This window comes from Hippoglossus stenolepis, chromosome 23 (assembly GCF_022539355.2).
Source record: "Hippoglossus stenolepis isolate QCI-W04-F060 chromosome 23, HSTE1.2, whole genome shotgun sequence".
Lineage (NCBI taxonomy): Eukaryota > Metazoa > Chordata > Actinopteri > Pleuronectiformes > Pleuronectidae > Hippoglossus > Hippoglossus stenolepis.
Window position 1 is genome coordinate 16341852 of NC_061505.1, and position 144179 is coordinate 16486030.

The window sequence follows — 144179 nt, forward strand, 5'->3', positions numbered from 1 at the left end:
CCACTTTCAGTTCGGGAGGCAGACACCATCTGTACGTTTAAGAGTAGGCTTAAAACCTTCCTTTACGGTAAAGCTTATAGTTAGAGCTGGTCCAGCCTTGTCTTAGACCTGCTCTTAGTTATGCTGCTATAGGTCTAGAAGGTCGGGGGACATATGACACACGGAGCTTCTCTTTCCAGCTTCTCCTTCCTCTTCTCAATCGTTATCACATCAAAGAAATTCATATCCCATCAATACATGTTACTGACTTGACTTCTTCCCCGGAGTCCCTTTGCCTTATCGTCCGCAGATCCAGGGCCGCGGCTGTGGCCACATCGTGGATTATGATCTGTGGATCACGTATCAGAGATCGTAATGGTGGATCCAGTATGGCGGATTCTGTATCGTGCTGGCATCTGATAATGGTGGTGAACCACGATCGAGGTGACAGCTGATGATGGATCCTAATGGCGGCAGTGGACAGTTTGTTTAGCACCTGGCTGATAAGGGCACAAGGTTTGTGGATATTTTATTTCTTATTGTGGTTAATATAGAGTGAATTTAAAACGTACTTTGGCAGTTTTGCTGAGTTTAAGGACAACTGAGTGAGCTGTGCTAACAAGATCACTGTGTGTGAGCTGTATTTGCCCTAATGCCAGCATGTAAACATGCCATTAGCATGCCCTGGCTTTGTTACACATGGGTAAAAATGGTCGCTCATTACCACGTGTGTGTGTAATTTTACATAATGAGACTGTGTATCATTCACAATATTCATTTTTCTGTTCTCCTTTACACGTGACATCTATTGCACTTCTGTCCGTCCTGGGAGAGGGATCCCTCACATGTGGCTCTCTCTGAGGGTTCTACCTTCTTTTTACCCTGTTAAAAGGGTTTTTTAGTAGTTTTTCCTTCCTCTTGTTGAGGGTTAAGGGCAGAGGATGTCACACCTTGTTAAAGCCCTATGAGACAAATTGTGATTTGTGAATATGGGCTATACAAATATTTGAAGACAAACATGAAGGAGGGCCGACATTGTGTGTACTGTTTTGCAGCAACAAACTCTCTGGTTTACCTGTTAGGTCCCTGACAGTAAATATCAAACATGTTTGATTCAAGACCAGGGAGCCTCTACCTATACCTTTAATTGAAAAGATATAAAAACATAATTATATAAAAATATGAAATATTTGATGTTTACTTAAACTGTACCCATATGTATTTCATGCACAGACATTTACTGTGCAATGTGCACTTATTCTAAAATAATGAATTGAATTCTTGAATTCAGGTCAGTGCAGCTTGTCTGCTGTGAGTGACAGAGACTATTGTGACAGACAGACACACCTCTGCTCACACAGACAGCAGGACAAGCAGTTTTAACTTTCCTTAACCGAGTTTGATTATTCAGATTTAACTTTACAATATCAACGTCATTTTGAAAATCATTTTTGTATAAGATGTATATAACATAATTCTGACTTGTCTAAACAACATCCTTGATTCTTTAGCTACTCAAAACTACAAAGACATATCACAATTCAAACTATTTTGTCATTCATGTGTGTGTTGTTTCTCATTAAAGATATCTACAATTCAATTCAAACTTTTATATTATATTATAATCTTTAATTCCAGTTTCAGATTTAATTCTGTCTAGTCATAATTCAAATATATCATATCTACAACAAAATACTAAATAGTTGAAACTTAATATAAGGAATTTAGGCGGTTTTAAGATATCTTCAACTTGGATTGTGACTAGTCAGAATTAAATTGTAGATATCTGAAGCTGCAGATACAGGATGTATGTAATACATAGAGTAAAGTTGCTTTTCGAATACACTGCTGGAGAGGGTCAAATTGAAAGGGAAAACAGAAAAGGAAGAACCACCAAAGACAACATCCTGCGTTTTTTTAGAAGACATCCATAGGAACTTTTGACAGGGTGAGGCATAATGGACTCAAATACGGACTTCTGGATTCCAACTTCAATCTCCCAAAACCCACCCAGTCTGTCATCTCAAGCCTTCTCAACCACCACCCAATAAAAGTTCAAGTTGCCTCCACCATCTCAACATCTTTCATCCCCCCAATAAAGAGGCACAGTTTTAAGTCCCTGGCCACCATAAGCCAAAGTCTATCACAATCAATCACCAATCACATACGTGAACACACACACACCAATGTAAATTTCAAATGACACACTTTACACTAACAATGTGTGTTTCCTTTGTCCTTTCTCTTTCTCTTTCTCTCTCTCTCTCTCTCTCTCTCTCTCTCTCTCTTTTTCTCTTATGCCTATGGTAAAATCAGACCTCACGCCTACAAAAAAACACTCTTTCCTTGATCCACCAAAGGGCAATTATCGGTGTGGTGCATGCACCCAATGTAATTTTACATATAAGTGTACTACATACACCCATCCGATAACAGGTCAAACTATGAAAGTGAGAGGCACCATTTCTTGTTCTACAAAAAATGTGATTTACCTCATATCAAGTGCCCATGTGGTTTAGCATATGTAGGAAAAACACAAAGAGCTTTAAAAACAAGGATAGCAAAACGTAGAAGCTGCATCCAGACGCAGGACCAACGTAACCCAGTGGCAGTACATTTTGGAAAGGCAAACCACCCTGTGGCCTTTTCGGAGATGTGCTGGCATTGAACACGTTAAAGCTCCAAGAAGAGGGGGGATTTATATACCCTCGTACTAAAAAGAGAAAGCTTCTATATTTTCACTCTTGAGACCCTAGCTCCAAAAGTTCTGAACCAAAAATATGAAATTAAACATTTTCTCTAAAAAGCTATAAAAAGCAGCATTGCAAAATGTCATGCATATATGCACTGGTAAATGTCCATATGCATTTACATATTTTTTAAATGAATCTACTCTAAATTCTGAACTGATTGTATTAAAAATGCTTCAGACTTATTCTTTGCTTAGGATGATCTAGGCCTTTTTTGTACATAACCAATAGTTAACATATATTGCATAATTAGATGCTGATATGTTTGTATATGAGCAGACTATATGAATGATTTTTTGAAAGCTATGTATGGATAATGTATTATAAAAAATGTTTTTTAAAATGTACAATGGAGTCTTGATGACACAAACACAAACACGTGCACACAGACACACTGGCTGTGAAGACAGGGCTCGCAGTTTTTTATATATGTGGTTATGACATCAAATCTGAGATGTTTTTTCCGCCCACGCCAGTCACACCTAAACACAATGACCTTAGCAACGGCTTTATCGTAAGTACTAAAAAAACCTTCGTCACGCATTCCAGGATCAGGTGAAGGGTGGAGAAAGAGTCCAACAGATTTAACAGAAAAGACAAAATGTTACAGATTAGAAAGACGTCTCAGATGTCAGGGGTCACCTGAGACTAAGAATCACACTCTCAGACAGGTTGCTACAGAACATGTGATCATTTTTGTTCTGTGACTTAAAGTTGAGTTACATCACAACTCAACCCTTCTGGTAAGTCAGATCTTATCAGGTCATCTAGAATGTTATTTATTCATACATTTCTAATATAAATCAGAATCATCTTTAACTATCAGTTTTTGAGTAAAAATAAAAATGACCTTTAAACTCAGTTGATATCTACGTGGTGACTTGACTCAAATAATAAAAAGATAATATCAACATGAGTCATCATGCATCATGTGTGTGTGTGTGTGTGTTTGTGTGTGTGTGTGTGTGCGCTCGCGTGCGTACTGACATACTGATACTGAGACAAGTGGAAACGCCACAAAAGATAATATTTTGCACTGGTTATCAATACAGTACATATCCCAACCTGGTGATGATACGCTTTGTGCTAACATTTCTATGAAGGACAAAGCTTTGAAAAATAAATTTTGACAATTATATTCAATTTTATTTGTATAGCACCAAATCACAACATACATTATCGCAATGCACTTTACATAGTAAGGTGAAGACCTTACAATATTATACAGGAAGAAACCTCTAGCATAACCAGAATCAATGTGGGCGGCCATCTGCTTTGACCGGTTAATTTCTGTATTTCTACAACTATTTATTGGGCTGGATTTAAACCGGAAGTTAGTATTTTAAGCCTGACATGGATATGGGTTGATTAGAAGTTGCTATATTTATTGTTTCTTAGAAAACTATTTACAGAACAGCCTTACGCCGGGTTCACACCAGACGAGGAAGCGCCGCGCAGCGTCAATTCTCATGAGCGCAGCCGCCTGGCTGTTCACACCAGTCACGCATTTCTCCGCACCAGTCAGCCCGATTCTGCTTCTTCTGCTACTTTGTAATCACACATGTAGCTGATATGACGTTGTATGCTCCGTTCAATGAAGGAGTTCTGGGGTAAATGATGATGGTCTTCACAAGTGACTGACCTACGCAAGCCTATAGCCACTCGGGGCTGGAAATTCCATCATGTGGGGAAACAATCTGGGAAATTGAAACTCCAGGAGAACAGCAGGAAAATCAAAAGTATGGGATGCATATTTCATCATTTATATCATAAATAATATATAATTTATATTGTTTAAAAATCGATTTTCAGTGTGTTTTCTGGCCCGATTCGCCTGCGACGACCGGAAAAAATAGAACAGACGCTGAAACCATCGCGGCAGATCGCGAGCCGGCCGTGGCTCCGCTGCGCTTTGCTGCCGATGTGAACAGACCAATTGATTAATCAATTGGGCTTGAGATCAATGTTGTTGATCACAAGAGTAAGATAACTATTCAGAACAAGTTTTTTATAAACTTCGGTGAATCAATGAACACAACACATGCAGTATTAAGATGTATTAAGGAAAATGCAGGTTTTCCTGAATACATTCAAATACAATTTTTACACAGTACATTGAGTACAATGTACTGTGTAAAAATTGTATTTGAATTTATTTGAATGTTACTTAAAACACGGTTTGACTTCTTCTGACAAGACTCAGTTATAAAAAACTTTTAACAGAGGAAAAAAAACCCTCAGAGATAGCTGTTACTAACTGAGGGATCCCACTCCCAGGATGGACAGAAATGCAATAAATGGTTTGTGTAACAGAGAATTCAAGAAAATAACCAGATATTCTACATTCATGAGAGAAGACAGTGTCTAACATAAGAGAGGAGGAAAGAGACTTTCAATGTGTCAAATGTCCCCCGACAATTGACACATGTTAATTTACTAACATACCAAACAAAAGGGTCTGCTGAACAGTATGTGGCAGTGCAAGAGAATCTACAGAGCCGCCAAACAGGGCAACCAGTGCGTCAGGTTCAATCTGTATTGATGAGATATGAATTTCTTTGATGTGATAACGATTGAGAAGAGCAAGGAGAAGCTGGAAAGAGAAGCTCTGAGTGTCATGTGTCACCCGACCTTCTAGACCAATAGCATCATAACTAAGAGCAGGTCTAAGACAAGCCTGGACTGGCTCTAACTATAAGCTTTATCGTTAAGGAAGGTTTTAAGCCTACTCTTAAACGTACAGATGGTGTCTGCCTCCCGAACTGAAAGTGGGAGATGATTCCATAGGAGAGGAGCTTGATAGCTGAAAGCTCTGGCTCCTACTCTAATTTTAGAGACTTTAGGGACGACAAGTAAACCTGAATTCTGGGAGCGCAGTGCTCTAGTGGGTTGATAAGGTACTATCAGCTCTTTGAGGTATAATGGTGCCATATTATTAAGGGCCTTGAAGGTGAGGAGGAGAATTTTAAATTCTATTCTAGATTTAACCGGAAGCCAGTGTAGCGAAGCTAATACTGGAGAAATGTGCTCTCTTTTCTTGGTTCTTGTCAGGACACGTGCTGCAGCATTTTGGACAAGCTGAAGAGTCTTTAACGACTTACTGCTGGAGCCTGATAATAAGGAATTACACTAATCAAGTCTGGATGTAACAAAGGCGTGGATTAGTTTTTCTGCATCTTTTTGAGAAAGGACATGTCTGATTTTTGAGATATTACGCAAGTGGAAGAAGGCGGTCCTAGAAATTTATTTTAAGTGTGAATTAAAGGTCAAATCAGGATCGAAGATCACTCCCAAGTTCCTGACTGTTTCATTGGAAGCAAGGGCAATGTCGTCTAGCGCAGCTATATCATTAGATAATGTATCTCTAAGGTGTTTAGGGCCAAGTATTAGAACCTCTGTTTCATCTGAGTTTAATAAGAGAAAATTGCAGGTCATCCAGGTTTTTATGTCCTTGAGACATGCTTGGAGTTTAGTTAATTGATTACACTGTTCTGGTTTTATTGACCAGTATAACTGGGTGTCATCCGCATAGCAGTGGAAATTTACCAAGTGTGTCCTGATAATGTTTCCTAATGGAAGCATATATAATGATAATAAAATTGGGCCGAGCACAAAGCCCTGTGGAACACCGTCGTTAACTTTGGTGCGCACAGATGACTCATCATTAATTTGCACAAATTGGAATCGATCTGAAAAATATGATTTAAACCAGTTCAGGGCGGTTCCTTTAATGCTAATTAACTGTTCTAGCCTCTGAAATAAAATTTGATGGTCAATTGTGTCGAATGCTGCACTAAGATCTAACAGAACGAGGACAGACACAAATCCCTGATCTGAAGCTATTAGAAGGTCATTAGTGTCTTTTGCCAAGGCTGTCTCCGTGCTGTGATGAGCTCTAAACCCCGACTGAAAGTCTTCATATATATTATTTTCCTGGAGAAACTCACACAGCTGATTGGCTACAACTTTTTCTAGGATTTTAGACAGGAAGGGGAGGTTGGATATTGGTCTGTAATTGGCTAAAACCTCCGGGTCCAGAGTGGGTTTTTTGAGAAGGGGTTTGATTACAGCTATTTTAAAGGACTGTGGTACATATCCTGATGATAATGACAGATTGATTGTGTTCAGTAACGTACTATCAATTAGGGGCAGAATTTCTTCAAGTAATTTTGTAGGAATGGGATCTAAGATACAAGTTGTTGGTTTACAACATGAGATTATTTTGGTCAGCTGATCAAGGGTGATCAGAGAGAAGCTGTCTAAATAATTGATAGGATTCTCAGCCGTTTCTGAGATTTCTGTTCTTGATAGGGTATTAGTGCCAACTGAGGGCAGGAGATGGTTGATTTGATTTCTAATCGTTAGAATTTTATCATTAAAGAAGTTCATAAAGATATTGCTATTCAGGGATCGAGGAATACTGGGTTCGGTGGAGGTGTGACTCTCTGTCAGCCTGGCTACAGTGCTGAAGAGAAACCTGGGGTTGTTTTTATTTTCTTCTATTAGTGTGGAGTAGTAGGCAGCTCTTGTTTTGTGGAGGGCCTTCTTATAAACTTTAACACTATTTTTCTAGTCTAGGAGATTTTCAACACGGTTGCTGGAGCGCCACTTCCTTTCTAGTTTTCTTGACGCTTGTTTTAATTCATGTGTCTTGGAATTATACCACGGAGCTAATTTACTATGTTTTACACATTTCTTTGTTAGAGGCGCTATTGAGTCTAATGTTAATCGTAATGACTTTACAGAGCTATCGACAAGATGGTCAATCTCAGTGGAGCTAGGGTTTTTATAGAATTTGTTGGTTATATCGACGGATAATACGGGTTTAAATGTAATTGGAATTATTTCCTTAAATGTAGCTACAGCACTATCAGGTAGACATCTAGAAAAGGAGTTTTTTATTAGTGGCATATATTCTGATAATGAAAAATCGAAGGTTATTAAATTATGGTCTGATAGAATCGGATTACGCGGAAGTACTATTAGATGTAAAATTTTGACACCGTATGATAATACAAGGTCAAGTGTGTGGTTAAAACCACGAGTAGGTTGGTGTACACACGGACTGAAACCAATTGAGTCTAGTACTGAAATAAAATCTACGCTAAGGCTATCATTATTATTGTCATCATGAATATTAAAGTCACCAACAATAATCATTTTATCGGTCTTTAGGACTAGGTTTGATAAAAATTCAGAATAAGCCCCAGTAGCACGGTAAACTACAGCAAATATGATTGGCTGTTGGTATTTCTTGGATGGGTGTGGAAGACTAAGAACAAGACTTTCAAATGAGTTGTAGCTTAGTTTAGGTTTAGGATTAATTGATAGACTGGAGTTAAAAACAGCAGCAACTCCACCTCCTCGGCCAAATTCTCGGGGAACGTGTGAATTTACATGACTGGGGGGGGGGTAGATTCATTTAGGCTGACATATTCATGTGGATGCAGCCAGGTCTCAGTGAGGGACAATAAATCAATTCATTGACCTTCAGTTATGCTTCAAAATGTTTACCCTTATCAATGCTGCTAAAACCTTTATCTTTCTGATGTTCTCCTTTACACTTGACATCTATTGCACTTCTGTCCGTCCTGGGAGAGGGATCCCTCACATGTGGCTCTCTCTGAGGTTTCTACCTTCTTTTTACCCTGTTAAAAGGGTTTTTTAGTAGTTTTTCCTTAATCTTGTTGAGGGTTAAGGGAAGAGGATGTCACACCCTATGAGACAAATTGTGATTTGTGAATATGGGCTATACAAATAAAATTTGATTGATTGATTGATTGATTAACTAAAATAACCTTTGACGATAATGATCTTATGTTTAAAAGACCACTTTAAAAGTTTTTGTTTCTTGAGTTGTTGCAGACGTTGTGTTAATTTGTATTAGATTTTTGTGTAGAATTCTCCCTCTGTTATTGTTTGATTTACATAATTTAATGGAACGGTGGACAGACACAATCTCTATGGGGTTGTGGTTGTGTGACTGATCCAGAGGGAGCGCAGAGAAGTGTTTAGCTCTTTGTATTCACTCATCTCCCTCAGGGTTATTTGATGTCATCAAACTCTGTATTATATCTGTCCTGGGTCTATGAAGGTGTTTCAGGGTGGATTTTGGAAACTTGCTGATTTCAGAATGTCTGCTTTCACAGCCGGGTCATTCAGGTCCAGAGGAGTCCTGCAGCTTCACTTCACTCCAGAGTGGCCATCCTGTTTACTTTGACCTCTGCATCTTGCAGGGCCAATATTTGTTTCCTTTGCTCAGTGTTGCATCTTGAAGACTAACCTCTGCAGCCCTCCTGCCTCTCTGGCTTGGCCTTTGTGTACTGTGGGGCTTTGACCTGGTTGGTATGAAAATACCGTGCATTTGTAAATTCTGCATTTGTCAAATACCGGCTGGTGGGATGTATCGTCTCTTTGCAAGGTGTCTAAAAGAGTTACCCCTTCATATGGAAAATGTTTTAGAGATAATCTCGATACAACAGATGATGCTCGGTTACGTTGTAACCTTGGTTCTCTGAGTGAAGAGACTATCTCTCCCACTCTAAGGCCTCTCGGAGACATGTGTCAATCAAACTATTAATGGATTTCACGCCAACACAGGTGTTTTATAGGTGAACTGCAGGGCGTGGCCGGGCAAGCTGGTGTATATAAAAGAAATGTCTACGCACCTTGAGAGCAGGGGGATCATTCCCCATACATATAGAATATGTAATAGAGTGGAGAGGTAGTCTCTTCACTCAGAGAACCAACACTACAATATAACCAAGTGTTCCGTTTATTTTATGTTTCTGTACCTCATGTGTTTTCTAATGAGCAGTGAAATATTATTGTTACATTGATTTTTTGATTGTATTCATTACCAAAGCAATCCAACATTATCATTTACATTTTAATGCTTACATAAATGATTACCAAGAAGGAAAATGTCCATTAAAAGTTATAATTAGCTGGTCATGTTTGTAGATACAAGGAATTTGGTAACACGTAGCGACCTCTGCTGGTCACTATATTTAATGAAGCTACTAATGTGTGCTGCTCAAGGTATTTTATATGAAAAAGAAAATAGAAGAACATACAAGTCATTTATTTATGTTGCATATACATATATTTATTGATGCATTTATTAATTTACAAATTTTTTGTCTATCTACTTAATCTTACCAATCTATTTTCTATAAGTCAGGGGTTTCCATAAAACCAAAACCAGTGAATTTGAACATTTTTTTGGTAATTTTGATTTTAAATCTGACAAAAATAACAGCTGAGATCTAAGAGCTGAAATCTCATTCACAAGGAGAATTAGTGAAGGAGTCTGAAACCAGACAGAGTCAAAATGTTCCAAAGTGTCAGTTTGTCTTGAAGAACCATCACAGAGCAGATTAATGAAGTGATAACATACAAGTACATCACAAGACATTTCTAGATTCTCTCACTGTAAAGAAACAATAGACAGAACAAACATCATCCAAATATTCATTAATGCATTAATGTTATAAGAATCACTATTGAGACAATAACTGTTTTTATAATGTAAGGATGTGTTCTCTCTCTTTCACTCAAGGAAGCACCATCCACGCATGCTGTAGCAGACAAATGGTTTTCTTTCTTCACAGGAAAATAACCTCCAGTTTCCTCCCTCATCCAAATCTGCAACACCACATACGACTTTCATCGAGCCAAGTTCGTGTTTACCCTGATACCAGGAGCTGAATGAGTAGTTACTCCCGTCGGACCAGTAAATCTGAGGATCTCTGTACAAACCGATCCATGCCCATTTGAGAGGTTTTATCAAGTTCTTTATATTTTTCTTTATCTTGTCGTTGTCAGCGTTGTTCCTCACAGTGACCAGATCTGTGTAGTGTTCTCTGCAGTGCCTCTGAGCCTCAGTCCAATTCTTTGATGTATTCACCAGCACAAAGTCAGAATCCTCTAATGTTCCTGCAGTTAAGTTTGAGAACAAAAGAGGGATTGTTGAGATCACACAATGGTTTTCAAAATCATATCTTATACATTATGTTGTGTAGTAAAGATCAATATAAAGCACATCATTACCTCTGTAGCAGACAAATGGATACTGTTTATTGCAGTGATCATCAAACCATTTTCCATTTTTATTCTCGAACACACACAGCTCATTGGCTTTATTATTGTTTGGCTCCTTACTATCCCAGCTGCTATCTTCAGCTCCACTCTGGTTGAACCCATCTGACCACTTCCAGTCAATATGACTGTACAGGCCAATCCAAACCTCAGAGCTTTTACCAGCGGCGGGAACTGTGTCTTTAAGTTTCTTCATTTCTTCAGTGTTTTCAATAGTGGCCAGGTCTGTGTACGTCTCTCTGCAGTAGCTCTGAGCTTCAGTCCAAGTCATCTTATCAGGCACAAAGTGGTACTGATGGAGGAGGCATGTGGAGAAGGTGAGGCACCCTGAGGATGAAACCAGTTATTTTTGTTATGTACGAGGACTCAAATTAATCTCTATATTCAGATTTCCTGTTAGACATCATACAAACAGTGAAATTCACTGACCTGAGAGACACAAGACACCAATGAAGATCCCTTCCATCCTGATGCTGCTCTGTGGACTGTCTGTGCCAGTGTTCACCACTAACACCAAACTGAACTAGTTCTAGTGCAGCTTTAGGGAAATGTAACACCAGCTCCTCCTCTTCTACTGAAAATAGTCAGTGTTCTGTTGAACTCTTTATGCAAAAAGGCAAAGATGCAAACAACATAATTTTTCTCTGGTGTCATCTCACTATGCAGATAGTTCTGATCGTATCAGACCAAGACTGGTCTCTGCCTCCACCCCTGTGCAGGTGGTGAGTGAATGAATGTCTGTTTGTCTTGCCCACACCGTGGATCCAATGATACCTCTGTGACAGGGATGTTTGAAATGTTTATCTATTAATGTTGTGATCACCTCTAATTCCATCCAATATGTAGGTCAGATGAAAATAAGGATGAAGAGAGAAGAAAAAGAAATGATGATGATGAGTATTATTATTATTATCATTAATAATAATAATAATAATAATAATAATAATAATAATAATAATAATACAATTATTATTATTATTATTATTATTATTATTACACTGCTATCATCTATAAATTGTTTTCATTATAACAACCATTCTGAAAATGTAACCCCACTGGATATTGAAGCCTGCCTTCAGGTATCCAGTGTTCATCTTTACAACATGGATGTGTTCATGGAGACACAATTTGCACCACATGTCTCAGATCCAGTCCTTCTAGGCCCGAGCACCAACTCAGCCCCAGCATGTTGTGTGTTTCCTGATCTCAACCAAAAACAGCAGCTCTACAGCAGGAAGAATTATTCGACATCCTAAAATAATTCAGAGGAGTCAACATGATCTGGCTGCTTTGCATTGTAAATCCTCTCTGGCAGGAGTTCTTTGTATTCACTCATCTCCCTCAGGGTTATTTGATGTCATCAAACTCTGTATTATATCTGTCCTGGGTCTATGAATGTGTTTCAGGGTGGATTTTGGAAACTTGCTGATTTCAGAATGTCTGCTTTCACAGCAGGGTCATTCAGGTCCAGAGGAGTCCTGCAGCTTCACTTCAAGAACGAGGAGAGAAAGAAAACACAAGTTTACAGTGGTACTAGCTTTGTGAAGAAGTACTTGGATCTTTTATTCACAACACAGTGAGGAACCTCTGGTCTCCAGGCTGCATGTTGCCCACAAGACAGTTTGATCAGGCCTGTCAGACAATTCACAAAACCAAGCAACTCAGAAATAAACTTTCACCCTGTGGTTGTTTGTCACCTTCAACCTGTGCAGTTTATTTCTGCATACATTTTTTGTCTGGACTCATATGAGGTCACCCTGACCTTTCACCACTGAAATCTAATCTGTTCATCTGTGAGTCTATGGCTGGGATTTAAATAAGTAAAAAATTGATCCAACTTGTGTTAAATTCATCACAGCAACTGATATGTGACTCAATAGTGTGTATGGCCTCTGCTTGCGTTTTATGCACTCCCGACAATGTCTGGGCATGCTCCTGATGAGTCAGCAGATGGTGTCCTGGGTGATCTCCTTCCAGACCTGGATCAGGGCATCAGAGAGCTCCTGGTCAGTTTGTGGTGGTACTTGGCGGCGTCGGATGCACTGATGCATCACGTCCCACAGGTGCTCAATTGGATTTTGGTCAGGGGAACATGAGGGCCAGTCAGCATCAATGCCTTCATCATCCAGGAACTGGCTAAACACAATAAAATATTTTTTTTATTTTTTCAGCCAAGTACCCCCTAACCAGCGCAAAGTATTTTTGGTTGAAAAAAAGATGTAATACACAGTGCTGTTCCATCAGTGTCTGATTTATTAAACACTTATATTTTATTGAATATTTATTAAATAACAATTTTTAAAGGATTTTTGAATGGATGCTAATTTTAAATATATTTAAAAAAAATCTCATGTACCCCCTGGAGTACCTTCACGTACCCCCAGGGTACTAGTACCCCCATTTGATAACCACTGCACTAGAGGATGTTAGGCCCTCATGCCAACTTCATCAAGTCTGTTTCAGACAGTTTGGTCAGAAATATGCACACCAGTAGCCTGCTGGATGTCATTGTGTAGGGCTCTGGCACTTCTCCTCCTTTTCCTCCTTGGGCAAAGGAGCTGCTGGGTTGATGCCCTTTTACGGCCCTGTTGAGCTCTCCTCTTGTAATGGCCGGTCTCCTGGTAGCTCCTCCATGCTCTTGGGACTGTGCTGGGAGACACAGCAAACCTTCCTATGACTGCACGTAGGGATATGCCTTCCTGGAGGAGCTGGACTACCTGTGCAATCTGATTGGGCTGCCTCATACCACCAGTGGTAACAAGGACACTAGCAGAACACAAAAATAGAGAAGAATCAGTCAGGAAGGATAAGGAGAGAGCAATTGTCTGTGGCTATCACATGCAAAACCATTCCCTTTTTGGGGGTTTTCTTGCTTTTGCCTTGGGCCTCTCGCTTTTGTGAAATTGATTCACAATAACTTGTGATCCTAAATGGACTTGATGTTTTACTGTGATGATTAAAGGGATAGTTATCCAAAAATTAAAATGTACTCATTATCTGTCAATCAATCAATCAATCAAATTGTATTTGTATAGCCCATATTCACAAATCACAATTTGTCTCATAGGGCTTTAACAAGGTGTGACATCCTCTGCCCTTAACCCTCAACAAGAGTAAGGAAAAACTACTAAAAAAACCTTTTAACAGGGTAAAAAGTGCAATAGATGTCAAGTGTAAAGGAGAACATCATCAAGATAAAGGTTTTAGCAGCATTGATAAGGGTAAACATTTTGAAGCATAACTGAAGGTCAATGAATTGATAGATTAATGTCAGTAATGGTCGAGTATCTGAGGAGAAATACTATATATCAAGCAGTCCTGCTGCAATCATAGTCTATGGTCAGCTGCCACCACGATCATGATCCACCATCAAGATCAGATGCCAAAACGATAAAGGATCCGCCATTATTGTCACGATCAGCCAGCACGATACAGAATCCGCCATACTGGATCCACCATTACGATCTCTGATACGCGATCCACAGATCATAATCCACGATGTGGCCACAGCTGCGGCTTGAGAAGAGGAGGGAGAAGCTGGAAAGAGAAGCTCCGTTTGTCATGTGTCCCCCGACCTTCTAGACCTATAGCATCATAACTAAGAGCAGGTCTAAGACAAGCCTGGACCGGCTTTAACTATAAGCTTTATCGTAAAGGAAGGTTTTAAGCCTACTCTTAAACGTACAGATGGTGTCTGCCTTCCGAACTGAAAGTGGGAGATGATTCCATAGGAGAGGAGCTTGATAGCTGAAAGCTCTGGCTCCTACTCTAATTTTAGAGACTTTAGGGACGACAAGTAAACCTGAATTCTGGGAGCGCAGTGCTCTAGTGGGTTGATAAGGTACTATCAGCTCTTTGAGGTATAATGGTGCCATATTATTAAGGGCCTTGAAGGTGAGGAGGAGAATTTTAAATTCTATTCTAGATTTAACCGGAAGCCAGTGTAGTGAAGCTAATACAGGAGAAATGTGGTCTCTTTTCTTGGTTCTTGTCAGGACACGTGCTGCAGCATTTTGGACAAGCTGCAGAGTCTTTAACGACTTACTGCTGGAGCCTGATAATAAGGAATTACAATAATCAAGTCTGGATGTAACAAAGGCGTGGACTCGTTTTTCTGCATCTTTTTGAGAAAGGACATGTCTGATTTTTGAGATATTACGCAAGTGGAAGAAGGCGGTCCTAGAAATTTTTTTTAAGTGTGAATTAAAGGTCAAATCAGGATCGAAGATCACTCCCAAGTTCCTGACTGTTTCATTGGAAGCAAGGGCAATGTCGTCTAGCGCAGCTATATCATTAGATAATGTATCTCTAAGGTGTTTAGGCCAAGTATTAGAACCTCTGTTTCATCTAGTTTAATAAGAGAAAATTGCAGGTCATCCAGGTTTTTATGTCCTTGAGACATGCTTGGAGTTTAGTTAATTGATTACACTGTTCTGGTTTTATTGACCAGTATAACTGGGTGTCATCCGCATAGCAGTGGAAATTTACCAAGTGTGTCCTGATAATGTTTCCTAATGGAAGCATATATAATGAGAATAAAATTGGGCCGAGCACAAAGCCCTGTGGAACACCATGGTTAACTTTGGTGCGCACAGATGACTCATCATTAATTTGCACAAATTGGAATCGATCTGAAAAATATGATTTAAACCAGTTCAGGGCGGTTCCTTTAATGCTAATGAACTGTTCTAGTCTCTGTAATGAAATGTGATGATCGATAGTGTCAAATGCTGCACTAAGATCTAACAGAACGAGGACAGACACAAATCCCTGATCTGAAGCTATTAGAAGGTCATTAGTGTCTTTTGCCAAGGCTGTCTCCGTGCTGTGATTAGCTCTAAACCCAGACTGAAAGTCTTCATATACATAACTTTCCTGGAGAAACTCGCACAGCTTATTGGCTCCAACTTTTTCAAGGATTTTAGACAGGAAGGGGAGGTTGGATATTTGTCTGTAATTGGCTAAAACCTCCGGGTCCAGGGTGGGTTTTTTGAGAAGGGGTTTGATTACATCTATTTTAAAGGACTGTGGTACATATCCTGATGATAATGACAGATTGATTGTGTTCAGTAACGTACTATCAATTAGGGGCAGAATTTCTTCAAGTAATTTTGTAGGAATGGGATCTAAGATACAAGTTGTTGGTTTACAACATGAGATTATTTTGGTCAGCTGATCAAGGGTGATCAGAGAGAAGCTGTCTAAATAATTGGTAGGATTCTCAGCCGTTTCTGAGATTTCTGTTCTTGATAGGGTATTAGTGCCAACTGAGGGCAGGAGATGGTTGATTTGATTTCAAATAGTTAGAATTTTATCATTAAAGAAGGTCATAAAGATATTGCTATTTAGGGATCGAGGAATACTGGGTTCGGTGGAGGTGTGACTCTCTGTCAGCCTGGCTACAGTGCTGAAGAGAAACCTGGGGTTGTTTTTATTTTCTTCTATTAGTGTGGAGTAGTAGGCAGCTCTTGTTTTGTGGACGGCCTTCTTATATGCTTTAACACTATCTTTCCAGTCTAGGAGATTTTCAACACGGTTGTTGGAGCGCCACCTCCTTTCTAGTTTTCTTGACGCTTGTTTTAATTCATGTGTCTTGGAATTATACCACGGAGCTAATTTACTATGTTTTACACGCTTCTTTGTTAGAGGCGCTATTGAGTCTAATGTTAATCGTAATGACTTTACAGAGCTATCGACAAGATGGTCAATCTCTGTGGAGCTAGGGTTTTTAAAGAATTTGTTGGTTATATCGACGGTTAATACAGGTTTAAATGTAATTGGAATTATTTCCTTAAATGTAGCTACAGCACTATCAGGTAGACATCTAGAAAAGGAGTTTTTTATTAGTGGCATATATTCTGATAATGAAAAATCCAAGGTTATTAAATTATGGTCTGATAGAATTGGATTAAGCTGAAGTACTATTAGATGTTCAATTTTGACACCGTATGATAATACAAGGTCAAGTGTGTGGTTACAACAATGAGTAGGTTGGTGTACACACGGACTGAAACCAATTGAGTCTAGTACTGAAATAAATGCTACGCTAAGGATATCATTATTATTGTCAACATGAATATTAAAGTCACCAACAATAATAATTTTATCGGTCTTTAGGACTAGGTTTGATAAAAACTCAGGGAATTCCGTTCCAAATTCAGAATAAGCCCCAGGAGCACGGTAAACTACAGCAAATATGATTGGCTGTTGGTATTTCTTGGATGGGTGTGGAAGACTAAGAACAAGACTTTCAAATGAGTTGTAGCTTAGTTTAGGTTTAGGATTAATTGATAGACTGGAGTTCAAAACAGCAGCAACTCCACCTCCTCGGCCAAAGTCTCGGGGAACGTGTGAATTTACATGACGGGGGGGGGGTAGATTCATTTAGGCTGACATCCTGATCCTGATTTGACCTTTAATTCACACTTAAAACAAATTTCTAGGACCGCCTTCTTCCACTTGCATAATATCTAAAAAATCAGACATGTCCTTTCTCAAAAAGATGCAGAGAAACGAGTCCACGCCTTTGTTACATCCAGACTGGATTATTGTAATTCCTTATTATCAGGCTCCAGCAGTAAGTCTTTAAAGACTCTGCAGCTTGTCCAAAATGCCGCAGCACGTGTCCTGACAAGAACAAAGAAAAGAGACCACATTTCTCCAGTATTAGCTTCGCTACACTGGCTTCCGGTTAAATCTAGAATAGAATTTAAAATTCTCCTCCTCACCTTCAAGGCCCTTAATAATATGGCACCATTATACCTCAAAGAGCTGATAGTACCTTATCAACCCACTAGAGCACTGCGCTCCCAGAATTCAGGCTTACTTGTCGTCCCTAAAGTCTCTAAAAGTAGAGTAGGAGCCAGAGCTTTCAGCTATCAAGCTCCTCTCCTGTGGAATTATCTCCCACTTTCAGTTCGGGAGGCAGACACCATCTGTACGTTTAAGAGTAGGCTTAAAACCTTCCTTTACGGTAAAGCTTATAGTTAGAGCCAGTCCAGGCTTGTCTTAGACCCTGCTCTTAGTTATGATGCTATAGGTCTAGAAGGTCGGGGGACACATGACACACAGAGCTTCTCTTTCCAGCTTCTCCTTCCTCTTCTCAAGCCGCAGCTGTGGCCACATCGTGGATTATGATCTGTGGATCGCGTATCAGAGATCGTAATGGTGGATCCAGTATGGCGGATTCTGTATCGTGCTGGCTGATCGTGATAATAATGGCGGATCCTTTATTGTTTTGGCATCTGATAATGGTGGTGGACCACGATCGAGGTGACAGCTGATGGTGGATCCTAATGGCGGCAGTGGACAATGACTGTGGACTATAGTGGCATCCGATCTTGATGGTGGATCCTGATCGTGGTGGCTGCTGACCATGGACTATGATTGCAGCAGGACTGCTTGATATATAATATTTCTCCTCAGATACTCGACCATTACTGACAATAATCCATCAATTCATTGACCTTCAGTTATGCTTCAAAATGTTTACCCTTGTCAATGCTGCTAAAACCTTTATCTTGCTGATGTTCTCCTTTACACTTGACATCTATTGCACTTCTGTCCGTCCTGGGAGAGGGATCCCTCACATGTGGCTCTCTCTGAGGTTTCTACCTTCTTTTCCCTGTTAAAAGGTTTTTAGTAGTTTTTCCTTACTCTTGTTGAGGGTTAAGAACAGAGGATGTCACACCCGTTCTCTTCACAGGTGAGAACAGGCTGACACTTACGTTATGCTGCCTGTAACATCATCCAGCATGACCGGTCAGTGATGGTCTGGGGGCATATCCTTAGAGGTTTCGCACAGACCTCCATGTCATAGCCAACAGTACCCTGACTGCTGGTACTGGGATTAAATCCTCAGGGCGATTGTCAGAGTTTACACTGGTTAAGTGGACCCTGAGTTCCTCCTGGTGCAGGACAATGCCCGGCCTCATGTTGCCAGAGTGTTTAGCCAGTTCCTGGATGATGAAGGCATTGATGCTGACTGGCCCTCATGTTCCCCTGACCAAAATCCAATTGAGCACCTGTGGGACGTGAGCACAGGTTGAAGGTGACAAACAACCACAGGGTGGAAGTTTATTTCTGAGTTGCTTGGTTTTGTGAATTGTCTGACAGGCCTGATCAAACTGTCTTGTGGGCAACATGCAGCCTGAGACCAGAGGTTCCTCACTGTGTTATGAATAAAAGATCCAAGTACTTCTTCACAAAGCTAGTACCACTGTAAACTTGTGTTTTCTTTCTCCCCTTTCTTGAAGTGAAGCTGCAGGACTCCTCTGGACCTGAATGACCCTGCTGTGAAAGCAGACATTCTGAAATCAGCAAGTTTCCAAAATCCACCCTGAAACACATTCATAGACCCAGGACAGATATAATACAGAGTTTGATGACATCAAATAACCCTGAGGGAGATGAGTGAATACTGTGGTGGCAGTTTCTGTTTAATAATGATACTCTATTGTATAATAATACACACATAACATTGTTTCTCGGAAAGTTCAATTAAAACACCTGCAGGTGGGCTCACCCCACACAGCCACCTAGTGTGACGTGTATAGAATGAGCACAGAGCACAGGAGAATCACTTCACTTATACAATCAGAAGCCCCTCCTGCGAGGAGCCAAAGGTATTCTTCAGTCTCTTGATGTCTGACCAGGTTGGGCAGAGTTCCTGTCTCAGATCTCCGTCCCATACCCCTGGTGTGCCTTCTATCTTCATTTACAACATCAAAAGACCCCAGTCCTGTATACAATGCAGAGTTCCCCTCACCCATCTCTATCAGACACACTAAGTAACACCCCTGCAGTGAAGCATTTGCTAAGACACACATGTGGGGTCATAAACACTTCCTTCTGCAACTTCCCGTAGTTAAGTCACAGAAACACATTTGTTATCTACTTCTTCTAAATACATATCTGTTCTTCAATTAAACATTACACAAATGCAAAATCTGCCATTACAATACAAAGAACTCCTGCCAGAGAGGATTTACAATGCAAAGCAGCCAGATCATGTTGACTCCTCTGAATTATTTTAGGATGTTGAATAATTCTTCCTGCTGTAGAGCTGCTGTTTTTGGTTGAGATCAGGAAACACACAACATGCTGGAGCTGAGTTGGTGCTCAGGCCTAGAAGGACTGGATCTGAGACATGTGGTGCAAATTGTGTCTCCATGAACACATCCAGGTTGTAAAGATGAACACTGGATACCTGAAGGCAGGCTTCAATATCCAGTGGGGTTACATTTTCAGAATGGTTGTTATAATGAAAACAATTTATAGATGATAGCAGTGTAATAATAATAATACTCATCATCATCATTTCTTTTCTTCTCATCCTTATTTTCATCTGATCTACATATTGATGGAATTAGAGGTGATCACAACATTAATAGATAAACATTTCAAACATCCCTGTCACAGAGGTATCATTGGATCCACGGTGTGAGCAAGACAAACAGACATTCATTCACTCACCACCTGCACAGGGTGAGGCAGAGAGTCTGGTCTGATACGATCAGAACTATTTGCATAGTGAGATGCCTCCAAAGATAAATGATAAAAATGATGTTGTTTGCATCTTTGCCTTTTTGCATAAAGAGTTCCACAGAACACTGTCTATTTCAGTAGAAGAGGAGGAGCTGGTGTTACATTTCCCTAAATCTACACTAGAACTAGTTCAGTTTGGTGTTAGTGGTGAACACTGGCACAGACAGTCCACAGAGCAGCATCAGGATGGAAGGGATCTTCATTGGTGTCTTGTGTCTCTCAGGTCAGTGAATTTCACTGTTTGTATGATGTCTAACAGGAAATCTGAATATAGAGATTAATTTGAGTCCTCATACATAACAAAAATAACTGGTTTCATCCTCAGGGTGCCTCACCTTCTCCACATGCCTCCTCCATCAGTACCACTTTGTGTCTGATGCAAAGACTTGGACTGAAGCTCAGAGCTACTGCAGAGAGACGTACACAGACCTGGCCACTATTGAAAACACTGAAGAAATGAAGAAACTTAAAGACACAGTTCCGCTGCTGGTAAAAGCTCTGAGGTTTGATTGGCCTGTACAGTCATATTGACTGGAAGTGGTCAGATGGGTTCAACCAGAGTGGAGCTGGATATAGCAGCTGGGATAGTAAGGAGCCAAACAATTATAACGCCAATGAGCTCTGTGTGGCCATGAATAAAAATGGAAAATGGATTGATGATGACTGCCATAGGAAGATTCCATTTGTCTGCTACAGAGGTAATGATGTGCTTTATATTGATCTTTACTATACAACATAATGTATAAGATATGATTTTGAAAACCATTGTGTGATCTCAACAATCCCTCTTTTGTTCTCAAACTTAACTGCAGGAACATTAGAGGATTCTGACTTTAAGCTAGTGGATACAACAAAGAATTGGTCTGAGGCTCAGAGGCACTGCAGAGAACACTACACAGATCTGGTCACTGTGAGGAACGACGCTGACAGAGACAAGATAAAGAAAAATATAAAGAACTTGATAAAACCTCTCAAATGGGCATGGATCGGTTTGTACAGAGATCCTCAGATTTACTGGTCCGACGGGAGTAACTACTCATTCAGCTCCTGGTATCAGGGTGAACACCCACTTGGCTCGATGAAAGTCGTATGTGGTGTTGCAGATTTGGAGAAGGGAGGAAACTGGAGGTTATTTTCCTGTGAAAAAAGAAAACCATTTGTCTGCTACAGCATGCGTGGATGGTGCTTCCTTGAGTGAAAGAGAGAGAACACATCCTTACATTAGAAAAACAGTTATTGTCTCAATAGTGATTCTTATAACATTAATGCATTTATGAATATTTGGATGATGTTTGTTCTGTCTATTGTTTCTTTACAGTGAGAGAAACTAGAAATGTCTTGTGATGTACTTGTATGTTATCACTTCATTAATCTGCTCTGTGATGGTTCTTCAAGACAAACTGACACTTTGGAACATTTTGACTCTGTCTGGTTTCAGACTCCTTCACTAATTCTCCTAGTGACTGAGATTTCAGCTCTTAGATCTCAGCAGTTATTTTTGTCCGATTTAAAATCAAAATTACCAAAAAACTTTCAAATTCACTGGTTTTGGTTTTATGGAAACCCCTGACTTATAGAAAATAGATTGGTAAGATTAAGTAGATAGACAAAAAATGTGTAAATTAATAAATGCATCAATAAATATATGTATATGCAACATAAATAAATGACTTATATGTTCTTCTATTTTCTTTTTGATATAAGCAGCACACATTAGTAGCTTCATTAAATATAGTGACCAGCAGAGGTCGCTATGTGTTACCAAATTCCTCATATCTCCAAACATGACCAGCTAATTCTAACTTTTAATGGACATTTTCCTTCTTGGTAAACCGTGACATGAGGTCATAGTGGACAAATTAATTGGCCACGGCAGTATTGATCATCATATTTGCAAGGGGCAGGCTTTTTATTTAATCATTAAAATTAAAATGATAATGTTGGATTGCTTTGGTAATTAATACAATAAAAAATCAATGTAATATGTAATATTTCACTGCTCATTAGAAAACACATGAGGTACAGAAACATAAAGTAAACAGAACACTTGGTTATATTGTAGTGTTGGTTCTCTGAGTGAAGAGACTACCTCTCCACTCTATTACATATTCTATATGTATGGGGAATGCCCCTGCTCTCAAGGTGTGTAGACATTTCTTTTATATAAACCAGCTTGCCCGGCCACGCCCTGCAGTTCATCTATAAAACACCTGTGTTGGCGTGATATCCATTGATAGTTTGATTGACACATGTCTCTGAGAGGCCATGTCTCTTCACTCAGAGAACCAAGGTTACAACGTAACCGAGCATCCTCTGTTGTATCTAGATTATCTCTAAAACATTTTCCATATGTAAGGGGTAACTCTTTTAGACACCTTGCAAAGAGACGATACATCCCACCAGCCGGTATTTGACAAATGCACAATTTACAAATGCACACTATTTTCATACCAACCAGGTCAAAGCCCCACAGTACACAAAGGCCAAGCCAGAGAGGCAGGAGGGCTGCAGAGGTTAGTCTTCAAGATGCAACACTGAGCAAAGGAAACAAATATTGGCCCTGCAAGATGCAGAGGTCAAAGAAAACAGGATGGCCACTCTGGCCAGCTTGTGAACACTACAATGACACTCAGTAGAGTGCAAACCTGTTGTTGCAGAGTTTGTGTTAATTTGTATTCGATTTTTGTGTAGAATTCTCCCTCTGTTATTGTTTGATTTACATAATTTAATGGGACGGTGGACAGACAGTCTCTATGGGGTTGTGGTTGTGTGACTGATCCAGAGGGAGCGCAGAGAAGTGTTTAGCTCTTTGTATTCAATCATCTCCTCAGGGTTATTTGATGTCATCAAACTCTGTATTACATCTGTCCTGGGTCTATGAAGGTGTTTCAGGGTGGATTTTGGAAACTTGCTGATTTCAGAATGTCTGCTTTCACAGCCGGGTCATTCAGGTCCAGAGGAGTCCTGCAGCTTCACTTCAAGAACGAGGAGAGAAAGAAGGTCTGTCTCCTCCGCCGTCTCCTCCGCCTCTCTCCTCTTTTCCACCAACCTCTCCGCCCTTCCACCATTTTTCTCCTCTCACCCAACCTGTCGAGGCAGATGTTGCCCACACTCAGTCTGGTTCTAGAGGTTTCTTCCAGTTAATGAGGGAGTTTTTTTTCTCCACAGTCGTCAGTGCTGCTCATAGTGGGAGCTGTTGGGTTTAGCTACAATGTTATAAGGTCTCAGTCTTCCTATGTAAAATGCCAAGAGATAATATAAAGTTAAATTCAATTTAATTATATTTGTATAGGTCCATATCACAGCATACATTATCTGGAGGCTCTTTACATAGTGAGCACATGTTGTGATTTGGCGCAGTACAAATACAAATAAATTGAATTGAATTGAATTTGAATTGAATTAGAAATAGAACGTGAGATAGGGCGTTTTGCAACAATTCAATTCATTTCTGAGGGAAATGATTCATGGATCTTGATGAAAAACAGACATGTTTTGGGGACTGATATTTATGAATGTGTGCAATTTGGTGCAATTTAGATAAATGTATGGGGACAGATAGGCCTTGGTGGAGGTTTGCACTCTACTGAGTGTCATTGTAGTGTTCACAAGCTGGACAGAGTGGCCATCCTGTTTACTTTGACCTCTGCATCTTGCAGGGCCAATATTTGTTTCCTTTGCTCAGTGTTGCATCTTGAAGACTAACCTCTGCAGCCCTCCTGCCTCTCTGGCTTGGCCTTTGTGTACTGTGGGGCTTTGACCTGGTTGGTATGAAAATAGTGTGCATTTGTAAATTGTGCATTAGTCAAATTCCGGCTTGTGGGATGTATCGTCTCTTTGCAAGGTGTCTAAAAGAGTTGCCCCTTACATATGGAAAATGTTTTAGAGATAATCTCGATACAACAGAGGATGCTCGGTTACGTTGTAACCTCTCCCATTCTAAGGCCTCTCAGAGACATGTGTCAATCAAACTATCAATGGATTTCACGCCAACACAGGTGTTTTATAGGTGAACTGCAGGGCGTGGCCGGGCAAGCTGGTGTTTATAAAAGAAATGTCTACACACCTTGAGAGCAGGGGGATCATTCCCCATACATATAGAATATGTAATAGAGTGGAGAGGTAGTCTCTTCACTCAGAGAACCAACACTACAATATAACCAAGTGTTCTGTTTACTTTATGTTTCTGTACCTCATGTGTTTTCTAATGAGCAGTGAAACATTATTGTTACATAGATATTTTTATTGTATTCATTTCCAAAGCAATCCAACATTATCATTTTAATTTTAATGATTAAATAAATAGCCTAAAAAGCCTGCCCCTTGCAAATATGATGATCAATACTGCCGTGGCCAGTTGATTTGTCCACTATGACCTAATGTCACGGTTTACCAAGAAGGAAAATGTCCATTAAAAGTTATAATTAGCTGGTCATGTTTGGAGATATGAGGAATTTGGTAACACGTAGCGACCTCTGCTGGTCACTATTTCAATACATATATTTAATGAAGCTACTTATGTGTGCTGATGAAGGTATTTTAAGTCAAAAAGAAAATAGAAGAACATGTAAGTAATTAGGGCCCGAGCACCGAAGGTGAGAGGCCCTATTGAAATTGAAAGGATTATTAGGGCCCGAGCACCTCCGGTGGGAGGCCCTATTGTATTTCGAAGGATTTGTATTTCCCTTTTGGGGCTTTTTCAGGGCCTAGACATGCTAAAATTGTTACCAAAGTTTGCAGGGAATTCAAAACCCCAAAAAGTTGTTGTATTCTGGAGTAATTTGAAATGGGCGTGGAAAAATGGCTCAACAGCGTCATCTAAGGAAAAGCCCCTCAGTTAGCTTTCACCGATCTTCACAAAACTCGTAGCCCAGGTGTATCATGACAAGACAAACAAAAAAGGTCAGAGGTGCAATTGGAAAAAAGCAACAGGAAGCCCGCCATTTTGGATTTAGTGGCCATTTTGGCCATATTCCACATTTTTACTTGACAAACTTGTCGTAGAGCTTTCATCAGATCAACTTCAAATTGAGATGAGTGTCATCACAACAAGATGGAGATCTACACTTCCTCGAATTTCAACTTTTCGTCACACCGTGTGACCGTGGCGTGGTGTCAAACTTTGATTACACGCCATCAAAACACAAGGTTCTGTATCTTAGACATACGTGGTCCAATCGAATCCAAACTAGACATGTAAGACAAGAGTCCCGGCCTGATGACATCTACACAGAAATCATGGCTTAAAATCACAGCGCCACCTGCTGGCTACAGGAAGTGACTTGTTTTATACTTTGATGCACTGCTCCTGGCTGCTTTATAATATACAGCTCATAAGACCTCAGTCAAGTCATTGGATCATGGTCAGAATTGTGACATTTTCCTCAAACCGTGTAAACATTGAGGTGCGGCGAAGGTTCATCCTTCGCCAAAGGACACGATGTTGTCATAACTCCACTGTGCATTGTCCTATCACCGCCAAACTTCTGTCTCATGATCAGAGTCCAAGCCTGAACAGCTCTATGTGTCAATATTTCCTCAGGGTCATAGCGCCACCTACTGATTCGCCATGAAACAGGAAGTACTTTGTAAATCCACTCTGCATTATCCAACCGGCCCCGAACTACTGACCTATGACCACAATCTTGACCTGAACAGCTCCATATATTAATATTAGTGCAGGGTCATAGCGCCACCTACTGATCAGTGTGAAAATGAAGTTGTTGTAACATTGTCCAATTGACACAAAATTGCTCACGCTACATCAGAGCCCGTACTTGAACAGATCTATTAGTCTGTATGTAATAATAGTGATGGCGCCACCTACTGGCAACAGGAAGTAAGCTTTGTTTTACAACTATCATTCGATTTACATAAAATTTTCACAGTGTGATGTGCAATTGATAGCGTGGACCGTAATGAGCAATTAGCAGGCAAGGATCGACATCGCGTGACGGACGCAGGAAGTGAAGCGTTACTCCTTGCCGCAGTGCGCAAAACGCATGCAACGCGGAGACGTGCGCTTGGTCATTGATCGCTCTCTCCACTAACCGCAACATGCTTCAAATTGCCTGTGCTCGGGCCCGTTAGTGCTACAACGTAGCCCTAGTTAGGGCCCGAGCACCTACGGTGGAGGCCCTATTGAAATTGAAAGGATTATTAGGGCCCGATCACCGAAGGTGGGAGGCCCTATTGAAATTGAAAGTATTATTAGGGCCCGAGCACCTCCGGTGGGAGGCCCTATTGAAATTGAAAAGATTATTATTATTATTATTATTATTATTATTATTATTAGGGCCCGAGCACCTACGGTGGGAGGCCCTATTGAAATTGAAATGATTATTATTATTAGGGCCCGAGCACCTACGGTGGGAGGCCCTATTGAAATTGAAAGGATTTTTATTATTATTATTATTAGGGCCCGAGCACCTACGGTGGGAGGCCCTATTGAAATTGGAAGGATTATTCTTATTAGGGCCCGAGCACCTCCGGTGGGAGGCCCTATTGTATTTCAAAGGATTTGTATTTCCCTTTTGGGGCTTTTTCAGGGCCTAGACATGCTCAAATTGTTACCAAAGTTTGCAGGGAATTCAAAACCCCAAAAAGTAATGGTATTCTGGAGTAATTTGAAATGGGCGTGGAAAAATGGCTCAACAGCGCCATCTAAGGAAAAGCCCCTGTGTTAGCTTTCACCGATCTTCACAAAAATCGTAGCCCAGGTGTATCATGACCAGACAAACAAAAAAGGTCAGAGGTGCAATTGGAAAAAAGCAACAGGAAGCCCGCCATTTTACATTTAGTGGCCATTTTGGCCATATTCCACATTTTTACTGTGAGAAGCTTATCCTTGCCGCAGTGCGCAACGCCATGCAACGTGGAGACGTGCGCTTGTTCAACGATCGCTCTCTCCACTGACCGCAACAGGCTTGAAAATGCCTGTGCTCGGGCCCGTTAGTGCTACAACATAGCCCTAGTTGCATATTAGAGCCACTACTTTATTACCATATCATGTCTTCCTCTTTCAGTCCGACATGCAGAGGTCTCTGACCAGCACAAAGCCAACAGTCAACGATCTGGACAAACTGAAAAAATTCACAGACGACTTTGGACAGGAAGGCTAGAGGGATGATGAATGGGCCAAGTCAAACCAAAGCAATGGAATTGTGATTGTCTCTCTTTACTGTCCCTGTCCCTTTTTTTGTCTCTCTGTTTCATCATGAATATTCACCAGACCGGGTGGTTTCTCATAAATGGGCAAGATTACTGCTCTGTTCTGCCAATCTGATAACCACGCAAAGGACCCTAGTGTCCAAAAGACCACTTACATCTCCAGCTAATCTGATAAAAGAATCAATACCTCACTGGGGAATTTAGAGGGTTGTTTGACTTACGCACTAAAGGCTAAAGGTATTGAGCAGAATACCCAAGCAGCTTATGAAACCAACAGAAGATGTACGCAACCATCTATTTTCAGTTAGTACCATATCCTGCACCTTCATTTTCTAGTCAATGCATCACACCAGATAAATAAATACCCTTATATATCCTCTTTTGTATTGAAATAACAAGCATTTTATAATGTATACTGTACTTTTGGAATATATACATTTTGGACTGGGAATGCAGGGGGCACGAGTTCACAGAATTTGTGTTGGTGAAATACATCATTCTCGTCTCAAGGTGGTAGAGATTAAAGCATCTGAGACAGAAGTACTCAGGATGAGAGCTGCGTGAGGTTCTGTGGCAGTTTTGGATTGTTAATCAAGTTCCAAACAAATTTCCAAACTCAGTTGTCATTTGAATCCAACACAGCTATTGGGGTGAATCACCAGTGGTGCCGTACCAAAATTATTGTACCCTTTTATTCCTTACAGAGTCGATAGCTTTGAATTACTTTGTCCCTGAGCTCATGGTTTGTTCTTTTCCCTCCCTGTCCACAGGCTTTGCTAATTATCCATAATACAAACTAAGCCTTAAATTATGATTAAGTCACATTGCAAATTTCGATTTAAAATGCCTGAGATGTTGAAGCTGGACACTGGTGGCTCAGGTGAAGACGTCCTTATCTCGTACACTTAAAAACAGGAACGCATCTCCAAGCATGGAGGTTGTGTAGCCATGTGGTAGTGTGCACCATGTGCCTTCCTGAAAAGCTGCGAATGATTTTCAGGAAGGCACATGGTGTTTTGTTTAATTTAGGTTTATTACTAAATTGGTCATACTGCTTATATGAGTGCTTTGTCACTACAACTAAGAAATGTATAATACTTGCACATTTCATATAAGCTCTTTTAGAGATTGTTCACAGCTGTACTCTTTAGCTCATAAGGTGTGCAAACTTGATGGGAAACAACTCTTATTTTACTGTAAATGTCTGAATTTATAGCCAACTCTTCAGTCTTTTCTTTGTGAAGAGGTGCATACGATTTTCTCTTTTTCATTTCCATCATGTAAATAAAGGTTATAGTTATGTCAAGAAAAGCAGAGTGGTCATTTGATAAAGGTTTCACACTTAGATAAAATAGATATTTCTTGTACTTTATCTTACCAGTTGACACCTGGTGACTGGTTGGGCAGGTGTGGCGTTTTTCACTTTATTTACCAATGTACAAACATACAAAATATGTGGACTATAGAATCCTATTATATTTTCAATGCAAGATCAATCAAATTTAGTATCAATCAAAGTTATTGGATTTTTAAAAATAGACAAACAGGCAAAACAACATTTATATAAAGACAAACAAATGATATTATCATAATAGATACAAAAAATAGTTTTGGCTGCTTTTTTGTTTTCTAAAGAAGAAATTGTTGAAATATATATTTTTTCCATCTCCTTCACGAACACAAGGAATTTACATTTTTTTTCATTTGTGAATATATTTTTATTTTTGAATTTACCTGTATATAAATTTACATTCATCATTTGTAGATGAGGAGAAACTCATCATCTTCCTCGTTACTGTGATCAGGGCAAATAAATATATGTATAAAGTTAAACTCAAGACAGTGAAGCTCAGGGGCGAGCTGCTAACTGAGACGGATTCGACGAATAATAAGGTAGCGGAACGTTGCATTGTGGGAGTTGTTGTCAATGTGCTTTCGAGTGCCGCTATGATCAGGGAGAGTCTCCTGGCGTGAGAACTACAAGTCCCAGGTGCGCGCGTGAAGCGTCCTTTGACGGTGCACGTAGGGGCGCTATACAGGCGCTATATATTTTTTAGGCTATATCGCGATACACGATATACAGTATATGTCGATATTTCAAAATCTCTGAATCACTGTACAAATGTTAAATTCAGGAAGTGGCAAAGCTAGCGGACGTAAGCATTATTTAACGCCCTGAATGCACCTCATGGAAGATATCAGCGGACATTCAGGCTTAAAACATGGTGTAAATGACCTCGTTTCCAGTCGAATATAAATGTCGGGGCTTGCCTTCTGATCATTGAGCAGCTGTGGATCATAGAGGAAACTCTGTGTTTTCACAGGCTCCTTTAATCTTCTATGACATGTTCTATGACATGTTCTATGTTCTATGACATGTACTATGTCATCAAAGGAGTCTTCCTCATTTAGGAGAGCTAGATTACAGGACACACCCACAACTCCAGCTTGACCCTGTGGAACAAGGTCTAGGTCCTAAGCATCAGAGATTACCGACTCAGAGTCAAGACCAAGAATTGCCTCCTCATCTTCCTCATCTTTATGCAGCATCTTTATGACGAATTCAACTGTAAGTCTGAAATGATTGTGACCTGCCAAACTAACACTCTGGATAAAGAAAATCAAAAGCATATTTTCAAATGCATATCAATCAGTCTATTTAGTATATACTGTTATATTTCAAGTTTTATTTTGTTGATCCAGCTATGGTTAGCTAGCCAGAAAAGAAACTAGCTAACTAACAGCTAGTTAGTATTGTACATATTTCTCTTTCTCACTAGTACTTACATACCATTGTACTCTATGTAATACAACATGCATCAGATGTGCAAAAGCAGCCTTGTGAAATTTATGGTATAGAGGAAACTCTGTGTTTTCACAGGCTCCTTTAATCTTCTATGACATGTTCTATGTCATCAAAGGAGTCTTCTTCATTTAGGAGAGCTAGATTCCAGGACACACCCACAACTCCAGCTTGACCCTGTGGAACAAGGTCTAGGTCCTAAGCATCAGAGATTACCGACTCAGAATCAAGACCAAGAATTGCCTCCTCATCTTCCTCATCTTTATGCAGCATCTTTATGACGAATTCAACTGTAAGTCTGAAATGATTGTGACCTGCCAAACTAACACTCTGGATAAAGAAAATCAAAAGCATATTTTCAAATGTATATCAATCAGTCTATTTAGGATATACTGTTATATTTCGAGTTTTATTTTGTTGATCCAGCTATGGTTAGCTAGCCAGAAATGAAACTTGCTAACTAACAGCTAGTTAGTATTGTACATATTTCTCTTTCTCACTAGTACTTACATACCATTGTACTCTATGTAATACAACATGCATCAGATGTGCAAAAGCAGCCTTGTGAAATTTATGGTATAGAGCAGGGGTGTCAAACATACGGCCCGCGGGCCGGATCCAGCCCGCCAGGGGGTCCAGCTCGGCCCGCCGGATGACTTTGCTAAGTGTGAAAATTACAGAAAGACATAAATTGCATTTCTATAAAAGTAGCTGCTATTCCTAATCAGTCCACTGGGGGTCGCACTGTATCAGTAAGAGCATGCCATAGACTGTAAAACAAGTAAAGAGTAAGAGTAGCGATTTACACTTGTGAATCAGAATGTCTCTTAAGAATATGGAGGTTTATGAGTACAAACGTTTTGTCATTTTTTTTAATTGATCCAGTAATTGCTTCAAAAACAGCGTAAATGCGATGTCTGCTCCGGAGTCAGAAGCGCTCGCTGCTCACTTTGTGATGCGTTTGACGTCAAACGCGCCACGAAGCGAGGGAATCTGCAGAGGAGAGCCCAGGCAGATAAACAGTGGGCTGATGTCTGAGTTTTTGGTCTTCATGTTTCTAGTTTATTGTAGAAAGACCTTAAAATAGGGTTTATCATCCAAAACCTTCACCAATGATTTAAACATAGAGAAATATTGTCGTTATGTATGCGTTATTATGCTATGATTTTACTGGTCTGGCCCACTTGAGGTCAAAGTGGGCAGTATGTGGCCCCTTAACTAAAATGAGTTTGACACCCTGGTATAGAGGAAACTCTGTTTTCACAGGCTCCTTTAATCTTCTATGACATGTTCTATGTCATCAAAGGAGTCTTCTTCATTTAGGAGAGCTAGATTCCAGGACACACCCACAACTCCAGCTTGACCCTGTGGAAGAAGGTCTAGGTCCTAAGCATCAGAGATTACCGACTCAGAATCAACACCAAGAATTGCCTCCTCATCTTCCTCATCTTTATGCAGCATCTTTATGACGAATTCAGCTGTAAGTCTGAAATGATTGTGACTCGCCAAACTAACACTCTGGATAAAGAAAATCAAAAGCATATTTTCAAATGCATATCAATCAGTCTATTTAGTATATACTGTTATATTTCGAGTTTTATTTTGTTGATCCAGCTATGGTTAGCTAGCCAGAAAAGAAACTAGCTAACTAACAGCTAGTTAGTATTGTACATATTTCTCTTTCTCACTAGTACTTACATACCATTGTACTTTATGTAATACAACATGTTAGATGTGCAAAAGCAGCCTTGTGAAATTTATGGTATAGAGGAAACTCTGTGTTTTCACAGGCTCCTTTAATCTTCTATGACATGTTCTATGTCATCAAAGGAGTCTTCTTCATTTAGGAGAGCTAGATTCCAGGACACACCCACAACTCCAGCTTGACCCTGTGGAACAAGGTCTAGGTCCTAAGCATCAGAGATTACCGACTCAGAATCAACACCAAGAATTGCCTCCTCATCTTCCTCATCTTTATGCAGCATCTTTATGACGAATTCAACTGTAAGTCTGAAATGATTGTGACCTGCCAAACTAACACTCTGGATAAAGAAAATCAAAAGCATGTTTTCAAATGCATATCAATCACTCTATTTAGTATATACTGTTATATTTCGAGTTTTATTTTGTTGATCCAGCTATGGTTAGCTAGCCAGAAAAGAAACTAGCTAACTAACAGCTAGTTAGTATTGTACATATTTCTCTTTCTCACTCGTACTTACATACCATTATACTCTATGTAATACAACATGCATCAGATGTGCAAAGGCAGCCTTGTGAAATTTATGGTATAGAGGAAACTCTGTGTTTTCACAGGCTCCTTTAATCTTCTATGACATGTTCTTTGTCATCAAAGGAGTCTTCCTCATTTAGGAGAGCTAGATTCCAGGACACACCCACAACTCCAGCTTGACCCTGTGGAACAAGGTCTAGGTCCTAAGCATTAGAGATTACCGACTCAGAATCAACACCAAGAATTGCCTCCTCATCTTCCTCATCTTTATGCAGCATCTTTATGACGAATTCAACTGTAAGTCTGAAATGATTGTGACCTGCCAAACTAACACTCTGGATAAAGAAAATCAAAAGCATATTTTCAAATGCATATCAATCAGTCTATTTAGTATATACTGTTATATTTCGAGTTTTATTTTGTTGATCCAGCTATGGTTAGCTAGCCAGAAAAGAAACTAGCTAACTAACAGCTAGTTAGTATTGTACATATTTCTCTTTCTCACTAGTACTTACATACCATTGTACTCTATGTAATACAACATGCATCAGATGTGCAAAAGCAGCCTTGTGAAATTTATGGTATAGAGCAGGGAGGCAAACATACGGCCCGCGGGCCGGATCCAGCCCGCCAGGGGTCCAGCTCGGCCCGCCGGATGACTTTGCTATGTGAAAATTACAGAAAGACATAAATTGCATTTCTATAAAAGTAGCTGCTATTCCTAATCAGTCCACTGGGGTCGCACTGTATCAGTAAGAGCATGCCATAGACTGTAAAACAAGTAAAGAGTAAGAGAAGCGATTTACACTTGTGAATCAGAACGTCTCTTAAGAATATGGAGGTTTATGAGTACAAACGTTTTGTCATTTTTTAATTGTTCCAGTAATTGCTTCAAAAACAGCGTAAATGCGATGTCTGCTCCGAGTCAGAAGCGCCGCTGCTCACTTTGTGATGCGTTTGACGTCAAACGCATCACGGCGTGGAATCTGCAGAGGAGAGCCCAGGCAGATAAACAGTGGGCTGATGTCTGAGTTTTTGGTCTTTATGTTTCTAGTTTATTGTAGAAAGACCTTAAAATAGGGTTTATCATCCAAAACCTTCACCAATGATTTAAACATAGAGAAATATTGTCGTTATGTATGCGTTATTATGCTATGATTTTACTGGTCTGGCCCACGTGAGGTCAAAGTGGGCAGTATGTGGCCCCTTAACTAAAATGAGTTTGACACCCTGGTATAGAGGAAACTGTGTTTTCACAGGCTCCTTTAATCTTCTATGACATGTTCTATGTCATCAAAGGAGTCCTTCCTCATTTAGGAGAGCTAGATTCCAGGACACACCCACAACTCCAGCTTGACCCTGTGGAACAAGGTCTAGGTCCTAAGCATCAGAGATTACCGACTCAGAATCAAGACCAAGAATTGCCTCCTCATCTTCCTCATCTTTATGCAGCATCTTTATGACGAATTCAGCTGTAAGTCTGAAATGATTGTGACCTGCCAAACTAACACTCTGGATAAAGAAAATCAAAAGGATATTTTCAAATGCATATCAATCAGTCTATAGTATGTACTGTTATATTTCGAGTTTTATTTTGTTGATCCAGCTATGGTTATCTAGCCAGAAAAGAAACTAGCTAACTAACATCTAGTTAGTATTGTACATATTTCTCTTTCTCACTAGTACTTACATACCATTGTACTCTATGTAATACAACATGCATCAGATGTGCAAAAGCAGCCTTGTGAAATTTATGGTATAGAGGAAACTCTGTGTTTTCACAGGCTCCTTTAATCTTCTATGACATGTCCTATGTCATCAAAGGAGTCTTCTTCATTTAGGAGAGCTAGATTCCAGGACACACCCACAACTCCAGCTTGACCCTGTGGAACAAGGTCTAGGTCCTAAGCATCAGAGATTACCGACTCAGAATCAACACCAAGAATTGCCTCCTCATCTTCCTCATCTTTATGCAGCATCTTTATGACGAATTCAGCTGTAAGTCTGAAATGATTGTGACCTGCCAAACTAACACTCTGGATAAAGAAAATCAAAAGCATATTTTCAAATGCATATCAATCAGTCTATTTAGTATATACTGTTATATTTCGAGTTTTATTTTGTTGATCCAGCTATGGTTAGCTAGCCAGAAAAGAAACTAGCTAACTAACATCTAGTTAGTATTGTACATATTTCTCTTTCTCACTAGTACTTACATTCCATTGTACTCTATGTAATACAACATGCGTCAGATGTGCAAAAGCAGCCTTGTGAAATTTATGCTATAGAGGAAACTCTGTGTTTTCACAGGCTCCTTTAATCTTCTATGACATGTTCTATGTCATCAAAGGAGTCTTCCTCATTTAGGAGAGCTAGATTCCAGGACACACCCACAACTCCAGCTTGACCCTGTGGAACAAGGTCTAGGTCCTAAGCATCAGAGATTACCGACTCAGAATCAAGACCAAGAATTGCCTCCTCATCTTCCTCATCTTTATGCAGCATCTTTATGACGAATTCAGCTGTAAGTCTGAAATGATTGTGACCTGCCAAACTAACACTCTGGATAAAGAAAATCAAAAGCATATTTTCAAATGCATATCAATCAGTCTATTTAGTATATACTGTTATATTTCGAGTTTTATTTTGTTGATCCAGCTATGGTTAGCTAGCCAGAAAAGAAACTAGCTAACTAACAGCTAGTTAGTATTGTACATATTTCTCTTTCTCACTAGTACTTACATACCATTGTACTCTATGTAATACAACATGCATCAGATGTGCAAAAGCAGCCTTGTGAAATTTATGGTATAGAGCAGGGGTGTCAAACATACGGCCCGCGGGCCGGATCCAGCCCGCCAGGGGGTCCAGCTCGGCCCGCCGGATGACTTTGCTAGTGTGAAAATTACAGAAAGACATAAATTGCATTTCTATAAAAGTAGCTGCTATTCCTAATCAGTCCACTGGGGGTCGCACTGTATCAGTAAGAGCATGCCATAGACTGTAAAACAAGTAAAGAGTAAGAGTAGCGATTTACACTTGTGAATCAGAATGTCTCTTAAGAATATGGAGGTTTATGAGTACAAACGTTTTGTCATTTTTTTAATTGTTCCAGTAATTGCTTCAAAAACAGCGTAAATGCGATGTCTGCTGAGTCAGAAGCGCTTGCACACTTTGTGATGCGTTTGACGTCAAACGCATCACGAGCGAGGAATCTGCAGAGGAGAGCCCAGGCAGATAAACAGTGGGCTGATGTCTGAGTTTTTGGTCTTTATGTTTCTAGTTTATTGTAGAAAGACCTTAAAATAGGGTTTATCATCCAAAACCTTCACCAATGATTTAAACATAGAGAAATATTGTCGTTATGTATGCGTTATTATGCTATGATTTTACTGGTCTGGCCCACGTGAGGTCAAAGTGGGCAGTATGTGGCCCTTAACTAAAATGAGTTTGACACCCCTGGTATAGAGGAAACTGTGTTTTCACAGGCTCCTTTAATCTTCTATGACATGTTCTATGTCATCAGAGGAGTCTTCCTCATTTAGGAGAGCTAGATTCCAGGACACACCCACAACTCCAGCTTGACCCTGTGGAACAAGGTCTAGGTCCTAAGCATCAGAGATTACCGACTCAGAATCAACACCAAGAATTGCCTCCTCATCTTCCTCATCTTTATGCAGCATCTTTATGACGAATTCAGCTGTAAGTCTGAAATGATTGTGACCTGCCAAACTAACACTCTGGATAAAGAAAATCAAAAGCATATTTTCAAATGCATATCAATCAGTCTATTTAGTATATACTGTTATATGTCGAGTTTTATTTTGTTGATCCAGCTATGGTTAGCTAGCCAGAAAAGAAACTAGCTAACTAACATCTAGTTAGTATTGTACATATTTCTCTTTCTCACTAGTACTTACATTCCATTGTACTCTATGTAATACAACATGCATCAGATGTGCAAAAGCAGCCTTGTGAAATTGATGGTATAGAGGAAACTCTGTGTTTTCACAGGCTCCTTTAATCTTCTATGACATGTTCTATGTCATCAAAGGAGTCTTCTTCATTTAGGAGAGCTAGATTCCAGGACACACCCACAACTCCAGCTTGACCCTGTGGAACAAGGTCTAGGTCCTAAGTATCAGAGATTACCGACTCAGAATCAACACCAAGAATTGCCTCCTCATCTTCCTCATCTTTATGCAGCATCTTTATTACGAATTCAGCTGTAAGTCTGAAATGATTGTGACCTGCCAAACTAACACTCTGGATAAAGAAAATCAAAAGCATATTTTCAAATGCATATCAATCAGTCTATTTAGTATATACTGTTATATTTCGAGTTTTATTTTGTTGATCCAGCTATGGTTAGCTAGCCAGAAAAGAAACTAGCTAACTAACAGCTAGTTAGTATTGTACATATTTCTCTTTCTCACTAGTACTTACATACCATTGTACTCTATGTAATACAACATGCATCAGATGTGCAAAAGCAGCCTTGTGAAATTTATGGTATAGAGCAGGGGTGTCAAACATACGGCCCGCGGGCCGGATCCAGCCCGCCAGGGGGTCCAGCTCGGCCCGCCGGATGACTTTGCTAAGTGTGAAAATTACAGAAAGACATAAATTGCATTTCTATAAAAGTAGCTGCTATACCTAATCAGTCCACTGGGGTCGCACTGTATCAGTAAGAACATGCCATAGACTGTAAAACAAGTAAAGAGTAAGAGTAGCGATTTACACTTGTGAATCAGAATGTCTCTAAAGAATATGGAGGTTTATGAGTACAAACGTTTGGTCATTTTTTTAATTGATCCAGTAATTGCTTCAAAAACAGCGTAAATGCGATGTCTGCTCCGAGTCAGAAGCGCTCGCTGCTCACTTTGTGATGCGTTTGACGTCAAACGCGTCACGAAGCGAGGGAATCTGCAGAGGAGAGCCCAGGCAGATAAACAGTGGGCTGATGTCTGAGTTTTTGGTCTTTATGTTTCTAGTTTATTGTAGAAAGACCTTAAAATAGGGTTTATCATCCAAAAACCTTCACCAATGATTTAAACATAGAGAAATATTGTCGTTATGTATGCGTTATTATGCTATGATTTTACTGGTCTGGCCCACTTGAGGTCAAAGTGGGCAGTATGTGGCCCCTTAACTAAAATGAGTTTGACACCCCTGGTATAGAGGAAACTGTGTTTTCACAGGCTCCTTTAATCTTCTATGACATGTTCTATGTCATCAAAGGAGTCTTCTTCATTTAGGAGAGCTAGATTCCAGGACACACCCACAACTCCAGCTTGACCCTGTGGAAAGGGGTCTAGGTCCTAAGCATCAGAGATTACCGACTCAGAATCAAGACCAAGAATTGCCTCCTCATCTTCCTCATCTTTATGCAGCATCGTTATGACGAATTCAGCTGTAAGTCTGAAATGATTGTGACCTGCCAAACTAACACTCTGGATAAAGAAAATCAAAAGCATATTTTCAAATGCATATCAATCAGTCTATTTAGTATATACTGTTATATTTCGAGTTTTATTTTGTTGATCCAGCTATGGTTAGCTAGCCAGAAAAGAAACTAGCTAACTAACAGCTAGTTAGTATTGTACATATTTCTCTTTCTCACTAGTACTTACATACCATTGTACTCTATGTAATACAACATGCGCCAGATGTGCAAAAGCAGCCTTGTGAAATTTATGGTATAGAGCAGGGTGTCAAACATAGGCCCAAGGGCCGGATCCAGCCCGCCAGGGTCCAGCTCGGCCCCCGGATGACTTTGCTAAGTGTGAAAATTACAGAAAGACATAAATTGCATTTCTATAAAAGTAGCTGCTATTCCTAATCAGTCCACTGGGGGTCGCACTGTATCAGTAAGAGCATGCCATAGACTGTAAAACAAGTAAAGAGTAAGAGTAGCGATTTACACTTGTGAATCAGAACGTCTCTTAAGAATATGGAGGTTTATGAGTACAAACGTTTTGTCATTTTTTTTAATTGTTCCAGTAATTGCTTCAAAAACAGCGTAAATGCGATGTCTGCTCCGGAGTCAGAAGCGCTCGCTGCTCACTTTGTGATGCGTTTGACGTCAAACGCATCACGAAGCGAGGGAATCTGCAGAGGAGAGCCCAGGCAGATAAACAGTGGGCTGATGTCTGAGTTTTTGGTCTTTATGTTTCTAGTTTATTGTAGAAAGACCTTAAAATAGGGTTTATCATCCAAAAACCTTCACCAATGATTTAAACATAGAGAAATATTGTCGTTATGTATGCGTTATTATGCTATGATTTTACTGGTCTGGCCCACGTGAGGTCAAAGTGGGCAGTATGTGGCCCCTTAACTAAAATGAGTTTGACACCCCTGGTATAGAGGAAACTGTGTTTTCACAGGCTCCTTTAATCTTCTATGACATGTTCTATGTCATCAAAGGAGTCTTCCTCATTTAGGAGAGCTAGATTCCAGGACACACCCACAACTCCAGCTTGACCCTGTGGAACAAGGTCTAGGTCCTAAGCATCAGAGATTACCGACTCAGAATCAAGACCAAGAATTGCCTCCTCATCTTCCTCATCTTTATGCAGCATCTTTATGACGAATTCAACTGTAAGTCTGAAATGATTGTGACCTGCCAAACTAACACTCTGGATAAAGAAAATCAAAAGCATATTTTCAAATGCATATCAATCAGTCTATTTAGTATATACTGTTATATGTCGAGTTTTATTTTGTTGATCCAGCTATGGTTAGCTAGCCAGAAAAGAAACTAGCTAACTAACATCTAGTTAGTATTGTACATATTTCTCTTTCTCACTAGTACTTACATTCCATTGTACTCTATGTAATACAACATGCATCAGATGTGCAAAAGCAGCCTTGTGAAATTGATGGTATAGAGGAAACTCTGTGTTTTCACAGGCTCCTTTAATCTTCTATGACATGTTCTATGTCATCAAAGGAGTCTTCTTCATTTAGGAGAGCTAGATTCCAGGACACACCCACAACTCCAGCTTGACCCTGTGGAACAAGGTCTAGGTCCTAAGTATCAGAGATTACCGACTCAGAATCAACACCAAGAATTGCCTCCTCATCTTCCTCATCTTTATGCAGCATCTTTATTACGAATTCAGCTGTAAGTCTGAAATGATTGTGACCTGCCAAACTAACACTCTGGATAAAGAAAATCAAAAGCATATTTTCAAATGCATATCAATCAGTCTATTTAGTATATACTGTTATATTTCGAGTTTTATTTTGTTGATCCAGCTATGGTTAGCTAGCCAGAAAAGAAACTAGCTAACTAACAGCTAGTTAGTATTGTACATATTTCTCTTTCTCACTAGTACTTACATACCATTGTACTCTATGTAATACAACATGCATCAGATGTGCAAAAGCAGCCTTGTGAAATTTATGGTATAGAGCAGGGGTGTCAAACATACGGCCCGCGGGCCGGATCCAGCCCGCCAGGGGTCCAGCTGTCCGCCGGATGACTTTGCTAAGTGAAAATTACAGAAAGACATAAATTGCATTTCTATAAAAGTAGCTGCTATACCTAATCAGTCCACTGGGGTCGCACTGTATCAGTAAGAACATGCCATAGACTGTAAAACAAGTAAAGAGTAAGAGTAGCGATTTACACTTGTGAATCAGAATGTCTCTAAAGAATATGGAGGTTTATGAGTACAAACGTTTTGTCATTTTTTTTAATTGATCCAGTAATTGCTTCAAAAACAGCGTAAATGCGATGTCTGCTCCGGAGTCAGAAGCGCTCGCTGCTCACTTTGTGATGCGTTTGACGTCAAACGCGTCACGAAGCGAGGGAATCTGCAGAGGAGAGCCCAGGCAGATAAACAGTGGGCTGATGTCTGAGTTTTTGGTCTTTATGTTTCTAGTTTATTGTAGAAAGACCTTAAAATAGGGTTTATCATCCAAAACCTTCACCAATGATTTAAACATAGAGAAATATTGTCGTTGTGTATGCGTTATTATGCTATGATTTTACTGGTCTGGCCCACTTGAGGTCAAAGTGGGCAGTATGTGGCCCTTAACTAAAATGAGTTTGACACCCTGGTATAGAGGAAACTGTGTTTTCACAGGCTCCTTTAATCTTCTATGACATGTTCTATGTCATCAAAGGAGTCTTCTTCATTTAGGAGAGCTAGATTCCAGGACACACCCACAACTCCAGCTTGACCCTGTGGAAAGGGGTCTAGGTCCTAAGCATCAGAGATTACCGACTCAGAATCAAGACCAAGAATTGCCTCCTCATCTTCCTCATCTTTATGCAGCATCGTTATGACGAATTCAGCTGTAAGTCTGAAATGATTGTGACCTGCCAAACTAACACTCTGGATAAAGAAAATCAAAAGCTTATTTTCAAATGCATATCAATCAGTCTATTTAGTATATACTGTTATATTTCGAGTTTTATTTTCTTGATCCAGCTATGGTTAGCTAGCCAGAAAAGAAACTAGCTAACTAACAGCTAGTTAGTATTGTACATATTTCTCTTTCTCACTAGTACTTACATACCATTGTACTCTATGTAATACAACATGCATCAGATGTGCAAAAGCAGCCTTGTGAAATTTATGGTATAGAGCAGGGGTGTCAAACATACGGCCCGCGGGCCGGATCCAGCCCGCCAGGGGGTCCAGCTCGGCCCGCCGGATGACTTTGCTAAGTGTGAAAATTACAGAAAGACATAAATTGCATTTCTATAAAAGTAGCTGCTATTCCTAATCAGTCCACTGGGGTCACTGTATCAGTAAGAGCATGCCATAGACTGTAAAACAAGTAAAGAGTAAGAGTAGCGATTTACACTTGTGAATCAGAACGTCTCTTAAGAATATGGAGGTTTATGAGTACAAACGTTTTGTCATTTTTTTTAATTGTTCCAGTAATTGCTTCAAAAACAGCGTAAATGCGATGTCTGCTCCGGAGTCAGAAGCGCTCGCTGCTCACTTTGTGATGCGTTTGACGTCAAACGCATCACGAAGCGAGGGAATCTGCAGAGGAGAGCCCAGGCAGATAAACAGTGGGCTGATGTCTGAGTTTTTGGTCTTTATGTTTCTAGTTTATTGTAGAAAGACCTTAAAATAGGGTTTATCATCCAAAAACCTTCACCAATGATTTAAACATAGAGAAATATTGTCGTTATGTATGCGTTATTATGCTATGATTTTACTGGTCTGGCCACGTGAGGTCAAAGTGGGCAGTATGTGGCCCCTTAACTAAAATGAGTTTGACACCCTGGTATAGAGGAAACTGTGTTTTCACAGGCTCCTTTAATCTTCTATGACATGTTCTATGTCATCAAAGGAGTCTTCCTCATTTAGGAGAGCTAGATTCCAGGACACACCCACAACTCCAGCTTGACCCTGTGGAACAAGGTCTAGGTCCTAAGCATCAGAGATTACCGACTCAGAATCAAGACCAAGAATTGCCTCCTCATCTTCCTCATCTTTATGCAGCATCTTTATGACGAATTCAACTGTAAGTCTGAAATGATTGTGACCTGCCAAACTAACACTCTGGATAAAGAAAATCAAAAGCATATTTTCAAATGCATATCAATCAGTCTATTTAGTATATACTGTTATATTTCGAGTTTTATTTTGTTGATCCAGCTATGGTTAGCTAGCCAGAAAAGAAACTAGCTAACTAACAGCTAGTTAGTATTGTACATATTTCTCTTTCTCACTAGTACTTACATACCATTGTACTCTATGTAATACAACATGCGTCAGATGTGCAAAAGCAGCCTTGTGAAATTTATGCTATAGAGGAAACTCTGTGTTTTCACAGGCTCCTTTAATCTTCTATGACATGTTCTATGTCATCAAAGGAGTCTTCTTCATTTAGGAGAGCTAGATTCCAGGACACACCCACAACTCCAGCTTGACCCTGTGGAACAAGGTCTAGGTCCTAAGCATCAGAGATTACCGACTCAGAATCAACACCAAGAATTGCCTCCTCATCTTCCTCATCTTTATGCAGCATCTTTATGACGAATTCAGCTGTAAGTCTGAAATGATTGTGACCTGCCAAACTAACACTCTGGATAAAGAAAATCAAAAGCATATTTTCAAATGCATATCAATCAGTCTATTTAGTATATACTGTTATATGTCGAGTTTTATTTTGTTGATCCAGCTATGGTTAGCTAGCCAGAAAAGAAACTAGCTAACTAACATCTAGTTAGTATTGTACATATTTCTCTTTCTCACTAGTACTTACATTCCATTGTACTCTATGTAATACAACATGCATCAGATGTGCAAAAGCAGCCTTGTGAAATTGATGGTATAGAGGAAACTCTGTGTTTTCACAGGCTCCTTTAATCTTCTATGACATGTTCTATGTCATCAAAGGAGTCTTCTTCATTTAGGAGAGCTAGATTCCAGGACACACCCACAACTCCAGCTTGACCCTGTGGAACAAGGTCTAGGTCCTAAGTATCAGAGATTACCGACTCAGAATCAACACCAAGAATTGCCTCCTCATCTTCCTCATCTTTATGCAGCATCTTTATGACGAATTCAGCTGTAAGTCTGAAATGATTGTGACCTGCCAAACTAACACTCTGGATAAAGAAAATCAAAAGCATATTTTCAAATGCATATCAATCAGTCTATTTAGTATATACTGTTATATTTCGAGTTTTATTTTGTTGATCCAGCTATGGTTAGCTAGCCAGAAAAGAAACTAGCTAACTAACAGCTAGTTAGTATTGTACATATTTCTCTTTCTCACTAGTACTTACATACCATTGTACTCTATGTAATACAACATGCATCAGATGTGCAAAAGCAGCCTTGTGAAATTTATGGTATAGAGCAGGGTGTCAAACATACGGCCCGGGGCCGGATCCACCGTCAGGGGTCCAGCTCGGCCCGCCGGATGACTTTGCTAAGTGTGAAAATTACAGAAAGACATAAATTGCATTTCTATAAAAGTAGCTGCTATACCTAATCAGTCCACTGGGGGTCGCACTGTATCAGTAAGAGCATGCCATAGACTGTAAAACAAGTAAAGAGTGAGAGTAGCGATTTACACTTGTGAATCAGAATGTCTCTTAAGAATATGGAGGTTTATGAGTACAAACGTTTTGTCATTTTTTTAATTGATCCAGTAATTGCTTCAAAAACAGCGTAAATGCGATGTCTGCTCCGGAGTCAGAAGCGCTCGCTGCTCACTTTGTGATGCGTTTGACGTCAAACGCGTCACGAAGCGAGGGAATCTGCAGAGGAGAGCCCAGGCAGATAAACAGTGGGCTGATGTCTGAGTTTTTGGTCTTTATGTTTCTAGTTTATTGTAGAAAGACCTTAAAATAGGGTTTATCATCCAAAAACCTTCACCAATGATTTAAACATAGAGAAATATTGTCGTTATGTATGCGTTATTATGCTATGATTTTACTGGTCTGGCCCACTTGAGGTCAAAGTGGGCAGTATGTGGCCCCTTAACTAAAATGAGTTTGACACCCCTGGTATAGAGGAAACTGTGTTTTCACAGGCTCCTTTAATCTTCTATGAAATGTTCTATGTCATCAAAGGAGTCTTCCTCATTTAGGAGAGCTAGATTCCAGGACACACCCACAACTCCAGCTTGACCCTGTGGAACAAGGTCTAGGTCCTAAGCATCAGAGATTACCGACTCAGAATCAAGTCCAAGAATTGCCTCCTCATCTTCCTCATCTTTATGCAGCATCTTTATGACGAATTCAGCTGTAAGTCTGAAATGATTGTGACCTGCCAAACTAACACTCTGGATAAAGAAAATCAAAAGGATATTTTCAAATGCATATCAATCAGTCTATTTAGTATATACTGTTATATTTCGAGTTTTATTTTGTTGATCCAGCTATGGTTAGCTAGCCAGAAAAGAAACTAGCTAACTAACAGCTAGTTAGTATTGTACATATTTCTCTTTCTCACTAGTACTTACATACCATTGTACTCTATGTAATACAACATGCATCAGATGTGCAAAAGCAGCCTTGTGAAATTTATGGTATAGAGGAAACTCTGTGTTTTCACAGGCTCCTTTAATCTTCTATGACATGTTCTATGTCATCAAAGGAGTCTTCTTCATTTAGAGAGCTAGATTCCAGGACACACCCACAACTCCAGCTTGACCCTGTGGAACAAGGTCTAGGTCCTAAGCATCAGAGATTACCGACTCAGAATCAACACCAAGAATTGCCTCCTCATCTTCCTCATCTTTATGCAGCATCTTTATGACGAATTCAGCTGTAAGTCTGAAATGATTGTGACCTGCCAAACTAACACTCTGGATAAAGAAAATCAAAAGCATATTTTCAAATGCATATCAATCAGTCTATTTAGTATATACTGTTATATTTCGAGTTTTATTTTGTTGATCCAGCTATGGTTAGCTAGCCAGAAAAGAAACTAGCTAACTAACATCTAGTTAGTATTGTACATATTTCTCTTTCTCACTAGTACTTACATTCCATTGTACTCTATGTAATACAACATGCGTCAGATGTGCAAAAGCAGCCTTGTGAAATTTATGCTATAGAGGAAACTCTGTGTTTACAGCTCCTTTAATCTTCTATGACATGTTCTATGTCATCAAAGGAGTCTTCCTCATTTAGGAGAGCTAGATTCCAGGACACACCCACAACTCCAGCTTGACCCTGTGGAACAAGGTCTAGGTCCTAAGCATCAGAGATTACCGACTCAGAATCAAGACCAAGAATTGCCTCCTCATCTTCCTCATCTTTATGCAGCATCTTTATGACGAATTCAGCTGTAAGTCTGAAATGATTGTGACCTGCCAAACTAACACTCTGGATAAAGAAAATCAAAAGCATATTTTCAAATGCATATCAATCAGTCTATTTAGTATATACTGTTATATTTCGAGTTTTATTTTGTTGATCCAGCTATGGTTAGCTAGCCAGAAAAGAAACTAGCTAACTAACAGCTAGTTAGTATTGTACATATTTCTCTTTCTCACTAGTACTTACATACCATTGTACTCTATGTAATACAACATGCATCAGATGTGCAAAAGCAGCCTTGTGAAATTTATGGTATAGAGCAGGGTGTCAAACATACGCCCTGGGCGGATCCAGCCCGCCAGGGGGTCCAGCTCGGCCCGCCGGATGACTTTGCTAAGTGTGAAAATTACAGAAAGACATAAATTGCATTTCTATAAAAGTAGCTGCTATTCCTAATCAGTCCACTGGGGGTCGCACTGTATCAGTAAGAACATGCCATAGACTGTAAAACAAGTAAAGAGTAAGAGTAGCGATTTACACTTGTGAATCAGAATGTCTCTAAAGAATATGGAGGTTTATGAGTACAAACGTTTTGTCATTTTTTTTAATTGATCCAGTAATTGCTTCAAAAACAGCGTAAATGCGATGTCTGCTCCGGAGTCAGAAGCGCTCGCTGCTCACTTTGTGATGCGTTTGACGTCAAACGCGTCACGAAGCGAGGGAATCTGCAGAGGAGAGCCCAGGCAGATAAACAGTGGGCTGATGTCTGAGTTTTTGGTCTTTATGTTTCTAGTTTATTGTAGAAAGACCTTAAAATAGGGTTTATCATCCAAAAACCTTCACCAATGATTTAAACATAGAGAAATATTGTCGTTATGTATGCGTTATTATGCTATGATTTTACTGGTCTGGCCCACTTGAGGTCAAAGTGGGCAGTATGTGGCCCCTTAACTAAAATGAGTTTGACACCCCTGGTATAGAGGAAACTGTGTTTTCACAGGCTCCTTTAATCTTCTATGACATGTTCTATGTCATCAAAGGAGTCTTCTTCATTTAGGAGAGCTAGATTCCAGGACACACCCACAACTCCAGCTTGACCCTGTGGAAAGGGGTCTAGGTCCTAAGCATCAGAGATTACCGACTCAGAATCAAGACCAAGAATTGCCTCCTCATCTTCCTCATCTTTATGCAGCATCGTTATGACGAATTCAGCTGTAAGTCTGAAATGATTGTGACCTGCCAAACTAACACTCTGGATAAAGAAAATCAAAGCATATTTTCAAATGCATATCAATCAGTCTATTTAGTATATACTGTTATATTTCGAGTTTTATTTTGTTGATCCAGCTATGGTTAGCTAGCCAGAAAAGAAACTAGCTAACTAACAGCTAGTTAGTATTGTACATATTTCTCTTTCTCACTAGTACTTACATACCATTGTACTCTATGTAATACAACATGCATCAGATGTGCAAAAGCAGCCTTGTGAAATTGATGGTATAGAGGAAACTCTGTGTTTTCACAGGCTCCTTTAATCTTCTATGACATGTTCTATGTCATCAAAGGAGTCTTCTTCATTTAGGAGAGCTAGATTCCAGGACACACCCACAACTCCAGCTTGACCCTGTGGAACAAGGTCTAGGTCCTAAGTATCAGAGATTACCGACTCAGAATCAACACCAAGAATTGCCTCCTCATCTTCCTCATCTTTATGCAGCATCTTTATGACGAATTCAGCTGTAAGTCTGAAATGATTGTGACCTGCCAAACTAACACTCTGGATAAAGAAAATCAAAAGCATATTTTCAAATGCATATCAATCAGTCTATTTAGTATATACTGTTATATTTCGAGTTTTATTTTGTTGATCCAGCTATGGTTAGCTAGCCAGAAAAGAAACTAGCTAACTAACAGCTAGTTAGTATTGTACATATTTCTCTTTCTCACTAGTACTTACATACCATTGTACTCTATGTAATACAACATGCATCAGATGCACAAAAGCAGCCTTGTGAAATTGATGGTATAGAGCAGGGTGTCAAACATACGCCCGGGCGGATCCAGCCCGCCAGGGTCCAGCTCGGCCCGCCGGATGACTTTGCTAAGTGTGAAAATTACAGAAAGACATAAATTGCATTTCTATAAAAGTAGCTGCTATACCTAATCAGTCCACTGGGGTGCACTGTATCAGTAAGAGCATGCCATAGACTGTAAAACAAGTAAAGAGTGAGAGTAGCGATTTACACTTGTGAATCAGAATGTCTCTTAAGAATATGGAGGTTTATGAGTACAAACGTTTTGTCATTTTTTAATTGATCCAGTAATTGCTTCAAAAACAGCGTAAATGCGATGTCTGGTCCGAGTCAGAAGCGCTCGCTGCTCACTTTGTGATGCGTTTGACGCCAAACGTGAGGAATCTGCAGAGAGAGCCCAGGCAGATAAACAGTGGGCTGATGTCTGAGTTTTTGGTCTTTATGTTTCTAGTTTATTGTAGAAAGACCTTAAAATAGGGTTTATCATCCAAAACCTTCACCAATGATTTAAACATAGAGAAATATTGTCGTTATGTATGCGTTATTATGCTATGATTTTACTGGTCTGGCCACGAGGTCAAAGTGGGCAGTATGTGGCCTCTTAACTAAAATGAGTTTGACACCCTGGTATAGAGGAAACTCTGTGTTTCACAGGCTCCTTTAATCTTCTATGACATGTTCTATGTCATCAAAGGAGTCTTCTTCATTTCGAGAGCTAGATTCCAGGACACACCCACAACTCCAGCTTGACCCTGTGGAACAAGGTCTAGGTCCTAAGCATCAGAGATTACCGACTCAGAATCAAGACCAAGAATTGCCTCCTCATCTTCCTCATCTTTATGCAGCATCTTTATGATGAATTCAGCTGTAAGTCTGAAATGATTGTGACCTGCCAAACTAACACTCTGGATAAAGAAAATCAAAACATATTTTCAAATGCATATCAATCAGTCTATTTAGTATATACTGTTATATTTCGAGTTTTATTTTGTTGATCCAGCTATGGTTTGCTAGCCAGAAAAGAAACTAGCTAACGAACAGCTAGTTAGTATTGTACATATTTCTCTTTCTCACTAGTACCTACATACCATTGTACTCTATGTAATACAACATGCATCAGATGTGCAAAAGCAGCCTTGTGAAATTGATGGTATAGAGGAAACTCTGTGTTTTCACAGGCTCCTTTAATCTTCTATGACATGTTCTATGTCATCAAAGGAGTCTTCTTCATTTAGAGAGCTAGATTCCAGGACACACCCACAACTCCAGCTTGACCCTGTGGAACAAGGTCTAGGTCCTAAGTATCAGAGATTACCGACTCAGAATCAACACCAAGAATTGCCTCCTCATCTTCCTCATCTTTATGCAGCATCTTTATGACGAATTCAGCTGTAAGTCTGAAATGATTGTGACCTGCCAAACTAACACTCTGGATAAAGAAAATCAAAAGCATATTTTCAAATGCATATCAATCAGTCTATTTAGTATATACTGTTATATTTCGAGTTTTATTTTGTTGATCCAGCTATGGTTAGCTAGCCAGAAAAGAAACTAGCTAACTAACAGCTAGTTAGTATTGTACATATTTCTCTTTCTCACTAGTACTTACATACCATTGTACTCTATGTAATACAACATGCATCAGATGTGCAAAAGCAGCCTTGTGAAATTTATGGTATAGAGCAGGGTGTCAAACATACGGCCCGGGGCCGGATCCAGCCCGCCAGGGTCCAGCTCGCCCGCCGGATGACTTTGCTGTGTGAAAATTACAGAAAGACATAAATTGCATTTCTATAAAAGTAGCTGCTATACCTAATCAGTCCACTGGGGTCGCACTGTATCAGTAAGAGCATGCCATAGACTGTAAAACAAGTAAAGAGTGAGAGTAGCGATTTACACTTGTGAATCAGAATGTCTCTAAGAATATGGAGGTTTATGAGTACAAACGTTTTGTCATTTTTTTAATTGATCCAGTAATTGCTTCAAAAACAGCGTAAATGCGATGTCTGCCCGGAGTCAGAAGCGCCGCTGCTCACTTTGTGATGCGTTTGACGTCAAACGCCACACGGAGGGAATCTGCAGAGGAGAGCCCAGGCAGATAAACAGTGGGCTGATGTCTGAGTTTTGGTCTTTATGTTTCTAGTTTATTGTAGAAAGACCTTAAAATAGGGTTTATCATCCAAAACCTTCACCAATGATTTAAACATAGAGAAATATTGTCGTTATGTGCGTTATTATGCTATGATTTTACTGGTCTGGCCCACTTGAGGTCAAAGTGGGCAGTATGTGGCCCTTAACTAAAATGAGTTTGACACCCTGGTATAGAGGAAACTCTGTGTTTTCACAGGCTCCTTTAATCTTCTATGACATGTTCTATGTCATCAAAGGAGTCTTCTTCATTTAGGAGAGCTAGATTCCAGGACACACCCACAACTCCAGCTTGACCCTGTGGAACAAGGTCTAGGTCCTAAGCATCAGAGATTACCGACTCAGAATCAAGACCAAGAATTGCCTCCTCATCTTCCTCATCTTTATGCAGCATCTTTATGATGAATTCAGCTGTAAGTCTGAAATGATTGTGACCTTCCAAACTAACACTCTGGATAAAGAAAATCAAAAGCATATTTTCAAATGCATATCAATCAGTCTATTTAGTATATACTGTTATATTTCGAGTTTTATTTTGTTGATCCAGCTATGGTTAGCTAGCCAGAAAAGAAACTAGCTAACGAACAGCTAGTTAGTATTGTACATATTTCTCTTTCTCACTAGTACTTACATACCATTGTACTCTATGTAATACAACATGCATCAGATGTGCAAAAGCAGCCTTGTGAAATTGATGGTATAGAGGAAACTCTGTGTTTTCACAGGCTCCTTTAATCTTCTATGACATGTTCTATGTCATCAAAGGAGTCTTCTTCATTTAGGAGAGCTAGATTCCAGGACACACCCACAACTCCAGCTTGACCCTGTGGAACAAGGTCTAGGTCCTAAGTATCAGAGATTACCGACTCAGAATCAACACCAAGAATTGCCTCCTCATCTTCCTCATCTTTATGCAGCATCTTTATGACGAATTCAGCTGTAAGTCTGAAATGATTGTGACCTGCCAAACTAACACTCTGGATAAAGAAAATCAAAAGCATATTTTCAAATGCATATCAATCAGTCTATTTAGTATATACTGTTATATTTCGAGTTTTATTTTGTTGATCCAGCTATGGTTAGCTAGCCAGAAAAGAAACTAGCTAACTAACAGCTAGTTAGTATTGTACATATTTCTCTTTCTCACTAGTACTTACATACCATTGTACTCTATGTAATACAACATGCATCAGATGTGCAAAAGCAGCCTTGTGAAATTTATGGTATAGAGCAGGGGTGTCAAACATACGGCCCGCGGGCCGGATCCAGCCCGCCAGGGGGTCCAGCTCGGCCCGCCGGATGACTTTGCTAAGTGTGAAAATTACAGAAAGACATAAATTGCATTTCTATAAAAGTAGCTGCTATACCTAATCAGTCCACTGGGGGTCGCACTGTATCAGTAAGAGCATGCCATAGACAGTAAAACAAGTAAAGAGTGAGAGTAGCGATTTACACTTGTGAATCAGAATGTCTCTTAAGAATATGGAGGTTTATGAGTACAAACGTTTTGTCATTTTTTTTAATTGATCCAGTAATTGCTTCAAAAACAGCGTAAATGCGATGTCTGCTCCGGAGTCAGAAGCGCTCGCTGCTCACTTTGTGATGCGTTGACGCCAAACGCGTACGGAGTGAGGAATCTGCAGAGGAGAGCCCAGGCAGATAAACAGTGGGCTGATGTCTGAGTTTTTGGTCTTTATGTTTCTAGTTTATTGTAGAAAGACCTTAAAATAGGGTTTATCATCCAAAAACCTTCACCAATGATTTAAACATAGAGAAATATTGTCGTTATGTATGCGTTATTATGCTATGATTTTACTGGTCTGGCCCACTTGAGGTCAAAGTGGGCAGTATGTGGCCCCTTAACTAAAATGAGTTTGACACCCTGGTATAGAGGAAACTCTGTGTTTCACAGGCTCCTTTAATCTTCTATGACATGTTCTATGTCATCAAAGGAGTCTTCTTCATTTTGGAGAGCTAGATTCCAGGACACACCCACAACTCCAGCTTGACCCTGTGGAACAAGGTCTAGGTCCTAAGCATCAGAGATTACCGACTCAGAATCAAGACCAAGAATTGCCTCCTCATCTTCCTCATCTTTATGCAGCATCTTTATGATGAATTCAGCTGTAAGTCTGAAATGATTGTGACCTGCCAAACTAACACTCTGGATAAAGAAAATCAAAAGCATATTTTCAAATGCATATCAATCAGTCTATTTAGTATATACTGTTATATTTCGAGTTTTATTTTGTTGATCCAGCTATGGTTAGCTAGCCAGAAAAGAAACTAGCTAACTAACAGCTAGTTAGTATTGTACATATTTCTCTTTCACTAGTACTTACATACCATTGTACTCTATGTAATACAACATGCATCAGATGTGCAAAAGCAGCCTTGTGAAATTGATGGTATAGAGGAAACTCTGTGTTTTCACAGGCTCCTTTAATCTTCTATGACATGTTCTATGTCATCAAAGGAGTCTTCTTCATTTAGGAGAGCTAGATTCCAGGACACACCCACAACTCCAGCTTGACCCTGTGGAACAAGGTCTAGGTCCTAAGTATCAGAGATTACCGACTCAGAATCAACACCAAGAATTGCCTCCTCATCTTCCTCATCTTTATGCAGCATCTTTATGACGAATTCAGCTGTAAGTCTGAAATGATTGTGACCTGCCAAACTAACACTCTGGATAAAGAAAATCAAAAGCATATTTTCAAATGCATATCAATCAGTCTATTTAGTATATACTGTTATATTTCGAGTTTTATTTTGTTGATCCAGCTATGGTTAGCTAGCCAGAAAAGAAACTAGCTAACTAACAGCTAGTTAGTATTGTACATATTTCTCTTTCTCACTAGTACTTACATACCATTGTACTCTATGTAATACAACATGCATCAGATGTGCAAAAGCAGCCTTGTGAAATTTATGGTATAGAGCAGGGGTGTCAAACATACGGCCCGCGGGCCGGATCCAGCCCGCCAGGGGGTCCAGCTCGGCCCGCCGGATGACTTTGCTAAGTGTGAAAATTACAGAAAGACATAAATTGCATTTCTATAAAAGTAGCTGCTATACCTAATCAGTCCACTGGGGGTCGCACTGTATCAGTAAGAGCATGCCATAGACTGTAAAACAAGTAAAGAGTGAGAGTAGCGATTTACACTTGTGAATCAGAATGTCTCTTAAGAATATGGAGGTTTATGAGTACAAACGTTTTGTCATTTTTTTTAATTGATCCAGTAATTGCTTCAAAAACAGCGTAAATGCGATGTCTGCTCCGGAGTCAGAAGCGCTCGCTGCTCACTTTGTGATGCGTTTGACGTCAAACGCGTCACGAAGCGAGGGAATCTGCAGAGGAGAGCCCAGGCAGATAAACAGTGGGCTGATGTCTGAGTTTTTGGTCTTTATGTTTCTAGTTTATTGTAGAAAGACCTTAAAATAGGGTTTATCATCCAAAAACCTTCACCAATGATTTAAACATAGAGAAATATTGTCGTTATGTATGCGTTATTATGCTATGATTTTACTGGTCTGGCCCACTTGAGGTCAAAGTGGGCAGTATGTGGCCCTTAACTAAAATGAGTTTGACACCCCTGGTATAGAGGAAACTCTGTGTTTTCACAGGCTCCTTTAATCTTCTATGACATGTTCTATGTCATCAAAGGAGTCTTCTTCATTTAGGAGAGCTAGATTCCAGGACACACCCACAACTCCAGCTTGACCCTGTGGAACAAGGTCTAGGTCCTAAGCATCAGAGATTACCGACTCAGAATCAAGACCAAGAATTGCCTCCTCATCTTCCTCATCTTTATGCAGCATCTTTATGACGAATTCAGCTGTAAGTCTGAAATGATTGTGACCTGCCAAACTAACACTCTGGATAAAGAAAATCAAAAGCATATTTTCAAATGCATATCAATCAGTCTATTTAGTATATACTGTTATATTTCGAGTTTTATTTTGTTGATCCAGCTATGGTTAGCTAGCCAGAAAAGAAACTAGCTAACTAACAGCTAGTTAGTATTGTACATATTTCTCTTTCTCACTAGTACTTACATACCATTGTACTCTATGTAATACAACATGCATCAGATGTGCAAAAGCAGCCTTGTGAAATTGATGGTATAGAGGAAACTCTGTGTTTTCACAGGCTCCTTTAATCTTCTATGACATGTTCTATGTCATCAAAGGAGTCTTCTTCATTTAGGAGAGCTAGATTCCAGGACACACCCACAACTCCAGCTTGACCCTGTGGAACAAGGTCTAGGTCCTAAGCATCAGAGATTACCGACTCAGAATCAACACCAAGAATTGCCTCCTCATCTTCCTCATCTTTATGCAGCATCTTTATGACGAATTCAGCTGTAAGTCTGAAATGATTGTGACCTGCCAAACTAACACTCTGGATAAAGAAAATCAAAAGCATATTTTCAAATGCATATCAATCAGTCTATTTAGTATATACTGTTATATTTCGAGTTTTATTTTGTTGATCCAGCTATGGTTAGCTAGCCAGAAAAGACACTAGCTAACTAACAGCTAGTTAGTATTGTACATATTTCTCTTTCTCACTAGTACTTCCATACCATTGTACTCTATGTAATACAACATGCATCAGATGTGCAAAAGCAGCCTTGTGAAATTTATGGTATAGAGCAGGGTGTCAAACATACGGCTCAGGCCGGATCCAGCCCGCCAGGGGTCCAGCTCGGCCCGCGGATGACTTTGCTAAGTGTGAAAATTACAGAAAGACATAAATTGCATTTCTATAAAAGTAGCTGCTATACCTAATCAGTCCACTGGGGTCGCACTGTATCAGTAAGAGCATGCCATAGACTGTAAAACAAGTAAAGAGTGAGAGTAGCGATTTACACTTGTGAATCAGAATGTCTCTTAAGAATATGGAGGTTTATGAGTACAAACGTTTTGTCATTTTTTAATTGATCCAGTAATTGCTTCAAAACAGCGTAAATGCGATGTCTGCTCCGAGTCAGAAGCTCGCTGCTCACTTTGTGATGCGTTTGACGTCAAACGCCCACGAAGCGAGGAATCTGCAGAGGAGAGCCCAGGCAGATAAACAGTGGGCTGATGTCTGAGTTTTTGGTCTTTATGTTTCTAGTTTATTGTAGAAAGACCTTAAAATAGGGTTTATCATCCAAAACCTTCACCAATGATTTAAACATAGAGAAATATTGTCGTTATGTATGCGTTATTATGCTATGATTTTACTGGTCTGGCCCACTTGAGGTCAAAGTGGGCAGTATGTGGCCCCTTAACTAAAATGAGTTTGACACCCCTGGTATAGAGGAAACTATGTGTTTTCACAGGCTCCTTTAATCTTCTATGACATGTTCTATGTCATCAAAGGAGTCTTCTTCATTTAGGAGAGCTAGATTCCAGGACACACCCACAACTCCAGCTTGACCCTGTGGAACAAGGTCTAGGTCCTAAGCATCAGAGATTACCGACTCAGAATCAAGACCAAGAATTGCCTCCTCATCTTCCTCATCTTTATGCAGCATCTTTATGATGAATTCAGCTGTAAGTCTGAAATGATTGTGACCTGCCAAACTAACACTCTGGATAAAGAAAATCAAAAGCATATTTTCAAATGCATATCAATCAGTCTATTTAGTATATACTGTTATATTTCGAGTTTTATTTTGTTGATCCAGCTATGGTTAGCTAGTCAGAAAAGAAACTAGCTAACGAACAGCTAGTTAGTATTGTACATATTTCTCTTTCTCACTAGTACTTACATACCATTGTACTCTATGTAATACAACATGCATCAGATGTGCAAAAGCAGCCTTGTGAAATTGATGGTATAGAGGAAACTCTGTGTTTTCACAGGCTCCTTTAATCTTCTATGACATGTTCTATGTCATCAAAGGAGTCTTCTTCATTTAGGAGAGCTAGATTCCAGGACACACCCACAACTCCAGCTTGACCCTGTGGAACAAGGTCTAGGTCCTAAGTATCAGAGATTACCGACTCAGAATCAACACCAAGAATTGCCTCCTCATCTTCCTCATCTTTATGCAGCATCTTTATGACGAATTCAGCTGTAAGTCTGAAATGATTGTGACCTGCCAAACTAACACTCTGGATAAAGAAAACCAAAAGCATATTTTCAAATGCATATCAATCAGTCTATTTAGTATATACTGTTATATTTCGAGTTTTATTTTGTTGATCCAGCTATGGTTAGCTAGCCAGAAAAGAAACTAGCTAACGAACAGCTAGTTAGTATTGTACATATTTCTCTTTCTCACTAGTACTTACATACCATTGTACTCTATGTAATACAACATGCATCAGATGTGCAAAAGCAGCCTTGTGAAATTGATGGTATAGAGCAGGGGTGTCAAACATACGGCCGCGGCCGGATCCAGCCCGCCAGGGGTCCAGCTCGGCCCGCGGATGACTTTGCTAAGTGTGAAAATTACAGAAAGACATAAATTGCATTTCTATAAAAGTAGCTGCTATACCTAATCAGTCCACTGGGGTCGCACTGTATCAGTAAGAGCATGCCATAGACTGTAAAACAAGTAAAGAGGAGAGTAGCGATTTACACTTGTGAATCAGAATGTCTTAAGAATATGGAGGTTTATGAGTACAAACGTTTTGTCATTTTTTTAATTGATCCAGTAATTGCTTCAAAAACAGCGTAAATGCGATGTCTGGTCCGAGTCAGAAGCGCCGTGCTCACTTTGTGATGCGTTTGACGTCAAACGTCACGAAGTGAGGAATCTGCAGAGGAGAGCCCAGGCAGATAAACAGTGGGCTGATGTCTGAGTTTTTGGTCTTTATGTTTCTAGTTTATTGTAGAAAGACCTTAAAATAGGGTTTATCATCCAAAACCTTCACCAATGATTTAAACATAGAGAAATATTGTCGTTATGTATGCGTTATTATGCTATGATTTTACTGGTCTGGCCCACTTGAGGTCAAAGTGGGCAGTATGTGGCCCCTTAACTAAAATGAGTTTGACACCCCTGGTATAGAGGAAACTCTGTGTTTTCACAGGCTCCTTTAATCTTCTATGACATGTTCTATGTCATCAAAGGAGTCTTCTTCATTTCGGAGAGCTAGATTCCAGGACACACCCACAACTCCAGCTTGACCCTGTGGAACAAGGTCTAGGTCCTAAGCATCAGAGATTACCGACTCAGAATCAAGACCAAGAATTGCCTCCTCATCTTCCTCATCTTTATGCAGCATCTTTATGATGAATTCAGCTGTAAGTCTGAAATGATTGTGACCTGCCAAACTAACACTCTGGATAAAGAAAATCAAAAGCATATTTTCAAATGCATATCAATCAGTCTATTTAGTATATACTGTTATATTTCGAGTTTTATTTTGTTGATCCAGCTATGGTTCTAGCCAGAAAAGAACTAAACGCTTCTAGTTAGTATTGTACATATTTCTCTTTCTCACTAGTACTTACATACCATTGTACTCTATGTAATACAACATGCATCAGATGTGCAAAAGCAGCCTTGTGAAATTGATGGTATAGAGGAAACTCTGTGTTTTCACAGGCTCCTTTAATCTTCTATGACATGTTCTATGTCATCAAAGGAGTCTTCTTCATTTAGGAGAGCTAGATTCCAGGACACACCCACAACTCCAGCTTGACCCTGTGGAACAAGGTCTAGGTCCTAAGTATCAGAGATTACCGACTCAGAATCAACACCAAGAATTGCCTCCTCATCTTCCTCATCTTTATGCAGCATCTTTATGACGAATTCAGCTGTAAGTCTGAAATGATTGTGACCTGCCAAACTAACACTCTGGATAAAGAAAATCAAAAGCATATTTTCAAATGCATATCAATCAGTCTATTTAGTATATACTGTTATATTTCGAGTTTTATTTTGTTGATCCAGCTATGGTTAGCTAGCCAGAAAAGAAACTAGCTAACTAACAGCTAGTTAGTATTGTACATATTTCTCTTTCTCACTAGTACTTACATACCATTGTACTCTATGTAATACAACATGCATCAGATGTGCAAAAGCAGCCTTGTGAAATTTATGGTATAGAGCAGGGGTGTCAAACATACGGCCCATGGGGCCGGATCCAGCCCGCCAGGGGTCCAGCTCGCCCGCCGGATGACTTTGCTAAGTGTGAAAATTACAGAAAGACATAAATTGCATTTCTATAAAAGTAGCTGCTATACCTAATCAGTCCACTGGGGTCGCACTGTATCAGTAAGAGCATGCCATAGACTGTAAAACAAGTAAAGAGTGAGAGTAGCGATTTACACTTGTGAATCAGAATGTCTCTTCAGAATATGGAGGTTTATGAGTACAAACGTTTTGTCATTTTTTTTAATTGATCCAGTAATTGCTTCAAAAACAGCGTAAATGCAATGTCTGCTCCGGAGTCAGAAGCGCTCGCTGCTCACTTTGTGATGCGTTTGACGTCAAACGCGTCACGAAGCGAGGGAATCTGCAGAGGAGAGCCCAGGCAGATAAACAGTGGGCTGATGTCTGAGTTTTTGTCTTATGTTTCTAGTTTATTGTAGAAAGACCTTAAAATAGGGTTTATCATCCAAAAACCTTCACCAATGATTTAAACATAGAGAAATATTGTCGTTATGTATGCGTTATTATGCTATGATTTTACTGGTCTGGCCCACTTGAGGTCAAAGTGGGCAGTATGTGGCCCCTTAACTAAAATGAGTTTGACACCCCTGGTATAGAGGAAACTGTGTTTTCACAGGCTCCTTTAATCTTCTATGACATGTTCTATGTCATCAAAGGAGTCTTCTTCATTTAGGAGAGCTAGATTCCAGGACACACCCACAACTCCAGCTTGACCCTGTGGAACAAGGTCTAGGTCCTAAGCATCAGAGATTACCGACTCAGAATCAAGACCAAGAATTGCCTCCTCATCTTCCTCATCTTTATGCAGCATCTTTATGATGAATTCAGCTGTAAGTCTGAAATGATTGTGACCTGCCAAACTAACACTCTGGATAAAGAAAATCAAAAGCATATTTTCAAATGCATATCAATCAGTCTATTTAGTATATACTGTTATATTTCGAGTTTTATTTTGTTGATCCAGCTATGGTTAGCTAGCCAGAAAAGAAACTAGCTAACGAACAGCTAGTTAGTATTGTACATATTTCTCTTTCTCACTAGTACTTACATACCATTGTACTCTATGTAATACAACATGCATCAGATGTGCAAAAGCAGCCTTGTGAAATTGATGGTATAGAGGAAACTCTGTGTTTTCACAGGCTCCTTTAATCTTCTATGACATGTTCTATGTCATCAAAGGAGTCTTCTTCATTTAGGAGAGCTAGATTCCAGGACACACCCACAACTCCAGCTTGACCCTGTGGAACAAGGTCTAGGTCCTAAGCATCAGAGATTACCGACTCAGAATCAACACCAAGAATTGCCTCCTCATCTTCCTCATCTTTATGCAGCATCTTTATGACGAATTCAGCTGTAAGTCTGAAATGATTGTGACCTGCCAAACTAACACTCTGGATAAAGAAAATCAAAAGCATATTTTCAAATGCATATCAATCAGTCTATTTAGTATATACTGTTATATTTCGAGTTTTATTTTGTTGATCCAGCTATGGTTAGCTAGCCAGAAAAGAAACTAGCTAACTAACAGCTAGTTAGTATTGTACATATTTCTCTTTCTCACTAGTACTTCCATACCATTGTACTCTATGTAATACAACATGCATCAGATGTGCAAAAGCAGCCTTGTGAAATTTATGGTATAGAGGAAACTCTGTGTTTTCACAGGCTCCTTTAATCTTCTATGACATGTTCTATGTCATCAAAGGAGTCTTCTTCATTTAGGAGAGCTAGATTCCAGGACACACCCACAACTCCAGCTTGACCCTGTGGAACAAGGTCTAGGTCCTAAGCATCAGAGATTACCGACTCAGAATCAACACCAAGAATTGCCTCCTCATCTTCCTCATCTTTATGCAGCATCTTTATGACGAATTCAGCTGTAAGTCTTTAATGATTGTGACCTGCCAAACTAACACTCTGGATAAAGAAAATCAAAAGCATATTTTCAAATGCATATCAATCAGTCTATTTAGTATATACTGTTATATTTCGAGTTTTATTTTGTTGATCCAGCTATGGTTAGCTAGCCAGAAAAGAAACTAGCTAACTAACAGCTAGTTAGTATTGTACATATTTCTCTTTCTCACTAGTACTTACATACCATTGTACTCTATGTAATACAACATGCATCAGATGTGCAAAAGCAGCCTTGTGAAATTTATGGTATAGAGGAAACTCTGTGTTTTCACAGGCTCCTTTAATCTTCTATGACATGTTCTATGTCATCAAAGGAGTCCTTCATTTAGGAGAGCTAGATTCCAGGACACACCCACAACTCCAGCTTGACCCTGTGGAACAAGGTCTAGGTCCTAAGCATCAGAGATTACCGACTCAGAATCAACACCAAGAATTGCCTCCTCATCTTCCTCATCTTTATGCAGCATCTTTATGCAGCATCTTTATGACGAATTCAACTGTAAGTCTGAAATGATTGTGACCTGCCAAACTAACACTCTGGATAAAGAAAATCAAAAGCATATTTTCAAATGCATATCAATCAGTCTATTTAGTATATACTGTTATATTTCGAGTTTTATTTTGTTGATCCAGCTATGGTTAGCTAGAAAAGAAACTAGCTAACGAACAGCTAGTTAGTATTGTACATATTTCTCTTTCTCACTAGTACTTACATACCATTGTACTCTATGTAATACAACATGCATCAGATGTGCAAAAGCAGCCTTGTGAAATTGATGGTATAGAGGAAACTCTGTGTTTTCACAGGCTCCTTTAATCTTCTATGACATGTTCTATGTCATCAAAGGAGTCTTCTTCATTTAGGAGAGCTAGATTCCAGGACACACCCACAACTCCAGCTTGACCCTGTGGAACAAGGTCTAGGTCCTAAGTATCAGAGATTACGACTCAGAATCAACACCAAGAATTGCCTCCTCATCTTCCTCATCTTTATGCAGCATCGTTATGACGAATTCAGCTGTAAGTCTGAAATGATTGTGACCTGCCAAACTAACACTCTGGATAAAGAAAATCAAAAGCATATTTTCAAATGCATATCAATCAGTCTATTTAGTATATACTGTTATATTTCGAGTTTTATTTTGTTGATCCAGCTATGGTTAGCTAGTGTGAAAAGAAACTAGCTAACTAACAGCTAGTTAGTATTGCATATATTTTCTCACTAGTACTTACATACCATTGTACTCTATGTAATACAACATGCATCAGATGTGCAAAAGCAGCCTTGTGAAATTTATGGTATAGAGGAAACTCTGTGTTTTCACAGGCTCCTTTAATCTTCTATGACATGTTCTATGTCATCAAAGGAGTCTTCTTCATTTAGGAGAGCTAGATTCCAGGACACACCCACAACTCCAGCTTGACCCTGTGGAACAAGGTCTAGGTCCTAAGCATCAGAGATTACCGACTCAGAATCAAGACCAAGAATTGCCTCCTCATCTTCCTCATCTTTATGCAGCATCGTTATGACGAATTCAGCTGTAAGTCTGAAATGATTGTGACCTGCCAAACTAACACTCTGGATAAAGAAAATCAAAAGCATATTTTCAAATGCATATCAATCAGTCTATTTAGTATATACTGTTATATTTCGAGTTTTATTTTGTTGATCCAGCTATGGTTAGCTAGCCAGAAAAGAAACTAGCTAACTAACAGCTAGTTAGTATTGTACATATTTCTCTTTCTCACTAGTACTTACATACCATTGTACTCTATGTAATACAACATGCATCAGATGTGCAAAAGCAGCCTTGTGAAATTTATGGTATAGAGGAAACTCTGTGTTTTCACAGGCTCCTTTAATCTTCTATGACATGTTCTATGTCATCAAAGGAGTCTTCTTCATTTAGGAGAGCTAGATTCCAGGACACACCCACAACTCCAGCTTGACCCTGTGGAACAAGGTCTAGGTCCTAAGCATCAGAGATTACCGACTCAGAATCAACACCAAGAATTGCCTCCTCATCTTCCTCATCTTTATGCAGCATCTTTATGACGAATTCAGCTGTAAGTCTTTAATGATTGTGACCTGCCAAACTAACACTCTGGATAAAGAAAATCAAAAGCATATTTTCAAATGCATATCAATCAGTCTATTTAGTATATACTGTTATATTTCGAGTTTTATTTTGTTGATCCAGCTATGGTTAGCTAGCCAGAAAAGAAACTAGCTAACTAACAGCTAGTTAGTATTGTACATATTTCTCTTTCTCACTAGTACTTACATACCATTGTACTCTATGTAATACAACATGCATCAGATGTGCAAAAGCAGCCTTGTGAAATTTATGGTATAGAGGAAACTCTGTGTTTTCACAGGCTCCTTTAATCTTCTATGACATGTTCTATGTCATCAAAGGAGTCTTCTTCATTTAGGAGAGCTAGATTCCAGGACACACCCACAACTCCAGCTTGACCCTGTGGAACAAGGTCTAGGTCCTAAGCATCAGAGATTACCGACTCAGAATCAACACCAAGAATTGCCTCCTCATCTTCCTCATCTTTATGCAGCATCTTTATGACGAATTCAACTGTAAGTCTGAAATGATTGTGACCTGCCAAACTAACACTCTGGATAAAGAAAATCAAAAGCATATTTTCAAATGCATATCAATCAGTCTATTTAGTATATACTGTTATATTTCGAGTTTTATTTTGTTGATCCAGCTATGGTTAGCTAGCCAGAAAAGAAACTAGCTAACTAACAGCTAGTTAGTATTGTACATATTTCTCTTTCTCACTAGTACTTACATACCATTGTACTCTATGTAATACAACATGCGTCAGATGTGCAAAAGCAGCCTTGTGAAATTTATGGTATAGAGGAAACTCTGCGTTTTCACAGGCTCCTTTAATCTTCTGTGACATGTTCTATGTCATCAAAGGAGTCTTCTTCATTTAGGAGAGCTAGATTCCAGGACACACCCACAACTCCAGCTTGACCCTGTGGAACAAGGTCTAGGTCCTAAGCATCAGAGATTACCGACTCAGAATCAACACCAAGAATTGCCTCCTCATCTTCCTCATCTTTATGTAGCATCTTTATGACGAATTCAGCTGTAAGTCTGAAATGATTGTGACCTGCCAAACTAACACTCTGGATAAAGAAAATCAAAAGCATATTTTCAAATGCATATCAATCAGTCTATTTAGTATATACTGTTATATTTCGAGTTTTATTTTGTTGATCCAGCTATGGTTAGCTAGCCAGAAAAGAAACTAGCTAACTAACATCTAGTTAGTATTGTACATATTTCTCTTTCTCACTAGTACTTACATTTGTCGTGGCAATTTCTGCAATCCCACCTTAACAACGAGGAACGAGACACAATTCTCTTACAGTATTGTCACACTTTAATGCTCAGAGCATGGTGCATACGACAAAGGTTAGTTTGTAATATGCACACCGATGGGAAACAGTTCTTTGTCTTTATACATTTGGCTCATCCCTCCCACTCTGGTTGGGTTTGTTACAAAGTCAAAGGTCAGGATCTTCTGATGACATCAAGGCAACATGCCTTAGTTAAAGCAATCAGGCCAAGATTCATTCAGTTGTACAGGATACAGCATGATCAAGGTTACATTGTATGAGATTCAATCATGATCAATCAAAGGGGAAATTAACATGATCATATTGTGGTCAAAATGTTACATTTCCCTTACAATCCCCCCTTTTGATCATGTTGGATCAACGCTTAAAGTAAACACTTTATAAGGTGGGGGAATACCACTGTCAGGGGTTGACCGATTGAGGTTACTTCAGTTGTGTGCCAAGATCATCAACATTAGATGGTGGAATCCAGTCTGGGATAGGGTAGAGGTCAATTTGCATAGCAGTAACAATGGCCTTAGTGCATTGTTTGTGTATCAGACCAATCATACAAGTGATAACAGAAATAGCAATCAAAAACATGACAATGCTTACAATCAATGTGCGAAAGAACGATGTACCCATGGATGACAGGGGGCCAAACACCTTCGAAAAAGGGTCCCACCCATGCACATCATGCAGATCTTTTATCCTTTGTTCAGTATTCTGTTTTAGCTTAGTTATCTCTGCGTCATTACTAGCAATATAGGAACAACATTCAGTATGAATAACTTGACATACACCACCCTGAGAGGCCAGCAAAAGGTCCAAGGCCATTCTGTTTTCTGTTGCTACCCGTGCTACATCGTCTAAGCGCCTTGATGTAGCTGTTATGGTGACTGTAGAAAGATTCATGTGACGTTCTAACACTGTGGATAGTGACTGAATCTCTTCTTGGGACATAAACACCCCATATGAGGGTATTAGGAGTCCTAATACACGTTGGGTGGTTGTTATTGTGCGTCTGGCCCTGCGGTGGAGTGATGATAGCTCTGCTGCAGATACTTCTCTGATTAGGGGTACTAAACTGGACTGTCTGTTAAAAGAAACAGTCTTTGTTTGATTACAATAAGTAATATTTGCTGTAATTATGTGGCTAGGATCCTGTACACATAAAGAAACATTTGACAGAGGATGCACTCGCAGAGGAGGCCAAGCGACTGAACAGTTGCGGGCTGAGGATTTAGCTGAAAATATAGGCTTTGAACAATTACGTACATTTAAATCCTAAGAACATTATTTGGGTTTGAGTTTTCCACGGGGCTATCCACACTCCTGCCATGATGCTATAAGTATATTCTGTATTGCTTACTGGCCAGCATTCTGTCTCATTGCAGCTAGCAGGCACAGCTAGGAATTCTACACGATGTTGGACCATTGCATGCACAATGGTCTCGAACTTGGATATTTTCCACAGTACTGCAGTTTTTAACTCACTTGGTCTGTAGCGCTCTGTTAAATTCTGATAAGATAAAATAAATGATGTCCATTTCACTCAGGTCGGTTATGATGAGTTAGCCCTGGAATATAACAGTCTGAGAAGGTCTCTGTAATTTTTTGCAACTTTAAATACTTTAAGGTCTGCTACTGATAATGGTACAGGCATTACCATAGGTGTCTGTGATAATGTAGGTAAATGTTGGCAGATCCAGCAATCAGAAATGTTTCGGGCAGTAAACCCATACTTGCATCATAGTGATGACTAAATTGTCTTTATCAATTATGTATCGTCTCATTCGCTTGTATTGTTGATTTGCAGGAGGTGTGGACTTTGTTGTGTTTTTACAAATTTGTGACTGGTGGCCAATCGGCGTCCATACGGCATGTAGGTCGTTCCTTGTGTTTTTGACACCAGATTACAGATTGTTTCAGATATTTAGCTGTGTTGAGCTCATTGTACGGCAACATGTTGTTCGTTCAAGATCACGGACTGTCTCCCCAAAGGGGTGCTGGAGTCTATAGTCAGGCATTGATATTTAGCCCTAACCCTCCCCCTTTTTCTTTTTTTTTTTTTTTTTTTTGTTCCTTCTGTCTTCTTTTTGCTGTTTCTTCCTTGGTCTGCAACAGCTGTTGGTTGTTGGTAGGTTTTTTACACCTCAGTGAGAGCAGCCGTCTTTCTTCTGCTTCTGTTCCTTGTCTGTGAGTGGAGCGGGACTCTCTCCCTGGGCCTCCGTCTCAAGTGGCGGCACCTTTCTGCAATGGCTGGCATGTGTCCCGGTGGTTCTTTCTTTCACATTAACTGCTGTAGGTTATCAGCACCCAGTCTCCTGGTTTCAGGTTATGCAACTGGCCCTCTGCTGGTTGCGGTAGTGTTGCTTTACCTGTGTGTATAAGGCTCAACATTTTGGTTAAGTGCACACAGTAACTAAGCATCACATCTTCTAGGAGTTCTGAGTTGAGGACTTGATTTTCTTGGGGAGGGCCATCTCGGTATTCATAGGTCTGCCTGGAAGAATTTCAAATGGTGACAGACCTGTTCTGGCTCTTCCTCCCTCTCATGGCCATTAACACTACCGGTAGTGCTTTTATCCATGAGAGTCCTGTGTCATCACAGCATTTGACCAGTTTGTTTTTAATTGTTCCATTTTCTCTTTCAACTGCTCCACCACTCTGTGGATGATAGGTGCAATGCTGTTTCAGATTGATACCTAAAAATGTTGAAAGTTGATTATTTGCATTATTTACAAAAGTTCCGTTATCACTGTTGATTTTATGTGGGATTCCCAATGGGGGAATGATTTCTGCACTAACACCTTTGCCACTGCAGAGGCATCTGCTTTACCTGTAGGGAAAACTTCAACCCATTTAGAAAACATGTCAACAGCCACAAGACAATATTTCTTTCCTTCACATGGTGTTAGTTCAATGAAATCCATTTGCAAGTGATCAAACGGTTGGCCAGGGCTTGTATGTCCTGGCCTCTTGTAGTGTTGCTTGTCAGACAAATTAAACATTTTGGAAAAAACATTGTGAGTAATTTGTGAAACCCGACAATTTTCAATAAAAACAAAAACAAACAAACAACAAATAAACATTTAAACAGACATGGACGGCCGTCCTCAGATTGACATACATTGTTAACATATGTACATTCAGCCCTTTTACCTTTTACAGGCTGCTTTCTCTATGTTGTTAGCATGGCTCTGTGCTTCTGCTAAATCTGTGAGAGAAAGGCAAGAGGAGTATCAATCAATTGTGACATTTACAGTATGTTGGTTAGTTGTGCCGCTTCCTTTGCTGCTGTATCTGCTTGAGCATTACCTGTTGAAACAGAATCACTTTTAGTGTGAGCCTCACACTTACAGACAGATATCGCTGTAGGGAGTAAAATGGCTGTTAATAGAATTAGGTTGTTGCTCTAGCAGAATAGAAGATACAGAATATGGCACTAACAATGTGACCTCTTGATATCCTTTCTGCTTAGACAGAGAGGCTGACCCAATGCCAAGCTATCTAATTTTTTTAAAATTTTTTTTTTAGGAGAAATACGCCACTGGTCGTTGTACTCTACTGTTGTCATGAAACCCCCTTCTCATTTACAGTCTGTGTAAATGATCTGTTTTGATCCGGTAGTCCCAGTGTAGGTCTAGAAGTCAGTCTGTTGTAGCTGGGTAAATGCTGTGTCAGCGTCTGTCGTCCACGCCAGGTTGTCTGTTGGTCTCAGTCCTTGGCCATGCATAACATACAAGAGTGGAGCCTCCAGGGATGCATAATCACAGATCCACTGTCTACAGTAGCCTGTCATCCCTAAAAATGACATTAATTGTCTTTGGTACGCGGTTTTGGAATCTTGAGGATGGCTTCCACTGCTTTGAGCTCAATGTTTTACCGCTGCTAGAAATTTCGTGTCCTAGGAAAGTTACACTTTTCTGGACAAATTGCAGCTTAGCCAGGCTGGCCTTGTGGCCCTGGTCTGCAAGATATTTTAGCAATGCTACTGTGTCGACTTTTACAGGCCTGTTTTGTTGGTGAACAAATCATCAACTCATCAACATATTGTATCAGCGCTTCTCGCTGGTAACTACAAGTCCTCAAGACTTGCATATAACACCTGTGAGTCGACTGCAGGGGATTCCACAAAACCTTGGGACATACATCTAAATGTATATGATTTGCCCTGGAATGTGAAAGCAAACCAATACTGAGAGTCCGGATGAACTGGGACACTGAAAATGCATTAGCCAAATCAACAATTGAAAAAAACAAAACACGTGCTTTCTGGTGGAACTAGAGAAACTTGTATATTATCTTTCTCTTTTTTAAATTTTAATTCATTTAATAGGCATTCTTACTGGTGAGTGTGCACATGGAATGATGACTCCGGTTTTTACCAGGTTTTTAAATACTGGTGTTATCCCTGCTACTGCTTCTGGTTTGAGTGGATGTTGTGCTTGACATAAACGGTATGTGCTCTTTGGTGTCACATTGAGAGGTTCAGTCTCTTTAACTAATCCCAGATCATACTTATCATTAGCCCATAACTTTTGTTGCACTTCTTGTAACTCTGAAGAGTCAATGGTTAACTGAGAAAAATGTATCCAAACCTTTAGTTTAAATTTAGCAGTTTGTGCTAAATGCACAGTTCGTTTTCCCCCAGAAAAGTGCTCTGAAATGGGCATCTGTATGTTTGCATTCTCGGGTGAATATTGAATTCCTTCTCCCTATCCTCCCATGTACAATCTCGTGAACACCGAGTGACCCAGGGTGCCAAATTTTCCCACTGCACATCATTTGCTTTAGCTAGAGACACATGTGGTGATGAGTTATGTATATTAAAGAATTTGGCTACTGCGGGGGTCAACACAACAGTCAATGCGCACATTCTATTATTGTAATACACCCAATCACTAGTAATAAAATTGCTTTCTTTATCTTCCTGGAACCAGCTTTTTCAAACTCTGTGTCTGGTCCTTCACTAACTGTGGCTGTGCAATGTAAATCAGGTGCTTGCATGACGTCGTGTGTGTGTGCTATTTCAAGCAGATCTTAGGTTATGTACCTGGGCCCCGAGGGTAACAGGTCCCATTGGTATATGTACAGTGGCTTACCATGATCTGGTTGTACATATTCATCTGGGATATCTCATGTTCTGGTGACTTTAACCCCTTCCTCTGTACAATGCAAAATCAAGCCTAAAACACACATTAGGTCTCTTGCTAACAAATTTACAAGTCAACATTTACTTTTTATATCCCCATCTGTTTTGGTAACAGACAGTGGTGTGGTATATGATTATTTAATTGTGGTGCCTGATGCCCCAACAGTGAAAATATATATACCACTCAATTTTGGAAGATCATTTTTGTTTTATGGCCCCAGAATCAACCAGAAATGTGATATTTTGCCTGCTACCTGTAGAGTTATTTCAGGTAAAACTTCAGATCCACTTGTTTTTTTTGTCATGTTAAACAATTCTTTGTAATGTTTGTACGTGTATGTGGTGTTGGGGGTGCGTTCACCTGAATCTGGAGTCTCCTCTGCCTCTGCCGCAAGCCATGCCTCATCCTCTGTGCAGTCTCCGGGATAAGTGAAAAAGAAGTCCAGTGGATCCCCTTTTCAGCCTTGTTCTGTTACAGTCTCTCGCACAGTGCTCAGGGTCTTCTGGTGGCAACATTCAGCTGTTTTCTTTGAAGACTTTCATCAATCTGACCACCTATTCAGCAGGCTGTTCTCATAAAGTCTCTCCACATGTCCGCGATACACAGCATCTGTTCTCCAGTCATAGCGCATGTCTGTCTCTGGCCAGTCTCCTTATACTTTGCCCCATTTCAGTTTCATGCTGTGGAGCAAGAGACTTCTGGTTTCTCTCAAATTCTGCCTTTACTGTTGTACAATTTGGGCCAGTACTTCAACAACTGCAGCCCATCCTTGTGTGGCTATGTCTGGCAGTTCACTGGAAATTCAGCGCATCTCCTCTGGTGTCCAGGCTCTGTAGACATACATCACTGCATCGGCGTCTGCTCTTGGATTAGGCACCTCAATCATTGGGAGATTGTGGACATCTCGTGCTCTTGTTCTTGTGGATATGGGACTTGTGCCGCGATGGTTGCAGCGGCCTCACTATGGGGTTGGAGCGGATGCTGCGCCTGATTTGGTGTTCTGTTGCGGCCGACTGTACTTGGATGTCTCGGTATGAGATAGCAGGCTGTTGGTTCAGGTGACTCTGATGTGCGGCTGAGGCAGGGAGGAGATCCAGTTCTTTCTGTGAATGTGAGAGCTGAGGACATTGATTAGTTTCCCTCCCCTCCCTCTTGCGCCCCTGCTCACTACTTTGTTGTCGGTGTCTTTTCTTTTTTTTTCCTGATTCACACATCATAAATGCTCTCTGATTTATTTTGGTTTTACCTTTATTTTGTCATATTGTCCCAATTTATTTTGGAGCGTCTGTATATGATTTATACTAAAACTACCATTCTCAGAAAATTCAAACTTTCCTACCCACAACAGAAGCTGTTTACAGGAGTCATCACCATGTTTCTCACACATAATTTTTGCACATCCCATTAGATCAGAAACTTCAGTAAAAGGTTTGCTACTAAGTTTCCCCATTTCGATATTAATTCGCAGTCACTCACTTACCAGCAAACAGAGATCTCTCTCAGACATGACATTCATTGATATTATTCATTATTTCCTTTATCAATGGGTCGTCACCCTAAGTAATGTCACTCTACCTCAGACGTCACCCCGTGGTCTTCAATACTGTATCCTCTCCTTAAAAATTTTTAGATGCCGGATCGAACTATCTTCATTCCAAGATCTCACAAGCAGCCTCTTCTCACCCTGGGAGTCGATTACGACTTGCCCTCAGGAGAGAAAGACTTCTGGTTCTTGGGCAATTTAGAATCCCCTCACCGACTGCGCGCAGATTTATACTTGGTCTTGAAAGTGGTTTGAAGCGTGAATGAGTTAGGCATCCCGGACGAGCCCCCAAATTGTCGTGGCAATTTCTGCAATCCCACCTTAACAACGAGGAACGAGACACAATTCTCTTACGGTATTGTCACACTTTAATGCTCAGAGCATGGTGCATACGACAAAGGTTAGTTTGTAATATGCACACCGATGGGAAACAGTTCTTTGTCTTTATACATTTGGCTCATCCCTCCCACTCTGGTTGGGTTTGTTACAAAGTCAAAGGTCAGGATCTTCTGATGACATCAAGGCAACAATGCCTTAGTTAAAGCAATCAGGCCAAGATTCATTCAGTTGTACAGGATACAGCATGATCAAGGTTACATTGTATGAGATTCAATCATGATCAATCAAAGGGGAAATTAACATGATCATATTGTGGTCAAAATGTTACATTTCCCTTACACATTCCATTGTACTCTATGTAATACAACATGCGTCAGATGTGCAAAAGCAGCCTTGTGAAATTTATGCTATAGAGGAAACTCTGTGTTTTCACAGGCTCCTTTAAACTTCTATGACATGTTCTATGTCATCAAAGGAGTCTTCCTCATTTAGGAGAGCTAGATTCCAGGACACACCCACAACTCCAGCTTGACCCTGTGGAACAAGGTCTAGGTCCTGAGCATCAGAGATTACCGACTCAGAATCAAGACCAAGAATTGCCTCCTCATCTTCCTCATCTTTATGCAGCATCTTTATGATGAATTCAACTGTAAGTCTGAAATGATTGTGACCTGCCAAACTAACACTCTGGATAAAGAAAATCAAAAGCATATTTTCAAATGCATATCAATCAGTCTATTTAGTATATACTGTTATATTTCGAGTTTTATTTTGTTGATCCAGCTATGGTTAGCTAGACAGAAAAGATCCAGCCCGCCAGGGGGTCCAGCTCGGCCCGCCGGATGACTTTGCTGAGTGTGAAAATTACAGAAAGACATAAATTGCATTTCTATAAAAGTAGCTGCTATTCCTAATCAGTCCACTGGGGGTCGCACTGTATCAGTAAGAGCATGCCATAGACTGTAAAACAAGTAAAGAGTAAGAGTAGCGATTTACACTTGTGAATCAGAATGTCTCTTAAGAATATGGAGGTTTATGAGTACAAACGTTTTGTCATTTTTTTTAATTGATCCAGTAATTGCTTCAAAAACAGCGTAAATGCGATGTCTGCTCCGGAGTCAGAAGCGCTCGCTGCTCACTTTGTGATGCGTTTGACGTCAAACGCGTCACGAAGCGAGGGAATCTGCAGAGGAGAGCCCAGGCAGATAAACAGTGGGCTGATGTCTGAGTTTTTGGCCTTTATGTTTCTAGTTTATTGTAGAAAGACCTTAAAATAGGGTTTATCATCCAAAAACCTTCACCAATGATTTAAACATAGAGAAATATTGTCGTTATGTATGCGTTATTATGCTATGATTTTACTGGTCTGGCCCACTTGAGGTCAAAGTGGGCAGTATGTGGCCCCTTAACTAAAATGAGTTTGACACCCCTGGTATAGAGGAAACTGTGTTTTCACAGGCTCCTTTAATCTTCTATGACATGTTCTATGTCATCAAAGGAGTCTTCTTCATTTAGGAGAGCTAGATTCCAGGACACACCCACAACTCCAGCTTGACCCTGTGGAACAAGGTCTAGGTCCTAAGCATCAGAGATTACCGACTCAGAATCAAGACCAAGAATTGCCTCCTCATCTTCCTCATCTTTATGCAGCATCGTTATGACGAATTCAGCTGTAAGTCTGAAATGATTGTGACCTGCCAAACTAACACTCTGGATAAAGAAAATCAAAAGCATATTTTCAAATGCATATCAATCAGTCTATTTAGTATATACTGTTATATTTCGAGTTTTATTTTGTTGATCCAGCTATGGTTAGCTAGCCAGAAAAGAAACTAGCTAACTAACAGCTAGTTAGTATTGTACATATTTCTCTTTCTCACTAGTACTTACATACCATTGTACTCTATGTAATACAACATGCATCAGATGTGCAAAAGCAGCCTTGTGAAATTTATGGTAGATGTTCTGTAGTGAATACATACTGTATGGGTCGTTTTTCACCCATGTGTGTAAAAGTGATGTAGAAATACAAACTTTAGGTTTGTTTATAAAGTAAGAAAGGACCAAGGAAAATAATGATTTGTGTTAATCAAAAACAAAATATTTAATGAATACTTAGAATATTTAATGATAAAATACATTTATTTTAAAAATAATACACTCAGCCAAAGTTGTCATATTTGCACAGGGTATTTTACTTACTCCTTCGACTGACACAGTTCCAACAAAGCACGTATTCATCTGACAGAAGAGAAGAAATACACAACATGTTGTTCGACACTGAAGACGTTAAGTTAGTTTTCCAGATTAGCCTCGTCACACGTGTCATGTTGACAACACACTCGACACAGTTCAGACAGATCGTCTGTTGATTACACACAGATAAACAACACTTGCATTACAAAAACTATGAAAAACAAACTATAGCATTTTCTGATGAGCGTTCTGTCAGGGTGACTTAAAGTTGTCTCTCTTCATTCTTGAAAGCCATTGATCTCGCCAGCAAGGCAGCTCAGGAGGATAAAGCTCAGAATTATGAGGAGGCTCTGCGTCTCTACAAGGCTGCCGTTCAGTACTTCATGTGATGAAATGTAAGACATAAGTCAGCACATTGTCATCAAGATTGGCATCAAGATTCAAGATTCAAGTACACTGTGTCTGCAAGCTGATATTCACATTGACACTTAAACGTAAAGTTTATGTGGCTGTAGTTTATTGTGGCCAAGGTGATACAGTCTTTATGTACCTCTCTGAATTATATCCAAGAATTGCCATAGTAACTTATTTGTGAACATTTTTTTTAGGGATGCACCGATATGGAAATTCTTAGCCGATACCGATATTTAAAACAACAATCTAGCCGATAGCCGATACCGATATTTGTTTATTACTTGAATAATATGAAAAACAGAAAAAGTGACAAGTGTAACTTTAGATGCCATGTTGAAATCCTTGGTGGTATTACCCCCTCTTGAAATGTCGGCTGAACATGTCTTGCAAATTGCTAAACGGCGATCTTTCTCTGAGACAGTGAAGAAATCCCACACAGCCGACGCTGCCGACATTGTCTCTGCTGTTTGTATGTAGTACCTGTTGCGCATGTGCACACCGGACCCGCATTTCTCCGCGCCGGTCAGCCCGCGATTCTCCGCTTGTTGTTGTATGTAACCCGTTCAATGTTGGGTGTCGGGGGTAAATGACGTATTCTCCAAGCAAGCCTTTAGCCCCCCCTCTCTCTCTTTTTATCTATATGACTGCTTGTGTGGCTGTAGTGGATGGGCAGAGGGGGACATTTAATTATGTGATTGGGAAAATTGGGAAAATTAAAACTCCAGGACAACAGAAGGGGAATACAAAGTATGGGATCCATATTTGATCATTTATATCATATAAAATATGTCATTTATATCGTTTAAAATCATTTTTCAGTCTGTTTCCTGGCGCGATACGCTTGCTCGCACGCCGAAACCATCGGTGAAGGCGCTGGCGCGGCGCGGCGCATCGCAGCCCATGTGAACCGCACAAAGGTTTAACAGGGGGATGGGAGGCGCCTGGCTTTCTTGTGCTGCGCTGCGCGGCGCTTCAGCGCCCGGTGTAAACCCGGCGTCAGTGCACCATAATCTGGATGCCAGATTGGCAGGCTGCAGAAAACATACCAATGAATATCGGCCAATGTTATCGGTGAAAGTCAAGTTTATTACCGATACGCCGATGGCAGTAAACGAGGCGAATATCGGCCCCTACCGATATACGGCCGATACATCGGTGCACCACTAATTTTTTTAATGATATCCTAATTTTTTTGCAAGTCTGTAATCATTTGCGTGTCCAATACTGCTTGAAATAATTATTGTGTAACTTTAAATGCTTTTTTTCCAACAGATGAAGCACATGGTAATAAAGTTAAACATAGCATCCGGGCGAAGTGTGCTGAATTCTTGGACAGAGCCGAGAAGTTGAAGGAGTATCTAAACAAGAAAGAGAAAGCTCCTCCTGCTAAGCCTGTCAAAGAGTCACAGTCCGATGACAAAGGGTGTGTTTATGGGTGGGGCAGTGGGGTATGTCTGCTCATGTAATGCCTCTCAGATATGGGTTATAAAAATCAGTTGTCCCATAATGTAGTGGCTAATATAACTTTTTTTCTTGACATTTTGCCAATTTGATTAATTTTTTAATCTGTTCTGTTTGAATGAAAGTGATGAAGGTGATGATCCTGAGAAAAAGAAGTTCCAAAATCAGCTCTCGGGTTTGTAATATTCTTTTTCGAGGACTACTCTGCAGGCTTTATATGTTTATTTATTGTAAGTTTGTTCCTTGCAATTGTGTCATGATAAAAGCAATGTTTAGACACACTAGTAATGTTTTTAATTGTTTTACAGGTGCAATTGTTATGGAGAAACCAAACATCCAATGGAGTGACGTCGCTGGTTTAGAAGGAGCCAAGGAGGCACTGAAAGAAGCCATTATTCTTCCAATCAAATTCCCATACCTTTTCACTGGTATTAAATCTTATTCAATGGGAAAACCACCTTAACATTGCTCCAAATGAAAACATTTTTCTATATTATATGGAATAGTTGTGCCAGATACTCCATAACCTCTGTTTGAATAACAGGAAAGAGAACTCCATGGAGAGGGATCTTGCTCTTTGGACCTCCAGGCACAGGCAAGTCCTATCTGGCTAAAGCTGTTGCCACGGTGGCAAACAACTCAACGTTCTTCTCCATCTCCTCGTCTGACCTCGTCTCTAAATGGCTCGGAGAGAGTGAAAAGTGAGTCATTTTTAGCAGCAATCCACAGACGTATGGGTCAAGCTTAAGAATATGTTGCATCTCAGACCGTATGCTCCTATTTCCTGTCCTGAAAGCTTCCATTCTACTTCACAGATTGGTGAAGAATCTTTTTACCCTTGCGAGGGAACACAAGCCTTCCATCATCTTCATCGATGAGATTGACTCGCTGTGTGGATCAAGAAGCGAGAACGAGAGTGAGGCCGCTCGGCGTATTAAGACAGAATTCCTGGTTCAGATGCAGGGTAAGTCTGCTGAGATAAAAATTTGTAACTACTGATATTCTCTTCATGTTGCATGCTGAATGGTCCTGTTTAAAAGAAACCTGAATATATTTGTTTATTTATATATTTATTTATCTTTATTTTAGAGGCTGTGTTATCTAAAGCTGTCTTGAGAATGACTGTAAATGCATTGAAATATTACATTTTTGCTGTGATCCAAATCCACTCTCAAGTATGTCCTACCCTGGATTTGTTATTTTACAGGTGTGGGGAATAACAATGACGGAGTGCTGGTACTCGGGGCAACAAACATCCCGTGGACCCTAGACTCAGCCATCAGAAGAAGGTTATTGTTATTAGTCTGTAAAAAGTATTTTCTAAACATGTTGTCATTCGCCTGTGCTGACTTTGCACTAATACGCCTCTCTCAGATTTGAGAAAAGGATCTACATCCCGCTGCCTGAAAAGCACGCCCGCTCTTTCATGTTCAAGCTCCACCTGGGATCGACTCCCAGCAGCCTCAGTGATTCTGACTTTGTCACTCTGGGCAAGAAGACAGACGGATACTCTGGAGCAGACATAAGTGTCATCGTCAGAGATGCTCTAATGCAGCCAGTTCGAAAGGTCCAGTCAGCAACCCACTTCAAACGGGTATGTGTTTTATTTCACACACTTCTGTGCTTCACTGTGATGTATTAGAGTTATAGTTGTTAAAGTTTCCTTTATGTTTATGATGTAAATTAGGTACGAGGCCCATCCAGGACAGACCCCAACGCTATTGTGGACAACCTCTTGACTCCTTGTTCATCTGGTGATCGCAACGCAATTGAAATGTCGTGGATGGATGTCCCCGGGGAGAAGCTATTGGAACCTACAGTATGCATGGTAAGGAAATAAAAGTCTGAGATATAAATGCATATTAGAGCCACTACTTTATTACCATATCATTTCTTCCTCTTTTCAGTCTGACATGCAGAGGTCTCTGACCAGCACAAAGCCAACAGTCAACGATCAAGATCTGGACAAACTGAAAAAATTCACAGACAACTTTGGACAGGAAGGCTAGGAGTGATAAATGGGCCAAGCAGCTTATGGAAACCAACAGAAGATGTACGCAACCATCTATTTTCAGTTAGTACCATATCCTGCACCTTCATTTTCTAGTCAATGCATCACACCAGATAAATAAATACCCTTATATATATCCTCTTTTGTATTGAAATAACAAGCATTTTATAATGTATACTGTACTTTTTGGAATATATACATTTTGGACTGGGAATCTATTACCACCAAACTAGAATAACCCACATGATAGTCTGACCAGGAAATATTCAATAGTCTTTCAAATGTAAACTTCAAATGCTACATCTACTGAGTTATTTTAAATAGAGCAGGTATATGGAGCCAACATAACCAGGTCAGCTTGGGTCTCACAGATCTTTGTCTTGTGGGTCTGTGTTGTGTTTGTGTGTTTGTGTTGAGGTGTTGCAGGATAAACAGCTGTGGACAGGACAGGCAAACCACCGCAGTTTCCTGCTGACTCTTCTCTTGGTGTTCGTGCTGACCTCTCTGTATGGGATCAGTTTGGTGCTTTGCAGCATCTGTCCTCGGCAGTATATCATGACGGCTCTCTTCTACTGCCCCGGTGTCTACAGCCAGTCCAGGTACAGCACTCTATACATCATAAATACATGTTTATGTATCATATCTTCTGTCTCATCCCAACTTTTTTTACTTTTCGTTACTTTTCGTTACTTTTAATATAAACACAAAAATGTACTTTACTTTACATTGATGTATTAGAGTCAACAGTATTTGATTGTGGGAAACAGTTAAAAGAAGATTCTATTTGAAATTTTTTAATTTTTTACTTATTTAAATTGAAGTAACTAAAAGTAACGTAAAGTAACTAAAAGTAACTAAAAGTAACTTAAAGTAACGTAAAGTAACGTAACTAAAAGTACAAAAGTAACTAAAACTTCAAAAATAACTAAAAAGTAACTAAAAGTACAAAAGTAACTAAAAGTAACTAAAAGTACAAAAGTAACTAAAAAGTAACTAAAAAGTAACTAAAAGTACAAAAGTAACTAAAAAGTAACTAAAAGTACAAAAGTAACTAAAAAGTAACTAAATGTACAAAAGTAACTAAAAAGTAACTAAAAAGTAACTAAAAGTACAAAAATAACTAAAAAGTAACTAAAAAGTAACTAAAAGTACAAAAGTAACTAAAAAGTAACTAAAAGTACAAAAGTAACTAAAAAGTAACTAAATGTACAAAAGTAACTAAAATGTAACTAAAAGTACGGAAGTAACTTAAAAGTAACTAAAAGTACAAAAGTAACTAAAAGTACAAAAGTAACTAAAAAGTAACGAAATGAGTAACGAAAAGTAACGAAAACGTTAAGTAACGTTAAATGCGTTAAGTAACGAAAAGTAAAGTAAAGTAACGTAAAGTAACGTAAAGTAACTAAAAGTAACGAAAAGTAACTAAAAGTAACGTAACGTAAAGTAACTAAAAGTAACGAAAAGTAACGAAAAGTAACTAAAACGTTAAGTAACGAAAAGTAAAAAAAGTTGGGATGAGACAGATGATATGATATTTATGATGTATAGAGTGCTGTACCTGGACTGGCTGTAGACACCGGGGCAGTAGAAGAGAGCCGTCATGACATACTGCCGAGGACAGATGCTGCAAAGCACCAAACTGATCCCATACAGAGAGGCAGCACGAACACCAAGAGAAGAGTCAGCAGTGGAAACTGTGGTGGTTTGCCTGTCCGACACAGCTGGTCCAGCAACACCTCAACACAAACACACAAACACAACAAGACAAGACAAAGATCTGTGAGACCCAAGCTGACCTGGATATGTTGGCTCCATATACCTGCTGTATTTAAAATAACTCAGTAGATGTAGTATTTGAAGTTTACATTTGAAAGACTATTGAATATTTCCTGGTCAGACTATCATGTGGGTTATTCTAGTTTGGTGGTAATAGATTCCCAGTCCAAAATGTATATATTCCAAAAAGTACAGTATACATTATAAAATGCTTGTTATTTCAATACAAAAGAGGATATATATAAGGGTATTTATTTATCTGGTGTGATGCATTGACTAGAAAATGAAGGTGCAGGATATGGTACTAACTGAAAATAGATGGTTGCGTACATCTTCTGTTGGTTTCCATAAGCTGCTTGGGTATTCTGCTCATCAATACCTTTAGCCTTTAGGTAGAAGTTTACATTTGAAAGACTATTGAATATTTCCTGGTCAGACTATCATGTGGGTTATTCTAGTTTGGTGGTAATAGATTCAGTATACTCACAGTATATCATGGTTGGTTCTGGAGTTTCATGTGAATAATAAACAGGAAGAGTAACATCATATATACATTTTATTCTTTTGTCTTTGAGGTTGTAAGTCTATTGCAGACAATTAAACAATTCAGAAACTGTGCATGAGGTATAAAGAGATTTATAAAACTGACATCATCATCTTTAATGTTCTTGGCAGTGTGCAGTTCAGGAAAGTGTCTGATAAAGCTCACAAACAAATAGACACCCTGTCTTCTTGGTTGGCCTGAGACAGATCCCAGTTTACCAGTTTTCTAGTTCAAGTTTACATTTCAAGACATTTTTGCTGGGAGCAGTTTCCATTTAAAAATCAATCTTTGGATGCAAAGAGTTTTTCACTTGAGCCCCCGCTCCCCAAAATGTCTGTGCACGGCCCTGAGGAAACCAGTGGGTACAGTAGGAGTCTTTGCTTAAGACATGAACGTTGTTGTGTAATTACAGGGCAGTTATCTAATCTGTCATAATTCAATATTCACTTTCATGATGTGGTGTGAATGTACAATTCAAAGAAGTATAAAGATGTTATAATATCAAATCCAACCCACCAGACACAGTGGTGGTCCAGACGCTTGACGCAGGATCCACAGGTTCGACAGTGTCTGGCCGGGGGTCGCATTGTTTTGCACACAGAGCATCTGCTCCACTTTTCTGTCAGGGCAGGAGGAGAGGAGGAGGAGGCCGCTGATTGAATGGACCATTAAGATGTGTAGAGTCCTTGTTAACCTCCTCACTCTGGCTGTGATAGGAGGTGGTGTGAAACCCTGGGCCTCTCTTGGTGTGAATGAGAGATCCGATGGTGAGGATCATCCCAGCAGTCACAGTGCACAGCTGCAGATGGCTGACATCCCCATGCGGTAGAATCTCTGTGATGAAGAGGTAATACATGTAGGCCAGAGAGAACAGCGCCAGAGTAAGGAAGAAGAGGGTGCGTCTCCTCTTGCGGTGCGTGGCGTAGTAGTACCAGAGGACCAGGCTGGGCAGAGCTGTCAGGATGATGATGCCCAGCAGGTAGAGCAGCGCTGCGGCCCGGAGCAGCAGAGGCAGCAGCACCAGGGCCGGGATCATGGAGATCTCCAGGTTGTCAATCAGGGCCCCGAGAACAGGAGAGTGACATCCACTGTGAGGGGGTTTGTGTCTCAGCCACCTGCAGCGCACACATTCAGGCAGAGTTACAAACACTTGAAAATAAAAAAACTTAATTAGGAATGATGCTAATACACTTTCATTGATCAAACTAATAAGATGATATGAGGAAAAATCACATGTTGTTTTCTTATTAGAAGGGTCAGACCCTGTAATTTTAATATTGTGCTTTGGTGTGATGTCACACGTGTTTGGTTTTAAATAAACTGTAAAAAGATAAATAAATGGATAAAATAAAATGAATTTATGATTAAATACATTGCAACATGAAGTCATGAAGTCTCAGAAGGATCTGGGGCCCTGGGACATGTCTTCACTCGGCCTGAAGTTTATTGTACTAAAGCAGGGATTCCAAAACCTTTGAGTCCTTGATGCCCAAAATAACCGAGTCAGAGATATGTGACCCCCATTATCCCAAAGGATATTTTAGCTGAGCTTGTTCACAAAAAATCTCCCATGTGCAATGTTTCCTGTGATGCTGTAAACTGACCTGCTGCAACTGATGCTGTCACTCATCTGTCATAATCACCATGCATGGTTATTTACATGGTTTTATTCTAACAAGTACTTTTTTTAGCTTTTGGAACAATTATGGCTAAAATATGATATTGAGAATTGCATCTAAATTGGATTTGATGTCTGTAAATCACCTTGTGACCCTTTTGTGTCTCATTAAAGGTCATACTTCTTCTAACCTGTTAAAGGCCTCGTCCAGATCTTCACAGTCACAGCAGCATCCGTACTGGTAGATATCACACTCGCAGCAGCACATGGGATCATCTGGCTCCGGAGGCTTTAACTTCTCCCATTTCATTATGGCTTCCTGAAGTTCACAGGGCAACTTCGTTCTCTGGAGCGATGCACAAATGAACTACACCATTAAAACAAACTATTAGTGCAGGGAACATATCTATGGAAATGTACTGACAGAATCTATAACACAAAAACACACACACACGATCTATAACTTTGAAAAAAGCACATATATACATACATATCAACATATATATAGGAGCAATTATCGGAATTATAGAGGGTTTACTTTACATCTGAATTGGCAGCAATATTTCATCTATCTTACTGTCTATAATGATATAAAACCACTTATCAATTAAAAGCAACTAATTAGGGCCCGAGCACCGAACGGTGGGATGCCCTATTGATCGCTCTCTCCACTAACCGCAACAGGCTTCAAAATGCCTGTGCTCAGGCCCGTTAGTGCTACAACGTAGCCCTAGTTAGGGCCCAAGCACCTCCGGTGGGAGGCCCTATTGTATTTCGAAGGATTTGTATTTCCCTTTTGGGGCTTTTTCAGGGCCTAGACATGCTCAAATTGTTACCAAAGTTTGCAGGGAATTCAAAACCCCAAAAAGTAATTGTATTCTGGAGTAATTTGAAATGGGCGATGAAAAATGGCTCAACAGCGCCATCTAAGGAAAAGCCCCTCAGTTAGCTTTCACCAATCTTCACAAAAATTGTAGCCCAGGTGTATCATGACAAGACAAACAAAAAAGGTCGGAGGCGTAATGGGAAAAAAGCAACAGGAAGCCCGCCATTTTGACTTTAGTGGCCATATTGGCCATTTTCCACATTTATACTTTGATGTACTTGTCCCAGGGCTTTCATCAGATCAACTTCATATGAAGATGCGTGTCATCACAACAAGATGGAGATATAAACTAACTCCAAACTCCAATTGACTCCAAACTAGACATGTAAGACAAGAGTCCCGGCCTGATGACATCAACACAGAAATTATGAATTAAAATCACAGCGCCCCCTGGTGGCAACAGGAAATGTCTTGTTTTTTTTAACGTCTTACACTTGGAAGTATTCCTCCTCATCCACTGACCGCAACCATGTCAAACTGTGTCAAATGGGTCTCAAAACATTGATAATGAAGGCATAAGATTACTGTGACTTTTCGTCAAACGCCATAATAGTGGCTTGGCGTTAAATTTCAACAACTCGCCGTGACACACGAAATTGCTGTAACTTCAGTGTTCAAGGTTCAGTCTCCCTCAAACTACATTCGTGTAACAACAGCCCCGACCTGCAGACATTCATATGGTTTTAAGGAATGGGCGTGGCAAAATAACTGAATAGCGCCCCCTAAAGTCTAGCCCCGGCACCACGATTGACCGACATGCACAAAAATCGGTAGGGCCATGTGTCTTTTCATAACAAACAAAAAAGTCTCTTGGATAGCTATGCTAGACAAAACAGGAAGCCCGCCATTTTGGCTTTAGTGGCCATTTTGACCATTTTGGCCATTTTTACTTTGACATACTCCTTTTAGGGCTTTCATTAGATCAACTTCAAATTCGATTAGTGTCATCTCAACAAGATGGAGATATAAACTACCTCGGTATATATGATTTCATCACACGGTGTGACCGTCGCGTGACGTAGAATTTTGATGATTCGCCAAAAAAGAGGGATTTATTATAACTCCTCTGTGCATTGTTCCATCAGCCTCAAACCTCATTCACACATTCACAGTCCCGCCCTGATCAGATCCATGTGTCAATATTGACTCATCATTACAGCGCCACCTGCTGGCTACAGGAAGTGACATGTTTCATACTTTGATGGACTGCTCCTGGCTGCTTTACAATAAGCTGAGACAAGTCATTTGACCATGGTCAGAACTGTGACATTTCCTCAAACCGTGTAAACATGGTGGTGCGGCGAAGGATAATCCTTTGCCAAAGGAGACGATGTTGTCATAACTCCACTGTGCATTGTCCTGTCACCACCAAACTTCTGTCACATGATCAGAGTCCAAGCCTGAACAGCTCTATGTGGGTCATTGACCAATTTGGGACTTTGATGTTGAAATCCATTCAAAGACAGGAAGTTGCATCATAAACCATTTTGCCAAGGACCCATGGAAGCAGCAACAGGTTTGTAACTCTCTCTCAAATTTGGAAAAAAATAACATTTTCACAGCTGGTATGTAGTTGCCACATTTCGATATCATGTGGTATGACCTCAAAAAAACTATGAATTTGGAGTTATTTCTAAAAATATATATTTTCATTATAAATTTCATAGTGGCCTTTTGTGCTGACCTAGTTCGTTTTCTTTAGGTGGCCAATTCTGTGGCTTTAAATTTTGACTGAACTAGAAAATATCATGTGGTGCGGCCAAATGTGGTGCGACCATTGCAGAGTGTTTTACATGATAGATATATGTCCTAGATTGGGAGTTTTGGGGCTTTTTTATATTCAATTAATGATTTATATTTTAGCTTGTGATCATTTGTTTATTTCATTGAACCAATATCAACCCCCCTTTCATTTGAGATTTATTTTTGTTTGCTATTTTTGAATTAGTTGCATTATAATAATTATATAATTATTTTGTAACCTGATGGCTGCCAACCCCATAGGTTTTTGGTATATTGTGTTTCTTAGTACATTGGTTAATTTCCTTGCCTGTTACCCGACTGACTGTGTTCCCTTATCCCTTTCAGTCGCTGAGAGCCGAAGGTGGTGGTGCTGGTGTCCCGGATGGTGGTCTCCCCCTTGTTGTGCTTGCTCCCCCTGGTTTAATTTTCTTCACAACGTATGTGTGCGAATGGTCTTCACGTGTGACTGGGGTGAAGTTGTATTTTGGTTTTTGGGATCCCTCCTCCCTCGTCGACCCATCACCCCATTGGTAAGCCTCAGCTCCTGATTAGGACCCCCCTTTCCCCACGTCCCTGTGTGGCTGGATTTTACTGCCTTTTAAGACATGCTATTTTTGTAATAAAAATAATTATCTTTTTTAAAAAGAACCACGTCTCTTGCCTCAGTATAATGAACCTGAATGCCTTGGTACAGGTATTACTAAAATCGAAATAATTCTTCAGGTGAAATTCCTGAGGTGGCGTTGTCTGGCTGTTGATTACTTGATAGGGTATCATTTCTAACTAGCATTAAGCTTCCAAATGTACCTAATCCCACTCTGATCGCCACACAAAACAATTTAAGTAAATGGTGACTCCTTCTTCAAACGTGAAAAAACAACATAAAATGCCTCCATACTGCTCCTGTGGTGTCACCCAAGTGTCCATAAACCCCGACATTCAAATTTGACCCGAAACGAGATCGTTTACACCATGTTTTTACCCTAAATGTCCTCTGTGATCCACGTGTGAACGCAGCTCTGGAAGAGGATATCAGAGGACATGTCTTACAGCTTACGGAAGCGCTGTCCTCTTCCTGACTCAGAGGTACCTGGCAATTTGCAAATAAAATAGATGACGTCATCTGTCACAAGGACGACATAAAGGTCTTGGAAAGCTTTGAGGGCCGCACAAAGTTGTCAACAGCCCTTTCTGTACTCCTTTGGATTGTGTCTGGCTGAATGATGTTGGTGATGTGTATGTCACTGACTTTAGGAGAATTTCAACCAGTTTTCTATGCGACAATGTTTTTCCTCTTTCTTCAGCTCTGCCTTGCCTTGATTTTTATAGCTGATCCTCCAAAGCCCACACTGGATGACCCAACCGATTTTGAAATATGCATAATATTTTTCTCCTCTTACACCGTTTGTGCAATATAAAATTTTAATGTCTCAAATACAGATTCTGTGTATTTTTGTAGGGTACAGGTGCTGCTGTGGTGGAAGTTCGCACCGCTGTGTTTGGCATTTTCAATGTGTACATTGCTTTCTAATGTACAGAGAACAAAACTTTCTAGAATACATAATACATTACTACACTGAGGATTTGTATTAAAATAGTGTGTAAAGACACTAAATAAACATTTACAGTCAATGCAGGAAAAATATCAGATAATACATGTGGAGTTGCTACTTTTACTTTTGTAAAGGACATTTTCAGAAGACTTCTGAATATGGTTGAAAGCTCAGGAAAAAGATATTAATTGGAGCTTGAGTTCGGACTGGATGACCAGGGCAACAATATGAAATGAAATCAGTCAGACTCCTGTATTTGATGTTATTTCTGGATATTTGTAAATGTATTGAAATCCGGTTTTAATTTATCAATGTTTTAATTTCCTGTTGCAACTCACAACAAATGAAAAGGACTGATAGAGACAGACTGCGATGCAACAATACATTTATTATTTGTAAGGGAATACAAGGGAATCGTTTTTTCACTCTGCCTCTTTAGTAAGAAAAGAGCAGCAGAGATTTTTCCTTCACCAGTGAGTGAAGGGACGGACTCAGCCGAGCCTTTTTAGACTTTTTAAACGTTTGTGTCTTGGCCTTGAGGTCCACGTTCTTCTGCTCTGTACTGGTGACAGCAGGAGGAGTCACAGGAGCTGGTGGGATGATGGGAACATGAGAGAGACCCTCACCCTCCAGGACCACAGCAGGCTCAGCAGGAGGAGTCACAGGAGGAGCTGGTGGAGGAAGAGTGAATGCTGACTCCTGATGAGGCTCCTGCTTCACCTCTTCAGCAACGGTGTTTGGCTCCTTTGTTGAAATCTGTGGCTGAAACAGCTCACAGATGTTCTTTTTTGCGATGGTGGTCATGGACTTCATCAGATCTACTGCAAAGCAGCTGATCTTCTCCATCAGGACGGGGTGAGTGAAGCTCTGTCTAACACCGTCCTGGATCGACTGGACCAGTTTGTCCCTGGTGGAGCGGGTGAAGCTGACTTCACGGAGCAGTGAGGGCAGAAGTTTGGAGACCATGTCCTCAACTGCTTTGGTCAGGCTAACAGCCAGAACACTGAGGTGCTGGGACGGCATGTTCAGGCAGGTCTCTTCAGGAGGCAGCCAGAAGCCCTGAAGTACCTTAGGCACCACCTCCAGCACCACCTCTGGTGGGCCCAGGTGCTTGGAGGTGAGGGGCTGCTGCTGCTGCTCCTTCAGGATGCTGGAGTATTCATCCTCAGAGAATCCAAAACTGACACAAATCTTTGGCCACTCTTTGCAGAAGGCAGCTCCGTTTGAGTGAGTCCACTCGTCTTCTTCCTCAGGTTTGATGGAGCCCTTTGTCGTGTCTTCCTTGCAGAGCTTGAAGGCTCCACTAACACAACAGGCTCACTTTCATCCAGCTTCTCCTGGATCGTTGTCTCTTCTTCTGCAGTTTGGTCCAATTCTATCTCTGGTTTCTTAGGAACGAATAAAAAACATATTTACAAGGTCACCAGACAATTCACTCGCCAAATTCCAGTTTTATAGTCACATTCAGAGAGTTTGCCATCTGCTAAGGAAACTGTCCGGACATTTCCATTCATTGATTTATTAACCCTCTGCTGTAATAGGTTTAATCACAGTGTAATACTTTTGTCTAACAGTCTATGAATCTATAACATACCTTGTCTAGCACCACGGCACTGATTGCAGGGAGTCCCTCAGGCTTCTGTGTGCTGTCGCTGCTCTCCGTCTCTGAGGTGTGGCCGGCTCCGTTCCTCATGGGCTCCATCTCAGCCTCACCGTTCTCGGGAGACCAGATTCTTTCGGACAGAGTCGCCTCGGAGCTGGAGGCGTCCGCCTGAATAAACTGGAGTTTCTGTTTGAGTGGAGACAACATTGATATCGTGAGGAAGTATAGAAGAGAAAGACGACGTGGAAACAATTAAAAACTTAAAAGTTCTTATTTATCTCAATTAGTTAAACAGTCTTCAAACAGCTGATCGATGGTAACTGAGGGTTTTCTCCCAGTGATATATCTTGGCCCTTGATGAGCGTTGACCTTCATCACTGACCTGTTGTGAGATGAAAGCCTGGACGTCCTCTTCCTCCGGCAGAAGGTCAGTCCAGTTGAGGCCTGATTCCCCCCACAAAGAAGCCACAGTTCGATGACTCTGTGGAGACGAGACCGGACAACGTCACAAACCAATGCTCTGAAATGTCTTTTTTAATTACGTCTAATTTACAGCAGGGAGAAATATTTAATTCATAAACTTACTTAATGAATGAGAAAAATATTTGCTTCAAATCAAAAGAGCAATTCAGCCTTGTTGATTTCATTGAGATTTTTCATTTTACTGGTTTATAATAATTATAACAGAATTATAATAACACTGAATGAATAATACAAAAAATGCTAGAGTGAACTCTGTTGCAGTGCAACAATAACACTATCAATATAGATTCTGTACAAGTCAATAATCTATGTATATTTACATTATATCTGCAGCTGAGTCACTGGTTATAATCCACCTGCTTCATAATGAGAACAGGTAACAGTTAAGAAAAGTGTTTCTTACCATTTGTTTGCATAGTATGTGCAGTATTTGAGAGATTAAGATCCCAGCTTTTCCCACAGGAAGCAAAGGTTTGCTTAATTCACTGTGAACAAACAGAACATGGCAGAAATTAAAATAAATCTTAAAAGTCTGAACATATCTTTACTTCACACACAGCTTAGTTTAGAGCAGAGTTCATCACTGTCAATACGTTTGTGGCCTTTTCAGGGGGTTATTCTTCTTATTTCTGAGACAGATGACTAAAATGATCAGCTAGAGTAGTTTGGCCTCCAAGATCCGATTAAAGGTTCTTTCCTGGACATCGACTTTCACTTGATTTCAACCATATGGGCTCCATGAGCATGTGAGGGTGTCTCGTACCTAAAGAGCTCTCTCATAGAGAAGCCCCCCTCCTTCAGCACAGGGCAGAGCAGCTCGGCCAGGTACAGCCAGATGTGGGGAATGTCGATGGCCATGTCGTCCGCAAGCTCCAGCATGTCTGCAAGCCTGGGAAAAGAAACACTACTGACTCTGCTGCTTAGAACAGAACTTACAGTTGATCCTCTTCATGTTGGATGAACGCAGGTGATCCAATGTTAGAAAAGTTCTTGTAAAGTAGTTTTGCCGTGAAGCGCTGGTCTACTGACGGTCGTCTGTCGGGGTTTAAGGACGTTGTCAGAGAGAAGATTCTCGGGCAGCTGTTGTCTACTGTTATCGTAAAGGAGCAACCTTTCTCCTTTATATGTGACTTGTGGAGTTCAATCCCTGATGACATCTACACAGAAATCATGACTTCAAATCACAGCGCCCCCTGGTGGCAACAGGAAATGTCTTGTTTTTGGAACGTCTTACACGTGGAGGTATTCCTCCTCACCCACTGCCCGCAGCCACGTCAAACCTGTGTCAAATGGGTCTCAAGACATTGATAATGAAGGCATAAGATTACTGTGACTTTTCAGTAAAGGTGCCAATTCATCCTCGACTTACTATACTGTTGTTAATCCCATTGTGTGGCCCCCAACATTCAGATGGAAGACTACCCACCGATTGCCGACATGTACAAAAATCGCCAGGGACATGTGTCTTTTCATAACAAACAGATAAGTCTCTTGGCTAGATATGCTAGACCAAACAGGAAGCCCGCCATTTTGACTTTAGTGGCCATTTTGGCCATATTCCACATTTTTACTTTGATGTACTTGTCCCAGGGCTTTTATCTGATCAACTTCAAATTGAGATGAGTGTCATCACAACAAGACGGAGATAAAAAATAACCCAAAGATCGATTTTTCGTCACACGGTGTGACCGTGGCGTGGCGTGGCGTCAAAATTTAATTACACGCCATCAAAACACGAGGTTCTGTATCTCGGACATACATGGTCCAATCGAGTCCAAACTAGACATGTAAGACAAGAGTCCCGGCCTGATGACATCAACACAGAAATCATGACTTAAAATCACAGCGCCACCTGCTGGCTACAGGAAGTGACATGTTTTATACTTTGATGCACTGCTCCTGGCTGCTTTACAATATACAGCTCAAATGAGTTCAGTCAAGTCATTTGACCATGGTCAAAATTGTGACATTTCCTCAAACCGTGTAAACATTGAGGTGCGGCGAAGGATCATCCTTCGCCAAAGGACACGATGTTGTCATAACTCCAGTGTGCATTGTCCTATCACTACCAAACTTCTGTCTCATGATCAGAGACCAAGCCTGAACAGCTCTATGTGTCAATATTTCCTCAGTGTCATAGCGCCACCTACTGATTCGCCATGAAACAGGAAGTACCTTTTAAATCCACTCTGCATTATCCAACCGGCTCCGAACTACTGACCTATGATCACAATCCTGACCTGAACACATCCATATATTAATATTAGTTCAGGGTCATAGCACCACCTACTGATCAGTGTGAAAATTAAGTTGTTGTAACATTGTCCAATTGACACCAAATTGCTCACGCTACATCAGAGCCCGTACTTGAACAGATATATTAGTCTGTAGGTAATAATAGTGATGGCGCCACCTACTGGCAACAGGAAGTAAGCTTTGTTTTACAACTACCATTCGATTTCCATAAAATGTTCACAGTGTGATGTGCAATTGATAGCGTGGACCGTAATGAGCAATTAGCAGGCAAGGATCGACATCGCGTGACGGACGCAGGAAGTGAAGCGTTTGTCCTTGTCGCAGTGCGCAAAACACGTGCACGTACACATGCGGAGACGTGCGCTTGGTCATTGATCGCTCTCTCCACTAACCGCAACAGGCTTCGAAATGCCTGTGCTCGGGCCCGTTAGTGCTACAACGTAGCCCTAGTTTTATTTATGTTGCATATACATATATTTATTGATGCATTTATTAATTTATACATTTTTTGTCTATCTACTTAATCTTACCAATCTATTTTCTATAAGACAGGGGTTTCCATTAAACCAAAACCAGTGAATTTGAACGTTTTTTTGGTAATTTTGATTTTAAATCGGACAACAATAACTGCTGAGATCTAAGAGCTGAAATCTCATTCACAAGGAGAATTAGTGAAGGAGTCTGAAACCAGACAGAGTCAAAATGTTCCAAAGTGTCAGTTTGTCTTGAAGAACCATCACAGAGCAGATTAATGAAGTGATAACATACAAGTACATCACAAGACATTTCTAGTTTCTCTCACTGTAAAGAAACAATAGACAGAACAAACATCATCCAAATATTCATGAATGCATTAATGTTATAAGAATCACTATTGAGACAATAACTGTTTTTCTAATGTCAGGATGTGTTCTCTCTCTTTCACTCAAGGAAGCACCATCCACGCATGCTGTAGCAGACAAATGGTTTTGTTTCTTCACAGGAAAATAACCTCCAGTTTCCTCCCTTCTTCAAATCTGCAACACCACATACGACTTTCATCGAGCCAAGTTTGTTGTGACCCTGATACCAGAAGCTGAATGAGTAGTTACTCCCGTCGGACCAGTAAATCTGAGGATCTCTGTACAAACTGATCCATGCCCATGGGAAAGGTTTTATCAAGTTCTTTATCTTGTCTCTGTCAGCGTCGTTCCTCACAGTGACCAGATCTGTGAAGTGTTCTCTGCAGTGCCTCTGAGCCTCAGTCCAATTCTTTGATGTATTCACTAGCTCAAAGTCAGAATCCTCTAATGTTCCTGCAGTTAAGTTTGAGAACAAAAGAGGGATTGTTGAGATCACACAATTGTTTTCATATAAATTCATGGCCACACAGAGCTCATTGGCTTCATGATAGTTTGGGTCAGGAGACTTCCACCTCCTATATTCAGCTCCACTCTGGTTGAACCCATCTGACCACTTCCAGTCAATATGACTGTACAGGCCAATCCAAACCTCAGAGCTGTGACCAGCGGCGGAAACTGTGTCTTTAAGTTTCTTCATTTCTTCAGTGTTTTCAATAGTGGCCAGGTCTGTGTACGTCTCTCTGCAGTAGCTCTGAGCTTCAGTCCAATTCATTCTATCAGACACAAAGTGGTACTGATGGAGGAGGCATGTGGAGAAGGTGAGGAACCCTGAGGATGAAACCAGTTATTTTTGTTATGTACGAGGACTCAAATTAATCTCTATATTCAGATTTCCTGTTAAACATCATACAAACAGTGAAATTCACTGACGTGAGAGACACAAGACACCAATGAAGATCCCTTCCATCGTGATGCTGCTCTGTGGACTGTCTGTGCCAGTGTTCACCACTAACACCAAACTGAACTAGTTCTAGTGCAGCTTTAGGGAAATGTAACACCAGCTCCTCCTCTTCTACTGAAAATAGTCAGTGTTCTGTTGAACTCTTTATGCAAAAAGGCAAAGATGCAAACAACATAATTTTTCTCTGGTGTCATCTCACTATGCAAATAGTTCTGATCGTATCTGACCAAGACTGGTCTCTGCCTCCACCCCTGTTCAGGTGGTGAGTGAATGAATGTCTGTTTGTCTTGCTCACACCGTGGATCCAATGATACCTCTGTGACAGGGATGTTTGAAATGTTTATCTATTAATGTTGTGATCACCTCTAATTCCATCCAATATGTAGATCAGATGAAAATAAGGATGAAGAGAGAAGAAAAGAATGATGATGATTATTATTATTATCATTATTATTCCCTGTGTTGTTCTGGTCGAATTGACCCAGAGTGTGTGTGTGTCTGTGTGTGTGTGTGTGTGTGTGTGTGTGTGTGTGTGTGTGTGTGTGTGTGTGTGTGTGTGTGCGTGCGTGAGTGCGTGCGTGTGATCATACGAAGCCTGGCGTCAGGTTAGGGTTAGGGTGACCCAAGGTTGTCATTATCCACTCGGGGTAATGAGACCAATGGATTGCCATTCTCGATTGTCATGGAGGGTCATTTAGACCCCAGAGAGGGCGCTGTGGTGCTCTGTGGGGTCATTTAGACCCACACCTGATTCCAATTGAAATCAAGGGGGGGTACATTAGACCCACATATAAGTCTCAGTGTGCCACTCTCTCACGGACCATGGCACGATGTCTGGAGCGTTTCACCAGAGAACAGGTTCTCCAACAGCTATTCTCCCAGCAACCATCCTCTGAACCCGAAGAGGACGCGAAAGAGCCAGACCGAGAAGCGGACGGACAAGGAGATGGAGAAGCAGACAGAGAGGACGGAGACGGAGACGGAGATGACGGCGATAGCGACGAAGACGAAGACGACGACGACGACGGTGACTACGAAGACGACGACGGTGACGAAGACTACGACCGAGTGGGTGATGCTTCTGCAGATTCTTCATCCTTGGAATGGACGAATGGAAAGGGATGGACGAGACCGACCTGCGCGCCTACGTTATTTCGTGCCACGATGCCCCTAAAACTCTTCCACACGTACTCCAGACTGCTGCGCTTCGACGACCGCGAGACGAGATGCACGCAGACGAGCCACGGACAAATTGGCGGCCGTGCGAGAGGTCTGGGACGCGTGGGTGTCGCGGCTACCGCACCTCTACAACCCGGGGCCCGAAGTGACCGTGGGCGAGCAACTGGTTCCGTTCAGAGGTTAGTCTTTTTTTATGTTATGTTATGTTATGTTATGTTATGTTATGTTATGTTATGTTATGTTATGTTATGTTATGTTATGTTATGTTATGTAGATAGTGGCTGCTAGTCCTCGTCCTCATCTCTTCTCCTCCTGTTTTTCTCCCTAGGCCGGTGTCCGTTCCGTCAGTACATGCCCAGCAAGCCGGCGAAATACGGGATCAAGTCGTGGGTGGCCTGCGATGCGAAATCAAGCTACGCTTGGAAGATGCAAGTGTACACCGGAAAGCCGAGCGGCGGACGCCCAGAACGGAACCAGGGGTTGCGGGTAGTGCTGCACACGGCACCCTGAGGCCGACATCAGCGACCGCGAGGATGGGAAACCGGTCATCGTCCTGGACTACAACCGCAACAAAGGTGGCGTGGACAACCTAGACAAGGTGATCGGAACGTACAGCTGCAGGAGGATGACTGCGCGCTGGCCCCTGGTCGTCTTTCACAACATTCTCGACGTCTCTTCCTACAACGCCTTCGTGATATGGAGAGAGATCAACCTAGACTGGATGCCGGGCAAGCGGAACAAGCGGAGGGTGTTCCTAGAGCAGCTGGGAAAGGCTCTCGTGACTCCATTCATCGCACGAAGGGAGCGCATCGCCGGCACGGACGCGTCCGCCGCGGTTGTGAAGGCTGTAAAAGCTGCCGCCGCCGCACAGAGGGCTGTTGACTACGACGCTCGACCCGAGTGTCCGGCCTCCTCCATAGCCCTAGCAGCAGCCCCGCTCGGGGCACCATGTGCCGCGGGTGTAACCAATACATCTGCAAGGGCTGCTCACTTGTCTATTGCGATACGTGTGCGTCCTAATATGGGGTGGGCTATGTGAGGGGGCCAACAGCCGGGGGAAGCAGGGACAACACAAGGGTTATTAATAATAATAATAATAAAATTATTATTATTATTACACTGCTATCATCTATAAATTGTTTTCATTATAACAACCATTCTGAAAATGTAACCCCACTGGATATTGAAGCCTGCCTTCAGGTATCCAGTGTTCATCTTTACAACATGGATGTGTTCATGGAGACACAATTTGCACCACGTCTCAGATCCAGTCCTTCTAGGACTGGATCTGAGCTCCAACTCAGCTCCAGCATGTTGTGTGTTTCCTGATCTCAACCAAAAACAGCAGCTCTACAGCAGGAAGAATTATTCGACATCCTAAAATAATTCAGAGGAGCTGACATGATCTGCTGCTTGCATCAAATCCTCTCTGCAGGAGTTCTTTTGTATTCACGACTTTCTCAGGGCTATTTGATGTCATCAAACTCTGTATTATATCAACTGGCTCCAGGAATGTGTCCGAGGGTGATTTTGAAACTTACACTTTGTGAATGTTTCTGTTTTCAGCAGCAGGGTCATTCAGGTCCAGAGAGGAGTCCAGTAGCTTCACTTCTGAATGAGGGAGAGAAGGAAAACACAAGTTTACAGGGTACTAGCCAGAAATAAAGTGCACTTTAATTCATTATTTGCCAAATAACACAGTGAGGAACCTCTGGTCTCCAGGCTGTATGTTATTTGGCATGGAAGACAGTTTGATCAGGCCTGTCAGACAATTCAATAAAACCAAGCAACTCAGAAACAACTTCACCTCAGGTTGTTTGTCAATTTTCCAATCTGGGTGTAGCTTATTTACAAAATGCAAAAATCTGCTCATTCAGGGGAGTCTGCAGCTGATTTAAATACAAAAATTTGAAATCATAGGCTGATCCAACTTGTGTTAAATTCATCACAACTGACAGGTGACCTGGCTGGTGGTGCATGCACTCGACAATGTCTGGGCATGCTCCTGATGAGTCGGGTAGATGGTGTCCTGGGGTGATTCCTTCCAGACCTTGGATCAGCACGAGATCTGGCCAGCTCTTTGTGGAGGTACTGACGGTCGATGCACCTGATAACACACGCCCCACAGTTGCTCAATTGACTTTGTCAATATGAGGGCCAGTCATATCAATGCCTTCATCATCCAGGAACTGGCTAAATACAATAAAATATTTTTTTATCTTTTCAGCCGGGCACTCTCTAACCAGCGCAAAGCATTACAGAGAAAGATGTACACACAGGTAATATGTACCATCAGTGTCTGACGATAAACACTTATATTTTATTGAATAACCAGTGTCTGATGTATTAAACACTTATATTTCATTGAATATTTATTAAATAACAATTTTGAAGGATTTGAATGGATGTTAATTTAAATATTTTTTTTTAAACTAATGCATCTCCCTGGAGTACCTTCCACGTACCCCAGGGTAATGGTAAAATTCCCATTTGAGAACCACTGCACTACAGGGATGTTAGCCTCATGCCAACTTCATCAAGTCTTGTTTCAGATATGCCTGTCAGAAATATGCCCACCAGCAGCCTGCTGGATGTGTAGGGCTCTGGCACTTCTCCTCCTTTCCTGCGCAAAGGAGCTGCTGGGTTGATGCCCTTTGGCTGCCCTGCTGAGCTCTTGTAATGGCCGGTCTCCCAGAAGCCCCTCCATACTGGGACTGTGCTGGGAGACACAGCAAACCTTCTGCAGACTGGCACGTAGGGATATGGCTTCTCCTGGAGGAGCTGGACTACCCAGCAATCTGATTGGGCTGCCTCTATACCACCAGGTGACAAGACTAGCAGAACACAAAAATAGAGAAGAATCCAGTCAAGGATACAAGGAGAGAGCAATTGTTCAGCCATCAAGATGCAAAACCATTCCTTAAAGGTTCATTTACCACGGGGCCTCCTGCTTAGGAATCGATTCACAATAACTGTGATCCTAAATGGACTACAGGTAAGGCGTTTTACTGTGACGATTAAAGGGATAGGCTATTCCAAAATGTATATGTACTCATTATCACTCACCTCATGCCGATGGAGGTGGTGTGAAGTGCCTGACTTGCCAAAACACTTGGTTCTGTAGGGTAAACTTCAGATAGAGAATCCAGGTACCATTGAAGTCACTGGTGAGTCCTTCTCAGATTTGAGAAGAAAAATAAGACATTAACCATACTGGGCTCATAATTACCTCCTGTGGTGCTGTCCAAGGTCTGAAGTCCCACTATTCATATTCCAGACTTTAAACAGCTTCGCCATTTTACATCAAGTTTTAAGTCAGAATGTCTGAAGAGCATTCTCAGACGAGGTGGATCACCAGGAACTGGCTGAAGATATCACCAGCAGACATTTTGGCCTTGAAAAGGTCAGCCAATCAGCTGGGTGAGTTTGTGTTAAATGGTATAAGGCACTGTCAGGGTTTAGAGCCAATCAGCAGCACAGAGAGCCCTAAAAAGACACTAAGACCTTCTAATAGCTTCAGATCAAGGGGCTTCAGGGTCTGTCCCTGTCTTATGTGTGATAACAGGTGGCTTGACACAAAGTAATAATAGAATTGCTTTAACACTGAAGGGGAGGTAGGAATATAAGGCCTGACTAAAACTCCATGCATCTTTCTTTGCTGTGTCTGGCAGTATCAAGTACTGAAACTCTCAGAGACTGACAACCTTTTATTTTTTTTCATCCTCTTGAATAAAGTCATGCTATAACCTCAGAGCACTTCATTCACCCAGAACTTGACCGGTGAGATACCACTTTTCTTTTTTATTTTCAATGTAATACCTCATTTTTTCTGTGCCTCTTATTTCATATTAGACTAGATTAGGTTATTGTTTTGAAGGCAATCTTGATCATTTCCATTTCTCTGCCATCTCTTCTTAGAATCCGGAGATCATAATCTGACCTAAACTCACCTGTCATGTCTCTTTTCTGACCAGCATGATTTTGCTCGCTCTCCCGTGGGCCACAGTACAAATGAATTTTGGGATATCATAGAAATAAACGCAAGATTTGCAAGAAAGTGAGTTAGATTTGATGGCGTTATTAAAAGAGTACTACATTGTGCGGAGTCAAAGTGTAAGCGTGGTTTATCTTCCCGTAGAACACGCAGCGTGCTAAATGACCGATAGTGAATAAAGGATCATTTGATGACCCCGTGAAGAGAAAGCACGAGAGCCTGAACTGCTGTTGTCTGGTGACTGTGGCACTGTGGTGGGAGGGGTGCTGGTTTGCACCAGAAAGGCGAGCGCAAGACACAGCCAGCAGAGGAGCCTTGTTCCCAGGAAAGAGAGAGGCACACGCCCTCCCCTAGGTGGCAAGGGACCGGGGGATCTGGGAGGAGGCTTTATGGTGGCTGTCCTGAGAGGGATCATTCCCACTTCAAGCTGTCATACCAAACTGCCATCACAATCTACAAAAGAGATTCCCTATGTTCAGACTCCACAGGGCCTGGGTTGCCGGACAGGCTGAGCAATCCTAAAAGACTTTCATGTTTAATGGATGATGTGTTGTCATGCCAGTTTTGATTAATTTAAAGAATCAATTTTTATAACCTGACACTCTATTATGGCCTATTTGATAGGCCTGGTGTTAGGAGGTCCTGCCCCTCCTAGTGGTGATTTGGTTTTGACCTGTTTGACAGTTTATTGTGGTCTGGTAGGCTGATTGCTGTGCACGTGATACTAAGTTCCATTGTGTGGTGCGACTGTCACTTGGGTTGTAGTTTTTGAGGAGTAGGTTCCCAGGGTGCACATTTGAAACTAAAGGCAGTGTCATGCTTAGGGAGAGGGTGGCAGCCTGTAGGCTACTGTATATTGACCTTGTATTCTTCAAATAAAATATATTTTTTGCCTGATGGTTATCTTCTCTGATTTTTTTATTGTATTCATTACCACAAGCAATCCAACATTATCATTTAAATTTAATGATTAAATAAATACCAAAAAGCCCTGCTTCCTTGCAAATATGATGATCAATATCGTCAAGCAATTGATTTGTCCATCATGACCCCACATGTCACGTTACTAAGAAGAAAATTATAAGAATTAGCTGGCCAAAAGTTTAGACAGAATTTCTAACACGTAGCGACTTCGTTGGTCATTATATTTAATGAAGCTTACCAATGTAAAGGTTTATGAGATTTATATAGAAAGAAAATAGGAAGAACATATATGTCATTTATTTATGTTGCATATACATATTGGTATTTATTGCATTTATTAATTGACATACTTTTTTGTTCATCTACTTAATCCCACAATCTATTTTCTATAAGACAGGGGTTTCGTACAAACCAAAACCATAGAATTTGAAAAAGTTTTTTGTAATTTAGCTTTTAAATCTGATGTAAATAACTGCTGAGATCAAGAGCTGAAATCTCATTCACAAGGAGAGAATTAGTGGAAGGAGTCTGAAACCAGAGAGAGTCAAAATGTCTTAAAGTGCTTGTTTATTCCTGAAGAATCCATCAGAGTGATTAATGAAGTGATAACATACAAGCATGACATCACAAGACATTTCTAGTTTCTCTCACTGTAAAGAACAATAGACAGAACAAACATCATCCAAATATTCATGAATGTACATTGTTATAAGAATCACCATTAAACAATAACTGAGCTTATAATGCCAGGATGTCTTCTTTCACCTGGCTGGAAGCACCATCCACGATGCTGGGCAGAGCAAAATGGCTTTTGTTTTCTTTCCGTTGCAAATACAAACTCCATTTTCCTCCTTTCAAATCTGCAATACTAAGAAGGCCTTACCTTCATCGAGCCAAGTGGGTGTTCATTCCTGATACCAGGAGCTGAATGGAGAAGCATTCGCCGGACCAGTAACGCCCGAGGATCTCTGTACAAACCAGATCTGCCCATTCAACATGTGTTATCGAGTTCATCTTGTCTGGCCAGCGTTGTTCACAGTGACCAGATCTGTGTGCTTTCTTCGCGCCTCTGAGCCTCAGTCCACCTCTTTAATGTATTCACTAGCACAAAGTCAGAACTTTCAATGTTCTGCAGCAAGTTTGAGAACAAAGAGTGGACTGTTGAGATCACACAATGGTTTCAAAATCATATCTTATATATTATGTTGTGGATAGAAGATCAATATAAAGTGACATCATTACTCTGTAGCAGACAAATGGATTCTTCCTATGGCAGCTAACAACAATAATCCATTTGTCATTGTTCTTCATGACCACACAGAGCCTATTGGCTTTATTATTGTTTGGCCTCATCATCCCACCTCCTATATCTCTTCCCAGCTCCACTTGCTGAACCTACCTGACCACTTCTCCAGACAATACACTGTACAGGCCGAATTCAAACTTCAGATGCTGTGACTCAGCTGAAGGAACTGTGTCTTTAAGTTCTTCATTTCTTCAGTGTTTTCACAGGGCTAAAAAAGGTCTGTGGCTGTCTCTGCAGTAGCTCTGGAGCTTCAGTCTCAAGTCTTGCATCAGACAAAGGGCGGTACTGATGGAGGAGGTATGTGGAGGTGAGGCACTTGAGGATGAAACCAGTTATTTTTCAGTGCTATGCAGTGTGTAATGGTGACTAAAATTAATCTCTATATTCAGATTTCTGTTAGACATCATACACAAACAGTTAGAAATTCACTGACCTGAGAGACAAGACAATTAAAATGAAGATCCTTTTCCATCCTGATGCTGTTCTGTGGACTCTGTCTGTGCCGTGTTCTACCAACACCAAACTGAACTAGTTCTTAGTGTAGATTTAGGAACAAAATACCAGCTCCTCCTCTCACTGAAAGAAGGCCAGTGTTCTAGAACTCTTTATAAAAGGTGATGGAACTAAATACAAGAGGCTGGAAAACACCATATCCACGTGTATTTAATAGGGGCTTGCAGAGGTGACTCAGAGAGTCAAAGCAAGGATCTGATAAGATGGACACTCAAATGGCAACTTATATAGGAGTGACTGTTGTCTCTCAGAACCAGCTGCCCAGACTGGCTCTGTGAAGGCAGGAGAGAGGACCCAACACAAACAATCAGATTTACATGTATCTTCCGGAGGAGATAAGCAGATGCTACACCTGCTCTTGGAGGCAAATATGGCAGGCGGTCTGGCAGTTTTCAGGCTTGACACAGTTCAGACCACAAACAGCTCAGTCAGCAAAAGTTTCTTTAGACAGGGCTGCAAAAGTTACTTTCAACTATAAAATAGGTTTCTTCAAATTAATGATTTAGTTAATTTTTCCAGTACATTTCTCTTTTGTTGCTTATGACAACATAAGAGAATCCATTGTAAAAAAATCAAATACATCAATTCACAAAGATTCAAAATGACCATCATCATCACCAGTAGTGCAAAGCAACTGCTTTTCATTGTTGTGGACAGCAGGCATGCTTATGAAGGGAGTAAGACTGATAAGAGATGATCAGCGAGTTTTTAAAGAAACATCATCACATTCTATCACAGAGAGTTGAGGGTAATTGCCTTTAACAGGTCCAATGCCCTTGTTTGTTGGATCGTCCAGAATCTTAAATGGGCCCAACTATATTTTGTCTAATTTCATTCATCTGAAGGAATGGGCAAGAAAGAGAATAGTCCATGACAATCCATGAGATAACTATAACATTTGAAGCCAAATTGTTTTTAGTGTGCCATTTTTCTTTTCCACCATTCCACCATTGATGGTGGCAGGCCTAATGTTGTCCCAAATCAATGCCTCCAAATATTTACTTCTAATTGTTTTAATGCCGACTAATAAATGGGACCCAAATCATGCATATGATGTAAAATTTGAAAGGTAGTTGGAAAACCCTTTATATAACCAGTGTTGCAAAGCAGCCAACATCATCCCTTCGGAAACATGTCTATCCCATGTTAATCTCGAGAAAATATGGAAGATATTTTTGGCAGATACATTTATTATCAGAGCCCACCACCACACCTCCTAGTATCTGTGTACGTGCAGCCACTGTCTCCTCCCAAAGGCACGCTCACCTGCTGTGGCTCTGGCTGGAGTTCCTGCAGGTCAGTCAGGTGGTGGGGCCGGACCTGTAAGAGAGAGAATGGGCACAGGTAGTGGCTGGCGGCAGTTGATGCATAAGTCTCACATCCATCATTTTTTGTGTTTTGAGGCAAGACATGTGAGGTGAACTATGGAACGTCAAAAAAGGAAAGCATCCTCTGAACATCTGTGAAGGGACTGAGGGTGACTATTTTCTGGTTTGAGGTAAAATTGATAGAAACAGCAGATTCATGTTCATCTATAGAATATGCAACTTAGTGTTAAATTCTCTTAACACAATCTCTTCATAAATTTCTTATAAACTATCTATAAAGCTGCTTTCGCTGCTGCATCCGCCTGGTATTTCCTAGTGATACTGGTCATTATTATATGTGAGCATCACATTTACATACTGCAACCTGTTTAGAGTGGAGGATAGCATCAAGTACTGGAGACACAGAGTATGATATACAATTGGTTTTAACTTGCCTCCAAATCAGCAAAACACATTACACCACATTCATATTCACTGCTCCATTGGGACTCCTTTCCTTCAGTCAATTTTGCATGCTCTCTAATGAGATCAGTGAGCTCACATGCAGATAGAGAAGCAGGTGGAGTGGTCTTGCAATCAATGTGTATCATGTGCTGTTACCACAGAGAAACCAACTTGATCTGGCCTCGTGTTCGAATTCATGACGCTGATCCAAGTACTGTAAAACAGTTCAAAGTCTGGATTCTGCAACGTGTTTCCTAAGGTCTGGTCTGGGAGAAACAAACTTTAGTTATTGTTACTACACAGGGTTGTGTTGTTCATCACTTTTCCCATGGAAGAAGAGTATGGGTTTAGAAATATTACATCTTTTCACAGTGATGTTAGCATTTCTAAAACAGAAATAGCATGTTATCGATAGCACTTCATAGACACAGCATTTTAGTCAGTAGGTGAGTGGGAGCATCCTGCTAAACTTCTGGATGCCATGACAGTTCTCCTATCTGAAGATGCTACAGCCCTAAGACAAGTAAGGAGGCCTGTAATGCAAGTGACTGGAGTTCTACTATAGAAAAATGCCATGCCAGGTCTCTGTTTGCCTCATGGTCTGGGAGTAGCACTGATGTCATGTAGCCCCCTTCTGCCAACTGCCCAAAAGTGGAAAGGTCATCAGTTGCAGTCCTAAAGCCGAGGTCGACGGCACTGGGCTTCAAGTCAGTGAAAAGCCTTCTCAAATGGCTGGTCCAGAGAATATACTATATGCCTTGTAGGCCTTGCCTGCAGGCATTATGCTCTTGAGGGGCCTCTGAGATAAAGCATAGTTAGAGAATAAACTATCTGCACAAGTGATTCCAGTAATGACATCACTTGTTCTTGTAACAGGTTTAGAACATTTCAGAAATTCAAGTAACACTTCAGGAGAGGGACTTGCCCTCATGTGACTCATGCCTCAAAAATTAAACTACAGTAATTTTTACAAACTGCAGTTTTCAGGCTTGCCTTATGTCCTCTTGCATTTAGATACTGGTAGTAGAGCTACAGAATCACTTTCACAATATTTTAGTTGAGCATGAAATCATTAAATCATCAACATATTGTAAAAAGTGTACTTCCTGGTGTTATCTCTAATGATCTTAAGCTTTAGCCTGGTTGTAATGGTCGGTGATTCATAAACAGCCTGACAAAGGCATGTGAATGTAACTTTTCTGGCAGATCTAAACGAAAACCAGTATTGGATGTCTTAATAATTTGGAATGCTGAAATGCATTTGCCATCAACAACAGAGAATAATTTACTATCCTCAGAACTTACAAGGATTGTTTAAGGATTTGAACAGACGGAGCGCTTTTGTTGTACTGCGGCAAGGATAACTTACGAAATCTTTGATGAATCGCAAATCATCAGGTTGTGATTCATCAAAATATGCTGACCGAAAATCACTGAGGCGCATCAGTGAATCCTTGTAGAAGAACAATTACACCTGCTTCAAGAGAGAGCTGAAAACTGTGTGTATTACCATCGATGGCTTTCGTTTCAGTAGATATTGTCAGATCATGGTCTGATAACCACAGGTTCCATGTTTTAAATTAAACCTACTTATGATTACCTTGAGCCTTGAAATGTTGTTTGTATAATGTAAACATACATATGCATATTGGCATCTATATGTGTGCCTGGTACTAGTTAAACAAGTCCTGAGGTGAATAACAGATGTGGTAATCATTTTCTAAACACTTTCAAAATGGATTATACTGAACCACAGGATCTGATGTCTTTTCCAAACGCTGCATTGACATTATTTTATCCACGGTCCTAAATGTCTGCTATTCATCATTTTCGTGTGTTTTGACAGCAAGACATGTGGAGTGAATCAGGAAAATCACAAAAAGGAAAGCATCCTCTTGAACATCGCAATAAACTGAGAGGGTGATCATTTTCTGGTTTGAGTAAAATTACAGAAACAACACATCTATGTTGATTCCAGAACATGCAACTTAAAGGCAAATTCTACACAACTTTCTCTTCACAAATTTCTATAAACCAATACTTTTTCCAAATACATCTTCTCCTTTAAAGTTTATGTAGCAGTGTGTAAATCTTCTGATGCAGGAGCATGTGTATTCGTTCTTAGTGGTGACTGAATGCGGTTTTATCCACGATCAGTGTTAGATTGATATTAAAGAGATGAACAGAGCTCTCCATTCATACGCATAATAGCATGCATTAGCACTTAATGCACACGCAGTGAATCTGTGGTGATCCAGATCAGCTGCCTTCGACCACTAAGGACTCTGATGGGGTGAAACGATAAAAATATCCACAAGACAAAATTACATCACTTCCCATCAAAATTAATTGACAATACAGGATAGCAAAATGAATACTTGATTTTTCAGTGACGCTTAATACATATTGATAGAGTCGAATTTTCAAACCACGGTGCTTCCTGAATCTAATACAGATCTGCAATAACTCATTCGCTATTTAGGATGTGTGTCATTATATCACTTTGATGACAGAATTTATGTTCTAAACTATATGAATATAATCCTATCCCCTAGCACTGTGAGTGTGTGTGTAACAGTATATTGTGTATTATACATCCGCTTGATATTTAACATATGTTCTTATCAGTAGTTTGTCTTTCTTTCCAAAAGATATCTTTACTTCTGTAGATAATTTGTCGTGTTTGTGGTGTATCTGCCCTCTTGATGTTTGAGGAAACTCACGTCTGCTTTCTTTCCTTGTTCAAAGTTGCTGGTTCCTCCTCTCTCCCATCCCCGCTCCTCGGTCCAATCAGCCTTGCCAGGTTGTTGCTGTTTCGATACCCTGACCAGTGTCCTCTTCCACAGTGAAAACAAATGTCTCAACCATCATTCCATTTGCCTGCCTCCTTCTTCCTTGAAATCCTCTTTTGAAAATTGAGATGTACCTTAACATTGTCAAAGGCTTATGCAGATCAGTCTTCTTTCTTCGATTAACGGTATGCGGTTTTTATTAAGTTCTTCCTGAGTCCCACTTTGATGCTCGTATCAGCTTTAATATAGGCTGAAAATATCAGGTCACTTCAACCGTCGCGACATTTGGAAGGATCCTGTCCCAGTCCATATTGCCCGCTTGTTCAGTAGAAGAGAGGAGTGTTGATGGCTGGTGGAGCCTGGGCCTCCTGCTCTGCGGAAATATCTGGTTTCTCGCGGAGTTTGGTGTTGTTCCCATACTGCTTTCCTGGCAGGGAAGAGTTTGAGGTCAAAACTCATACTTCTTGAGAATTGAGATATTTTGTGCAGAGGGTGTTATCTGTCCCTGCTACAGTATGTTTTTCTGTCCTTTGAGTACCCTTCAACCACATTCCATATTACTCTTCCTATCTGCCTGAAATGTGTGATTTTAATTTTCTGGCCTGATTCTACTTTTTTCTTCTCCTCTTAGCTTCAGTCTCATTTGTTTCAGCTGCCTTATACTAAAACAATTTCCCAGTTGGGAACCTACATTCTTCATTCGCACTTGTGTATCAGGACTTCGTGTTGTGTCACCATGTTCCTTCACGACGTTCATATTAGGATTACTCAGATCATTCCAATATCCAATCTTAGGAATTGTCTATTTGGGCCCATGTAAAGAATTTTTTTATTAAGAATTAGTTACCTTAAGCCTCAATCAATCTCCAAAACGCCATCGAAGGAGCAAGCCAGGAAACTTAGCAACATAAACATCCTGTACACGTAATACCTACATAATAATAACAACATAATAGTAATTTCCAGATTTACTTTCGCCTTCGGTAATTTCAATTTATCTCTCTCTTTTTTTTTTTTATTTTTTATCCATTTGTTACTAATACTAAAAATCCTGACCAACATGAATCATAGTGCCTTAAATGTGCTCTACATATGCGCTTTTGGGTGGAGTTGCCTGACACAATGCAAACAGCAACCCAGTATTATGTCCTCTCTCTTGTGGTTGCAGTCGAAAATAACCCTATAAGGTACATCGCTGGTCTACTCCAGGCTTCTTCTAAACCTCCTGGTTAATAATTCTATTGGGTTTCTGATGATCCAATCCTGAGACTAACTTCTTGAGACACTATAGTTTGCTGGAAAATAATAAATAAAAATACACCCTTGAAATCCCAGACCTCACCAGATCGCAGCGAGATCATCCTGGCTCGGTCTCGGTCCCTGCATCTCACTCCATTCCTAATGGGGGAGGTTAAGGTTGGAAACTTTTTTTCCCAAGAGAAGATCACTCAACCAGTAGACACGGAGTCCAGATGTGTCCAAATGTGCGGGATCTCACTGACACTAAATTCACAGATGAAATTGGAAATATGTAAAGAGGCTGGAAAACACCAAGTATCCATGTGTATTTAATAGGCTTATAGAAAAGGATCAACACAGAGTCACAAGGACCTCAGAGCAAGATGGAGGACACCAAATGCAAGCATCTTATATAGAGGACTAGTTGTCTCAAACCAGTTCACTGTCTGTAGGCGTGCAGGAGAGAGAGCAATCTAAACACAAAACAACTGATTACATCTCCTGATAGAGATACAGACATAAGCATTCCGCCCTTTTGGAGGGTAAATAAGTGGTAAAAGCGTCTCAGCAGTTTTCAGGCGCATTTATATCTAGACCATAAAAACAGCTCAGGTCATACAAGTCTTTAGATGTGGCTGCAAAAGCACTCTTCAACTATAACATAGGTTTCAACCACACTTAGTTTATTTTTCCAGTACACAAAGGGCAAAGATGCAGCTGGAATAAATATTGTCCTATTATCTTGAGCATCTTACTATGCAGATAGTCTGGATCGATTCCGAGAAAGACTTGTCTCTGCCTCACCCGTGCAGGTGAGTGAATGAATGTCTGTTTATTTTTCCATTACACCAGGGATCCAATGATATCTTCTGCAGACAGGGAAGTTTGAAATGTTTATCTATTAATGTTGTGACTAATTTACCCATCCAATATGTAGACTGATAAAATAAGGATACAGAGTAAAAAGAAATGATGATGATGAGTATTGCTTACACACATACACACACACACAATAATACAACAATAATAATAATAATAATAATACACAAGGCATAATAATTCAATTTTTATTAATATTACACTTGCTATCATCTATAAATTGTTTTCATTATAACAACCATTCCCTGAATGTAAACCCCACTGATATTGAAGCCTGCCTCAGGCATCCATAAAGTGTTCATCTTTAACATGGATGTGTTCATGACACACAATTTGCACCACACATGTCTCAGATCCAGTCCTTCTAGGTCTTGAGCCTAACCTCCAGCCCCATGTCAGTGTTTCCTGATCTCAACCAAAAACAGTGTTTTTATAGCAGGGGGAAGTTAATGGCCTGACATCCTGTACTCAATTCAGAGGAGTCACATGATCTGGGCTGCTTTGCATTGTAAAATCCTCTCTGCAGGAGCTGCCCTTGTATTCACTCATCTCTCAGGGTTGTTTGATGCCGTCAAACTCTGCATTATATCTGTCCTGGTCTATGAATGTGTTTCTGTGGTGGATTTGGAAAACTCTGTTGATTTCTAGAATGTCTGTTGCCAGCAGGGTTTGTCTAGGTCTCAGAGGAGTCCTGGGTAGTTTCACTCTCAAGAACGAGGAGAAAACGAAACGCGAAGGTCCGTCTCCTCCGCCGTCTCCTCCCCCCTCTCTCTCCTCTTTCCACCCACCTCTCCGCCCTTCCACCATTTTTCTCCGCTCACCCAACCTGTCGAGGCAGATGTTGCCCACACTCAGTCTGGTTCTAGAGGTTTCTTCCAGTTAATGAGGGAGTTTTTTCTCTCCACAGTCGTCAGTGCTGCTCATAGTGGGAGCTGTTGGGTTTAGCTACAATGTTATAAGGTCTCAGTCTTCCTTTGTAAAATGCCAAGAGATAATATAAAGTTAAGTTCAATTTAATTATATTTGTATAGGTCCATATCACAACATACATTATCTGGAGTCTTTTTACATAGTGAGGACATGTTGTGATTTGGCGCAGTACAAATACAAATAAATTGAATTGAATTGAATTTGAATTGAATTAGAAATAGAACGTGAGATAGGGCGTTTGGCAACAATTCAATTCATTTCTGAGGGAAATGATTCATGGATCTTGATGAAAAACAGACATGTTTTGGGGACTGATATTTATGAATGTGTGCAATTTGGTGCAGTTTAGTTCAATTTATGGGGACAGATAGGCCTTGGTGGAGGTTTGCACTCTACTGAGTGCCATTGTAGTGTTCACAAGCTGGACAGAGTGGCCATCCTGTTACTTTGACCTCTGCATCTTGCAGGGCCAATATTTGTTTCCTTTGCTCTGTGTTGCATCTTGAAGACTAACCTCTGCAGCCCTGCTGCCTCTCTGGCTTGGCCTTTGTGTACTGTGGGGCTTTGACCTGGTTGGTATGAAAATAGTGTGCATTTGTAAATTGTGCATTAGTCAAATACCGGCTTGTGGGATGTATCGTCTCTTTGCAAGGTGTCTAAAAGGATGAAACCAGTTATTTTTGTTATGTATGAGGACTCAAATTAATCTCTATATTCAGATTTTCTGTTAGACATCATACAAACAGTGAAATTCACTGACGTGAGAGACACAAGACACCAATGAAGATCCCTTCCATCCTGATGCTGCTCTGTGGACTGTCTGTGCCAGTGTTCACCACTAACACCAAACTGAACTAGTTCTAGTGCAGCTTTAGGGAAATGTAACACCAGCTCCTCCTCTTCTACTGAAAATAGACAGTGTTCTGTTGAACTCTTTATGCAAAAAGGCAAAGATGCAAACAACATAATTTTTCTCTGGTGTCATCTCACTATGCAAATAGTTCTGATCGTATCAGACCAAGACTGGTCTCTGCCTCCACCCCTGTGCAGGTGGTGAGTGAATGAATGTCTGTTTGTCTTGCTCACACCGTGGATCCAATGATACCTCTGTGACAGGGATGTTTGAAATGTTTATCTATTAATGTTGTGATCACCTCTAATTCCATCCAATATGTAGATCAGATGAAAATAAGGATGAAGAGAGAAGAAAAATAAATGATGATGATGAGTATTATTATTATCATTATTATTAACCCTTGTGTTGTTCCTGGGTCGAATTGACCCAGAGTGTGTGTGTGTCTGTGTGTGTGTGCGTGTGCGTGCGTGAGTGCGTGCGTGTGATCATACGGAAGCCCTGGCCGGTCAGGGTTAGGGTTAGGGTGACCCAAGGATTGTCATTATCCAATTCTCCTGGGGTAATTGAGACCAATGGATTGTCATTCTCGATTGTCATGGGAGGGGTCATTTAGACCCCAGAGGCGCTGTGGTGCTCTGTGGGGTCATTTAGACCCACACCTGATTCCAATTGAAATCAAGGGGGTACATTAGACCCACATATAAGTCTCAGTGTGCCACTCTCTCACGGCCCATGGCACGATGTCGCGTCAGGAGCGTTTCACCAGAGAACAGGTTCTCCAACAGCTATTCTCCCAGCAACCATCCTCTGAACCCGAAGAGGATGCGAAGAGCCAGACCGAGAAGCGGACGGACAAAGAGATGGAGAAGCAGACCAAGAAGCAGACAGAAAAGCAAACCGAGAAGAAGACAGAGAGGGCGAGGCAGAGGCAGGCGATAGGGCGAACGAAGGAGACGGCGCGGTGACTACGAAGACGACGCGGTGACGAAGACTACGACCCAGTGGGTGATGCTTCTGCAGATTCTTCATCCTTGGAAGAAGAAGAAGAAGGAGAACAAGACCACGGCGACACCACCACCAACACCGGACTCGTGGAAGAGACCTTCCCCTCAAGAAACGCGGAAATAACATGTCCTCAGGGCGTACGGCCGAGAGGAGGGCCACTGCTCCTCCTCCTCCTCCTCCTCTTCTCCTCTCCTCTACTGCGGCTCAAACGGGGTCCCCGGGGCCCACGATCCACGTGACGTCCCGCACCGGTGACCTAGCCTCGGCGTTCCACCTGTTCATCCCAGCACGGTAGAGAACATCATCCCGGAGATGACGGATCGGGAGGGTCAGTCAAAATACGGTGACGAATGGAAAGGGGTCAGACAGACCTGCCCCTACCTACGTGGGGCTGCTGATCTTAGCGGAGAGCGGCCGGGCGATATTTGGTGCCACGATGCCCCTAAAACTCTTCCACACGTACTCCAGACTGCTGCGGTTCGGCGACCGCAGGGCAGGGCGAGCCACGGACAAATTGGCCGTGCGGGAGGTGTGGGACACGTGGGTGTCGCGGCTACCGCCACCTCTACCGAGGGCCGAAGTGACCGTGGACGAGCAACTGGTTCCGTTCAGAGGTTAGTCTTTTTTATTTCATATTATTATTATGTTATGTTATGTTATGTTATGTTATGTTATGTTATGTTATGTTATGTTATGTTATGTTATGTTAGTTATGTTATGTTATGTTATGTTATGTTATATTAGTTATGTTATGTTATGTTATGTAGATAGCGGCTGCTAGTCCTCGTCCTCATCTCATCTCCTCTCATCTCTTCTCCTCCTGTTTTTCTCCCTAGGCCGGTGTCCATTCCGTCAGTACATGCCCAGCAAGCCGGCGAAATACGGATCAAGTCGTGGATGGCCTGCGATGCAAATCAAGCTACGCTTGGAAGATGCAAGTGTACACCGGAAAGCCGAGCGGCGGACGCGCAGAACGGAACCAGGGGTTGCGGTGCTGCTCGATGTAACGGAGGGACTGCACGGTCGCAATCACCATGCGGCAATTACTTCACCTCTCTGAACTCGCCCGGCAGCTCCTGGTGAGGAAGCTCACCGTGGTCGGCACTGTTCGGGAAGAACAAGCCCGAGCTTCCAACCGGGCTGCTCGCGGTCAAGGGAAGAGAGGTGTTCTCATCCAAGTTCGCATTCATGCCCACTGCCACTCTTGTGTCCTACATCCCAAAGAAAAACAGGAATGTTGTGCTCCTGAGCACACGCCACCCTGAGGCCGACATCAGCGACTGCGAGGACGGGAAACCGGTCATCGTCCTGGACTACAACCGCAACAAAGGTGGCGTGGACAACCTAGACAAGGTGATCGGAGCATCAGGCTGCAGGAGGATGACTGCGCGCTGGCCCCTGGTCGTCTTTCAAAACATTCTCGACGTCTCTTCCTACAACGCCTTCGTGATATGGAGAGAGATCAACCCAGACTGGATGCCGGGCAAGCGGAACAAGCGGAGGGTGTTCCTAGAGCAGCTAGGAAAGGCTCTCGTGACTCCGTTCATCGCACGAAGGGAGCGCATCCCCCGCACGGACGCGTCCGCCGCGGTTGTGAAGGCTGTAAAAGCTGCCGCCGCCGGAGGGCTGTTGACTACGACGCTGACCCGAGTGTCCGGCCTCCTCCATAGCCCTAGCAGCAGCCCCGCTCGGGCAAGAGGAAGAGGTGTCAGATATGCCCCAGGAAAAGGACTGTAAAACTCACACCATGTGCCGCGGTGTAACCAATACATCTGCAAGGGCTGCTCACTTGTCTATTGCGATACGTGGCGTCCTAATATGGGGTGGGCTATGGGGGGGCCAACAGCAGCCGGGGGAAGCAGGGACAACACAAGGGTTATTAATAATAATAATAACAAAATTATTATTATTATTACACTGCTATCATCTATAAATTGTTTTCATTATAACAACCATTCTGAAAATGTAACCCCACTGGATATTGAAGCCTGCCTTCAGGTATCCAGTGTTCATCTTTACAACATGGATGTGTTCATGGAGACACAATTTGCACCACGTCTCAGATCCAGTCCTTCTAGGCCCGAGCTCCAACTCAGCTCCAGCATGTTGTGTGTTTCCTGATCTCAACCAAAAACAGCAGCTCTACAGCAGGAAGAATTATTCGACATCCTAAAATAATTCAGAGGAGTCAACATGATCTGGCTGCTTTGCATTGTAAATCCTCTCTGGCAGGAGTTCTTTGTATTCACTCATCTCCCTCAGGGTTGTTTGATGTCATCAAACTCTGTATTATATCTGTCCTGGGTCTATGAATGTGTTTCAGGGTGGATTTTGGAAGCTTGTTGATTTCAGAATGGCTGCTTTCACAGCAGGGTCATTCAGGTCCAGAGGAGTCCTGCAGCTTCACTTCAAGAACGAGGAGAGAAAGAAAACACAAGTTTACAGTGGTACTAGCTTTGTGAAGAAGTACTTGGATCTTTTATTCACAACACAGTGAGGAACCTCTGGTCTCCAGGCTGCATGTTGCCCACAAGACAGTTTGATCAGGCCTGTCAGACAATTCACAAAACCAAGCAACTCAGAAATAAACTTTCACCCTGTGGTTGTTTGTCACCTTCAACCTGTGCAGTTTATTTCTGCATACATTTTTTTCTGGAGATATATGAGGTCACCCTGACCTTTCACCACTGAAATCTAATCTGTTCATCTATGAGTCTATGGCTGGGATTTAAATAAGTAAAAAATTGAAATCACAGGCTGACTAACTTGTGTTAAATTCATCACGGCAACTGATATGTGACTCAGTAGTGTGTATGGCCTCTGCTTGCGTTTTATATGCACTCCCGACAATGTCTGGGCATGCTCCTGATGAGTCGGCAGATGGTGTCCTGGGTGATCTCCTTCCAGACCTGGATCAGGGCATCAGAGAGCTCCTGGTCAGTTTGTGGCTGCGTCATGCAGTCGGATGCACAATGCATCACGTCCCACAGGTGCTCAATTGGATTTTGGTCAGGGGAACATGAGGGCCAGTCAGCATCAATGCCTTCGTCATCCAGGAACTGGCTAAACACTCTGGCAACATGAGGCCGGGCATTGTCCTGCACCAGGAGGAACTCAGGGTCCACTTAACCAGTGTAAACTCTGACAATCGCCCTGAGGATTTAATCCCAGTACCAGCAGTCAGGGTACTGTTGGCTATGACATGGAGGTCTGTGCGAAACCTCCAAGGATATGCCTCCCCAGACCATCACTGACCCACTGCTTAACCGGTCATGCTGGATGATGTTACAGGCAGCATAACGTAAGTGTCAGCCTGTTCTCATCTGTGAAGAGAACGGGGCGCCAGTGGCGGACCTGCCAATCTGGGTGTTCTCTGGCTAATGCCAATCGAGCAGCTGGGCTGTGAGCACAGGTCCCACTAGAGCAGTGGTTCTCAACCTTTTTTCAGTGATGTACCCCCTGTGAAATATTGTTTCAGCCAAGTACCCCCTAACCAGCGCAAAGTATTTTTGGTAGAAAAAAAGATGTAATACACAGTGCTGTGCCATCAGTGTCTGATTTATTAAACACTTATATTTTATTGCATATTTATTAAATAACAATTTTTAAAGGATTTTTGAATGGATGCTAATTTTAAATATATTTTTTAAATCTCACGTACCCCCTGGAGTACCTTCACGTACCCCCAGGGTACTAGTACCCCCATTTGAGAACCACTGCACTACAGGATGTTAGGCCCTCATGCCAACTTCATCAAGTCTGTTTCGGACAGTTTGGTCAGAAATATGCACACCAGTAGCCTGCTGGATGTCATTGTGTAGGGCTCTGGCACTTCTCCTCCTTTTCCTCCTTGCGCAAAGGAGCTGCGGGTTGATGCCTTTACGGCCCTGTTGACCTCTCCTCTTGTAATGGCCGGTCTCCTGGTAGCTCCTCCATGCTCTTGGGACTGTGCTGGGAGACACAGCAAACCTTCCTATGACTGCACGTAGGGATATGCCTTCCTGGAGGAGCTGGACTACCTGGGCAATCTGATTGGGCTGCCTCATACCACCAGTGGTGACAAGGACACTAGCAGAACACAAAAATAGAGAAGAATCAGTCAGGAAGGATAAGGAGAGAGCAATTGTCTGTGGCCATCACATGCAAAACCATTCCCTTTTGGGGGTTGTCTTGCTTTTGCCTGGGCCTCTCGCTTTGTGAAATTGATTCACAATAACTTGTGATCCTAAATGGACTTGGTGTTTTACTGTGACGATTAAAGGGATAGTTATCAAAAATGTATATGTACTCATTATCTACTCACCCCTATGCCGATGGAGGGTGGTGGTGAAGTGTTTGACTTCACAAAACACTTCTGGAGTCTCAGGGGGTAAACTTTGTTAGAGCAGAATCCAGTACCATTGAAGTCAATGGTGAGTCCTTCTTCAGACGTAATAAAACAATATTAACCATAACAAGCCTCCATACTGCTCCTGTGGTGTCATTCAAGTGTCTGGAAGCCCCGTCATTCATATTCGACTCGAAACAGCATCATTTACATCAAGTTTTAAGCCGAAATGTCTGCTGATATCTTCAGACGAGGTGCATTCAGGAACTGTCAGAAGATATCAGCAGACATTTTGGCCTTGAAAAGGTCGTAGCCAATCAGCTGTGTGAGTTTCTCCAGGAAAGTAATGTATATGAAGACTTTCAGTCGGGGTTTAGAGCTCATCACAGCACAGAGACAGCCTTGGCAAAAGTCACTAAGGACCTTCTAATAGCTTCAGATCAAGGATTTGTGTCTGTCCTTGTTCCGTTAGATCTTAGTGCAGCATTCGTTGTAGTTTTTCCGTACTCAGGGCAGAGGATATCACACCTTGTTAAAGCCCTATGAGACAAATTGTGATTTGTGAATATGGGCTATACAAATAAAATTTGATTGATTAATACCAGGTCTGAACAGGGTCCTTACTTGTAGTACTAATAGGGTCAGGAAGTATCCATGCTGCTACCAGCAACTTGATTGATAATCTAATAATATGTTCATTGTTACTTGATTATTAATTGATTTTAAAAAAAGCACATTTGACCTTTCCAGCTGTTTATTTACCTGTCCTCTTGTAGAATCCTCTTTCTTTATTACAGATATAATTTCTTAATTATTATGTCATATAACAGTTTCAGCTCATTTAAATCTGACTAGTCATAATTCATGTTGATATCTGGAATTCAATATAAAATTGTTGATACAAATGAATTTAAATTATGACTAGTTAGTTGTAGATATCTAACTTGGAATTAAAGATAAGAATATTAATAATAGATATCTATAATGAGAAACCCCTCACCCATGAATGGCAAAAGTAGCTTGAATGTCACTAGTCAAAGTGTAATTACAGATGTCGACAATTGACCACTCAACACCAGCACAGAAACTCTACCGCCACTAGCATTTCAGCGGTGTGATTGCAGTGCGACTCACACACACCTACGCACAACTATGAATGCTTGGCCCCGTGCATAGGCTACGTGCATACAGTGTAGCTTCAACACAAAGCATGAATTGGGCTTAACACTGAAGGGAGTAGAGGAACATAAGGCCTGACTGGGAAACTCATACAGCCTTTCTTTATTGTGTCTGGCAGTATCAAGTACTGAAACTCTAGACACTGACAAACCTTTTATTTTTTTCGATCCTCTTGAATAGGAATGTCAGTTATAACTCTCAGAGTAATTTCATTCTCACCCAGAACTTGACCGTGAGATACCACTTTTTCTTTTTTACTTTCAATGTGTAACACTATTTTGCTGTTCTTCAGTTCTTCGTTTTACCAACAGGTTGCCATTTGGACAATCTTGATCATTTCCATTTCTCCTAGCTTCTTTCTTAGAATCCGAGACACCATAATCTGACTCAAACTCACCTGCTCATGTTCTTTTCTGAATTTAGGTATGATTTTGAATGCCTCCCTCCCGGGCCACACAAAAATGAATTCTGGGATATCAGGAATAAATTCATGATTTTACAAGAAAAGAGTTGAGATTTTATTTTATGTTATCGGGTAACAGCATCACATTGTGGTGAGTCAAAGTGGGGAAGGGTTTGTCTTCCTGTGAAACAAAGCGTGCCAAATGACTGATAAAAGAATAAAAGTGATCATTTGGATGACCTTGAAGAGAAAGCACGAGAGCCTGAACTGCTGTTGTCTGTGACTGTGGCACTGTGGTGGGAGGGTGCTGTTTGCAACTTATAGTGTTGCCAGGAGCGAAGACAGCTAAGTAGGGGAGCTGTTCCTGTGTTAGGAGAGGGAGGCACAATACCTCCCTTTAGGTAGCAAGGGACCGGGGATCTGTAGGTGCCTTTGCAGGTGGCTGTCCTGAGAGTGACTCCAGCCCCACTTCAAGCTGTCACACAAACTGCCATCACAAATTCACAAAAGAGATTCTATGTTCGCACTCCACAGGGGTCTTGTTGCCGGACAGGGCATGATAACTTAAAAAAAGACTTTTCATGTTTAATGGATGATGTGTTGTCATGCCAGTTTTGATTAATCTTAAATCAATTTTTATAACCTGACACTCTATTATGGGCTCATTTGAGACAGCCCTTGGTGTTAGGGAGGTCCTCTGCCTCCTCCTAGTGGCATTTTGGTTTTGACCTGTTTACAGTTTATTGTAGTCTGTATTGATTGCTGTGCATTGTGATACTAAGTTCCATTGTGTGCAGTGCGATCACTTGCTGTGCTTGGAGTGTATAGTGTCTTCCCAGGGGTGTGCAATATTTGAATTCAGTTGCAGTGTCATGTGTTTTAGGGAGTAGGGTGGCAGCCTGTAGGCTACTTTGCTAGTTGACCTTTGCATTTCAAATAAAAACATATTTTTGCCTGATGGTTATTCTCTTGATTTTTTATTGTATTCATTACCAAAGCAATCCAACATTATCATTTAAATTTTAATGATTAAATAAATAGCCTAAAAAGCCTGCCCCTTGCAAATATGATGATCAATACTGCCGTGGCCAATTGATTTGTCCACTAGGACCTCATGTCACGGTTTACCAAGAAGGAAAATTATAAGTTAGAATTAGCTGGTCATGTTTGTAGATACAAGGAATTTCTTAACACGTAGCGACCTCTGCTGGTCATTATATTTAATGAAGCTACTAATGTGTGCTGCTCAAGGTATTTTATATGAAAGAAAATAGAAGAACATATAAGTCATTTATTTATGTTGCATATACATATATTTATTGATGCATTTATTAATTGACACATTTTTTGTCTATCTACTTAATCTTACCAATCTATTTTCTATAAGACAGGGGTTTCCATTAAACCAAAACCAGTGAATTTGAAAGTTTTTTTTGTAATTTAGCTTTTAAATCTGACAAAAATAACAGCTGAGATCTAAGAGCTGAAATCTCATTCACAAGGAGAATTAGTGAAGGAGTCTGAAACCAGACAGAGTCAAAATGTTCCAAAGTGTCAGTTTGTCTTGAAGAACCATCACAGAGCAGATTAATGAAGTGATAACATACAAGTACATCACAAGACATTTCTAGTTTCTCTCACTGTAAAGAAACAATAGACAGAACAAACATCATCCAAATATTCATTAATGCATTAATGTTATAAGAATCACTATTGAGACAATAACTGTTTTTCTAATGTCAGGATGTGTTCTCTCTCTTTCACTCAAGGAAGCACCATCCACGCATGCTGTAGCAGACAAATGGTTTTCTTTTTTCACAGGAAAATAAACTCCAGTTTCCTCCCTTCTCCAAATCTGCAACACCACATACGACTTTCATCGAGCCAAGTGGGTTGTAACCCTGATACCAGGAGCTGAATGAGTAGTTACTCCCGTCGGACCAGTAAATCTGAGGATCTCTGTACAAACCGATCCATGCCCATGGGAGAGTTGTGTTACAGCTCTGTATCTTCTCTCTGTCAGCGTCGTTCCTCACAGTGACCAGATCTGTGTAGTGTTCTCTGCAGTGCCTCTGAGCCTCAGACCAATTCTTTGCTGTACTCACCAGCACAATGCCAGAATTCTCTAATGTTCCTGCAGTTAAGTTTGAGAACAAAAGAGGGATTGTTGAGATCACACAATGGTTTTCAAAATCATATCTTATACATTATGTTGTGTAGTAAAGATCAATATAAAGCACATCATTACCATTGTAGCAGACAAATGGATACTGTTTATGGCAGTCATCATCAATCCATTTTCCATTTTTATCCATGGCCACACAGAGCTCATTGGCTTCATGATTGTTTGGGTCAGGAGGTTGCCAGTTCCTATATTCAGCTCCACTCTGGTTGAACCCATCTGACCACTTCCAGTCAATATGACTGTACAGGCCAATCCAAATCTCAGAGCTGTTACCAGCGGCGGAAACTGTGTCGTTAAGTTTCTTCATTTCTTCAGTGTTTTCAATAGTGGCCAGGTCTGTGTACGTCTCTCTGCAGTAGCTCTGAGCTTCAGTCCAAGTCATTGCATCAGGCACAAAGTGGTACTGATGGAGGAGGCATGTGGAGAAGGTGAGGCACCCTGAGGATGAAACCAGTTATTTTTGTTATGTATGAGGACTCAAATTAATCTCTATATTCAGATTTCCTGTTAAACATCATACAAACAGTGAAATTCACTGACCTGAGAGACACAAGACACCAATGAAGATCCCTTCCATCCTGATGCTGCTCTGTGGACTGTCTGTGCCAGTGTTCACCACTAACACCAAACTGAACTAGTTCTAGTGCAGCTTTAGGGAAATGTAACACCAGCTCCTCCTCTTCTACTGAAAATACTCAGTGTTCTGTTGAACTCTTTATGCAAAAAGGCAAAGATGCAAACAACAACATTGGTCTCGTTTATCTCTGGTGTCATCTCACTATGCAGATAGTTCTGATCGTATCTGACCAAGACTGGTCTCTGCCTCCACCCCTGTGCAGGTGGTGAGTGAATGAATGTCTGTTTGTCTTGCTCACACCGTGGATCCAATGATACCTCTGTGACAGGGATGTTTGAAATGTTTATCTATTAATGTTGTGATCACCTCTAATTCCATCCAATATGTAGATCAGATGAAAATAATGATGAAGAGAGAAGAAAAAGAAATGATGATGATGAGTATTATTATTATGAATATGAATATGAATGTGAATATGAATATTATTATTATTATTATTATGATTATGATTATTATTATTATTATCGTTCTTGAAGTGAAGCTGCAGGACTCCTCTGGACCTGAATGACCCTGCTGTGAAAGCAGACATTCTGAAATCAGAAAGTTTCCAAAATCCACCTGAAACACATTCATAGACCCAGGACAGATATAATACAGAGTTTGATGACATCAAATAACCCTGAGGAGATGAGTGAATACAAAGAACTCCTGCCAGAGAGGATTTACAATGCAAAGCAGCCATACCAATGGAAAGAAGAGTTATCATGTTGACTCCTTTGAATTATTTTAGGATGTTGAGTAATTCTTCCAGGCATTGCTGCTGTAGAGCTGCTGTTTTTGGTTGAGATCAGGAAACACACAACATGCTGGAGCTGAGTTGGAGCCCGGGCCTAGAAGGACTGGATCTGAGACATGTGGTGCAAATTGTGTCTCCATGAACACATCAAACAACAAAGTGCTGCTAATAGATGCACTGTATGAATGTGTGTGTGAATGGGTGAATGTAAAACTGTACTGTAAAGAGCTTTGAGTGGACATCATGACTAGAAAAGCGCTATATAAATACAAAACCATGTACCATTTTAAAACATGGATGTGTAATTCAAAGGAGTCAACATGATCTGGCTGCTTTGCATTGTAAATCCTCTCTGGCAGGAGTTCTTTGTATTCACTCATCTCCCTCAGGGTTATTTGATGTCATCAAACTCTGTATTATATCTGTCCTGGGTCTATGAATGTGTTTCAGGGTGGATTTTGGAAACTTGCTGATTTCAGAATGTCTGCTTTCACAGCAGGGTCATTCAGGTCCAGAGGAGTCCTGCAGCTTCACTTCAAGAAGAGGAGAGAAAGAAAACACAAGTTTACAGTGGTACTAGCTTTGTGAAGAAGTACTTGGATCTTTTATTCACAACACAGTGAGGAACCTCTGGTCTCCAGGCTGCATGTTGCCCACAAGACAGTTTGATCAGGCCTGTCAGACAATTCACGAAACCAAGCAACTCAGAAATGAACTTTCACCCTGTGGTTGTTTGTCACCTTCAACCTGTGCAGTTTATTTCTGCATAAAAAAATGCAAAAAAAAATCTGTTCATCTGTGAGTCTATGGCTGGGATTTAAATAAGTAAAAAATTGAAATCACAGGCTGATCCAACTTGTGTTAAATTCATCACAGCAACTGATATGTGACTCAATAGTGTGTATGGCCTCTGCTTGCGTTTTATGCACTCCCGACAATGTCTGGGCATGCTCCTGATGAGTCAGCAGATGGTGTCCTGGGTGATCTCCTTCCAGACCTGGATCAGGGCATCAGAGAGCTCCTGGTCAGTTTGTGGTGGTACTTGACGGCGTCGGATGCACTGATGCATCACGTCCCACAGGTGCTCAATTGGATTTTGGTCAGGGGAACATGAGGGCCAGTCAGCATCAATGCCTTCATCATCCAGGAACTGGCTAAACACAATAAAATATTTTTTTTATTTTCTCAGCCAAGTACCCCCTAACCAGCGCAAAGTATTTTTGGTAGAAAAAAATATGTTATACACAGTGCTGTGCCATCAGTGTCTGATTTATTAAACACTTATATTTTATTGAATAAATCAGTGTCTGATTTATTAAACACTTATATTTTATTGAATATTTATTAAATAACAATTTTTAAAGGATTTTTGAATGGATGCTAATTTTAAATATATTTTTAAAAAATCTCATGTACCCCCTGGAGTACCTTCACGTACCCCCAGGGTACTAGTACCCCCATTTGAGAACCACTGCACTAGAGGATGTTAGGCCCTCATGCCAACTTCATCAAGTCTGTTTCGGACAGTTTGGTCAGAAATATGCACACCAGTAGCCTGCTGGATGTCATTTTGTAGGGCTCTGGCACTTCTCCTCCTTTTCCTCCTTGCGCAAAGGAGCTGCTGGGTTGATGCCCTTTTACGGCCCTGTTGAGCTCTCCTCTTGTAATGGCCGGTCTCCTGGTAGCTCCTCCATGCTCTTGGGACTGTGCTGGGAGACACAGCAAACCTTCCTATGACTGCACGTAGGGATATGCCTTCCTGGAGGAGCTGGACTACCTGGGCAATCTGATTGGGCTGCCTCATACCACCAGTGGTGACAAGGACACTAGCAGAACACAAAAATAGAGAAGAATCAGTCAGGAAGGATAAGGAGAGAGCAATTGTCTGTGGCCATCACATGCAAAACCATTCCCTTTTTGGGGGTTGTCTTGCTTTTGCCTTGGGCCTCTCGCTTTTGTGAAATTGATTCACAATAACTTGTGATCCTAAATGGACTTGGTGTTTTACTGTGACGATTAAAGGGATAGTTATCCAAAAATGTATATGTACTCATTATCTACTCACCCTATGCCGATGGAGGGTGGTGAAGTGTTTGACTTCACAAAACACTTCTGGAGTCTCAGGGGTAAACTTTGTTAGAGCAGAATCCAGTACCATTGAAGTCAATGGTGAGTCCTTCTTCAGACGTAATAAAACAATATTAACCATAACAAGCCTCCATACTGCTCCTGTGGTGTCATTCAAGTGTCTGGAAGCCCCGTCATTCATATTCGACTCGAAACAGCATCATTTACATCAAGTTTTAAGCCGAAATGTCTGCTGATATCTTCAGACGAGGTGCATTCAGGAACTGTCAGAAGATATCAGCAGACATTTCGGCCTTGAAAAGGTCGTAGCCAATCAGCTGTGTGAGTTTCTCCAGGAAAGTAATGTATATGAAGACTTTCAGTCGGGGTTTAGAGCTCATCACAGCACAGAGACAGCCTTGGCAAAAGACACTAAGGACCTTCTAATAGCTTCAGATCAAGGGTTTGTGTCTGTCCTTGTTCCGTTAGATCTTAGCGCAGCATTCTTTGTAGTTTTTCCTTACTCAGGGCAGAGGATATCACACCTTGTTAAAGCCCTATGAGACAAATTGTGGTTTGTGAATATGGGCTATACAAATAAAATTTGATTGATTAATACCAGGTCTGAACAGGGTCCCTTACTTGTAGTACTAATAGGGTCAGGAAGTATCCATGCTGCTACCAGCAACTTGATTGATAATCTAATAATATGTTCATTGTTACTTGATTATTAATTGATTTTAAAAAAAGACACATTTGACCTTTCCAGCTGTTTATTTACCTGTCCTCTTGTCGAATCCTCTTTCTTTATTACAGATATAATTTCCTTAATTATTATGTCATATAACAGTTTCAGCTCATTTAAATCTGACTAGTCATAATTCATGTTGATATCTGGAATTCAATATAAAATTGTTGATAAAAATGAATTTAAATTATGACTAGTTAGTTGTAGATATCTAACTTGGAATTAAAGATAAGAATATTAATAATAGATATCTATAATGAGAAACCCCTCACCCATGAATGGCAAAAGTAGCTTGAATGTCACTAGTCAAAGTGTAATTACAGATGTCGACAATTGACCACTCAACACCAGCACAGAAACTCTACCGCCACTAGCATTTCAGCGGTGTGATTGCAGTGCGACTCACACACACCTACGCACAACTATGAATGCTTGGCCCCGTGCATAGGCTACGTGCATACAGTGTAGCTTCAACACAAAGCATGAATTGGGCTTAACACTGAAGGGGAGTAGGAACATAAGGCCTGACTGGGAAACTCATACAGCCTTTCTTTATTGTATCTGGCAGTATCAAGTACTGAAACTCTAGACACTGACAAACCTTTTTATTTTTTTCGATCCTCTTGAATAGGAATGTCAGTTATAACTCTCAGAGTAATTTCATTCTCACCCAGAACTTGACCGTGAGATACCACTTTTTCTTTTTTACTTTCAATGTGTAACACTATTTTGCTGTTCTTCAGTTCTTCGTTTTACCAACAGGTTGCCATTTGGACAATCTTGATCATTTCCATTTCTCCTAGCTTCTTTCTTAGAATCCGAGACACCATAATCTGACTCAAACTCACCTGCTCATGTTCTTTTCTGAATTTAGGTATGATTTTGAATGCCTCCCTCCCGGGCCACACAAAAATGAATTCTGGGATATCAGGAATAAATTCATGATTTTACAAGAAAAGAGTTGAGATTTTATTTTATGTTATAGGATAACAGCATCACATTGTGGTGAGTCAAAGTGGGGAAGGGTTTGTCTTCCTGTGAACACGTGTGCGTGCCAAACGACTGATAAAAGAATAAAAGGGATCATTTGGATGACCTTGAAGAGAAAGCACGAGAGCCTGAACTGCTGTTGTCTGTGACTGTGGCACTGTGGTGGGAGGGTGCTGTTTGCAACTTATAGTGTTGCCAGGAGCGAAGACAGCTAAGTAGGGGAGCTGTTCCTGTGTTAGGAGAGGGAGGCACAATACCTCCCTTTAGGTAGCAAGGGACCGGGGATCTGTAGGTGCCTTTGCAGGTGGCTGTCCTGAGAGTGACTCCAGCCCCACTTCAAGCTGTCACACCAAACTGCCATCACAAATTCACAAAAGAGATTCTATGTTCGCACTCCACAGGGGGTCTTGTTGCCGGACAGGGCATGATAACTTAAAAAAAGACTTTTCATGTTTAATGGATGATGTGTTGTCATGCCAGTTTTGATTAATCTTAAATCAATTTTTATAACCTGACACTCTATTATGGGCTCATTTGAGACAGCCCTTGGTGTTAGGGAGGTCCTCTGCCTCCTCCTAGTGGCATTTGGTTTTGACCTGTTTACAGTTTATTGTGGTCTGTATTGATTGCTGTGCATTGTGATATTAAGTTCCATTGTGTGCAGTGCGATCACTTGCTGTGCTTGGAGTGTATAGTGTCTTCCCAGGGGTGTGCAATATTTGAATTCAGTTGCAGTGTTATGTGTTTTAGGGAGTAGGGTGGCAGCCTGTAGGCTACTTTGCTAGTTGACCTTTGCATTTCAAATAAAAACATATTTTTGCCTGATGGTTATTCTCTTGATTTTTCATTGAATTCATTACCAAACCAATCCAACATTATCATTTACATTTGAATGATTAAATAAATAGCCTAAAAAGCCTGCCCCTTGCAAATATGATGATCAATACTGCCGTGGCCAATTGATTTGTCCACTATGACCTAATGTCACGGTTTACCAAGAAGGAAAATTATAAGTTAGAATTAGCTGGTCATGTTTGTAGATACAATGAATTTATTAACACGTAGCGACTTCTGCTGGTCACTATATTTAATGAAGCTACTAATGTGTGCTGCTCAAGGTATTTTATATTAAAAAGAAAATAGAAGAACATATAAGTCATTTATTTATGTTGCATATACATATATTTATTGATGCATTTATTAATTGACACATTTTTTGTCTATCTACTTAATCTTACCAATCTATTTTCTATAAGACAGGGGTTTCCATTAAACCAAAACCAGTGAATTTGAACGTTTTTTTGGTAATTTTGATTTTAAATCGGACAACAATAACTGCTGAGATCTAAGAGCTGAAATCTCATTCACAAGGAGAATTAGTGAAGGAGTCTGAAACCAGACAGAGTCAAAATGTTCCAAAGTGTCAGTTTGTCTTGAAGAACCATCACAGAGCAGATTAATGAAGTGATAACATACAAGTACATCACAAGACATTTCTAGTTTCTCTCACTGTAAAGAAACAATAGACAGAACAAACATCATCCAAATATTCATTAATGCATTAATGTTATAAGAATCACTATTGAGACAATAACTGTTTTTCTAATGTCAGCATGTGTTCTCTCTCTTTCACTCAAGGAAGCACCATCCACGCATGCTGTAGCAGACAAATGGTTTTCTGTCTTCACAGGGAAATAACCTCCATTTTCCTCCCTTCTTCAAATCTGCAACACCACATACGACTTTCATCGAGCCAAGTGGGTGTTCACCCTGATACCAGGAGCTGAATGAGTAGTTACTCCCGTCGGACCAGTAAATCTGAGGATCTCTGTACAAACCGATCCATGCCCATTCAACATGTGTTATCGAGTTCTGTATCTTGTCTCTGTCAGCGTCGTTCCTCACAGTGGCCAGATCTGTGTAGTGTTCTCTGCAGTGCCTCTGAGCCTCAGTCCAATTCTTTAATGTATCCACCAGCACAAAGTCAGAATCCTCTAATGTTCCTGCAGTTAAGTTTGAGAACAAAAGAGGGATTGTTGAGATCACACAATGGTTTTCAAAATCATATCTTATACATTATGTTGTATAGTAAAGATCAATATAAAGCACATCATTACCTCTGTAGCAGACAAATGGATTCTTCCTATGGCAGTCATCATCAATCCATTTGTCATTGTTCTTCATGACCACACAGAGCTCATTGGCTTTATTATTGTTTGGCTCCCCACTATCCCACCTCCTATATTCAGCTCCACTCTGGTTGAACCCATCTGACCACTTCCAGACAATATGACTGTACAGGCCAATCCAAACCTCAGAGCTGTGACCAGCGGCGGAAACTGTGTCGTTAAGTTTCTTCATTTCTTCAGTGTTTTCAATAGTGGCCAGGTCTGTGTACGTCTCTCTGCAGTAGCTCTGAGCTTCAGTCCAAGTCTTTGCATCAGACACAAAGTGGTACTGATGGAGGAGGCATGTGGAGAAGGTGAGGCACCCTGAGGATGAAACCAGTTATTTTTGTTATGTACGAGGACTAAAATTAATCTCTATATTCAGATTTCCTGTTAGACATCATACAAACAGTGAAATTCACTGACCTGAGAGACACAAGACACCAATGAAGATCCCTTCCATCCTGATGCTGCTCTGTGGACTGTCTGTGCCAGTGTTCACCACTAACACCAAACTGAACTAGTTCTAGTGTAGATTTAGGGAAATGTAACACCAGCTCCTCCTCTTCTACTGAAAATAGTCAGTGTTCTGTAGAACTCTTTATGCAAAAAGGTGTGATGGAAATCTGGAAATACAAGAGGCTGGAAAACACCAAGTTATCCACGTGTATTTTAATAGGGGCTTTCTGCAGAAAGGATCAACACAGAGAGTCACAAGGATCTCAGAGTGAAGATGGAGGACACTCAAATGCAAGCATCTTATATAGGAGGACTAAGGCTGTCTCTCAGAACCAGTTCAGACTGGTTCTGTAGGCGCAGGAGAGAGAGGAATCTAAACACAAACAACTGATTTACATGTATCTCCTGAGGAGATAAGCAGACATACATTCCGTTCTTTGGAGGGTAAATAAGTGGCAAAAGGGTCTGGCAGTTTTCAGGTCATACACAGTTCAGACCATAAAACAGCTCAGGTCATAAAAGTCTTTAGACAGGGATGCAAAAGTTACTCTTCAACTATAAAATAGGTTTCAACCACACTTAGTTAATTTTTCCAGTACATTTCCCTCCTTTTTGTCATTTATGACAACATAAGAGAACTACTGTAAAAAAAAATCAAATACATCAATTCACAAAGATTCAAAATGCATCATCATCATCACTGTAGTGCAAAGCAAACTGCCATTGTTGTGGACACAGGTATGCGTCGCAGAAGGGAGTAAGGACTGATAAGAGCCGACTAAACAGCCAGTACAACATCATCACATTCTTCATCACAGAGAGTTATTGAGGGCAATTGCCTTTTAACAGGTCCAATGCCCTTGTTTGTTGGACGTCCGAACAGAATCTTAAATGGGCTCAATCCATATTTTGGTCTAATTCTCATTCTCATCTGCATGAGAACAAGCGAGAAAGATTTAGTCCATGACAATCCATGACAATCATAACATTTAGCCAAATTGTTTTTTAGTGTGCCATTTTCTCTTTCCACCGCTCCACCACTGGATGGGTGGTAGGCCCAATGTTGTCTCAAATCAATGCCCAAATATTTACTTAATTGTTTTAATGCCGCACTAACAAATGGAATCCAAATCATGCATGCGTGACAAAATTTCTGAAAGTAGTTGGAAAACCCCTTTGTTAACCAGTGTTGTAAAGTTGCAGCCAACATCGATCCCTTCGAAACATGTTCATCCCATGCGTTAACTTTGTATAATATGGAAACATATTTTGGCAGACAAGGTTTATCATCAGAGCCCACCCACACCCCATCTGTGTACGTGCAGCCAACATCTCCTCCAAAGTGCACGCTCATCTGCTGTGGCTCTAAGTTGGAGTTCCTGCAGGTCAGCTGTGGGGGTGGTGGGGTCGACCTGTAAGAGAATGGGTGAAGCAGGTAGTGGCTGGCAAGCAGCTGATGGCCAAGTCTTGCCATCCATCATTTTTGTGTTTTGACAGCAAGACATGTGAGTGTGAACCAGGAACGTCAAAAAAGGAAAGCATCCTCTGAACATCTGTGAAGGGACTGAGAGGGTGACTTATTTTCTGGTTTGAGTAAAATTACAGAAACAGCACATCTATGTTCATTCCAGAACATGCAACTTAGTGTTAAATTCTCTTTAACACAACTTTCTTCACAACTTTCTATAAACCATCTATAAAGCTGCTTTCGCTGCTGCATCCGCCCTGGCATTTCCTAGTGATACTGGGTCATTATTAGAAGTGTGAGCATCACATTTACATACTGCAACCTGTTTGGGGAGGAGGATAGCATCAAGCATCAGAGACACTAGAGTATGATACACAATTGGTTTGTCTCTGTTTCCAAATCGTGCAAAATGATGTACTACACCACATTCATATCTACTGTCTATTGACCCTTTTCCCTTCAGTCAATTTGCATGCTTCAATGAGATCAGTGAGCTCTGCTGCTTGTGCAGACAGAGAAGCAGGGAGTGGTCTTGCAATCAATGTATCATGTGCTGTTACCACAGAGAAACCAACTTGATTCGCTCCCGTGTCTGAATTGCGAGACGCTGATCCACAAACAGTTCAAAGTCTGGATTCTGCAACGGTGTTTCCTGTATGTCTGGTCTGGAGAAACAAACTTTAGTTATTGTTACTACACAGTTGTGTTGTTCATCATCTCCTTCTGTTGGAAGAAGAGTAGCTGGGTTTAGAACATTACATCTTTTCACAGTGATGTTAGGCATTTCCAACAGAATAGCATGTTATAGATAGCATCATAGACACAGCATTTGGGGTCAGCAGGGTGAGTGGGGAGTATCCTGCTAAATCCCTGGATGCCATGACAGTCTTATCTGAAGATGCTACAGCTCTAAGACAAGTAAGGAGGCCTGTATCAAAAGGATAGAGTTTCATTGAGAAAAATGCCACAGGTCTCTGTTTGCCCCCATGGTCTGGGAGTAGCACTGATGTCATGTAGCCCCCCTTCTCGTCAACTGCCTGTGTGAAAGGTCGGTCAGGGTTGGGTAGTCCTAAAGTCGGGGTCCATTGTAAGGTCAGTTTCAAGTCAGTGAAAGCTTTCTCTGTGTCATTAGTCCATATAACTATACTATATGCTTGTAGGCCTTGCCCGTGTGCGATTGCGCTGAGGGGCTCCTCGAGGACAGCATAGTTAGGAATAAATGATCTGCAATAAAAGCAGATTCCCAGTAATGACATCACTTGTTTCTTTGTAACAGGTTTAGGAATATTTTGAATTGCTAATACTCTCTCAGGGGAGAGGGATTTGCCCTCTGCTGTGATCACATGCCCTTAAAAATTAAACTTGTACTTTTACAAACTGCAGTTTTTCAGGCTTGCCTTATGTCCTTCTGCATTTAGATGTTTTAGTAGAGCTACAGAATCATTTTCACAATATTCTTTAGTTGGAGCACAAATCATTAAATCATCAACATATTGTAAAAGTGCACTTCCTGGTGTTATCTCTAATGATCTTAAGCTTTCTTTTAGTGCCTGGTTGTAAATGGTCGGTGATTCACAATAGCCTTGACAAAGGCATGTGAATGTATAACTTTCTCTGTTAGACGCAAACGCAAACCAGTATTGGCTGTCTTTATCAATTTGAATGCTGAAAAATGCATTTGCCATCAACAACAGAGAACAATTTACTATCCCTCAGAACTTGCTAAAGGATTGTTTAAGGATTTGGAACAGACGGAGCGCTTTGTTGTACTGCGGCGTTGACAACTTATAAATCTTAGATGAATCGCAAATCATCAGGTTGTGATTCATCAAAAATATGCTTGACCGGAAAAATCGGAGTGCGCACTAGTGAATCCTTGCAAAGAACAATTACACCTGCCTTCAATAGAGAGTTGAAAACTGGTGTAATACCATCGATGGCTTTCTGTTTCAGTAGATATTGTCAGATCATGGTCTGACAAGCACAGGTTCCATGTTTTAAATTAAACCCACTTCATGATTACCTTGAGCCCTTGAAATGTTGTTTGTATAATGTAAATATACATATGCATATTGGGCATCTATATGTGTGTCTGGTACCAGTTAAACAGTCCTGAGTGTGTGAACAACAGATGTAAATCATTTTCTAAACACTTTCAAAAATGGATTATACTGAACCACAGGATCTGATGTCTTTTCCCAAACGTCAGCATTGACACATTTTTTTTATCCACGGTCCCAAGTCTTGCCATTCATCATTTTTGTGTTTTGACAGCAAGACATGTGAGTGTGAATCAGGAACGTCAAAAAAGGAAAGCATCCTCTGAACATCTGTGAAGGAACTGAGAGGGTGACTTATTTTCTGGTTTGAGTAAAATTACAGAAACAACACATCTATGTTGATTCCAGAACATGCAACTTAGCGTTAAATTCTCTTTAACACAACTTTCTTCACAAATTTCTATAAACCATCTTTTTTCCAAACATGCATCTCTCCCTTTGTGTTTGAGTGCAGTGCAGTGTAAATCTTCTGGATGCATATACGTGGTGTCTGTTCTTAGTGTGACTGAATGTGCCTTATCCACTAGATCAGTGTTGATTGATGTGACAACAGATGAACAGAGCTTCCATTCATACGCATATAACAGTGAAGCAGCATTACACTTAATGCACGTGTAAATCTGTGGTGGATCCAGATCAGCCGTTCGGATCACTATGACTCCTGATGGGGTGGAAACGATAAAAATATCCACAAGACAAATTACATCACTTCCCATCAAATTAATTGGACAACATGAGGATAGCAAAAATGAACACTTGAATTTTTCAGTGATGCCATCACTACATATTAAGGGAGTCATGTATTTTTCAACCACGGTGCTTCCTGAATCCAACACAGATCTAACAAATCATTCGCTCATTTTAGGATGTCTGTCAAACATATCACTCTTGATGACAGAATGTGTTGCTCCTAAAACTATAAGGAATGTAATCTCTTTCCCTAGCACTGTGAGTGTGTGCGTTGGCATATTAGCATATACATCTCATTGATATTTAACATATGTTCCTATCAGTAGTTTGTCTTTCTTTTCTAAAAAATCTTTACTTCTGTGATAAGTGTTTGTGTTGGTGTGGTGCATTCACCCTCTTGATGTTTGAGGTGTTCCTCACGGTCTCGTTCTCTGTTCAAAGTTGCTGGTTCCTCCCTCTCCTCCATCCCCGCCTCGGTTCAATCAGCCTTGGCAGGTTGTTGCCGTTTCTTCGGACAATTTCTTGCCCAATGTCCCTTCTCTCCACAGTGAAAACAAATGTCCCAATCATCATTCCATTTGCCGTCTCCCCTTCTTCCTTGAAATCCTCTTCTTTTGTGTCCGAGATGTACCTCTGAACATTGTCAGTAAGGCTTTATGCAGATCAGTCTCTCTTTTCTTCGCATCAACGGCATGTGTTTTTATTAAGTTCTTCCTGAGTCCCACTTGATGCCTGTACGTTTTAACAGGCTGGCAACATCAGGTCACTTCAACCGTCGCAATTTGGGCTGGATCCTGTCCCAGTCCATATTGCCCGCTTGTCTGGTGCGCAGTGAAGAGAGGAGTTATTAGCTGGTGTGGAGCCTGGGCTCCTGCCTGTGGAACATCTGCTTCTGGTGGAGCTTGGTGTTGTTCTGGTTGTCGTCTTCTCGGCAGGGAAGAGTCGAGGTCGGAAACCTGCATTTTGAGACACTGAGACATTTGTGAGGTGTTATCTGTCCCTGCCAGTGTGTGTTTTCTGTCCCTTTGATGCAATTCTTCTAACCACATTCCACATACCTTCCTATCTGCCTGAAATGTAAGATTTTACTTTTCTGGCCTGACTTACTTTTTTCTTTCTCCTCTAGCTTCAGTCTCAGCTGTTTCAGCTGCCTTATACTAAAACACCCCCCAGTTGGAAACCCACATTCTTTCATTCGCACTTGTATCAGACTTTGTGCTGTGTCACCATAGTTCCTTCGCATGACGTTCATATTAGGATTACTCAGATCAGTTCCATTATCCAAATCTTTAAATTGTTCATTTACCCATGTAAAGAATTTTTTTATTAAGAATTAGTTACCTTAAGTCTTCAATCAATCTCCAAAACGCTATCGTAAGGAGCAAATAGGAAACTTAGCAATATAAACATCCTCAAAATAATGTAATACCCCCTACATAATATTACCAATAGTAATTTCCTTTTACTTACTTCGTCTCTGGTAATTTCTCAATTTATCTCTCTTTTTTTTTTTTTACTTTTTTTTTATCCATTTAATACACATTAAAAAATCCTGACCAACATGAATCATAGTGCCTTAAAGAAGTTCTCTACATAGCGCGCTTTTGGTGAGTTGCCTGACACAATGCAAATACAACTCAGTATTATGTCCTCTCTGTGGTTGCAGTCGAAACAACTCTATAAGGTACATCGTCAGTCTACCTTCCAGGTTTCTTCTAAACCTTGGTTAACAATTTACGGGGCTTTCTGGAGGATCCAATCCTCTTAGACCAACTTCTTTGTAACACTATGTTTGCCGGTAAAAAATAATAAATAAAAATACACTTGAAATCTCAGATCCTCACCAGATAGATCGCAGCGCTGAGACGATCCGGGCTCGGGTCTCGGTCCCTGCATCTCACCCGTCCTAATGGGGAGGTTAAGGTTGGAAACTTTTTTCCCAAGAAGATCACTCAACCGTAGACACCGAGTCCAGATGCGTCCAGTCGTGCGATCCCACTTCTGACACCAAATTGTGATGGAAATCTGGAAATACAAGAGGCTGGAAAACACCAAAGTTATCCACGTGTATTTTAATAGGGGCTTTCTGCAGAAAGGATCAACACAGAGAGTCACAAGGATCTCAGAGTGAAGATGGAGGACACTCAAATGCAAGCATCTTATATAGGAGGACTAAGGCTGTCTCTCAGAACCAGTTCAGACTGGTTCTGTAGGCGCAGGAGAGAGAGCAATCTAAACACAAACAACTGATTTACATGTATCTCCTGAGGAGATAAGCAGACATACATTCCGTTCTTTGGAGGGTAAATAAGTGGCAAAAGGGTCTGGCAGTTTTCAGGTCATACACAGTTCAGACCATAAAACAGCTCAGGTCATAAAAGTCTTTAGACAGGGCTGCAAAAGTTACTCTTCAACTATAACATAGGTTTCAACCACACTTAGTTTATTTTTCCAGTACAAAGGCAAAGATGCAAACAACAACATTGGTCTCGTTTATCTTTGGAGGCATCTCACTATGCAGATAGTTCTGATCGTATCTGACCAAGACTGGTCTCTGCCTCCACCCCTGTGCAGGTGGTGAGTGAATGAATGTCTGTTTGTCTTGCTCACAGCGTGGATCCAATGATACCTCTGTGACAGGGATGTTTGAAATGTTTATCTATTAATGTTGTGATCACCTCTAATTCCATCCAATATGTAGATCAGATGAAAATAAGGATGAAGAGAGAAGAAAAAGAAATGATGATGATGAGTATTATTATCATTATTATTATTAATAATAATAATAATAATAATAATAATAATAATAATAATAATAATAATAATAATAATAATAAAAATAATAATTCAATTTTTATTATTATTACACTGCTATCATCTATAAATAGTTTTCATTATAACAACCATTCTGAAAATGTAACCCCACTGGATATTGAAGCCTGCCTTCAGGTATCCAGTGTTCATCTTTACAACATGGATGTGTTCATGGAGACACAATTTGCACCACATGTCTCAGATCCAGTCTCTAGGCCCTGGCACCAACCTCTGCCTCCATGTTGTGTCTCCCTGGATCTCAACCAAAAACAGCAGCTCTACAGCAGGAAGAATTATTCATCCTAAAAATAATTCAGAGGAGTCAACATGACTAATGCTTTGGCATTGTAAATCCTCTCTGGCAGGAGTTCTTGTAGGGTTCACCATCTCCCCAGGGTTGTTTGATGTCATCAAACTCTGTATTATATCTGTCCTGGTCTATGGGAAATGTGTTTCAGGGTGATTTTTTGGAAGCTTGTTGATTTCAGAATGTCTGCTTTCACAGCAGGGCTATTCAGGTCTCAGAGGAGTCCCAAAGCCACTTCAAGAACGAGGAGAGAAAGAAAACACAAGTTTATGTGGTACTAGCTTTGTGAAGAAGTAATGGATCTTTATTCACAAACACAGTGAGGGAACTCCTCTGGTCTCCAGGCTGCATGTTGCCCAAGCTGAAGACAGCTCTCTGATCAGGCCTGTCAGACACCCATAAAATCTACAACCTGTAAAATAAACTTTCACCCTGTGGTTGTTTGTCACCTCTAACCTGTGTGCAGTTTATTTCTGCATACATTTTCTGACTCATATGAGGTCACCCTGACCCCTTCTACCACTGGAAATCTAATCTGTTCATCTGTGAGTCTATGGCTGGGATTTCTGGGCCATAAAAATTGAAATCACAGGCCGACTAACTTGTGTTAACTATCACGGCAACTGATATGTGACTCAGTAGTGTATGGCCTCTCTGCTTATGCTTTATGCACTTTGACAATGTCTGGGCATGCTCCTGATGAGTCAGGCAGATGGTGTCCTGGGTGATCTCCCTTCCAGACCTGGATCAGGGCACTAGAGAGCCCTGGTCAGTTTGTGGCGGTATTTGATGGCTGATGCACTGATGCATCACGTCTGCACAGGTGCCTAATTGACGGCTGTGGGAACATGAGGGCTGTCACATCAATGCCTTCACATCCAGGAACTGCTAAACACTCTGGCAACATGAGGCCGGGGGCATTGTCCTGCACCAGGAGGAACTCAGGGTCCACTTAACCAGCGTAAACTCTGACAATCGCCTCTGAGGATTTAATCTCAGTACCAGCAGTCAGGTAATGTTGGCTATGACATTGAGGTTCGTGCTAAACCTATGACATGCTTTCCCTAGACCATCACTGACTCCATTGCTTAACCGGTCATGCTGATGATGTTACAGGCATACGTAGTGTCAACCTGTTCTCATCTGTGAAGAGAACGGGGCGCCAGTGGCGGACCTGCCAATCCGGTGTTCTTCTGGCTAATGCCAATCGAGCAGCTGGGCTAGAGTACAGGTCCCACTAGAGCAGTGGTTCTCAACCTTTTTTGTGATGTACCCCTGTGAAATATTGTTTCAGCCAAGTACCCCTAACCAGCTTAAAGTATTTTGGTAGAAAAAAGATGTAATACACAGTGCTGTGCCATCAGTGTCTGATTTATTAAATAATTTATATTTTATTGCATATTTATTAAATAACAATTTTTAAAGGATTTTTGAATGGATGCTAATTTTTTAAATATATTTTTAAAAATCTCACGCACCCCTGAGTACCTTTCACGTACCCCCAGGGTACTAGTACTTCTATTTGAGAACCACTGCACTACAGGATGTTAGGCCTCATGCCAATCATCAAGTCTGTTTCGGACAGTTTGGCTGTAGCCATGCTCACCAGTAGCCTGCTGGATGTCATTTTGTAGGCTCTGCACTTCTCTCCTTTTTCCTCCTTTGGTGCAAAGGAGCTGCTGGGTTGATGCCTCACGGCCTCGGTTGAGCCTTCCTCTTGTAATGGCCGGTCTCCTGGTAGCTCCTCCATGCTCTTTTTTGGGACTGTGCTGGGAGACACAGCAAACCTTCCTATGACTGCACGTAGGATATGCCTTCCGGAGGAGCTGGACTACCTGGGCAATCTGATTGGCTGCCTCATACCACCACTGGTGACAAGGACACTAGCAGAACACAAAAATAGAGAAGAATCAGTCAGGAAGGATATGGAGAGAGCAATTGTCTGTGGCCATCACATGCAAACCATTCTCTTTTTTGGGGGTTATTCTGATGCAGGTTTTGGGCCTCTTGCTTTTGTGAATTGATTCACAATAACCCAGATCCAAATGGACTTGGTGTTTTACTGTGACGATTAAAGGATAGTTATCAAAAATGTATATGTACTTCATTATCTACCTACCCTATGCCGATGGAGGGGTGGTGGAAGTGTTTGACTTCACAAAACACTTCTGGAGTCCTTAGGTAAACTTTGCTAGAGAGAACCAGTACCATTGAAGTCAATGGTGAGTCCTTCAGACGCATTAAAACAATATTAACCATAACAAGCCTCCATACTGCTCCTGTGGTGTCATTCAAGTGTCTGGAAGCCCTAATATTCATATATTCGACCTGAAATACATCACTTACATCGTTTTGCCGATGTCTGCTGATATCTTCAGACGTGAGGTGCATCTGTGGAACTGGTAGTCAGAAGATATCAGCAGACATTTTGGCCTTGAAAAGGTCGGGAGCTAATCAGCTGTGGAGTTTCTCCAGGAAAGTGAATGCATATGAAGACTTTCAATAGGTTTAGAGCCAATCACAGCACAGAGACAGCCTTTGCAAAAAGTCATTACACCTTCTAATAGCTTCAGATCAAGGATTTGTGGCTGTCCTTGTCTGCTAGGATCTTAGTGCAGCATTCACAGCTTTTCCTACTCAGGTAGAGGATATCACACCTTGTTAAAGTTTCATGAGACAAATTGTGACGGTGAATATGGGCTGGCATAAATAAAATTTGATTGATTAATACCAGGTCTGAACAGAGTCCCTTACTTGTAGTACCACAGGTCAGGAAGTATCCATGCTAAGTACTAGCACTTGATTGATAATCTAATAATATGTTCATTGTTACTTTCTGATTATTAATTGATTTTAAAAAAGGTACATTTGACCTTTCCAGCTGTTTATTTACTCTGTCTCTAGAATCCTCTTCTTTTGACATAGATATAATTTCCTCGGTCTATTATGTCATATAACAGTTTCAGCTCATTTAAATCTGACTAGTCATAATTCATGTTGATATCTGTTGGAATTCAATATGAAATTGTTATTAAATTAATCAAATTATGACTAGCTAGCTGTAGATATCCAACTTGGAATTAAAGATAAGAATATTAATAATAGATATCTATAATGAGAAACCCTCACCCATGAATGGCAAAAGTAGCTTGAATGTCACTAGTCAAAGTGTAATTACAGATGTCGACACTGACCACCCAACACCAGCACAGAAAACTCTACCGCCTACCAGTGCATTTCAGTGTAATTGCAGTGCTGACTCATACACACCTACGCACAACTATGAATGCTTGGTCTGCAGTATATGGTTACGTGCATACAGCAAATTAACACAGCATGAATTGGTCACTTAGAGGAGAACATAAGGCCTGACTGGGAAACTCATACAGCCTTTCTTTATTGTGTATCTGGCAGTACTAAGTACTGGAAACTGACACTGACAAACCTTTTTATTTTTTTCTTTCGCATCCTTGAATAGAATGTCAGTTATAACTCTCAGAGTAATTTTTTTATTCTCACCTATAGAAATTGACCGTGAGATACCACTTTTCTTTTACTTCTTCAATGTGTAAATACTCATTTTGCTGTTCTTCAGTTCTTCGTTTTACTCGTACAGGTTGCCATTTGGACAATCTTGATCATTTCCATTCTCCTAGCTTCTTTTCTTAGAATCCGAGACACCATAATCTGACCCAAACTCACCTGCCTATGTTCTTTTCTGAATTTAGGTATGATTTGCACGCCTCCCTCCCGGCCACAAAATGGTTCTGGGATATCTTGGGATGATTTTACAAGAAAAGAGTTGAGGATTTTATTTTATGTTATAGGATAACAGCATCACATTGTGGTGAGTCAAAGTGGGGGAAGGGTTTACCTCCTGTGAACACGTGGTGTTGCATAAACGACTGATAAAAGAATAAAAGTGATCATTTGGATGACCTTGGAAGAGGAAAGCACGAGAGCCTGAACTGCTGTTGTCTGTAGACTGTGGCACTGTGTGAGGGTGCTGTTTTGCAACTTAGTGTTGCTAGGAGCGAAGACAGCTGGCAGGGAGCTGTTCCTGTGTTAGGAGAGGAGGCACAATACCTCCCTTTTAGGTAGCAAGGGACCGGGGATCTGTAGGTGCTTTTGCAGGTGGCTGTCCTGAGAGTGACTCCAGCCCCACTTCAAGCTGTCACACCAAACTGCCATCACAAATTCACAAAAGAGACTCTATGTCTGCACTCCACAGGGGGTCTTGCTGTTTATCAGGGCATGATAACTTAAAAAGACTTTTTCATGTTTTTACGATGTGTTATTTCATGCCAGTTTGATTAATTCAACTGAATTTTTATAACCTGGACACTCTAATAGTGGGCCCACTGAGACAGCCCTGGTGTTAGGGAGGTCCTCTGCCTCCTAGTGCATTTTGGTTTTGAGACCTGTTTACAGTTTATTGTAGTCTGTATTGATTGCTGTGCATTGTATACTAAGTTCCATTGTGCAGTGCGATCACTTGCTGTGCTTGGAGTGTATAGTGTGTTTTCCTCTAGGTGTGCAATATATTTGAATTCAGTTGCAGGCGTCATGTGTTTTAGGAGTAGGGTGGCAGCCTGTAGGCTACTTTGCTAGTTGACCTTGCATTTCAAATAAAACATATTTTTGCCTGATGGTTATTCTCTTGATTTTTTATTGTATTCATTACCACAAAGCAGTCCAACATTATCATTTAATTTTAATGATTAAATAAATAGCCTAAAAAGCCTGCCTTTGCAAATATGATGATCAATACTGCCGTGGCCAATTGATTTGTCCACTAGACCTCATGTCACGGTTTACCAAGAAGGAAATGTCCATTTCAGTTATAAAGTTAGCTGGTCATGTTTGTAGATACAAGGAATTTGGTAACACGTATGACCTCTGCTGGTCACCATATTTAATGAAGCTACTAATGTGTGCTGCTCAAGGTATTTTATATCAAAAAGAAAATAGAAGAACATATAAGTCATTTATTTATGCTGTATATACATATATTTATTGATGCATTTTATTAATTTACACATTTTTGTCTATCTACTTAATCTTACCAATCTATTTTCTATAAGACAGGGGTTTCCATTAAACCAAAAACCAGTGAATTTGAAAGTTTTTTGGTAATTTTGATTTCAAAATCGGACAACAATAACTGCTGAGATCTAAGAGCTGAAATCTCAGTCACTAGAGAATTAGTGAAGGAGTCTGGAAACCAGACAGAGTCAAAATGTTCCAAAGTGTCAGTTTGTTCCTGAAGAACCATCACAGAGCAGATTAATGAAGTGATAACACAAGTACATCACAAGACATTTCTAGATTCTCTCACTGTAAAGAAACAACAGACAGAACAAACATCATCCAAATATTCATGAATGCATTAATGTTATAAGACCACTATTAGACAATAACTGCTTTTTCTAATGCGTCAGGATGTGTTCTCTTCACTCAAGGAAGCACCATCCACGATGCTGTAGCAGACAAATGGTTTTCTTTTCTGGGTTATGGTGCAACACCCCAGTTTCCTTCTCCAAATCTGCAACACCACATTACTTAATTTCATCGAGCTATGGGTTGGCCACCTGATACCAGGAGCTGAATGAGTAGTTACCCGTCGGACCAGTAAATCTGAGGATCTCTGTGCCAACCGATCCACGCCGGTCCGAGAGAGTATATCTTTGTCCGGTATCTTTTTGTTGTCATGTCGTTCACAGTGATCGATCTGTGTAGTGTTCTCTTATGCGCTCTGAGCCTCTGTCCAATTCTTTTGTTGTATTCACTCAGCACAAAGTCAGAATCCTAATGTTCCTGCAGTTAAGCTGGAGAACAAAGAGGGATTGTTGAGATCACACAATGGTTTTCAAAATCATATCTTTATACATTACGTTGTATCGTAAAGATCAATATAAAACACATCATTACCATTGTAGCAGACAAACAGACGTCATTGCAGTAATCATCAATCCATTTTCCATATTTATCCATGGCCACACAGAGCTCATTGGCTACAATAGTTTGGGTCAGAGACTTCAGTTCCTATTCAGCTCCACTCTGCTGAACTTTATCTGACCACTTCCAGTCAATAAGGACTGCACAGGCTAATCCAAACCTCAGAGCTGTTACCAGCAGCGGAAACTGTGTCTTTAAGTTTCTTCTATTTCTTCAGTGTTTTCACAGGGGGCGGGTCTGTGTACTGCCTCTCTCTGCAGTAGCTCTGAGCTTCAGTCCAAGTCTTTGCATCAGACACAAAGTGGTACTGATGGGAGGAGGCATGTGGAGAAGGTGTGAGGCACCCTGAGGATGAAACCAGTTATTTTGTTATGTATGAGGACTAAAAATTAATTCCCTATATTCAGATTTCCTAAGCTAGACATCATACAAATAGTGAAATTCACTGACGCAGAGACACAAGACACCAATGAAGATCCTCCATCCTGATGCTGCTCTGTGGACTGTCTGTGCCAGTGTTCACCACTAACACCCCTAACTTGAACCAGTTCTAGTGTAGATTTAGGGGAAATGTAACACCAGCTCCTCCTCTTCTACTGAAAATAGTCAGTGTTCTGTTGAACTCTCTTTATGCAAAAAGGCAAGATGTAAACAAATATAATTTTTCTGGTGTCATCTCACTATGCAAATAGTTCTGATCAGATTCGACCAAGACTGGTTTCTGCCTCCACCCCTGTGTGCAGGTGTGGTGAGTGAATGAATGTCTGTTTGTCTTGCCTGGCCACCGGGTGGATCCACGATACCCCCAGACAGGGATGTTTGAAAATGTTTATCTATTAATGTTGTGATCACCTCTAATTCCATCCAATATGTAGATCAGATGAAAAATAAGGATGAAGAGAGTATGAAAAGAAATGATGATGATGAGTATTATTATTATCATTATTATTAACCCTTTGTGCTGTTCTGGCCGAATTGACCCAGAGTGTGTGTCTGTGTGTGTGTGTGTGTGTAAAGGCAGCGTGGCGGAGTGCGTAAGGCAGGATCATACGGAAGCCCTGGCCGGTCAGGGTTAGGCTAGGGTGACCCAAGGACGTTTGGCTATCCAATTCTCCTGTGGGTAATTGAGACCAATGGATCGCCACTCGATTGTCGCGGAGGCCGCCTAGGACCCCAGAGAGGGCGCTGTGCAGGCTCTGTGGGGCCATTTAGACCTACACCTGATTCCACCAAATCAAGGGGGTACATTAGACCCACATATAAGTCTCAGTGTGCCACTCTCTCACGGACTACGGCAACGTATGCTCGCGCCAGAGCGTTTCACCAGAGAACAGGGTTCTCCAACAGCTATTCTCCCAGCAACCATCCTCTGAACCCGAAGAGACGCGAAGAGCCAGAGACCGAGAAAACGGACGGACAAAGAGATGGAGAAGACCGAGGCGACAGAAGCAAACCGAGAAGAAGACAGAGAGGATTTGAGACGAGACGACGGCGAGAAGGATTTAAGACGAAGACGACGACGGTGACTACGAAGACGACGACGACGAAGACTACGACTCCAGTGGGCAGGATAAGTTTGCAGATTCTTCATCCTTGGGAAGAAGAAGAAGAAGGAGGAAGACCACGGCGACACCACCACCAACACCGGACTCGTGAAAGAGAGACCTCCCCAAGAAATGGGAAATAACATGACCCGAGGGCGACGGCCGAGAGGTGAGTGGCCACTGCTCCTCCTCCTCCTCCCTCCTCTTCCTCCTCCTCTACTGCGGCTCAAAGCGGGTCCCCCGGGCCCCACGATCCACGCCGACGTCCCGCACCGGTGACCTAGCCTCGACGCTCCACCTGCTCCATCACACCGACGTGCAGAGAACATCATCCTGAGATGATGAATCGGGAGTGGTCGCCAAAAATACGGTGACGACCGGAAAGGGATGACGACCGACCTGCGCGATTTTCACGTAGGGCTGCTGATCTTAGCGGAGAGAGCGGCCGGCGATATTTTCCTGCCACGATGCCCCTAAAATCCCTTCCACACGCACTCCAGACTGCTGGGCAAGTGTCTCGACGACCGCGAGACAGACGCACGAGACGAGCCACGGACAAATGGCGGCCGTGGCGAGAGGTGTGGGACACAGGTGTCATGCTACCGTACTCTACAACCCGGGCCCGAAGTGACCGTGACGCAGCAACTAGTTCCGTTTCAGAGGTTAGTCTTTTTATTTCATATTATTATGTTAGTGTTATGTTATGTTATGTTATGTTATGTTATGTTATGTTATGTTATGTTATGTTATGTTAGTTATGTTATGTTACATGTAGATAGCGGCTGCTAGTCCGTCTCATCTCATCTCCTCTCATCTCTTCTCTCCTCCTGTTTTTCCCTAGGCCGGTGTCCATTCCGTCAGTACATGCCTAGCAAGCCGGGCGAAATACGGGATCAAGTCGTGGATGGCCTATGACATAAATCAAGCCACGCTTGGCAAGATGCAAGTGTACACCGAAAGCCGAGCGGCGGACGCGCCCAGAACGGAACCAGGGGCTGCGGTAGTGCCGATGTAACGGAGGACTGCACGGTCGCAACGTCACGCGCGATACCACGGCCTCCTACGAACCTCGCCCGGCAGCTCCTGGAGAGGAAGTCACCGCCGGGGCGAGTAAGAGGAAGAGGTGTCAGATATGCCCCAGGAAAAAGGACTGTAAACTCACACTATGTGCCGCAGGTAACTAATACATCTGCAAGGGTTGCCACTTGTCTATTGCGCTACGTGTGCGTCCTAATATGTGGTGGGCTAGTGTGAGGGGGCCAATAGCCTGGGGAAGTAGACAACACAGATATTAGACACACAATAACAAAATTATTATTACACATACACTGCTATCATCTATAAATTGTTTTCATTATAACAACCATTCTGAAAATGTAACCTCACTGATATTGAAGTCTGGTTTTCAGGTATCCAGTGTCTATCTTTACAACATGGATGTGCGTTCATGGAGACACAATTTGCACCACATGTCTCCAGATCCAGTCCTCTAGGCCCGAGCACCAACTCAGCTCCAGCATATTGTGTGTTTCCTGATCTCAACTAAAAACAGTACAGCTCTACAGCAGTGTGAAGAATTATTCGACATCCTAAAATAAATTCAGAGGAGTCAACATGATCTGGTTGTTTGCACTGTAAATCCTCTCTGGCAGTGAGTAAGTTCTTTGTATTCACTTCATCTCCTCAGGTTATTTGATGTCATCAAACTTCTATGTATTATATCTGTCCTGGGTCTATGGAATGTGTTTCAGGGTGGATTTTGAAGCTTGTTGATTTCAGAATGTCGCTTGCCAGCAGGGTCATTCAGGTCCAGAGAGTCCTGCAGCTTCACTTCAAGAACGAGGGAGAGAAAGAAAACACAAGTTTACAGTGGTACTAGCTTTGTGAAGAAGTACTTGGATCTTTATTCATAACACAGTGAGGAACCTCTGGTCTCCAGGCTGCATGTTGCCCACAAGACAGTTTGGATCAGGCTCGTCAGACAATTCACAAATCCAAGCAACTCAGAAATAAACCACCCTGTGGTTGTTTGTCACCTTCAACCTGCAGTTTATTTCTGCATACATTTTTTCTGACTCATGAGGTCACCCCTGACCTTCACCACTGGAACGACCTGTTCATCTATGAGTCTATGGCTGATTTAAATAAGTAAAAAATTGAAATCACAGGCTGACTAACTTGTGTTAAATTCATCACGGCAACTGATATGTGACTCAGCAGTGTGTAAGGGCCTCTGCTTGCGTTATGCACTCCCCCACAATGTCTGGGCATGCTCCTGATGAGTCGGCAGATGGTGTCCTGGTGATTCTATCCAGACCTGATCAGGCATCAGAGAGCTCCTGGTCAGCTTGTGCAGTACTTGGACGGCGCGCCGGATGCACTGATGCATCACGTCCCACAGGTGCTCAATTGGATTTTGGCTAGGTGGAAATATGAGGGCTAGTCAGCATCAATGCTCGTCATCCAGGAACTGGCTAAACACTCTGGCACATGAGTCGGGCATTGTCCTGCACCAGGATGAACCTAGGGTCCACTTAACCAGTGTAAACTCTGGACAGCCTCTGAGGATTTAACCCAGTACCAGCAGTCAGGGTAATTGTTGGCTATGACATGGAGGCCTGTGCGAAAACCTCCAAGGATATGCCTCCCAGACCATCACTGACCCACTGCTTAACCGGTCATGCTGGATGATGTTACAGGCAGCATAACGTAAGTGTCAGCCTGTTCTCATCTGTGAAGAGAACGGGCGTGTGGCTGGAATTCTGCTAATCTGGGTGTTCTCTCTGGCTAATGCTAATCGACAGTTGGCCAGAGCACAGGTCCCACTAGACAGTGGTTCTCAACCTTTTTCAGTGATGTACCCTGTGAAATATTGTTTCAGCCAAGTACCCCCTAACCAGCTAAAGTATTTTTGGTGGAAAAAAGATGTAATACACAGTGCCAGCCATCGTGGTGTCTTGATTTATTAAACACTTATATTTTATTGCATATTTATTAAATAACAATTTTAAAGGATTTTTGAATGGATGCTAATTTTAAATATATTTTTAAATCTTCACGACTTCTGGAGTACCTTCACGTACCCCCAGGGTACTAGGTACCCTGGTTTGAGAATCCACTGCACTACAGATGTTAGGCCCTGCCAACTTCATCAAGTCTGTTTCGGACAGTTTGGCTGTAGCCATGCTCACCAGTAGCCTGCTGGATGTCATTTTAGGGCTCTGGGCACTTCTCCTCCTTTCCTCCTTGCGCAAAGGAGCTGCTGGGTTGATGCCTTTACGGCCCTGTTGAGCTCTCTTGTAATGGCTGCCCCTGGGTAGCTCCTCCATGCTCTTGGGACCGTGCTGGGAGACACAGCAAACCTCCTATGACTGCACGAGGATATGCCTTCCTGAGGAGCTGGACTACCTGGGCAAATCTGATTGGGCTGCCTCATACCACCACTGAGGGACAAGGACACTAGCAGAACACAAAAATAGAGAAGAATCAGTCAGAAGGATAAGGAGAGGCAATTGTCTGTGGCCATCACATGCAAAACCATTCCCTTTTTGGGGGTTGTCTTGTTTTTGCCTTGGGCCTTCCTGCTTTTAGTGAAATTGGATTCACAATAACTTGTGATCCTAAATGGACTTGGTGTTTTACTGTGACGATTAGCGATAGTTATCCAAAAATGTATATGTGCATTCATTATCTACTCACCCCTATGCCAGATGGAGGGGTGGGTGAAGTGTTTGACTTCACAAACACTTCTGGAGTCTCAGGGGGTAAAACTTTGTTAGAGCAGAATCCAGTACCATTGAAGTCAATGGTGAGTCCTTTCTTCAGACAATAAAACAATATTAACTATAACAAGCTCTCCATACTGCTGCTCCTGTGGTGTCATTCAAGTGTCTGAAGCCCCATTATTCATATTCGACTAAACAGCATCATTTACATCATTTAATGAATGTCTGCTGATATCTTCAGACGAGGTGCATTAGAACTGGTTAGAAGATATCAGCAGACATTTTGGCCTTGGAAAAGGTCGTAGCCAATCAGCTGTGTGAGTTTCAGGAAAGTAATGTATATGAAGACTTTCAGTCAGGTTTAGAGCTGAACAAAGGCACAGAGACAGCCTGGGTAAAAAGTCTAAGGACTTCTAATAGCTTCAGATCAAGGGTTTCAGGTCTGTCCTTGTTCCGTTAGATCTTAGTGCAGCATTCGTTGTAGTTTCTTCCTACCAGGCAGAGGATATCACACCTTGTTAGCCCTATGAGACAAATTGTGGTTTGTGAATATGGGCTATAAGCAAATAAATGGATTGATTATCACCAGGTCTGGAACAGAAAGTCTCCACTTGTAGTAATTAATAGGGCTGAAGTATCCATGTCATACCAGCAACTTGATTGATAATCTAATAATATGTTCATATTGTTACTTGATTATTAATTGATTTAAAAAGGCACATTTGACCTTTCCAGCTGTCATTTTACCTGTCCTCTCTCTTGTAGAATCCTCTCTTTTATTACAGATATAATTTCTTAATTATTATGTCATATAATGAAGTTTTCAGCTCATTTAAATTGACTAGTCATAATTCATGTTGATATCTGGAATTCAATATAAAACTGTTGATACAAATGAATAAATTATGACTAATAGTTGTATATCTAACTGAATTAAAGATAAGAATATTAATAATAGATATCTATAATGAGAAACCCTCACCTATGAATGGCAAAAGTAGCTTGAATGTCACTTCAGTCAAAGTGTAATTACAGATGTCGACAACTGACCACTCAACACCAGCACAGAAACTCTACCGCTACTAGCATTTCATGTGTGATTGCAGGTTGACTATTAATACCACCTACTATAACTATGAATGCTTGGCCCCGTGCATATTACGTGGGGCATACAGTGTGAAGCCTAAATAATAAAGCATGAATTGGGCTTAACACTGAAGGAGAGAACATAAGGCCTCGACTGGGAAACTCATACAGCCTTTCTTTATTGTATCTGGCAGTATCAAGTACTGAAACTCTAGACACTGACAAACCTTTTTATTTTTTCGATCCTCTTGAATAGAATGCAGCCGTTATAACTCTCAGAGTAATTTCATTCTCACCCAGAAATTGACCGTGAGATACCACTTTTTCTTTTTTTACTTTCAATGTGTAACACTACTTTGCTGTTCTTCAGTTCTTCTTTGCCTACCAACAGGTTGCCATTTGGACAATCTTGATCATTTCCATTTCTCCTAGCTTCTTTCTTAGAATCCAGACACTCATAATCTGACTCAAACTCACCTGCTCATGTTCTTTTCTGAATTTAGGTATGATTTTAACGCCTCCTCCCGGCCACACACACAAAATGAATTTGGATATCAGAATAAATTCATGATTTTACAAGAAAAGAGTTGAGATTTTATTTTATGTTATAGGATAACAGCATCACATTGTGGTGAGTCAAAGTGGGGAAGGGTTTGTCTTCCCAGAACACGGTGCGTGCCAAACCCATCAGATAAAAGAATAAAAGTGATCATTTGGATGACCTTGAAGAGAAAGCACGAGAGCTCGAACTGCTGTTGTTCAGACTGTGGCACTGGTGGTGGAGGGTGCTGCTTGCAAATTCATAGTGTTGCCAGGAGCGAAGACAGCTAAGTAGGGGAGCTGTTCCTGTTAGAGAGGGAGGCACAAATACCTCCCTTAGGTAGCAAGGGACCGGGGATCTGTAGGTGCCTTTGCAGGTGGCTGTTCCGAG

At 41.0% G+C, this 144179-nt stretch overlaps 3 protein-coding genes, 1 long non-coding RNA gene and 1 pseudogene across 4 annotated transcripts; 1 reads left to right on the top strand and 4 right to left on the bottom strand.

Moving 5' to 3' along the window:
- Positions 1–11059: 11059 nt before the first annotated feature.
- Positions 11060–11322, bottom strand: LOC124851372. Its single transcript, XR_007032425.1, has 2 exons — positions 11259–11322; positions 11060–11156 (listed from the first exon to the last, which is right to left on the bottom strand). It is a non-coding gene; the product is annotated as an uncharacterized LOC124851372 (long non-coding RNA).
- Positions 11323–27406: 16084 nt separating this feature from the next.
- On the top strand, positions 27407–76050 carry LOC118124910 (vacuolar protein sorting-associated protein 4B). The gene is made up of 10 exons (XM_047339001.1): positions 27407–27491; positions 73844–73994; positions 74158–74207; positions 74341–74460; positions 74577–74733; positions 74848–74996; positions 75240–75321; positions 75407–75626; positions 75720–75860; positions 75940–76050. Exons 1-10 carry the CDS (start codon positions 27407–27409, stop codon positions 76039–76041), a joined length of 1257 nt encoding a protein of 418 aa, XP_047194957.1. The 3' UTR covers positions 76042–76050.
- A 1478-nt stretch (positions 76051–77528) lies between these two features.
- On the bottom strand, positions 77529–80291 carry LOC118114833 (annotated as a pseudogene).
- Positions 80292–114883: 34592 nt separating this feature from the next.
- Positions 114884–116390, bottom strand: LOC118102729 (secretory phospholipase A2 receptor-like). The gene is made up of 3 exons (XM_035149184.2): positions 116332–116390; positions 115855–116229; positions 114884–115740 (listed from the first exon to the last, which is right to left on the bottom strand). Exons 1-3 carry the CDS (start codon positions 116366–116368, stop codon positions 115367–115369), a joined length of 786 nt encoding a protein of 261 aa, XP_035005075.2. The 5' UTR covers positions 116369–116390; the 3' UTR covers positions 114884–115366.
- Positions 116391–122313: 5923 nt separating this feature from the next.
- On the bottom strand, positions 122314–123191 carry LOC118102760 (putative C-type lectin domain family 20 member A). Its single transcript, XM_035149239.2, has 2 exons — positions 123087–123191; positions 122314–122972 (listed from the first exon to the last, which is right to left on the bottom strand). Exons 1-2 carry the CDS (start codon positions 123151–123153, stop codon positions 122599–122601), a joined length of 441 nt encoding a protein of 146 aa, XP_035005130.2. The 5' UTR covers positions 123154–123191; the 3' UTR covers positions 122314–122598.
- Between the last annotated feature and the right edge of the window lie 20988 nt (positions 123192–144179).

What these genes read in the sequence shown, in the direction of transcription:
- LOC118124910 (XM_047339001.1), top strand. Translation starts at nt 27,407, where the DNA reads ATGCAGAGGTCTCTGACCAGCACAAAGCCAACAGTCAACGATCTGGAC. An exon ending in ATTCCCATACCTTTTCACTG is followed by an intron (nt 74,461 to 74,576) that starts GTATTAAATCTT and finishes TTTGAATAACAG; the next exon opens with GAAAGAGAACTCCATGGAGA. An exon ending in CAGCAACCCACTTCAAACGG is followed by an intron (nt 75,627 to 75,719) that starts GTATGTGTTTTA and finishes GATGTAAATTAG; the next exon opens with GTACGAGGCCCATCCAGGAC.
- LOC118102729 (XM_035149184.2), bottom strand. Translation starts at nt 116,368, where the DNA reads ATGGAAGGGATCTTCATTGGTGTCTTGTGTCTCTCAG. An exon ending in TGGTGTCTTGTGTCTCTCAG is followed by an intron (nt 116,230 to 116,331) that starts GTCAGTGAATTT and finishes TTTCATCCTCAG; the next exon opens with GGTGCCTCACCTTCTCCACA. An exon ending in TCCATTTGTCTGCTACAATG is followed by an intron (nt 115,741 to 115,854) that starts GTAATGATGTGC and finishes ACTTAACTGCAG; the next exon opens with GAACATTAGAGAATTCTGGC.
- LOC118102760 (XM_035149239.2), bottom strand. Translation starts at nt 123,153, where the DNA reads ATGAAGAACAATGACAAATGGATTGATGATGACTGCCATAGGAAGAAT. An exon ending in TCCATTTGTCTGCTACAGAG is followed by an intron (nt 122,973 to 123,086) that starts GTAATGATGTGC and finishes ACTTAACTGCAG; the next exon opens with GAACATTAGAGGATTCTGAC.